The following is a 136,547-nucleotide window of genomic DNA, read 5'->3' on the forward strand; positions in this document are numbered from 1 at the left end:
TTAGCTATCCTTGAATTGGACCATGGATCTTACACAGAAAACACCGTACAACTGTACATGTATACGGGAATTATGGTTGATGCTTCAAATATTCATCGATAGCTTGGAAGAAAGATTGAAAACCAAGGTAGAAGATTGTGGATTTTCAATAATTTTTTACTTACATAAATACTTAAATAAAGTGGATAAATGTGTGTGTGTGTGTATATATATATATAATGTATCTTCAGGTATTTTGGGATCATGTAAATATTTGTATCGATAAAGTATTAAACAAAAATCAAACTCAAGAGATGTCTTGGCACAAAACTATGGATTCTTCTTTGCCAGACTGTAAAAATTCCGAACTGTTCTGCATCTGGATAATATACCACTTGTCTCTGTTGTATGGATACAGTAACGACGGTGTATACTTACAATTTATTTCATCAAGGGTAGTACGCGATAAATTTTAGCAAAGGTGGAATCACAAAAAACCTCGATAGATAAACGTTTATCGATTTACAGATTAGATCTAATTACGAGCAAGTTGAGAAAATTCTTAAAGTATACGTCTGCAAAGGCGGAAAAGATGGCGAGAGGGATGAACTTGATACTGAGCTGAAAATTATAATACCGTTATTACACGATCTCATTATTAACTGGTGGCAGCCGCGAATATCGGTTATATCTTTCCTCTGGGACTGCTTCCACAAGAGATTGGATCAGCCGTTCCTCCAGCAAACTTCTGGACCTTGGGCTCTGTCTGTTGAAAAGTATGGAAATAAAGTGCAAATTCAAATGCACAGTCTGTGCGATACTACATTGTATTACAAAGATATAACCGTGTTCTTACGGAAACTCCCTCTTTTTTCTTTTTCTTTTTTTTTCTTTTTCTCAGAAAAACTGCCGCGGATATTTTGAAACAGAGCAACGATAGAATTGATGGCAAATTCGAGCAGACTAAGGAATCTAGCTACAGTCTGTTCTTGTATCTGTTAGGTAAACTTTGCGCAATCTTCCTGTGCGTTGTCTGTGTGTTCCAAAAAGAAAAAAAAAACGATTAATTTTTCAGGCACCTTTTTGAAGAAGTACAGCAAGACAGATGTAAAATATTGGAATCAGGTCAAGGGTCGCGTGTATACGAAATTTTCAAAAAGCAAAGTCGAGGAATTCTCCGAGAGTGGCTTGTACAATTTCATATCCTTATTTATTACTTTAGCCGTCTCTGCAGATACTACCAATGTAGTAAGTAAAAATGTGCGAGAGTTGCCATCTGTCGCACGTGTCGACAATATCAACATTATCAACATTCATTTTAATGTTTTCGCAGTGCTTAACAATGCTGGAACTCTTACCATCTACACACGAGGCAAATAATGAAAACAATAGGAAATACAATCTAGTTTGGAAGGGGAAACTGACGTGTTTACTGTTGTTCAGTGAAAAAGGATTGTCGTTTGATCCTATAATTGGCTACTTTACAGAAACTGTAAGCTCTATCGTCTACATGTCCATAAATATACGTATAAAATTAAGAAATCTTGATTTGTTTGATAGATCAACTTGATAAGTTGCCGTAAGGATGAAATATCTCGCTCCATGATGACAAACTTCGTCGACGTATTAAATAAGATTTTAACAGACAACGAGAAAATGGATCTGGGAGAACATCATTTTGTTGGCGGCTGGATTGATCGTTATCTCTTAGAATGCCCGAAAAATAGAATCAGTACTTTACTCGTGATGCTCGTCAATGTTTTCGAGATGTGCGTCACTTTACAAGTCTGTGGCAATTCAGGTTGGTATATGTTTATGTACTTTAGTAACCTTGTCGATCAAAAGTGTGTCTTTCGTGTTTCCTTCAAATCTTTCATATTTATCGCAGATTTCACGTAGGTTAGTCGATTATAATCGAGACTTGTTGCTTGTAGATGGTGCCAGGAAAATGTTAGATGCATTGTGGTGTTTCGTTGCTTCTAGAGTTCGTCAGCTTGTCTTTGATCCCGTTCTTACCGGTGATAATTACAAGAACATATCCAAGCTAGCTGTTATATTCACGCTAGAGGCAGTCAGAGATTCAAGCACTGCTAAGAAATATAAACATTCAGCAGTGTCTTTGTTTCAGCATTTCGCAGCGTCGATATTTGTTAAAGATATAAGGTGCGAATTGTTTGTCTGAAGATTAGCATTTCTAAAGTCGAAAGTAACATAGCAATACCATTATCACATTTCAGGATCACTCAGTGTTATTTAACGTTGATTCTCGAGGACAGCCAGGCTGTGCAAAACTTGAAAAAGGAAATCCCAAATTTTGATACCATTCTCATTCAAGTTTGTATTCACACACGTACACACACACAGCGTGTTTGCGATACGCCATGTACATTTTGAGAAACGGTCAAATCATCCAGAATATTTTCTAGGCCTGGATAAAATGTTCTATTGTTGGTTACGGCACATACAAGGAAGAGCTAAAGATCCTGCAACATTACATCACCGGTCTCGATGAGATTAAAGAAATATTTATATCGGATAATGATCTGCAAGAATTTCGAAATAACAGCAATGAGCCCATTTTAACGTTCATCATATCATTCATGAAAAAGCAGAATCTCTTAAAGGTACCGAAGGTCCCAACGAATCGACTATCATTGCTGCTATCTTGATCTAAAATTAAATTAATACGAGTGAAAAATTTCACAGTCTGAACAAGAGAAAATCCAGCATACTGGAAAATGTAAGGCATACTTCAAGAATTTGGAGAAATGGGTCCTATTACCCATAACGGAAGAGACAAAAGACTCGGAAGTCGCATTTTGGATTTACAGATGTCTCGGAACGTTGATACTCTGCATCTCACCGACATTGTACACCAAAGTAAGTAAGATTTAACACATTTGTCGATTGTCAAATTGAATTCTTATCTTCTTAGAAACTTTGTTTTTGTAGAATCAACCGAACGATATGTTGAGAACGCTCGTGAACAAAGTTATACTTGTACCTGAGAATTCGACACAGCCATACATAAAACAATTGGGAAAAAAAATATTCTCCATGGTGATACTCGGTCTAGAGAAATTGAACATTAAAGGTGACATATTACTGCAAGCGATGATACGAGATATCTTCGATCAGTACCTGCCGATTTTGATAACCGAGATTAATAACGGTGGCAATTTTCGAGTTTCCGATATGTTACTGAAGTGTTTCAAGGAAGCAAAGTGCGAATTCATGCGCTCAATCTTTGAGACGCTGATGTCGAATTTTTATAATATATCGTCCGACAATGTCATGCATAAACACTCCAATTTGGTACGCATAATAGCATCGTAATTATCTATATACAATACATAATATAACAATGATATGCAAATATGTCCGTTGCATATGTTTATACAGATAACTTGGCTTATCAAGACACTGCTTAAAGAAGGGAAAAAGTATCCCAAGTATACTGTGGAACACATTGTTCAGATTTGTTCTCCACACATCTTTGGGTGCTACGTGAAAGTTCACGATCATCACCCACACAAATTGCACACCATTGACTTCATCAGCGATGTAGTCAAGAGCCCTTACTATGAAGAAGATAGAATAATCAGGTGAACATTTCAAGATATATTTTTTGAAAGTCGATATTTCTTCTAACTAAATATTTTCACTTCAATGTTCAAAATTTTCGTATTTTTCAGAGAAAAATTCCAGGCTGCCGTCTCTACTATGGTGCAGAAATACTTAACGCTAAATACGCAACCTACGTTCGAGTTTATACGATCGGTCTTGCCGATAAAAAAAGATATGATAATCAGTTTGTTCCCGCAAATTGAGACTGTTGTATCGCAGGCAGAACAATACCGCCGACACAACGCGGTGTCCTTGAGGTAAGAATTATGGTTACGAATTTTTGTAAATAAAAATTATTACATGGACTTAACGCGATACTTGAAAATAATCATTTGATTTCAGGTTCATGTGGAATCAGTTGAAGAAACACATGCTGAATATGAACAACAGATCGTGATAAGGTTCAAAATTTATTAATAAGCGCTAAATATCTTCTCAATAATGACGATTTGGATCTGCTATAAATACTCTCAGATTCATTGGTAATTCAAGATGCTGTTTGATTTTATGGATACGTAACCATGTTCGTAAGCAGAAACACTTAAATTCACCTAGTATCAAGTTAAAATGTACATAGCAATGAAATGAAGTGAAATTATATGTGTATATGTATACATATGTATATCTATATACATATACATATTTACATACATACATACACACATACACACACACACACATTTATATATATATATATATATATATAATATATATATGTATGTATATACATATACATAAATAAAACATTCTCCTCAATCGCAGAAAATAGACATATAAAATAAAAAAATTTAAATTATTGTCGCGTATACGTCATAGAATCGCTAGAACAATAATCAGCTGTGATACGTATGTAAATCCGCTTGCGTAACGAGCGATCATCCGGTATAATAAAGATAAAGTAGACGAACGCGACGAACTGTCAAGATCAACACACGCATGTGCACACGCACGCACGCACGCGCACACACACACATACACACACACGTACACACATTCCCCTACATTCTCTCGTTACTTTCGATATGGATGCCTCGAGCGATGATGTTTCAACGATGTACTAGTCGTACTGCCGGGAGGCGATCGTCATCCAATTAATTCGAGACGAGATATGGCATTGCGTACAGCGTTACGTAGACTCTGCTCGGCATTGCCGTTCAACAGTGATTCCAGTCTCTCGAAGTAACCGTCGATATTTTGTAATGTAGCACCATTGTGCGTCTCTGCACAAATCGAAAGTATTTCGTACGATTGTACAGAAATGAAGCGTCGATTTACGAGATTTAGAATTCCAGAAGAGACATCTCACCTGGAAGCGGTATGTTGGCGAAGCATGTAGCCAGCTGCGAACGAAGAGTATCCAAATGACGTTGTAAAGCTTGATTGGTCGTCCGCTGCTGATAAATCTCGGATTCCAATTCGTTTACAGCGGTGTGCAGAGTATCGACGTGTAGCTGAAGAACTGCATTGTGACTTTCGTAGTCGGACGTAACTTTCCGCAACTGTCTTAATTCGGCCTCACAAGCTGCACAAACGCGCGAGACATTGTATCAATATCTTTTTGCGCTGTTTACTACATCAATTGTAACATTTTACATATTTTAACTCAAAATCTCTCGCTGCAATTTCCTACCTTTATTATGATCCAGGAATTCTTCTGTAAAAATAGGGATGTCAAAGCCGGTGAAATCATTATCTTTGTCTTGTTGTACATCCTAAAAGAGAAAGTCCGTTAGCAACGCCGTATTTTGTGATGGCAGACAGTCTTGCGTGTAACAACAATCTAATCGTACATTCTGCTCGGTATTTACGCCTGTGCCATTCCTCTCTTTTTTATTCTCGTTTTGCTTTTCAGTTTGTTTCTCAGTGAACAAACGATACGCTTCTGTTTGTTTATAGTCACTAATTTCACGATTGTAGCGTTCCTTGTCTTGCTCAGCCGCGTCTAGATATTGCTGCAAAAGATTCATTGTCCCTTTAACATCTCCGTCCATTCATACAATATCTGAAATATCTTAAAAGGCAGCAAACCTGCTTCTGATCGGATGGTAATGTGCTCCATTCTGCAGCCAGAAGCTTTGTGATATCTGCGAAAGAGAGACTGGGATGCTCGTGTCGGGCCTTCTCCCTTCGGTCATTTAAAAACCTGTACATTGTAAGACTTGTCGAAGACTGAATCGTTTAATATATAATTTAATCACTTTAATACATATGCGGAGGTATTTTCATCTCATTACCGAAAATAACCGGTAAGTGGTTGTTTTGGGGCAGTGGCATCTCTTGGAGTCTTCTTCCGTTTCTTTGCTCTATTTGTCGTATTGCTATTATTATTGCCAGTGGTATTCTTCTTCGTGCCATTGTCACATACAGTCAGTGAATCTGGTACCTTATCCTCTAGGCTCACTGGAGATTTATCTAATGAAGAATGCAGTAAAGATGTTTTGTTAATTAACTAATTATGTATAAACAGGTACGACATGAAATGACTTGATATATTTACTAGTATGTTCCTCCGTTTCCCCATTGTAAGCAGGCTGCTCAACTGTGCCATTGCTCTCTGGCACATCATTTGCAGCTGTTGTCTCACTCATTTTTCAATGTATTTTTCAACGTATATATTTCAATGTTATCGACGTTGCGGTCTTGTGATAAAACTCACGTTATCGATCTCAGGCAACAGCCGTTATATATTAACAGTAGAAATCTAAGTTTTTACGTGGCCTGCAGTCAGATGGGAAAAATTGTTCGGATTTGAGAATTTGTATCGTTCACAATTCGCAAGATAAAATTCAATAATTATACAGTTTACAGACCTCATCTCTACTATTGATTGATAAAGTTATGCTCGATCGACGTGTTCTTACATGAAATGAATGAGAATCTGACAGAAAAAAAGGTCGCTTTGCTTCGCGGAGCGAGGCTATTAATTGTTAAAGTTGACGACTATTTGGGTTATTACGAGACCTATCGTAGTAGTAACGATACTTTAGCGATACGAACATGCTCCGTGACAAAATGCGCATGCAAAAAGTGCGCGAGTTTGAAACGTTTGATACGTGTATATCTACTAAATCTTCACCTTGTATATCTTGTAAATCTGTGAGACTGTATAATTAGATCTAGTACATCTAGAATCTAATACATATATCTCGTAACCTAATCTAATCTAATCTAATCTAATCTAACCTAACCTAACCTAACCTAACCTAACCTAACCTAACCTAATCTAATCTAATTTAAAATCTATAAAATGTTTATTTGTTAATTTTTCTTTGGTTTCCTTTCTCATAGTCTTTTTCATTTTTTAGTAAAGTTGAGTTAAGTTAGAGTAAATATTTTTCATCTTTTTAAGTACAGAGAATCCGAAGACAGATAATCAACTTTACTTATTATTTCCATCTATCTTCAAGTTCCCTGTACTTGAAAAAGAATTAAAAATATTTAACCTAACCTAACCGTGCTAAAAAATGAAAAAAGGAAAAATGAAATTAGAAAATAAGAAACTAAAAAGAGATGAAATTAAATTATTGGAAGACAGATGGATATAATAAATTTTATTTATAATATATAAATATAAATTTAATGATATAGATTTTATTTATTATTTATAATATATATACATTAATAATAATAATAATAATACAATATATACATTAATGCTAATATAAATTTTAATTATCATCTCCATCTATCTTCGCGTTCTCTCTACTTTTACTGAAACGACAAAAGATATGTAACTTAGACAAACCTACCTCGCGCATTTTTTGCATGTACACGTGGCCACGGAGAACGTTTCATGTCGCTATATATCGTTGATACGTACGAGAAATTTCATAACCAAAGTACCAAAGTCGTCTTCAACAATATGCCGCATTGCAGAACAGAACGACGGATCAAACTTTTTTCTGCCCGATTCGTTCGTTTTGTGCAAAAATGTGTCGATTGAGCATAAGTTTGTCAATATTGAGGCTCCTAGATTGTACAAGTACCTTTCTTAAGAGGTACAATATATATATATATATACATACCACAAAAATTACTAGGAAAAAGTATATTATGCAGCAAACTGTACTGTATCAGCATTCGGCCGATCAATACCGTGATGAAGTTAAATTAGGCTAATCTGTCTAACTAATTAACGTTCCAGTCTCACAAATGATGCGACATGGCGACGCGCGTATGTCCACGGTTTATGTTATGTATGTTATGTATACAGCAATATAGCGATATCGGAAAAACTATACGCACATGCGCGACGAAATCTGAACACTGATCGTGGATGGGATAAAAGGTCTGTTTTTTATCGCTGAACTAGTGTACACTCAGGGAACGTAAAAAGAAATAGATATACATCTAGGAGTTAGTGAAAGGGAAAGAAGAAGAGAATAAGTGCAAGTTAGTGCAGCCAGTTCAGCAATAGAAGAAAACAAACCTTTCTTCATTCATCTCGGAATGCGTTCCGAAGATTACTAAAACAACGCACACCAACTATTAGGCCTGCTCGTTTTGTATGCACTGCTGAACTAGTGCGTTAAGTTAAAGTGAGACAAACATAGGTTTTCTCACTTCAACCTGCACCAGCAACAGCAGTGCAGACAAAACGAACAGGCCTTTACATGTCCGCGCGACTGTACGGTCGCGCGGACATGTAAAGTTAGCGGCACACGGTGCTTGTTTTTGTGCTGCATTGCTCGCTGGGTGAAAATACTACGTTCTGATTGGTGCATTTCCATCCATCTTTGGAAATGTACCAATCAGAACGCAGTATTTTCATCCAGCAAGCAATCTAGCACGAAAATAAGCACTGTGTGCCGCTGGCTTAATAGTATGTTTTTTTGCAACTTTCGGAATGCATCCCGACTCGAGAAGAATGGATGCATTCGGTACTACAACCGCTCACTGAGATTTTACATTTGATTGCTATATTCCTTTAGATTTAAAAATATACACTAATCATATGCAAGAGCTCACTGAGCGCTAAGTGAGCTGTTGCATCTGATTGGTGTATATTTTGAAATTTAAAGGAATATACCAATCAAATGTAAAAGCTCATTGAGCGCTCAGCGAGCGATTGTAGTACTGAATGCACCCATTGAGAGTCACTGCTCCGCCTGGGAAGCACGCCTGCGCAGTGACTCACAACGAGAGAGGCGAGAAATGAAATATACGCGGTGGGACATATTATAATAATACAGACTCAGATGAAATGAATACTCCAGCATTAAGTGGAAATGAGGGAACACAGAACAGACAAGAATCATCCGATGTAATGTCTTATACTCCGGGGGACATCCGAAAAAGGTAGAGATAAATAAACATGTTTGTGTTTTTAAAACAATACGAACTTAATTAAGAGAATTAAGCTGCATTACGATAATTACGATTTTATTATATATTTATATGTGATTTATTGTTTCAGCAACAGCCATCTTCTATAGCAGAAGCAATGATATGAGATACAGAAGCAGCTGTTACATAACAGCTGCTTATTATTATAATATGTCCCACCGCGTATATCTCATTTCTCGCCTCTCTCGTTGTGAGTCACTGCGCAGGCGTGCTCCGCAGGCGGAGCAGTGACTCTCATTCTTCTCGAGTCGGGATGCGTTCCGGAAGTTGCAAGAAAACGGGCACACACTATTATGTCCGTGACCGTACGCTGCAGCGACGAATGGCGCCACCGACGAGATACTACGGCCGTGTTCCAAAATTTACTGCCAGCGCTGAAAAGTTTTACGTGTGACACAAACTATATTTATAACTATATTTTCAGTACTGGCAGTGAGTATCGGAACGCGTCTAGTACGGCTGCGTTCCGAAATTCACTGCCAGTACTGAAAGTACATAGTTTGTGTCACGTATACTATAGATTTTCAGTGCTGGCAGTGAATATTGGAACGCAGCCTACATAAAGCCAGCGGCACACGGTGCTTGTTTTCGTGCTGGATCGCTCGCTGGATGAAAATACTGCGTTCTGATTGGTGCATTTCCGAAGATGGATGGAAATGCACCAATCAGAGCATAATATTTTCATCCAGCGAGCAACCCAGCACGAAAACAAGCACCGTGTGCCGCTGGCCTTAAAAGTGATGTGACAGCGCGAAGGAGCGTGAGTGAGAGAGGGGAATGAATCTCGTGTCACGTTTCCCAGATTTTCTAACCTGGTATATTTGACGTGTCAAAATGTTTGTATGTGACAATAGCGAGATTTCTCGTGAAATTTCTTAACGTTTGATAATCGTAATGATAAGTAATAAAGATGAATAGTTTAGGTTTAAGTCTAATTTTCAGAATGGGTTGTATATGCGCCAAAGAGACTGTTACAGTAAACTCCCGGAAATATACGATTCGCGAACATCTTGGAGAAGGGTGAGTTTGTTGAAATAATAATAAATGAGTTATCGCTTGCTCTACTACAAAGGAATTTTGCATCAATGATTAAAAGGTTTAAGTGAAAATTTTCTATTTTATAAGTGGATTTAGTACAGTATTTTTGGCGGAAGATACCGCGACGCACAAAAAATATGCTATCAAAAAGATCATTTGCCATGGACCAGAGGATCAACAATTGGCAATGAAAGAAGTGGAATATTACAAGCAGATAAAGCATCCTAATGTTATAAAATGCATAGATTCAGCTCGTGAAGGTGCAGCCGACCCGATTGTCAATACAACGAGCGAAGTGTTAATCGTTTTACCATATTATCACGTAAGCTGACATAATCTTCTAATAAAGGTAATAAAAGTTCCGCATGAACCTACATATGTTAATGTAATTTTAGAGAGGAACGTTAGCGGATGAATTAGAACAACGAGCTAAAAATAATGATTATATGAGCCCTGTGGATATACTTAATATTTTTCTACAAATCTGTGAAGGTGTGAAAGCATTTCATGAAGCTAAGCCTGAACCTCTTGCGCATAGAGATCTGAAAACTGCAAATATAGTACTTAGTGACGACGGAACACCAGTGATTATGGACTTGGGTAGATTACAACTCTGTTATTTTCTTAATATTTAGTTAAAATGCAGGCTTTTTTGTCACCATCAAACATCAATGATGAATTATATAGGCTCGGTAACAACTGCCAGAGTTCAAGTGTGCGGCACACAAGCTGCACGGACTCTGCAAGACTTAGCAGCTGAAAGATGTTCCATGCCGTATAGGGCGCCAGAATTATTCAATGTTGAAAGTTATTGCATGGTCGATGAACGAACAGACATCTGGGTAAGCATCAATTGTAAAATAAAATAGGTCATTTATTCAGACGCAAATGACTCAAGTATTGGATTCAATTATAGTTATTTTCTTTTTCTCAGTCATTGGGCTGCACACTGTATGCGCTGTGTTACTTTAAATCCCCCTTTGATACAGTTTACGAGCGAGGTGACAGTGTGGCTCTAGCTGTGATAAGTGCGCATGTAACATTTCCAGAAGGTGCTCCGTACAATGAGGTTGTTATGTATTGTGCTTTTTATATTACATTCACACGATATCAATTCCCCCGCCGATCTAAGATGTTGCGTATTTTTACTTTACAGGATATGCAGAGTTTGATCCTCTCAATGCTGAAAGTTAACTCGATGGAACGTCCATATATATACAGTGTGATAGAAAATATACACGATGCAATAGCTAAATTAGAAAGCAGAGCATAATTATATATTAATATATTTCTTACGGCGATCATTTATACTCAGCGATATATAAGAAGAAGTAAATTCGGTGACATATGAGGCCGAATTATCGGACTCAATTTGACGAGTGCAATTATCGAATTATAGAAGCCTGTAAGCAATGCGAAGGAGGATATCTGATATCAAAGTAAAAGGTTGCATTTGTAAATGGAAAGTTATTTCCAAAATTACCGAATTGAAACAAAAATTACAGAACCACGATGTTGTTATTTGTAACGGGCACTACAGAAATGAAATATTGTTAAGACGAAACATATTCCTTGTGTGTGTGTGCGTGTGTGTGCGTGTGCGTGTGTGTGTGTGTGTGTGCGCATGTATAATCATAAAGTTGTGTAAAAAGAAAAAATAAAAAATACTTTAATACATATATATATACATACATACACACACACACACATATATATATATATATACATTGCGTATGTTAAAACTTTTTTTTTATTTCAAAACTGCTAGTAGTTTAATAAAAAGTCAAGATTTTAACACTATATACTCATTGATGGGTCAAACATATTTTAATTTCCCAGATATACATTTCATAGATAAATAAAATTTATTTCTAGATAATTAAAATAAAGTATGTGCGGAAATATTTATTATAACACATAACATTTATTCATTGACATATACAAGAACTATATATATATGAAATTCTAACGAGAGAAAAATCAAGCAAATACTATCGACATGCGGGAGACGTGCAATCGAGGCAACGAAAGTATCGAGAAGAGAATCGATCCTCTGGTAAACGAGAGAAGCGAACATCGATCCATCGATTGCACATCGTTCGTGCTCGTGCTCGTGCTCGTGCTCCTTTGCGCCAGTTGCGGTTTGCGGTGGGTGAGTCTCGCGCGTAATCGGACGCAGTCGGCCGACGGGTCGTGTTCAGTCAGTGTCGTTGCGATCAGATCTACTCGGATCTCTGGGCCGAACGTCGTAACTGTCATCGTTGTCTGCCATCATCATCCTCCTCAATAGTCGTCGCCGTCGTCGTCATCGTCATCATCCTCGTTCTCGTCCTCGTCCTTCTCATTGTCACTGTCGTCATACTTTGCCATCTCGCGAAGATGTTTCACGTGCGAGGTCTCGCGCGCTCGTCGATCGCCCTGAAGCAGGCACCGTGTAACGATGTTCTGCGAGGCATGTTGGCGCGTGTTGTACCGGCTGCCATGCAGGCAAACTCCCGTGGATACGCCGACCATCAGGTCCCGGAACGGCTCAAGGACGTGCCGACGGCGCCGAATCCCAAGTTCTTCGACATGGTGGAGTACTTCTTCCATCGCGCTTGCCAGATCGTCGAGGAGAAGCTGGTCGAGGATGTCGGCAAGCGGTCACGGCTGTCCGTGGAGGAGCGCAAGAAAAAGGTCAAGGGTATTTTGATGCTGATGGAACCGTGCGATCACATCCTCGAGACCACGTTCCCGCTGAGACGCGATTCTGGCGATTATGAGATGATCACCGGCTATCGTGCTCAGCATTCTACTCATCGAACACCGTGCAAAGGAGGTATGGTGTGCGTACGACCTTTTGTTTCGTTCTTCTGTCCGTCTCGTTGATTTCCGAATTTGTGGAACACACACTTTCTCTCTCTCTCTCTCTCTCTCTCTCTCTCTCTCTCTCTCTCTCTCTCTCTCTCTCTCTCTCTCTCACTCGCACACGCTAAAAAATGTGCCCCTCTCTTTCCCGATATCTCGACTTTTTAATTTGTATTAAAATAATCTTATTTAACATTTGTATTAAAATAATCTTATTTAACGTCTGTTAATTTCTTTATTTAGCACATTTAATTGTAGATATAAATTAAATATACATTATTTATTTTTCATATTTCTCTCGACGAAATGTCTTGAGCAAGATGTAGCAGTATGCCAACGAGAATTAGTGGAGGATTGTTGTTTAGTATTTTGCGAGAAATTTGCGGTATGCAACTGCGCGATGACCGCGTGAAACTCGTGCTCACCACGTCACACACGCACAGCTTTGCACACACACACACACACACACAGATTACCAGAAAGCAGAAAGCGGGGTAGTGTCCCTTTGCGGCATGTTAATTCTAATTGAAATGCGGTTCAAGCGGTCAGAGCTGACGAGTAGACGAGTAATTTGGTTCCTGTCATTGATGATCCGCCTACCAGCAATGGATCATTGCGTTATTTTGTCTTCCTTAGCGTGCCGCCCCGGCTGCAATTTGTGTATGTAGCGGCGGATCTGCTACTCAAAATTCATCCTCGCAGGTTCGATTACTTCGGAGGACTCTTCACTCTCCTCCCCGATCCCGAAATATTACCTTGTCCGTGCGAACATTTTATTTTGCATCCTCGAGTTGCGAGATACTCTGCTCTTCGCCGAGATAGACGTGTCGTGATCGTAATGTTCGAATGACCGACCGATAAGGGAAATTATCGTCTCAAAAGCGATAAGCGACATGCCGTTTCCTTGCACGCGACTCCCGCCGCTCGAGTATCCTTCGGATTGTCTCACGCGCGTCTCCCGTTACGAAACACGGGCGTGATAAAGTCACGCGACACATCCAAATAACACGACGATTGACATTCGTATTGTTTGAAATATCAAGTCTCTTTTTCTCCTAACGTTTTTTTCTTCTAATTTCCCAAACGTATAAAATGTATAAAAAAAATAAAAAAGGACCAAAGCTCAGTGTACGCTGGCGTACATTGGATGACCGCGTTGCGCGCGCGACCGATACAGGTCGCATAGACTCTCATCGTAAGGTTGAAAATTTCAGATCTTCGTTGTGCTAAACCACACCTAGACAGCATATTTTACTTTTAAAAGGCGTTTAACAGACGCCTATCTTTTTCTTTTTTTAACATCTTAAACATTTTTTGGAAACGTGTGCTGTCTGGGCGAATCGCGTCTCGGCTTCTCGTCTCTCGTCGACGTCCCGCGAAACGTTGCGGAGACGTGTGTTGTGTGAGAGAGAGAGAGAGAGAGAGTATCGTCCGTCCGTCATATCCATCGGTATTTATACGTCCAGTTCATCAGGTTAGGTTACTCGCGTGTTTTACGCGCCGATTCGCACGTTAAACATGTCCAACATGTATGCGAGTTTTGCGGCTTCGCTGATGATTACGACTTCAACCTTGTCCCGAAGAAGTCAGTTGTTTCGTCGTCGTCGTCGTCGTTTAGATTGAAAATTGCTCCGAACCGTGCTCTGAAATCACTTTAACAGAGGATGCCCGACACAATCTAGATCTCATCTCTTTCTCGAGTCCGGCGAAGAATTCGAATTCGGCGTATTACAACGTGGAAAGAAAAGCAGTCCATCGCGAGTATCGCGAGTATTACGTGCGTTTATTATTGAGTCAGTTAATCGCGCGATAAGTTTCTCGATTCGCGTTCGCCGCTTAATCGCCGTGTCAATTGGAATTGGAACGAAACAATGCGAAATATTGTCGCGACACTCTGTTTTATTGTTATATTGTTATGTTGTGAAAATTAAACCGTGCGCGAGAAGACGAACGGTGATGATACGTGTGATATTTACAACGATATATTCGAAAAGACTCCAGAGACCGTTTGAGTTTTTATTCGCACGCGCCAAGCTATGAACGGACGGCCGAAAATATAAATCGGGAATCTCGCTTAATTCGTAACAATGACACGATATTCGATTTCGAGTCAATGATCCTCACTGCGCCTGCGGTTGAGTTTCGGCGATTCGCTGTTCCGTGTTTTGTGCTGGTATTAGGTAATGAGCGCCAGACGCCGAGAGGCGTGATCGTATGTTTGTCGGACTACTTCTCCGCCATTATACAAGATGGCAAAAATAATGTCATGTGGTAGACGACGCTTCGAGCTTGTCGAGCTAGGAAAATCCGCTAATAAACGAACGGACCCGTTAATTCGAGTCGCGTGAAATTTTAGACACACGAATCGGAGGACAAACACTGTACGACTGCGAAAATATGGGAGGTGTGTGTGTGTGTGTGGGGGGGGGGGGGTGTGGATCGAAAAGCGCGTTTATGAGGCACGCCGATAGTATTATTTTTAGACTTCTTTTATAGCGCTTCTCGCTTACAGACTGATCTCGCGATAATGAATGAAGGACAAGAGCATGCTGCAAATTCTAATCCGATAACAAATTTACATACGCGTCACATATGGATGCACACATATATATACATATTTGTCTGAAACAAACACTTAGACAAAGTGTTTAATAAAATCGTAGTGCAACTGGTAAGGAGGTGAGTTTGTAGAAAAAAAAGGCGTTGAAACTGCGAACATTATAATTTGTTTATATTACATATGAATAATTAAATAAAAATAATGATGATGAAGTTAGTATTATATATGAGTACAGTTATATATTCGACACACACACACACACACACCCCCATACCCATTTTCCACACGATTCTTCGTTTTCGAGACAATCGTCTCTCTGCAGAGGATTGTTCGACAATTAATAACGACCTTTTGCATTTCTCGATTATTAATCAATTTATCCATGTTCACAGGTATCCGCTTCTCAATGGATGTCTCGCGAGACGAAGTTAAGGCTTTATCAGCTTTAATGACATTCAAATGTGCATGCGTCGACGTGCCCTTCGGAGGTGCGAAAGCGGGTATTAAGATCAATCCTAAGAATTACTCCGAACACGAGTTGGAGAAAATCACCAGGAGATTCACGTTGGAATTGGCGAAGAAGGGTTTCATCGGTAAGAAGCTTGTGCATCGCGCTAGAAGGGAGAAAGAGGAGAGCGGGGCAGGGGGAGACTTCGACGGAGATCATCTCTGGCGTTACATCATCGTAAATGGGTGTGATGCGGCGCGGAGGCGTGTGTGACGTTTGCGCGCGATAATTTTAGATGCCGCCCGAGGAGGCACCGCCTACCTTCGAGGCGCGACTCTTTCAAAATGATGATTAGCGTCGTACGATCGACGTGGTCATACGTGGTTACGTCACAACAGAGCGCAACGGAGCGAACACGTGGTGAGCGGGCAACAGCAGCTGCGTACCGCGATTGCTGCGGGCCGATTGATCGTCATAAAAAGATTGATCAGCCCGTGTGCGCGAGTATGACACATGGCGAATCTCTTAAAACGGGTGCTCTGTTTGCTCACACGTTCGCGAAAACGCGGGAACAAGAGAGCGCGAGATTCATTATTAACATCGAGTGTCGAGTGTCGAGTGTCGAGCGGGCAAATCGCGGTAGCGCGTTTACAGGACGCGCAGCGTGTAGCAGATAACGGCGATAAGCGCACACCGATACGCTGAGATTAGGAGACGCGTGAAGCGTGCAAACAGATTAGCCTCGTCCACTCGCGATGCAAGATTGCACAGGGGAATTAATATTCTACAAATTATTTACCTCGCGCGATATAGAATGAGAATTTTTGAATGAGACGCCTTCGAATGAGGGCGCGTGCCGCTCCCGCCCGACGGATTTAAGACGGCAGAAGACACGACGGAGTATTTCTCAGATATGTCTCATCTCTTCTCTTCAGGACCTGGCGTCGATGTTCCCGCGCCTGACATGGGCACCGGTGAACGAGAGATGTCCTGGATAGCCGACACCTATGCGAAGACTATCGGCCATCTCGACATTAACGCTCACGCTTGTGTCACCGGTAAACCTATAAATCAGGGTGGTATTCACGGTCGTATCTCTGCGACAGGGCGTGGAGTATTCCACGGCTTGGAGAACTTCATCAATGAGGCTAATTACATGAGCATGATTGGTACGGCGTCGGCAACACTTTAATTCGTAGTTTAACTCTTGATTGTAGCTAGTCAAAAAGTTCGCGTCGATTCTTGAATTCTGGACAATTGGACCGTTGACAGTATTGACAGAGATAAAGATACAACATCGGACCATCGCAATCGCGTCATCATTGTTCTACATTCCGGCAACATACATTCACTTTCGTCGCGGAAGGCTTAGTCTAGTGAGGCTTTATATAAGGAAGAAAGAAGATGTAAAATATTAAAAAAGAAAAAAGAAAAAAGAAAAAAAAACCACTATACTCTTTGAACTTGTGTTATATTGAATATTATGTATATTACTTGATAATATCTTATCATTGTGTGTGTGTGTGTGTAACAATTGGCAGGTACCACGCCAGGCTGGGGAGGCAAGACGTTCATTGTGCAAGGTTTCGGTAACGTAGGTCTGCATTCCATGCGTTACTTACACCGCGCCGGTGCCGCTTGCATCGGTGTAATCGAACACGATGGGTCCATTTACAACTCGGAAGGCATCGATCCGAAGGTGATTGCCCAGCGCATTTATCTCGGCATTCTCTCAACTCCCCATCCCCTAATTACGATCCCCTTATCTTCTATGATACCAGTAGAACACTGCGTAGCGTTCCATCGGTGTATTATATAGTGTATTGTCAATATTATGTTGTGTATTCAATGTCATTATTACATGGCAATTGTAATTACGATTGTTTATTTGCGTTTCAGGAATTGGAAGAGTATCGCATAGAAAACGGCACTATTGTCGGCTTTCCCGGGGCTAAGCCGTACGAGGGCGAGAATCTTATGTACGAACCATGTGATATATTTATACCTGCTGCCATAGAGAAAGTAATTACCAAAGAGAACGCCGGACGTATCCAAGTGAGAATCACTTTGGCATTAATATTAAGCTCTAATCTAAGCTAAGTCAATTAATCAACAACGAACGAGACACATCGAATCGTGCAGCGGTTGAATAACGGTGCGATCTGAACCTCTACCGTACTACTCTCCCCTACGCAGGCAAAGATCATCGCGGAGGCTGCTAACGGACCGACCACTCCCGCTGCGGATAAGATCTTAATCGACAGGAATATACTCGTGATTCCAGACCTGTACATTAACGCCGGCGGTGTTACGGTCTCGTTCTTCGAGTGGCTCAAAAACTTGAATCACGTGTCGTACGGCCGTCTGACTTTCAAGTACGAGAGAGAATCTAATTATCACCTCTTAGGTACGTCTCATGTCCGTCGAGGAAGCGCGCTAAACGCGCGTGTCATGCGTTATCTTTCTTTTTTCTTTTTTTTTTTTAACAATGTAATCGATGTATGCTCACAGAATCGGTGCAGGAATCTTTGGAGCGCAGGTTCGGTCGCGTCGGTGGCCGTATTCCTGTTACGCCGTCTGAAGCCTTCCAGAAACGTATTTCCGGTGCTTCCGAAAAGGACATCGTCCACTCCGGTTTGGATTATACGATGGAAAGATCCGCCAGGGTAATTATCGAGAGAGACTGATCAATGTAATATTGCGTCAGTCCAAAAGTTCGATTTAACTTAATTGTCGAGTCAAATTCGCGATCCTTGCGAGAACAAAAATGTTCATCGATCGAGTAATCGTCGTGATGGTTATTTATGACGATCCTTCGTTCGTTGGAAGGAAAGAAGATAACCGATTTCGTGCCGTCCAAAAAATAGAAAATATCACCGAATCACTTTTGATGACTGGACCAACTTATTTGAAGTTACATTATTTTAAGCCACATATAATGGAACACCACAACACCAAGCTGGACACAAATGACTTTTTCCGTTATTTCTTTTTCTCGCAGGCCATTATGAAGACTGCCATGAAATTCAACCTTGGTCTCGATCTGAGGACGGCCGCTTACGCAAACTCGATCGAGAAGATATTCACCACTTACTCGGAAGCTGGTCTCGCTTTCTAAGTATTAGTCATAATAAAATGAAACGCAGCGAATAATAAAGAAGGCCCCGAGAACAGAGTCAGTTTTACCGTATGACTGCAAGAAGTGACTCCGTATCGCTCAAGGGACAACTCAAGGAACAGCTGTTGATCGCGACGAGCCGCTGCGACGAACACTGTGACTTGTAGACTCGTTTACGAAACTACTGAATACATTTCGCCCGATAAAGTTAAGGGCCCATCAAACGGTCAAACCATTGTGAGCCACCGCTTACGCGGTGGGCTCGTCGGTGTGGTAATCGGTTGTGACAAAATACATGAATATGATAAATATATTGGCTCTTTGTTTTTGTTGCATTATTATGTGAGATAAAAATATAATAAATGCACCTGGGTCTTTCTCTGAATCCTCGGTCAGCTGACCGTCAGCTCACTTCATTCAGTCGAACGTCGGATATCTCGCATGTATTGTCATGTTGGCTGTGGTAACAAATTACCGCCCAGACTCGTGAATAATGAGTTTCTCTTTTACGCGCGCGCTCTCCCAATTTCATCTTCGGTCGAGAAAAGTACGTTTCGCAAACGAGTGTACATTTATCATTCGTCACGTTCTCTGCATCGTATATAGCAATTTGCCTAGTACATACACATATATAGAAGATTGGTGTAAAAAAAAAAATTGGATATATATCACGTTACGCGTTACGCGAAATCGTTGAAGAGACACTATGATGATGAGCGTTGGAGAGGAGGAAGACACATCGACCTCTGTGTCGGCAAGAACAGATTATTGAACAGTCGGATACAAGACCAGTGCATTTTTATATTTCACTTTTTATGCATATATCGTTATAATATACATACATATATAAGATCGCGACACGGTCGAGTCGGACAGCTATTTGTAATCCGCCATTTTTTCTCGAATGTACAACAGTGTAACGACAACGTACGATATTCTATCGTCGATCGCGCCAACACAAATTGAAAGTATTCGCGAATGTTATAATCTCGCTACGAGAGATCATTGTTATTAAAGTAAGATGAGAAGAGCAGCGATGTAACACAATAGCAATATGGTATAATTCGAACGTTATAAGACGCACGTGTAAGAGATCCTGTTGCGGAAAAAGTATAAAGGACACGCCAAGATGTACTCAATTTCGAAACAGCTTGCGATTCGTGTGTACGCCATCGAGACGCCATCTTGTCAACGATATTTGACAGACGTTTAACAGACTATTTAAAAACGGGTGTGCCATTGTTTCGATTGCATTTTAAATCATGAAAATAAATCAACCGATGGGGTTATGACTGCAGCACACGTCTTCGTCGATTTAATTCACAATTTGGTTATTGACCTTTCGTACTTTCCGCTTCGGTATATATATATATATATCTCTCTCTCTCTCTCTCTCTCTCTCTCTCTCTCCTTGACTCGCCTTTTATTACCAGATACATACGTATGAAGGTGAGTTCGTCAGTATAGCGCAAATGTGTTCGTTCTCACATATTTTATTCATCGACGATGAATTGTGCACAAAATCCGTATATATATATTTTAAGTTACATAGAATATGTGTGCTCTGTGCCTTTTCTCTCAACATTGGGTACATTATCGAAAAGTCAACGTGAGATATAGGTACGTCAAAGAAAAGAAAAAAAAAAGAAAAAGAATGCCGAGCCGAATTTATAAAGCAACGAGACGGCATTTGCCCTGTTGTCGAGTTTTAGCAATATTTCATATGTACGTACAAAAGCCCATTATCAAAATGATGATCAGTGCACAGTCATCTTACACACATTTTCTTTTAAACAATTAATTATATAGTAACCAAGCATTGGTTTTTCGATCGATACGCGACGCTCTTGACGCGTGGTCGTGTAAACGTCAACGATGTCAAAAGCAACGATGCCATTCAAGAGGATAAATCGTCAAATTGACGATCATGAATAAAACAGAAATTATTTGTGCAGATTTTGTATAGGGCCGATAAACGAGAAATGTGTCGAATTTCATTCAAAGCTGCTGCATGTCCCGATAAGCATGTCCGTGATATTTTTGTTTCTTTCGTGGATGCAGTTAACAATGAGGAATCCTCATTCTTCAAAAACGAACACGAACGCTTCACGTAATCGAAAATTAAATAATCTCGAAACAAGAGGACAAAAGGAGAACCGCCAAAGACTGAGGGAAAGAGGCGGAGAGAGGAAGAGGAAGAGAGAGAGAGAGAGAGAGATCGATCGATCGATCGATCGCGCGCAGGCGATCACGCGCAGGATATTTTTATCAACCGCGCGCGCGACTCGCGAGACCGCATATTTCGATGCGCGGATATATTGCCATTTCGCGATATCCACAAATAGCTCGTGTATGCACGGTAACGCTCGTGTATGGCCGAGCCGGACAGCCGCGTGCATACTACTACTACTACTACTACTACTACTACTACTACTACTACTACTACTATTACTACCGCTACTCGCCGGGGCGGCGCCCGTTCTATAAAGCGTCGCGACGCCGCGACGACGACTTCATTCGTCCTGTCGCTACTCCTGTTAACGGTGCATACCATCGACAAGGCGCAAGGTGAACAAGAGAGAAGAGAGCGAGGACATTTTTAATTCCCTCCCTCCTCCTCCTCCTCCTCCTCCTCCTCCTCCCCCCCTCCAGCGAGTCGAGGCGAAAGATCGAGTTCCGGAGGCTGTCTGCCTGATCGCCCATCGTCTCGTGGAACACGAACGAGATTCGACGCGAATCCGGCCATTGGCCGCTGCAAAATTCCAAGAGTGGATAAGGGTAGGCGAGGGTGGATGACCTCTCGGTGAATTCGTGTCTCTCTGTGTGTTTACCCACGCCGCCAGGGGAGTTGGAGCATGCTGAACGAGGACGCGAAAACCACCACCCTTCGACGTTCTTCCTCTCTCTCTTTCTCTCTCTCTCTCTCTCTCTCCCGCTCCCTTTACCTACCTACCTACCTACCTACCTCTCTCTCTTTTTCTCCTTTCTCCCTTCAGTGCATTCGTGAGTGCGATTAGATAGTGCGCCCGTGATCGTGGATCTAGAGGAGAGTGAAATCGCGTGTCGCTGATGCGCACCGACCTACCCACGTGTAATCTTGTTTGTATTAAGCGTAACGATGAGCGCATCGAACGCATTCAGAGCCGAACGCTCGACGTCGCAACGGAGATCATAGTGTTACGCGAGAAAGACTCTGAATTAATTTCCACATACATATATATATATATATATATATATCTAGTATATTTCTTTATTTCTTAATCTCGGCGAAATGTAAAACACTCCTGCTGCGTACTTTGTAATCTTGCTCTCTCGAGACATTTTACTCATGCACGCCGCGTCACACGTCTTACGGAGATTGTTGTTCGACTGTTCGTTTAGGTGGCGAGGTTCGAATCGCGTGTTAATCCGACCGACATACCTATGGCGACTATAAGCAACGGCAATGGATCAACGATACAGATCAACACACGGCCCGACGACATCCGCAAGCGGATCATTGGATGTGAGTCACTTCCAATTGACGTTTACAATACGCTCGAGACGGTGCGTGTGTGTGTGTGCGTGCGTGCGTGCGTGCGTGTGTGACGGAAGGGTCAATCGTGCAAATTAATGCCTCGCACTCGTGTACATCTCTGTCACGTTTCAAGTACGCGTAAGAGAAAAACGAGAGCAAACTGAGAAAACTGAGGAGAGACTCCGCTCAGCTTCGCTCGATGCTTCTCGTCGCTAATTTCCCAATAGTTTTTCCTTATTCTTCTTTTCCTTAGAACACCGCTCTCATCCGTCGGTGATATTTCACGCGCGCTCGAAAGAGAAGGAATTACACCTCGTTAATGTCCCAACGATTATTCCATAGCGTATACGTGGCGGAAATCGAAGCGTACTCGAAGGCTCAGGCACAGGCAGAGCTATAATGTAGCCGCGCTGAAACACACCAGCGACAGAGAAATGAATTATTTGACGAGTGTAAAGAAGGTCGAATATATACTCGTATACGCAGTCAAACTTCAACATTGTGGCCCCGGTAAAGTCGCCTCGCGCGCGCGCGCGCGCGATAGTTTGCCGGCAATTTCAGCAGGACAGGATATTCGTCGAGTTCGCGTTTAAAATGGGTCACCCAGTGTCTGTCACTGCCTCTACCTTTGACATTCGCGAGCGATATTGAACAAGAGTTTCCCGGAGAAACTCTCCCCCTTTTTTCCGCCGCAAGACCGCGAATTCCTTCGCGAATGAAATCAGTCGTAAATTCAGTCGTAAATTCAGATGGAAAGTACGCAATCCGCACTCCGAATACTGATATCCGACGAATAAATCGCTCGCTTTGTAGTACCCAGCGGGATATCTAGGCTGCCAACGAAAATAGTAGCTATACACTCCCGGTGCAATTCAGTGCAATTCACCGCTGTCGGAAATAGATCTCGCATGGCGCACCGCGTTTTCGCGTGGGAAGATGCAACGCGCGTCGATTTGTATTCGCTCGGCAGCTCGGCTGCATTTTCGCGCGTGACGTGAAAATTGACGAAGATGTGAATGGGGGTGGCTTTCTTGTTTCGCCGGTGAACCCGGCTGATCATCGACCGTACGTGGTAAAGAGCGTGGAGCGAGTCGTTTGTACAATGCGCGCGCGCGCGAATTACACTCCAAGTGGAAAGAGTCGTGCATGGACGGCCAATTTTGACGCGCCGCGCCGTCCTTTCTCGCGTGACCGCATCCCGTGTATACAGTATTTTTTTCAACGTCTACCGCGGGCAATGTCCCTCCATGAATTCTACAGCATGTAATGTTGAAATGATACATTTTTCAGAAGCATCCGACAACAAATCAAGACAAATTGTGATTATTTAACGCTCGATATTCCAGCAGAAATCCACTGCGTCGCCGATTAGCGACGCTCGCTTTGGTAGGCTCCAAGCTGCAGAAAAACGCGATACGCGAACGACTGCGGCTTTTATGAAAACAGCGGTCTTTGTCCGCTCGTATCGAGACCTATGGAGATCAAACTCGAGGAAATTGCTGATGATATCGTGCTGATAGCATTCTCGAGATCGTACATCACTTGGACGAGATCCTCTCTTCCGCCGAGCCTATCGTATCGTGTCGTGTAATATAACGTACATCAGATAACGTTGAGAAACGATCATTCGCTCGGGTCGCGAACAATACGCGAAGCTCAATAAAACAAAGGGAGACAACGTGTACCCGCGTTTGACGATCGGAGAAAATTGCGAACGACAAAATTGAGCGACGAGTGAAGATATTTTCGCTGTGGAAAGGTCGATTTCGAACGGTCGGTCGAAGATCGCAACAGAAGGAAAGTGGCTCGCTAGGTCTGGGACGCTCCGTATAGACGTACACGTGAACTTGGAATGCTTTAGCATTCACCTTGCGTCTAGAGTTTTCTATAGACTTGCTATAAGCGCATCATCGGGTTTTATTCGCGGTGTTATTCGCGGAAATAGATCGAACCAACGATCTATATCCAACGAAGGTACGAAAAATCCATCGTCTGTATGCAATACGATGTGTCCGATCGCGGTGACGCGATTCCGAATGACGAATGACGGAATCGCGCGAATTCGCCCTCTCTCCCGCCCCCTTTTCTTCTTTCCGTGAAATTGTCACAGAACAATACCCACGTATCGTGGAACGTCGTCGTGATCGTGGTCCTATCTGATAACTCGCCGTGTTGCACAACGCCGTTTCGCACGTGCAATTGATTACACGGCGATAAACATCGCGAGCGACATTAATAGACACGACGACGAGCCGGTGCCACGTAGACGCGGCGGTTGTAGCTTTGTGTAAAAGGTCCGACAAAATTACAACTGACAATGAGAATCGTTCTCATGCTAAAAGTAATGATGCGCGAGATGTCTGTGAGAACGAAATATTAGGTCAAACCAAAAAGTTCGATTCGATTTCCCTGCAGTCAAATCTGGCTTTGTTGCCCTCGAAACCGAATGGAAACCGAATTAATTAAATAATTGTTTTATTACCTCAATTCAATTATCATTGATCCGCAGATTTTTGAAAAAATCGAAAGTCTTCTCGCTGAAAGTCTTCTCTCGGCGCTAAAACTCGGATGAAAAGCAGAAGGTCGTTTTTCGACCGCGCCACCTTCGGTACATATCTGCCCCCAAAAAAAAGGGAAGGGTATCGAGAAAAATCTAAGGGTCGAGAAAAATCTAATCTGATCGCTTTGCCAACGAGGAGGACCGCGTCGGCTGTTAGACCTGAACTTCGCCCAGGTACGCCGTCATCCGCGAATAAAAAAAGGCAGGCAGGCAGGCAGGCAGGCAGGGTGCAAGCGCGAGTGGAAGGGAAAGCGCGGGGTGCAAGGGGAGAATGAACGAGCACAGGAGGGAGAACAGGGTGGATAAGCGTGGAGATGAAGCGCGGACTAGATGAAAGCGGACGGAGGGAGGGAGAGCAGCGAGCGAGCAGCGAGGGTGGCTACGCGCATCTCGCGCATGCTGTTTCGCCGAGGGTGACCAAGAGAAACAGGGATGAATCATGGGACTTGACTGGCGTGAGAGGGAGAGAGAGACGGTCGGCCGTATGTGGGCGTCTAGTCGTGGTGAACCGTGCGAGGTGAATAACGCGCTCTGCGATCCCGGCTCCGCGTTCTTCAGCTGTCGATTCCCGACTCGCATTTATCCCGACGCGATATCTTCCCTTCGGCGAGCGAGGAGATTGCGAGTCGCTTCGATCGTGCTGCCTTACCCGGCAGAGTGGGCAAAAATTAGGATCTAGGACCACCCGGGCGGCGGCGACCCTACGAGATGACGGACGGACGTAAGCGAATGACGAGTTGAGAGCGAGGACGAGAGAGGAGGGCGGGGGGAGGGCGGGGGCGGATCCTCCTCAACAAAGGGACGGACGAAGATGTTCATCGGAGGGTGATGTGCGATGATCGGAGGATGCTGATATCAGCGGCGATATTTTCTCGCGAACTCGCGATTTGCAAATCTGATCTGAATATCGGGAATCGGGAAAAATCGTGCCTCCTCTCTTCCGCCCGTCGCGGTTGTGTTCGCGTCTGTCCGCAGTGTGACAATCCGAGAGGAGATCGCATCGGCGACGTAATAAGTTTCCGATCGAACATCGAGAACGACTGAGCAATATCATTGAGCTAGTGTAGTTATAGTGCTCGCTTTTCCATCGGTTGCTCCTCTCCACGGTCGTACCGCCGATCTTAATCGCGCCCGATCTTAATCGCAGCGCGTACGCAACGTAGAAACGTGGCCGAAGGCTTTGTTCCTCGAGCGGAGTAGTTATCTCATTTCTCAAATGTAGGTTGTGTGTGCACGACGTATGACGTATGTGTATATTGATCGGCACGTAAAGGCAGCCGAAGGCATCGGTAGAATCAATGGCAATTGTAAGCGCTTACCAATATATAGCCAAGGTATAGCTAGCTGCGAGCTACGTGAACGTCTCCTGCGAAAATACGTCGCACACAGCGCGAGCGCTAAAACATGATCTTAGCAAATTCGCTGAAGATACCTTGTGCGAGAGATCTCGCACAATATCAGCAATTCAAAGAAGAATTCAAGGGCGTTCGTGCGTTCAAGCACCCCGGTTTCTCCGTTCGAAATAATCCGTGCGTACACATATCAGCAACAGTTGTCACGCGCGAGTCGGCGCGACTTGCGCGCTCTGCAAAAAAATCGCGTGAATATCATCAGATATTTTTATCATTACAATATTATATGAGAAAGGGAATGTTAATTAAACACGTCGAGAGAGAAAGAGAGAGAAAGAGTCGTGCGTCAACGACGACCGTTTGTCAACGCGCGCGCGCTTTGGCGATGAAGAAATAAGTTTATGTACGTCATGTGCACAATTATATTAATTGCGTTAGGCGTATCAGCGACGAACGGCCTGTTCATGTCGCAGCTACATAACAGCGGCTAATAAGACATATCTATTAATATATAATTTGTTTTGATTCTTCGCGATAATATCGTCGGGCGGTATGTCGCTGTTTAAACAGCGAGCCGAATACCGAGTACAATGCGCGCTCCTTGTCGCCATAGCGACGAGAACGATGACAGATACACACACGCAGGGGGATGAAGAATTATCATATAACACTGCGTCTGTTCGCACGAAATCATTTCGCATTCCGTTTATTTAATGCCGACGGGCATTAGCGTTGTTCGCGAAAGCTCACACAAGTTTCATTGTACGAATGAGTGGAGTCCGTACTTTTGCGAAAGAGGACGGCACGAGACGGATTCTCCAAGAACGATGCACGCGACTTACTTACGCGACAAAATGTACACGGACCAAAATTTTCTTTATTTTTTTTCTTTCTTTCTTTCTTTCTTTCTTTCTTTCTTTCTTTCTTTCTTTCTTTTGACTAATTGGCTTTGTGCGAATACTCGATTCGATTCGATTCCACGGACGAGCTTATTCTGTTCTCCTGTAAAATTAAAAATTCCTTGTGTTCGTTGGGTTCGTTCGTGCGAATCATGTGTTAATAGAATCAATCCTTTTTCCTCGCATACGCGACTATTAGCGCCGTTCGAAAGAGAATATCTTTCTCCCTTTTGTTCATCTATAATGGAACATCGCGAATCGAATCGATGTAATCTGCATCTGTGCTAAATTAGCCGATACCCGAGTGAGTTATTTCGACTGGTCACTCACACGTCGATAATGAGGCGGTCGTTTCGATACTCGTTTCGAAAAGGCGTGTTTGTGATCTCGCGAAGATAAGTCGAAGAACACCGTCGACCGTAATAGTATTGGTGGACCCAAGTGGTGGAGACCCAATTATCTGGCTGGAGAGTAAAGAAAAAGCTAGGTCAAAGTCACGGAGCCACTGACATTATCGCAGACAGCGTTTTACCACAAAAAGTCAACATTACGGCACGCCAGTGACAATTACAGCGCGCTCGATATCTGTCGATGTCGCCGTCTTTCATTATCTGATGCCAAGTTTCGGATGACACATGCTGTCCGATAATATTCGGCTCTTCTCCTACCTGAGACTACCTGTCAAGTGATATATGTAACTGGAAACTAGACCAACTGAGACGACGACGACGACGACGACGACGACGACGACGACGACGTCGTCTCAGTCTTTCTTTTCCTTCATTTCCGGCTCGGGGGAGAATGTCGGTCGGCTTCCTCGGTCTCTTCGGTTTAATTCAATTTAATTTCGATACTCAATTACACATTGAATTACAACGTCGGAGCGAAAGAAATCACGCGAATCTTTTTCTGCTACATACATGTCCAAATAAATTGATTTTGACGAATCGTCCCGTAACTGATTGCGCATGTGACGACTGGCAGAATGTCGATATCTATGGAATTTTATAATAATTTACAACGGGATTGAAAAATTAAATTCGGTGATTTGGTTTCAAGGGACGATGAAACGATAATAATTTGGGCGATGAATATATGTGAGATTGAACTCAAATATTTCTTTTGTTCGTGTTTTTATTAAAATTTTTCGACCTACACAGTCCATCCATTTTATCGGTAACCGACAATCTCCTCCTTTTGCTGCAGCAAAAAGAGCGATAATAATACAACAAATTGTTGTCATGCATTGCAGCAGATGACAGCACGCAAGGAGATGCGACGACATGCGGCAACATCCTGGTCATATTATCGTGGATCGTAGTGATCGTTACGATGCCGTTCTCCCTCTTCGTCTGCTTCAAGGTGAGATTCGAGAGACTCTTCGTGCGTTGAGCCGTGGAGAAAATGTATCATTCTCCAGCCTAGAATACATTATATAGTTTGCCAATAACGTGATTCGGGAGCGGCATTTGCTGACAAACAATGTTAGCCCGATGTAACTATAGTTACCAGTCGGACATTTATAAACTCTATTCACGCGGAATACGGTTTGTATATAGTTGTTTCTTCTCTCTCTCTTTTTCTCTCTCTCTCTCTCTCTCTCTCTCTCTCTCCCTCTCTCTCTCTCTCTCTCTCTCTCTCTCCCTCTCTCTCTCTCTTTCCCTTTCTTCCTCCCTCCCCCTCTATCCTCTCTGTTGATAACTTTATTGTTAGATCGCGGGTCATTGGGTGATATGCATCACACAGGGCGCATAACGACTATCGTGCGCGCTCGTTCTTTGAGCACGCCATAGCGGCTCAGCGCTTCTCTTGTCGTGGCGCGATCTTTCGTGTTATTTTGCATTAAATAATTAATTCCGCGATGGACGCTGGATACCGATCCGCGTCGTCGTACTGCCGCGTTTGTCGATCTTTTCCCACAAGAGTAAACTTTCGACTTTCTCATCAGTCGCGGATAAATTAGTCTCGGATAAGAGAGAACCACCACGAAAAGAAAAAGAAGATGTTTGCTGAAAATGTTGCTCGACTTGAATTTGCAGGTTGTGCAGGAGTACGAGAGGGCTGTCATCTTTCGATTGGGCCGTCTTCTGTCCGGCGGTGCCAAGGGTCCCGGTAAGATTCGCACGCGCTGGAGTGCACATCGCGCGGACGTAATTCGTTTAATTACGGCCACACGAGGCGCACTGTTGCGTGAGAGAATTCTTTACATCGCTCGACTGTAAAATTCAAGATCGATAATCCGCTGAATAATTCGGTTGATATTTAAAACGCCCTTTCGCAACCGCTTTCTCTCTCTCTCTCTCTCTCTCTTCTTTTTTCCTCTTCTTTACTTGCGGAATATATGACTTTGACATTTCGAAATCATCAAATCAATCTCGGTAGTGAGTGACTGCTTGTCGAAACGGTTCTATCGAAAATCCTAATCGCACGTGTGTGTGCTTTCAGGAATCTTCTTCATCCTGCCGTGCGTGGACAATTATGCGCGTGTCGACCTGCGAACGCGAACTTACGACGTGCCACCGCAAGAGGTAATGATTTCATCGCACTAACGTGCGAGAATCGCCAATTCTTTTGTACCTTCGCGCGAATCGTCAATCACTCAGGCAGACGTTGGAAGAAACGTTTCTCTAATTCACTCCAATTCACCACATTCATTGAGGTCCTGACGAAAGACAGCGTTACCGTGTCCGTTGATGCGGTGGTTTACTACCGCGTGAACAACGCGACCATCTCGATCGCGAACGTGGAGAACGCTCATCACAGCACAAGACTCTTGGCCCAGACCACCCTGAGGAACACCATGGGAACGCGACCTCTCCATGAGATACTGAGCGAGCGCGAAACGATCTCGGGAAATATGCAGGTGAGCGTCTCAACGCGACACAAACACGGGATTTAAAAGCCAAATAAGTATTAGAATTTGGGAGACGTTCGAATTTATTGGCGATTCGAGCGACCGCTGCTCTCGAAGCGGCGCATGGAATGGCACGTACGTATAGACGCGGATCGATTTAATCGCGAATGCATTAATCGTATCTCGAATGGATAAAATTAAATATGCAGTAATCACGCTTTAATGAACTCGCGACTGATATTTTCGGTACAGGTTTCCTTGGACGAAGCCACTGACACTTGGGGAATTAAGGTGGAACGAGTCGAGATGTAAGTAGATGGAGGTCAACTCTTAGGTCGGTCGAGAAGTTTAGCTCGATTTTCGCATTAAAATTTATAACGTTAACATCTTTCCGTCCCACCGCCGTCGCCGTCGCCGTCGCCGTCGCCGTCGCCGTCGCGTGAGACTGTATCTCAGCCGTGTTCTTCTGCCCTCGAATCTTTTTACCGACCCGACAGACGCGTAATTGCGTGAAAAACGACGCAGATCTATTTGCACGGTGTTTTACAGCAAGGACGTGCGACTGCCCGTTCAACTGCAAAGAGCCATGGCAGCGGAAGCCGAAGCTGCGCGTGAAGCACGCGCTAAAGTAAGAAATTCGATCGAGTGAAATCCGAGTTCTTCTTATTTGCGATATATACCCAGAAGTGTCATCATTTTTACTCGATAATCTCGCCAGGTAATCGCCGCGGAGGGTGAACAGAAGGCCAGCAGAGCTCTGAGGGAGGCGTCGGAGGTGATTGGCGACTCGCCGGCCGCCTTGCAACTTCGCTACTTGCAGGTAAGGATTAATTTACCATTATCAATGAGGGATCGTCAGTTTCAAATGGACATCGATTGACCAGAAAACAAAAGACAAATAAAGATAAAGAAAGAAAAGTCAAATATATATCGTGTAAGTGGGACTTTTCGTTGTCTGCTGGGGAGATCAAACGAAAAAAGACTGCAATATTTCTCCTCGAATTTGAGCTTCGCACAACGTATTATTCTGCATCCAATGGGAAGATATCTTTTTCCTGAGACTTGTACTAAAAATAAATTCTACTATTGGATTCGCACTTGGTTCGCAGAAACAGAGAGATTCTCGCAACAGATTTCTACTCAGTTGTTTCCAGTTGTATCTCAAGCGAGTTTCTGGCAGGCAGCCGAATATTCAGAGTATTTTCGCTCGCGATAATAGAGATATCATTTCTCGTCAACGAATCTGCTCTCCGCTCTCTGTTACACGGATTGAGACTCTCGTTTCTCTCGTCGATAACGCAATTTGGCTTTTTTCTTTCCGGATATTTTTCCTCATGTACCTCACATGTTTTTCCTCATGTACCTCACATGTTTTTCCTCATGTACCTCACATGTTTCGTTTTGTCACTTTCATAGACATTGAACACGATATCGGCGGAGAAAAATTCCACCATCGTATTCCCGCTGCCGATCGATATGCTGACTTACTTCATGAAGGCTTTGCCGAAAGAATAATCGCAGGAGGTGGAGGGACGTCGCGGGACTATTGAATAGAAAGACCAGATGACGGTTCCCCCGGGATCCTGTTCGCGGGGTCGCGGACGAGGAGTTTCTTTTCGGCGAATTATCCATACTTGTACTTGACACGCTTGTGTATACATCTCGATAATAGAGAGTTGCCAATATTCGACCAATCTCACGACGACAATTTTCGATTCTACAGGCTACACACGTATATTATCGTAATGATCGTAATGACGACTACACGAAGAGAAATTGAACGACACGTAAGTGCGTTTTCGTGTAGAATTGACTCGCGGGGTGTGGGGATGCACTGACATCAGCACAGACTGAAACGTATTTTTGGAAAATCTTACAAGGTTATTTTACGCGTTTTACGTGCTGTAAAGCTGTATAGCATATGTACATAGAACGTAACTGTGAACGACGTTATAATGTTCGAATGAATTGAATTATATACCTAGTTTTGCGCGCTGACGGATATACTTGTTATACCGTCTTCGACGCGCGGCGATACTTTCACTTGCGTCGTGTGTGTGTGTGTATATATATATATATATATGTGTATATATATATATATATATATATGCTTGATTAAAAAAAAAGAATCAAACGGCGACAAGGAACGTACGACGGAGTCGATCGATGAGGCAAGATTGAAGAGCCGAGTACCAAGCCGCGCTTACATTAGATCTCGCACTGCCACTAACGCCAGAGACAAAGGGCGATCGATCTCGCGATACGCGTTAACGCAATTCACGCTCGTCGGTCACATAAAGAATTCGTCGTTCAAACAATGACAACTTTTAATCAACGTTAAGGGAACAGCTGTTTCTTCAGGTGTCAATTTCACGACGATGCACGGACGCAACAAGACTGTTGTCGATAACGGATAACGACTAATGAAAAAAAAAAGAAAGAAAAAGAAAAAGAAAAGAACTTCCGGCATCTCGCCTAGTCGCTACGGTACTAAATTGTATTTTACGTCTAAGAAAATGAAAGCACTTGAGTCGCCTATCAGTCCAGCGTATTCCACAAACCTCTAAGGTCTAATTAATTTTACGTGTCACGCACCACACATGTGTGAAATGTTTGTACTATAGCGGCCTGCGACAATTGTTTGGTCCAACATCGGCAACTCTTGCTAGCGATATTCATCAATTGTTCACTCGATCAATGGTATTTGCGCTTTGACGTTTCTACAATCTATCTCGTAAGAAGGAAGATCGTGTCATGTACATTTATGTGTACATGGACGATCTTACGAGAAAAATCTACAGTATTAGTTCCTTCGTAAAGTACGAAATTGAAAGTGAATGAGCAACACCTATTTGCTAAAGATAAACGTACAATAAACGTTAAATCATCGAAAGGTACGTGTGCGTCACGTAAACACGTTGATACTTTCCATGTTCGAAATTTTTCATTATACGAGGGGGAACAAACAAGTTTTCATATTATATATATATGTATATTAACGTTAGCTGTTTAAAAGGCAGATACTAATTATACTGAATGTAAATGACATGAGAACTCTATCCGAGATGTTTTAAAAGACTTATAAAGGAAAATTCATTGTAACTGTGATGGCTATCGTTAGGCTATCGTTAGAGATCGGTCTTGCTAGTCAACGATACCGTTGAACAAAGCGAGCCGGTCGTTTGCTCTTCCGCGTACGCGGGCTCGCTTCTCAACACAGCGAGATATTACGTAAGATTCGCATTTTCAAATAGAGAACACTTCGATCCGTAATGCATGTTAAATAATTTTAGAAAAAGAGAGAAGGAAAGATTGCAATATCACGTGACCATACGGTATTAAGCGACTGTAATTCGCGATTTTAACGTTGTTTCCGTCTTCTGACGACTACACACATATACATAAAAATAGCGTCTCGTTACTGCATACCTATACGTATAGTATATACACACATGTGTATGTGTGTGTGTGTGTATATATATATATATGTATATGTATTATATATGTATATGTATATGATTATCACCATTCTACGACCATTTCCAAATGTCACTGGGAGTTTCGGCATCTCCCAAGAACGAGATGGAGACAGCTACCTCTGCTTTTGTTATATGTACAAATGCATGTACACACGTCTGTTTATACACGTCGTTAACTTAAGTTACGTTAATTCACGACCTTTCGACCTTCGACCTTCTACGTGGATCTGTGGACGTTTTGTGAAAGAACAAAAAGAAAAAAAAAAAGAAAGAGCACGCACACACACGGATATTGTTATATACGTGTGTTTTAATCTTAATATTCTACCGTTACTATTATTCTGTACAGTTAATTGACTAAACAATTACGATAGCACGATAATAATCTACGACGTAATTTATCGTCCCTTTATCGTTCTTGATACTTTATTGACTGTTATACTTTGTGTGTGTGTGTGTGTGTGTGTGTGTGTGTGTGTGTGTGTGTGTGTGTGTGTGTGTGTGTGTGTGTGTGTGTGTGTGTGTGTGTATAATCAGTTCCGTTATAATTACACAATATTTGTTGAGAATCCGAGAAAAAACATATTTTTTCTTCCGGTCTAGCTCGATTTTGTAGTAATCCCGCGACCACATGCGATTGCTCTTTGCTCTACACGCGAGTATATGCGTGATGCAATACATCTAATGGAACGTTTCTCTGTTTCTCCTTTCTTTTGTTTTCCATAAAGATACGCATGTTGGTACCTTGCGATTTGTACGCGACAGCACGTTTTCATAAAACTAAACAATCAGTCGTTTTTTAAAGCGAAATCTTCGTATGTCAACGTAGTAAAGAATAAAAATGTGTGTGTGTGAGTGTTAAAAAGTTTCGAAATAAAAGTTCTGCGATTCTGCAAACTTACGTTTTCGTTCCTTCATTGCGCCAAACGTATATGTGTGAGTACGCGCCCCGTACAAGCGATGTTCATCTTCATCTTAATTTCGTCGTGCAGGGTTGTTGCACATAGTTGAGACAAAAGCCTCTGTTCCCGACGTCGCCGGGCGCCTCGGTGTTGTCTGTGTGAAAGATTAATCGAAACGGCTTGACGGTACCTGAAAATCGAGCAATCGATCGATCGATCGATCGATCAAAAATGCGGCATTCGTAGGAAAAATCGAACGGACAGAGTACTCGACATTCACATGACAACGGAAAGAAACACTCACTGATGACAGAGGAGCTGTTTAAATTCTGGGTATCCGCATTGAAGGTACCTCCGCACAGCCGATCGGAGCATATCAACGGTACTGTGGGCATTCTGCCCGAATTAATGGCACACGGAATCGCCAGCCAATCGGTCAGGCAAGATATACCCGTCATCGACGCGATCTGCGTAGCCTGCGTGTTCCCAGTCAATGTAAAAGCGTTGCTACGCATAATCTGCCCCGCTATTGTTGCACCGGCGGGCATCGTCATTTGAGTTGCTACGAACGGATAAATCTCGTTGAAAATACAGAACGAATAAAATCTTTCGAATAATTGGGTTATGTTTCTTTTCAACTTACTGTCATCGGTACACGCCATGTACTGGATCCCGCAGAAGTTCCTCTCCATCCGAATGCATATGCTGTAGTCCTGATTCGACAATTGCAATCCGCTCGTGGGATCGTAGTTGAAAGATTTTATCTGGCCGGAAACTCCGGTGAAGTACTGCAGGCAACCCTCCTCAGCGCGGTAAATCGTGCTGCATCGTATCTGCGAGATGCGAACTTTCCACGATCGTGGAAACGAGCTGCCACTCGTGACGAATGTCAGAGTAACCGGATTTGTTTGCCCGACGCCCGTGTCTATGTACACTATAAAGAGGAGAGACAGAGAGAGAGAGAGAGAGAGAGAAAAAAAAAAGAGTATTTAACTTACACCGGTCGAGAATGAAATGAATCAATTCTGCTTCATATTGTCTCTCTGGGTTGTCAATATGGGAATTATTGCGAGGTACTTACTGTGATTGCCGTTATTATTACCGCATATCGTTGGCACCGGATTGCCGCCGGAAACGATGAACTGGTCGTAAGTGCAGACATTGTTCGTCGCCTCTGGCCCCATGATATTGAATTGCGAGAAATCCAATCTACGAAGGAAACGGAAAGAATAATCGGAGATGAACGAGGTGAGGAATGTGTCGCGAAATCTTCGCGATATGTTTTGATCTCAGACGACGAGACCACTCGGTGACTCACACTCACCGATACTGGCACACGTCCGGATGCGACTTTACCAACGTGATCTGACAGGAGTCCATACCGTCGTAAGTAGACGGATAGTTTGGATTGACGAAATACGTGTTGTTGTCACTGATCATCGCGCCGCAGGACATCGTGACTGCCCCGCGCGTACATTCACAGCAAGCATGGTATTTTTCGTTATTTTTCTTACAACTGATTTATAAGATCGACGGAATAGGTGTTAGGTCGACGAGATGTCAACTCGACGCAGGAGCGTAAAGGATGAAATTGCTAGTAGCGCACTGAAAACGTCCAATTTGATTTGTTTTACCTATACAGCAAACTCCGTATCCGTTCGCACAGACGCCGCTCGAAACGCCGCCACGTTGGGCGCATTCCGCCGCTGCGACGCACGTGCCGTTCTCTCCGTTTGACCCGCCGCATATGCCATTGTCAAACCTCACCAGCGTGAACAACGAGAAGACTGAAAGATATGGAAAGTATGGACAATATGTGTACAACATTTCGCATATTTATATATTTTCTACGCCTCTGCCATCCAGATATAATTTACATCACTTACGTCTTTTCTGCCTGGCGACTTGAGTCCGATTATCGGTTGGGAATTTCGGCGACTCCCACCTGTGCTTGGCCGTGTCTCGCGGCGAGATCGCGACGAAGTCGCTATCGTTCGTCTGCCACAGCCGTCTTCTGTCCGCGACTCGGTGTCTGCCGCGATTGTTCCAGGCGTCGACGTGAGTGCAAAGCGCGAGGCAGTATATCAAAAGTAACACAACCGGCGTGCAATTTCGGAACATCTCGAGTGGACGGTCTTTACCGAGAACTTTACTCTGGCCTCTTTTGATCTTCTTTCGCACAGTTGCAAATGTGAGTTGCACGATGAGACAGATGACGATGAGAATTCTCGGCAGACAGACCTCCGCGCATTTCATCGAACAAAAGAGACTTCTGCGTACCCGAGGCGTGTAAAGTCCAATATATTCAGAGACACTGTTTACACGGTCTGTATATCAAGCAGCAAATCGCTACAGTACTAAATACGTATCTGGCACGAAAACACCCACACACGAGGATTTCAGGGAAAGTCGAGAAATTTAATTGACGGCTCCAAAGAACAGCATTGTGTTTGTCTCTTGAATCGAGATGGGCGCCTCGCTTTCTCGACGCCGAAACGGCGCGCGATTGTAATCGTCGCTGTTGCAGGAGACACTAAAGCGTATACGCGCCCTAGGACCCATAATCTCCACGTATAATCGCGCGCGGTCGGTCTATTAAATATCCCTGAAAGGAAGGAAGGAAGGAAGGAAGGAAGGAAGAAAGAGATTGTGAGAAACGACGTAGGGATCGCGTAACGGTTCTATTGGCGTTATTCCTACCGGGACATCCTACGGGGACACACAGCCACCACCTCTCTCTAAATCGTTCCACGTGTGACAAGAACCATCACCAAGGTGCGTAAGTTCCGAGGTACGCATGACAGGCCGGGCAGTAATGGTCCATGTTGTTGCAGGACTCGATGCAGTAGGGTATCATGCAACATGGCCAACAGCTGCGACGAGAAATGCAAGTCGGTGGGGGGTCTTGAACGATGATCTTGAACGACAAAACTCTCGAAGCAACCGAACGAAGCGACGAAAAGATGCAAGACGCAAGAATGAGAATTGTGCGCGATAAAAGAGTGCGCGTAACGAGACTGCGATCGTAGTCGGCCTAATTGCGCGTACTACAATTGCATGCGATTTCACCTTCGTCACTTTCGCACAGACTTTCGGACGCGTAAACTTACCCAAACAGAAAGAGCATTAACGCGGTGAGATGAGTGTACGTGGACCGGCGTACTATCACGACGGTGATGATGAGCGCGGCGCATCGGGGGCATATCGCGGTTGTCGGCACCCTCGGCCAGGATCTCCTTGCGCTCGCTAAAAAGATTCACCGCCGATACACACACACACACACACACACACACACGAATCTCCTCGGGGAAAATCTCTGATTAATCCATTATTTTATTTAACGGTATCCCATTTACGACTGTGTGTATGATATTTTTTAACTGAATAAAATCATTTGACAAAAATCTCATTCTCACTTTTAGCACGCAATTCTTAGTTATTTGGATACCTTCGATATAAAAAATAGCCAATTCCAATAGTTTGATTTGAAACCTTTAGGAGAGGAGAGGTTAGGTTAGGTTCTTCGCGACCGAGAACGCTTGCAAAGTACTTATGGCTTTCAGTGGATTAAAGTTGTTCAGAGTGTTTCAAGCCCGATCATCGAAATATTTGGGAATCGCTTTACGGGACAAAGTGACGAACGGATCCCTCGTGGATGTCTCAAGGTTAAACCCTTGAGCTTGAGCGTAAGAGGGCGGCGGAATTCGCGGCGGCGCCGCGACGGGCGATCGATCGTCGATCGGAAAAATGGAGGGTCGTCTGTCGGAGCGCGATATCAGACCGATGGAGGAGTACGTGGGTGGTGCGTCTCTCGACGAAGGAATGTCCTGCGATACATAAGATCGCTTGAGATCGATTAACTCCTATCTAAATTAATTAATTTCTATTTTCGAGAAATTTTCAAGAAAGAAGAATAAGTAAAGTTTTGTTTTTGTTCTTACTTAATTAATTAAAATCTGACCCAACGGAGCTTGACCCCTTTGATGATATATCAAAGGGATTAATATTTCTCATAACACACTTTCTTGTTTCTTGCAACGACACGATGAGAATAACAATATTGTGGTAAAATCATACGAACGAAATCAAAGACATCGAGTCTCGATTAACGCCGATTAAACTCCACAATCGTTCGCCAGATTTTGCGATTATTGTAATTTACGAATTTCTCACGGATGATGTGCGCCGAAGGCAATTACTGAATTTCCATCGTCGTCGTCGTCGTCGTCGTCGTTGTCGTCGACGCCTCCGATGGTAAGATCGATCGATCTGTGGCAGCGATCGGCCAGTAGACGGATAATACAACGCGTACAAAGATGAGTACGCTTCCCGCACGGATCTATGCAATTCTGGGGAAGACAAAGCGAAGACGTTTAGCACGACTATGTTTCGCGCGAACGTCGTACGACGCTCTCTTCGTGCCTTTTCGCATTACCTGACACTTGTTCGACATTTTCGACATCAGTCATTCGCCGTGTGTTCTCGATGGAGCATGTTGACATTTCTCTAAGTGTCATATCTCACGAGCCTTCTTTCGCTGAAGCTACGCGAGATGTACATATAACACGAATATACATACGAGCAGAATGAAGGAGCGTTTGATTTTAATAAGAGCTAAGAGGTATGTATATATTATATTACCAAAGCTGAAGTTTTCTATCGTTTCGTATATCATGTCGTCCGCGAAAAGCCGCCGCGACTCTCTTACTCTCTCCGATTTTGCCGTGATTGAGACTCCATGAGAATAGGAAAGTCTCCCCGTGGAGGGGGGGGGAGGATAAACGTTTCCGAAAGAGATAATTGTACGAATTTCATTTCATTTTCCTCTCATCCGATCGCCCTTTCCTCGCCAGCCAGCCTCGCTTTTCTTGGAATTTCCTTGAGCGGTCGAGACACCGCGCGCACGGGCGCTGAATTTACATCGTCGAGTGTACGTGCCGTATATAACCAAATTCTCTCCCGGATCAACGCGCTCGACTTGTTTCTCTGTTCGTTCTTCTTTCGGATTATTTTGTTTACTAGTCGCGACATGTATACATACATGCATACATGTATACATGTGTATATACATACATACATACATACATACATACATACATACATACATACATACATACATACATACATACATACATACATACATACATACATACATACATACATACATACATACATACATACATACATACATACATACATACATACATACATACATACATACATACATACATATATACATACATACATACATATACATATACAAATATACTATGGGGATTCACCCGACTCGCGCTGGCGGTACTCGCGGTACTCGGGTGTCTTCTCGTACGTATGCAGGCACACGCACACACCGAAGTATCGGCCCATCGGTCCGCCGGCGTTTGAACGAATCGGACACTGCGCGGCTGCGGCGCTGCACGACGGAGCGTGCGCCGACGCCATTGCGTGGAGAGCGAGCAGCGAGCGGTGCGAGGAGGCGAGGCGAGGCGAGGCGAGAACAGCCGAAATGGAGGAGAGCCAAACATCGGAAAGTGTCGCGGTGCTACCGGACATGTCCGAACCGTTGACGAGCGAGACCGAGGAGGCGGCCGCGCTAACGAGCGAGCACGAGGCGCATCCCGTCGCGGTTACAGCGAGCGTCACTTCGGTACCGGGCGTTCCTGGCGTTCCCGGAGTCGGTGTGCCGGTTTCTTTGCCCGTGGGTTCCATTATCGGCGTAGCAAACTCTACCAATGGCACGACCTTCAACGTCATCACGCCAGAGCAGCTGCAAGTACGCCCGGAGCCGAGCGGAACGTCGCGCGCGCGTTTTGCTGTTTGTGCGTGCGTGCGTGCGTGCGTGCGTGCATAGATGTGCTCTGTGTGTCGAATCTCGCGAACGCGAGACGCTATGCAACAATGGAACGGCCCGTGGCGCCTTTTTTTCCCCCCCAAGCGGGTTATATCACCCACGATCACCCACGATCGTGGCGAGAATGGTGCCGTGGACGCGCGCGTGGGAGTGCGCCTGTCCAACGCGAGGGACATGTGCCGCCGTGTCGGTCGTCGTTGTTGATGATGACGATGACGATGACGATGACGCGAAGACGCTATGTGTGTTCTTTCTGCCACATTGTCTTCACATTCGGCACATTTGCACTCGGCTTCGCGTTATATATCTGGGAAAAACATGGCTCTTCGTTGTACCATGTGCATCAATGTGTACACACGAGTCGAACACATGACACGCGTGTCGTCGTACGCACACACGCACCTTAGCACGCATCGTACACGAGTCCATGCGTTAAATTGCATTTTCTACTTGCAGCTGCACTCAGGACCAGGGCAGCTCAGACAGATGCTATGCGTCGATAATGGCTTTATTTGCGAGCCACGTAATGACAAGGACACGGACCCCTTACGTTGGAACGGTGAGCTGAAAGCGACCCATATAGTAATACAAAACAGCACAGATGAAACGGAATCGGAACAAATTCACGTGTCCACACCTAGCTCTCAACCAATATACAGTTGGTCTGAGTCGGCTAATTTGGCGGTGTTACCTGTCCGATGTAAAAACACAAATGCGGAATTGCACAAGAGCAGATTTGGATCAGGCGGTAGAGGACGTTGTATCAAGGTAGGTACGGACTGGTACACACCCAGTGAATTCGAGGGCTTTTGTGGGAGGGCATCTAGCAAGGACTGGAAACGAAGCATTCGATTCGGTGGAAGAAGTCTACAAACTCTTATTGACGAGCAAATCTTAAAACCTCATGCCACTTCTTGTACCTGTGCTGCCTGTTGCGACGACGATAGCGCAGTAAGTAAATAATTTGTCACTCTTGTATCCATCTCATGTCCATCGTATTTCGGTTAAGTCACATTGTCACACATAATCATATGGGAAATAATTTATTAAAAACTATGCATTTCAGACATGTTACATAATGTTGTTATTCGCGTGTACTTAATCTTGGTTCCTTCTATATTAGCAGGTTGAGCAACATTACGCATCAACAACATTGATTTATTTCTCTTAGACAGGACCAGTACGTCTATTTACTCCATATAAACGCAGAAGAAGAACAAGAGACACGTCTGATGGAGAGGGTGTTCCCTTGCGTAAACATAAAAACGATAATTCGCGAGATGGTAGTAATAATGACGAGAGCGACAATGAGGTTGTCGTTCCTGACAAAGAAGTCTGGCCACAGTTTGTTTCGACGGATGGATTGGTTGTGCAACAACCGCAGGAGCAGGATTCTGTTGTGCAGAACGTGCATCAAACAGAGAATGGCCAAGGCGACGATATGTTCAAGAAATTTGATGAATTGTCGGCTAAGATGCTGAAGTTGGCTTACGATTTTAGACGTGCGTTAGACGAGGTAAAGGAACTGAATAGGCAACAGAGACGAGAACAGGCGCTGGTTGCTCAACTTGGAGGACGGGGAGACGTTATCGAGACCGTCGGACTGCAACCAGCGTCCGACGCGCATAATAAGAAGGTAAGGACTTCAAGATACACAAGTAAGGTAGAATTTATCTCTTCATCGTGTCTTCTCTTCGTGTCGCGGTTTATCAACCGTTACTTCATACGTTACGTGTGTTTTTCTCTTTCAGTGTGCCAACTGTAATCGAGAAGCGTTCGCTGAATGTTCCCTTTGTAGACGCACGCCATACTGTTCTACCTTCTGCCAACGTAAAGATTGGGCGAGTCATCAGGTGGAGTGTGTGAGAGGTGCGGCCGAGACTGTAATGCTCATAGTAGAAAGCAGCACTACAGATACGAGCACTCTTCCAACGGCCGCGACGGACCAATAACTAATGTTCCTCACGCCAGTTCACCAAAGGAATATAGGGAACGAGAAATCCGACGTGGAAACGTCGAGATTCAAGGAGACGAAGACTTGAGAGCACGTATTGTACGAGCCCCATGAGAGTAAAACGATGTATATATATATAAATGTAGACAAATGCGATAGAAAATTTTTTGTACGTGTATAAGTTAAATTATAAAAAGAAAACATAACTCTCCTGCAAGTCTGTGAAGAACTTCGAGGTTTTTGGAAACCATGTCCAGATTCATGTAGTTACGTAGTAACGAAACAGTATGTCTCATATCGAACGGTATGAAAGTGTGCAATGTATGTACATTGTTTTATATAATGTTCGATTTAAGATTAACCCTGGATCTTGTGAGTACGCCCGATAGCTACTAACGATTAGATTTAAGCAGCAGCTTAATATTCAACAAGAGGTTTGTTTTCTATTGCTGAACTGGCTGCACTAATTTGCACTTATTCTCTTCTTCTCTCCCTTTCACCAACTCCTAGATGTATATCTATTTCTTTTTATGATCCCTGAGTGTACACTTCGTACGGTTCGGCGATAAAAAACAGACCTAATATTTATACCGACATTATAGCCTACGTTCACATGACCAACGTAAAACCAGTTTGTTGATCATTCCCCCCTCCGATGTTAACGATATTACAAGCTAATATTACACCAATATTACTCCATTGTTGACCTTTTACACCAGAAATACCGAGACCAATAAAGAAATCATTCAATCGCAACTTACGGACTTCTCCCATTGATGACGTTTATGTTTATTATTTATAGTCATAACTACACTACTATACTGCACTATACTGTACGACATGTAATAATAGTAATCAAAACATGAGAAATTATCAAATCGGATTTAAGCTTGTCGTGCAAACGCGGACTTCAATATTGACAGGAACCGTAAATTGCGATCGAGTGACTCCTCACTTGGCTTCAGAATTTTCAAAAAACTGAAGATTTCAGTGGGAATAAAGTCTGTTTAAAGTCGATGAAGTGTCATTGATAAACAGTGAAAATCGGTATAATGATATATGTTGCTTATGCAATTATAATATAAGTTTTTGCGACATGTAACATCGGAAATTGTCAAATATCGGTCTTCAATTGGTCATATAAACGTAGACAAAAATGTGCATGATTGAAAATCAGTAAAAGTGTTAAATTTTAGGTCGTTCTTTAAATCTAATTGTTAATAATCACTGGTTACATCCAAATGATTCAGGTTTAATCATAATGTTATATGTAAGTACTTAATCCTGATACTTTCAATATCTAGTATTTGTGAAAACATACACGCACACACACACACACACATATACATTTATATATAATAAATACCGGTTATGAAAGAAACCAGGATCAAATACTTGCATATTAACATACATTATTTGAAATATATATAGTCTTAGAACAATTATTTCTCAGTGAATGTGCAAACAATATAAACGACCAAAGACGGCAATCTCTATAATTCTGCAATTTTGATGCAGAATTCACAAACTTGAAAGTTATTTTTCGAATACATCTCACATTGTTACGTATTATATTGTATCATCTTACCTTTTTTTGATACCGGTATTTACAGCTTACCACTTAAATTTATTTTATTTATAAATCTTTACGTAATATCACTTTTTACTAATATTTAGAATACAAACGGTACACACACACACACACGCACACACACACACACACACATTATATATATATATATAGATACTAAAAATACATAAATAGGTAATAAAGATATAAAATATTTCCAGTTATATATGCAAAGTGAATAGTATGATTGTGCAATGTATGAAGATCTGTGTGTCATATACGTGCAAAAGTTTATGAACAATTTAATTGCACGCGTTTGTACAGTAAGATTTATTTTTGTTAAATGTATCAATTATATGTATAGTTTACGTGATACGACACACTTTATATAAGCATTTCCACGAGATTGTATTGTTTGTATGATCTGAAAACTATCGAAAACTTCATGTGTATTAAAAGTTTATAACTTTTAACTCCCAAAATAGTTTTCTTATATACTAACTTTAACATAAAATTATAATCACATTTTACTCTTTACAAAAGCAAAGCAAGATATTTATTTTTTACATATTAAAAACATAAAACAACAGAAAACTGGAGCAACATCGCAAGATATATAGTGTGTGTGTGAACAATTTTGTTCTTAAAAACAGTATATGGAAATTTCATTGGAATTTTCATTTCACCTGGGCACATCTACACAATATAGTAATTATATTTTTCTTGTATTTCACAGTTTTATGTGTACGATACTACATTATCTGTATTCATTATATTATTCATTATATTAATGAAATATAACCATGAAAAATTACTTATACATATCTTTTTCTATACGGTTTAATAATATACAGTTTATATTTCATAAAATGTTTGCACATTCTTAAGCAATTAATAATTTCCATAATGCCATAATCTATATAACAACAAGCAGAACCAGTCTTATTTGAAATTGAAAGGTAGCCACTTTCAGGAGAAAAATTTAACAATTGTGACATACTTATGTTGGTTTGAAATCCTGGAAAATTAGTGAGTACACGACACGACGATAAATGCATCATTTTCAAAAAAGCATTGTGCTTCATATTTGATGCTGCGACCAATATTTCACAGGTAGAAGTAAATAAAATTTCAAGCTTGTAACACCAGTGACAAGATTCATCATAATTTTCACAGGAATAGGATTTCGATTTTGCAATACCGTTTTTGTCTCATAAACTCATTTATCACACCATGCGCGCTGCCTGTTGCTATAAATTGGTTGTTTGAGGATATATAGCGAATGAAGTGCCAGATATAAGCAACCATCGTCAATGACACGATAAACGCATATACGACTGTTCAGATCTCATATGTACATTTCACCGCCATCCGCACGATAAAATTAGAATTCGATGTTCAACGAATATTCGAAAATATTGTAAGAGACTTTTCAATTTGAAGCTTAGAATGGATAAACCTTACTACTTAATAATACTTACCACCATGTGTGATAAGAGTTCTATTATCCGGTGTAAATGTTAGTGCTCTACATTTTGAATTTATATTTAATCTGCTAATCAGCTCTTTCGTAGAACCATCTAATAAGAAGACCTCACCTCTCCTTCCATATAATGCTATAAAATTGTGGTCAGGAGGATACCTCAAAATTCTGTAAATATTGCAACTGTAATTAATTTATAAAATTGTACTATATCTAGTAATTACATTTGTATGAATTTGTAATCTTCATATTCGTAATTCCATGCGGTAGAGGTATTTTATGTAATTCTTCTTTTTTATCTTCTTTTTTATCTAATCGAAAGTATTAAAATATGCAGAATGCTGACAAATGCGATCAAAACATCCGTTCCCCATTCACAAAGGTTGCTTTGCTGATTGGATTTTTTTCATGTAATATACTGTGTATTTTCTTGTTTGTACAGCCATCACCAAAACCGAGCAATTTATGTCAGCAATAATTATTAATACAATTAGTAAATAAATAATAGTAAACAAATAATCTAATTCCACCTCAATTCTTGAGGTAAATTTATATTATCTGAATACCTGGAAAAAGGAAATGATGCCTGATACACCAGCGACCAGAGCAATTGTACATTTTGAATGAAATTCTACATTTGTGACAATAGGACCTTCTGTATGAGGACTCTTATTCGGTGTTTTGAGTGCTTTGATGTCGATTATATCTTTTGGCAAGCACACAGATTTCGATTTAACCGTAAAACAACATCCCTGTTTAAAAATAGGAAGAAATGGTTAAAGTTCAATGCATATAAGAGTTTTCAGAAATTTTAAAGATGCCAAAGTACCTTTAAGACATCCGAATCATCATCAGATTCATTAGCTGCTTCGAGTTTAGCCCATTTTGGAGTTGGCCCACAAATATTTTATAATGATTCTTCAAATATGTTGCATACGATTTCTCTGGTCTTTTACATGGTAATGTGCGATTCTGTACATCCAAAGCTGCCAAATTCACACTGTCAGCAAACATAACACACATCACTTGGCACATGTATAACATGAATAACATGAAGAGTTGCGTAATTAAATTGAGAAATCTTTGTAATGGAAATATTTAATATTCTTATACTCACGTATAATTATAATCATCATCATCTACCCAAGCGGCTTTCTTTCTTTTATTCTAGGCCGACATCTCCGGTATCGTTTATCACAGAAGAATCATCGTGTTTCAACTTGACTTTCTCATTGTATGTTTATCAGTTTTTCATAATCAGTATCAACAGGTTCATCGTCTTTCACTTCTATCACAGGTTCTTTCTTCAGCAAATTCTTTATAATATCACTGGGATCGCCGAAAAATTTCCTCTTTCAATCTGTGTATGAAATACACATTATATAACCTCAAAAAAATCTCCTCGAATGATCACAATTATTTTGTTCCTATATGCAAATATCTAGCTTCCTCTTCTGGATCACAAAATATTTTTCCCTTTTTCTGTCATAGGAGTTGAAAACTTTTTATTATATAAAACTTGTGTAGTCGTTATCGCGTCTCTTACGCTCGAAACTTTTTTTCCGTATAGTTTCTCCTCCCATTGTCTCATTCAGGAAAATATAACATGCAGCAAACTATAATCTCTAAATAAACTTTACGATTTAATCGAATATATATTCATAAAACTCTCTTCCTCGCAACACTCGCAACACGTATGTACCCGTTCTGTACGCTCCACGTACTTTGACGTACTTATCCGTGCTAACCAACCGACGCCCCTCTTGACACCTCTTGAAAAACGAACGACGAGAATTTCATTCAAACTCATGCACACGCACACGCGCGCGCGCATATAATTATATTATACATGCATGTATACATAAATTAGATCGTATAATAGATAATTTCTGACCCTTCAGGTGAAATAAAATAGTTGTATTCGTATGTTCTTGTAATTTTATGAAACAATATATGTCGCTTAAGTGTACAATTTTAGAAATATGGTCTAAATTAGGAGGAAAAAATACGCAACCATAAAAATAAGTATTATGATATTAGATATGCTACAATTATAACAATAAGATATTATGGCTTCCTCAAAGATAAGCTTAATATTATATACAGTATACACAAATTTTAACGCGTTAACGAGCTCAGTCGTTTTTTCTTGCTTCTTTTTTTTCTTTTGGTAATTAAGTACACACAGTATATGCATATATTTCCCCGATATATAATTTTTTTACAGTTTTATAACATCTCCATCTCAGAAGTAGTGTCAATAGCAAAAATCAAATCCGAGCATATCCGCTCGGTATAAGGGAATGAAAAGTTTGATTCGTCCGAGAGACTTGTATGCAATTTCCGACATGAATATATAGATTACTCCATTAAATCACAATATTGCGTTAGAAAATTGCGTGCGACAGTGCAGCTAATTATTATTAGAACGCCTATGCGTGATACTACAAAAAGTCTGATTATCTTCAATACAGAATATAGACTTATGCGATCAATCGATGCGATTTCTATCGTATATATAAAAGTCTTAGAATCTATCTTCGATGAAAAAAAGGAGAAAGATAAGAGCAAGAATCATCTCGCTTTCTTCTTCATTTCTCTTTCATATCTTTTATCTTTTTTCCTTCATTTTCGCAAGACACCCTGTATATTAATCTCATTTAACGCAATTGTGATATTCTGTATGCTTTCTTGTATGCTTTGCGTAGATCTCGTAAATGCTTTTCTTCCACTAATTCCAACTGTTGAAACGCACGCGCAATAATATCTGTAGTTATTATTCTTGTGCACATAGCTTAAAGCATAAATATACACACACACATACATACACACACACACACACACACACACACACACACACACACACATATATATATATAGGTGTAATATAAACTCTAAGCGAACATTCGTTCGTATAGCGTTATGACTTTTGATTCCACTCTTGTTGAAACAACAACTTTTAACGATGGCGATTGAAGCGCGTATGTTCGCGACCGAACAATTTTTAATACATTTCAGCCATAAGTAGCACAACCAAGGAAGTCCAGCCGGTGAAAGGATGGCTGCCCTTGCCCGCTCCTCGATCGTTGTCGTAATTCTCCCAGAGGTATCCGGTCTCTCTATACTGCTTCATGATATTCTGTATCAGATTCTGCCGCAATTCATTGTACACCTTCCTCGCATCCTCCCGATACGGTCCTTCCACGTTGGAATAATAATATGCGGCCCGCGCCGTCAGATAATTGAGATTTATCCAGACGGGACCGCGCCAGTAAGGCGGGTCGTACTCCGTGTTGTACTTCATGTAGAGCGGGGAAGTCTTCGCGAGCGAGCGTAGCCCGTACTTTGTCCATAGGAGATCAGGATCCTTCAGATTCCGCAATATCATGATCAGCTGCGGCGAGTCGGGCTCGACGATTTGCAGAATAAACGGGAATAGCGAGACGTATCCGAAGGTCGTGTCGACGAATCTCAGTACTGGATTCTCCAACACGACACGGACCATCTCCGAAGGCTGCGTGTGCGGTCGCTGCTTCTGAGCGGATGGCGACGCGGGTGGTTTTCGCAGCGCGACTTTGTCGGTGTGCAAGCCGTAGTCGCAGTAAGCTCGCATATCCGACGACCAGTGCAGCTTATTCAGCAGTTCATTGTCGGACAGGTACTGGTGCGTCTCTTGATATTTGTTAGAGGGGTAATTTAACGTCTCGGCGATTCTGGCCATGACGCGAGCGGCGAACGCGATCCAGCAACGCAGGTCAACGTGACGCTCGTCGTCGTTCGGGTGCGAAGCCCTCGGGTAATCGTCCAAGCCGGAGGTCAATGTCTTGGGATTCAGCTCGCGAGCAGCGGTCGCGTCTCTGCCTCGCCATCTGTACGTGCCAGGCAGATCGCCGACCTGCGTGGTGTTGAACCACGCGAACCATGCCTCCAGACGCGGATATAGCCTGTCGAGTATCTGCAGATGCTTCTCCGACAGCTCGTGCTCCCTATGCCGAAGCATAAAGTCCAACGTCAGGAAGAACACTGGCGGATTCGCGTTCGTGTTGATCTGCGTGACAAACTCCTCCGGCACTTTGGCGAGAGCCTCTTGACCGAGAATCATCTCGCGGGGGATCCAACCCTCGACGTTCATCAGATCGAGCCAATGACACACGATGTCCAGCTCTATCTCCGTGTCCCAAGCGGAGACGAGTAAGCCGTGAAAACCCTCGTCCCATAGGAAACCTCGCGGGAAGAAACTCCTGCTGGGTACGGCGGTGTATAAAGGTGCTTTCCAGTAAGGCACAGGTGTCTTATTGTGCACGCTTTGCACCTGTGCCGCCCCGTAGAAATAACCCACCGAGCCCAACAGATTCGAAAACGCCATTTTCGCGAATGCCACCTCGTCGTCCGTGTATCCCTTCGACTTCAATCTGAAAACGCTCTCGAACTTGTCGGAGAACAGCTGTCGTTGCTTCTCGAGGGCTGCGTCGTAGTGATCGCCCGTTAACTTGTGCACTCTGGTGCCGAAGCTGCCGGATTCGTAGCTCACTTCGATCTCGAAGGGAATCTTTCCCGTTATCTGGGTGGCGATAAAATTCGGACTCGTCTTCTTGCCGTCGTTTGACAGAGGTAACTGTTCGCCAGCCAAGACCACATGTTTCTTCGCGGAGCCTTTCTGGCTCACGAGGCGAAGATTGTAGATGATATTTTCTTTCAACACACTCAGACCGGAAACGGTCGTCACGAGAAAGGAGTGCTCCTCCACGGTACCGCGTATCAGATTTAAATTGATAACAAATGACCCCAATCCTTGTGTGTTACCCTCCATTCCCGTCAAGTGATGATCATCCCCGAGATTGGCCTTTATCCAACCCTTTGTGCCTTCCTCGATCGCGGTGTAAAATAGCAGTGACATTTCTTCTCCTTCGCGTTTTTCCGACGATACCGCGATTCTCGCGGTCCAATCACCACCATGGTGTCCACCAAGTCTCTTTACAAACGTTGTTTTGATGAGCGTAGAATGGTCTGCTATCTCTTGAACACCGAATGTTCTTCCGTCGTGTTCTAGCCATGCGTATCTGACCAAGGAATATATCTCAAGAACTTTTAACGCAAGAAAACAATTTGTGCAATAGAACATCGAGAACATTTTGATTTTGGTACCTCTCTAGTCCATCACCTTGCTCACACCAGTGCCTTAAACCACTACCATCTGGATGTAAGAAACGTGGGAAATACCACATTAAACCAGTTACCAAAGAATGTGGATCTCTCGTCTTTAAACCAAAATAAACACCAGGCCTGTATGTGCCCCAATATCTGTCTGGATGAGCCAAACCAGATGCGGTAACTAGCTATAGTTTTTTAATAAAGTAATTATTAATTTCCTTGTGATTTTAGAAATAAAAATATATTTAATTTTGCATTCCACAAAATTGTAATTATACATATATATGTGTGTGTATGTGTGTGTGTGTGTGTGTGCGTCGCGTGCTATCAATTGCTATCTATATATTGTAAGATTAGGAAATAAATATATATAAAAGAAAACATACCTTTTTTATATCAAATGGAGTATTTACTCTTGTTTCAATATATCCTTTGTATCCAAACCAAGAAGCGACAACAATACATAGAGCAGTAATTACAGCATTTGTGGATAACATACTTTTATTTGATCTAGGTGAGCCTGTATGTTTGGCTCTAGACTTTGTAATTTTTGTCTCGTGTGGTTTGTTCTTTGCCATATTAAATATACTGAAATAAAACAAATCGTGATGCTTATTATTATATGCTTATATTCAAATATATAATATATGTAGTGATAAAACAGAATTAAAAGAAGATATGCAAAAATAAATGCATTCATAATACACATGTAGAAAACGAGATTCAATTGAGATGTGTGATCAAAACCAGTAGTATCAAGTACACAAAGATAATAATGGGTGCTTTTGACATGAAAAAAAGAAAAATAAATCACTTGCATTTCTGTCAAACTTTCCTGATAAGAGACTGAAGGGCCTGAATCTTTCGGTTGTAATTTAAAAACTCATATTAGGGAGTAAAACAAATTTATATCATAGAATAAAGTACGAAGTATGACTCTGTAGTGTTCAAAATATACATAGGGTATTATCTTATTGTGCACTCTCACTCAACATACAAACATATGGTACATGTCGATTTAGGTTATATTCCTGTTATAGAGCATAATGCTTATCGCGCTGCTTATAAAAATCCTACGTAAATTACAGGATGTTTGTTATATTCGTTATGTATATGTACATCATAGCCACGAGTATTGTTATTTACAACTAACGCTTTCTTAGCTAAAGTAAAATATAATACCGGCGTTGCACACACCGGCGATATCACTCAAGTTTGTTTTCTATTGTTGAACTAGTGTGAACACTTTCGAAACTTGAAAAGACATAGTTATATACAGCTGGGACTCGTTGGAAAGAAAGAGAAGAAAAGAGAACCAGCGCAAGGTAGTGCAGCAAGTTCAACAATAGGAAACAAACTTTCTGTCACATCTATCGAACGTAAGCAACATTACTTGTTCAATTTCAGTGGAACGATGGGTCGGAATTCTTCACGCATGCGCGCGAAATGGTCCTTCAACCAAGTATACCCGGTAGGAAAGGAGAAACGTGTAACCGAGTTTGACGAATGTTTAGATGAAATTAGATCAGGGTTAAAGCGAATAGATGAATCAACGTTATAATACAACGCGACACTTACACCGATCAATACCGAGGTTTACTATTGGAAACAGAGTAATTAAGAAAATTGAAAATTTTTAAGTTGTTTTTAAATTGTTCGGGCAAACCCATTGTTGCGCCTGTTCTTGTTACTGCCTTGAGAGAGAGAGAGAGAGAGAGAGAGAGAGAGAGAGAGAGAGAGAGAGAGAGAGAGAGAGAGAGAGAGAGAGAGAGAGAGAGAGAGCATTCTGTCTCTGCATGCGTAAGAAAAGCTGCCATGCGCTGGCGCGTTAGCTGATTCTTCTAATACATCAATCACTCGACTCCTATTGTCAAATTTTTTTATTTGATTTATTCGGACTTATTGAATTTTAGACAACATACAATCGACGTCAGATCTTCTTCAGAACAAACCCGTGGTGAAACGCGAACGGCGTTTTACGCATATGGCAGCAACAATGGACGATAAGCAAGCGCATCAAGCGCACGAGCGACAGGATACTTTTCGATTCGAACCGAAGAAATGATCGTGTTGCTTAACAGTTTTTTTTTATATTTATTTATCCAATAGTTGCATATATTACAAATAAAGCATTAACTGTTTCACAATATAATCATATTCGGGGAAGAGCTTGTACACATTACGCTGTGTTTACATACTCTAATCGTTTGATTAATGTTCTGCGCGCATCACGTACCTCACTTTTGTTCTCTCTTAATTTGAATTATCAAATGAAAACCGACAGAGTGATTTATCTAGAAACACACGGAGATGTGATGCCTTTTCGTTATTGCCCGTCGTCTTTGAATTGTTCTGTTATACTTTTCTTCTTTTCGTTCGGTCGCTACTCCTAAGTTTCCGTCAAATAATGCCTCGAGAGAATCGTCAGCTCGCAAGTGATAAATTGTTCGCGATCGAAGAAACGCTGCGCTATTTGATAGCATGATACCGTGGTGGTGCTTAATTTACGTGCTTGAAATTTTGTTCTTACATATAACGCGGGTCGCGAATGCATTTTTCATTAAAAAACTCGTTAAAACAACTGCGTATATACAATGTGTGTCAGCGAGGTGTATCGTTTAGAGATGTATATAGGTATGCATGTGCATGTGCATGTGTGTGTGTGTGTGTGTTGACATATATTAAAATTAAAAATCGAACGTTCTTTTCTTTATTTCTTCAGGAGAGATTTACGTGTGAAGTGTGATTATTTCGTTTTCGCTCCCTATATATCGTATATTCCATAAAGCCTTAATTGCTGCGAATTAATACGTACCAACTGTTAAATTTAATAATATGGTGAATCGGTGATTTATGCTTGGTTTTTTTTCCCTTTTATATTACTCCTTATATAAATTACATATTATCCTTGTGACAACTCCGAATCAAACGCATTCGCTTTGTCTGTCTGTTAGAATATTATTTATCATTATAAAAGACAATCAATAACAGTCAAAGCGCGCTCGTGTTCGGACGTGAAACTCAAAAGGGAAGAGAGAGAGAGAGAGAGAGAGAGAGAGAGAGAGAGAGAGAGAGAGAGAGAGAGAGAGAGAGAGAGAGGAAAGAAGGGAGAAGGGAGAAACTGAAATTATAGGTCCATACCATAGTGTCGTTGTATGCGTGAAAGGCGCACGATGCTCATTAAGCTGGCCTTTGCTTTACAAAATCCAGCTAGGAATGGAGGTGAACGAGATAAAGACCTCTTTTTTTTTTTTATTTACATAGGAATGTTACGAGTATGAGAATCATAAGATTGTACGTTATTCTAGAATGTATTACTATTGTTACATATATGTATACGTATATATACATGTATACATATGTATACGTATATAGGGGTGATTTGTCTATTGCTCCTTAAGAAAATCTCCGACACTTTGTCATTATGAAACAAAATAATCCTTGGAAATATTTTACATTATTAATTATTGCTCCATTTAGCGGTCAAACTTGCAATGGTTATAGGTATTAACAAATCATTGTCAAATATAATGCAAACGCATTGACACAAATTATTGAATAAATTGAAATAATATGCAATTTTTCATGTGTCAAATATTCTCCTTTTCCCTCTCTTTGTAACGGTCTGAACACATCGAGATATCACAATGCCTGATATATAAGTCGCTCTGTATATATGTATATTATGCATATATGTATATATATATATATATATATATATAAAATTTCTTCTTTATTAAATAATATTATAACGTCAATAATACATTTCCTATCATAGCATCATATCATACGAGAATCTCCTTATAGCAATAGTTTGCAATCTCTCTTACTACATCTTAGATTTTCTTCTGTATGTAATATTCTTTTCTGAGATAAAGAAAGAAAGAAATGAATTAATGAAATATAATTCGACTTATAAATGGCCGGGATACGTAACACAACGTTTATATAATAATTTGTGCTTCATTGAAAGCAGGAAGAGTGCTATAAGATATACAGGATGTCCCAATCATATTATGTCATTTTTTATATACACTATGATTAATATGAAATCGACTTCTTCTTCGGTTTCAATTTAATCGAAAAATCTGTAAGTAGATCTTTTGCTAGAGAGATTCGACGAGAGATCCTGCAAATTGTAGCATCGATAAATCTTGGAAAAAAAAAAAAAAAAGAAAATGACATGTATGCACGTATACAAAAAGAAAAAAAATAATGTTTCGTTACCACAAATCACAGTGATCGTAATCAAAATTGATAGATATGAATGATCTATAATTACATATAATTAGTATGCTAGGAGTTTCACAATCTTGATCAGCACTGCCGTTCTAACAAGCTACCAGCTATAATGATAAGCATATAATTAAACGCTAATCCGCCTATATACCACTGCTTTTTTGCTCATAATAATAACAATAATAACAATAACAATAATAATAATAATACATTTGGTAGAACGTTGGTGACTTGGAAAATCATCCCGTTCTGTTGTCGCGTTTCTTCAGATTCACCGACTAATAATCTAATATCGACATTAAACGTAGGATATATAGCGCAAAATTCAAGCCCCTAGCAAGTGAGTAAACACAAGTGAATAATGTTCTTGTCTAAAAAAAAAAAAAATTGTATCAACAACAGGCATTGTAAATTATATATACATTCTCAATGGAATCTTTTCAACAGCACTAATATAATTTGCCTATTGATTTTTCTCTTTTTTATATCTATTAAATATTTATAAATATAACTTTGATATACCATTCTCTAGATCGCGTGAGATTTCAAATCAACTATCTTTAATACGCAATGAATGGGGTGCAAGTATGAATATCTGTATATATACCTATGCAGATATATAAACGTATAAACATACTTTTTTTTTCCGTATTTATGTATAAATTGCATGTGTGACTGTTCGTAATCGCGTAATCGGCATGTATGCTTGTGTATACAAATGTGTTCGGTACTGCGATGTGTTGCAGTACTTGCTCGAAAATTGTGCTAAACATTTTGAAAAAATAATATTAATATTTACATAAAGTATCTAGCTTAGAGAGAGATACATAGTGTTTCTTTTCCTTCTTTATTATACGATAATATAATATGAAATAACATTTGTATCTTTAAATAAAATGGCAATGTGATATTGTTCCAATTGTTACGAATAAAAACTAAAACACCTCGATGATATCTCTATAGACAAAGATATCAAAGATTATTAATCTGTTTGCAAATCCAATGTAATATTCTCGTATATCACGTTGTGTCATTAATGCGTTGTATCTAAATTTTGACATACTTTCCTAATAGTGTATTTGTGTCGATATTTTACTAAAGGGCTTCTTCTTTTTTACAGATAGTATATCTTCTTACTTATAATGCCTCATAAACTTGCTGCTTGAATGGAAGAAAAAAGAGGGGAAAAGTATGTCCCATGTGCAGTCTCTATTTAAAGCCAATAATTACGTATGACACAATAAATAATTATACAAATTGTCTGAAAGATACAACAGCTCTTGGTAGAGTAGCGCGGCAAATATCAGTGAAATTAGAGTGGTGGATGTTGCTGCATACAATTGCACGTATAATTGCAAAAGATTTCAGTTGTTCCTTTGAAAAAGAAATCTATAGTATACAAAGCAAGTACATATGTGTGTACAATTCATGACATTCTGGTTAATATATATATATATATATTATATATGTATATATATATATATATCCTTTGTTCATTCATATTAAACTATATAAGAAAGCAAGAAGATGAAAAGTGTGTAAAGATTTATAACATTCCCTATTTCTCTTACAAATAATAATATATACATTTCAACAAAGAACAAACTTAACAATCATATCTGCGGCCAGCGCTTGTCACTTAAACATTTAAAAACAGATTCATAAGAACTCTAATGTCTCCTTCGTGTCTCCTTCTCTTCGTTTCCAAATATTAACTTTGATAATTACTGTCTCTCTCTCCAATGTCTGTACTTATCCTTCCTTCCTTGGTTTATCCTTCCGTTTAAATTGACAATACTTCAACGCAAGTGGGCAGACGAATCAGCACATTTGTCACATCTGGCATATGTCTGCGAAATGCACATGAAATCGCGATCTTTCTCAAAACAACACAACACACTGTTTGAGGCTATTTCGCAACAAGTATCTTTGTATTATCTTATTTGAGAGAGAAATATTGTTGTTCGTTCTGAAGAAAAGTATGTCGTGCAACTTTGTCGTACAGTATTAAAAATTTCTGGGTTGGGCATTTCTCCGGACTCTGTGATTTGTATCTCAAACTCAAACACGCAACACGATCGATAATGATTGTAAACGAACTCTTGGTCAAGTTGCATTTCTCAGAAATATGCTGCGGATAACAATTTGCAAGTGATAAGTTACTTACAAATTGATATTAATGTGCTGATTGGACTGGCCAGTTGCGTTGATTACGGTTCATTTTCTCAAGCTGTCTTTGCTACTCGCGCGGCTGGTTGAGGCTGTGCTGGATTCTCCTGGTCCACCGGTACCACCCGCATCACCATTGATGCTGGAGCCTGCGAGAGAAGCGGTGGGCGTTACCGGTGCTGAACGCCTCCTCACTTTTGTTAAAGCTTTATCCAATCTTTGTATGAACGCATCCACGTCGGACCTCTTCATGCCTAATGCTGCCGCAGCAGTCAGATATGGAACTCTGTAATTGCTGTTGTGTGCTCCCCAACCTGTTGAAGATCGAAAGAGAGAGAGAGAGAGAGAGAAAGAGAGAGAGAGAGGGGGGGGGGAGAGAGAGAGAGAGAGACGAATATGTAGTTTGACATTGATTCTATAACCTTTGACAAAGTATCAAACTGGGGTAAAAAGTTGCATGAAAATGATACTGCACACGCACACGTGCATGTGCATATGCATGCGTGTGTTGTGTGTATGTGTGTGTGTGTATACTAGATATCAATGAGTTATCAGTGTTATCAGTGTATCATCAAATATATTAATTAAGGTATGTACCTTCAAACTTATGCGAAACGATGTGCTTAGAATCTGTAGTTGTTATTACTCTAGTACCGCTAACGTTACGCAGAAATAGCATGGATCCTAGCATAGTAACTTGCTTGTTGTCATGCTGATGACTCAGACACTGGAGAGTCATAGCCATAGATATCGGATTCCCCTTGGTATCCAACAGTCTCTCGCCGTGTCTCGTTGCCAGTTTCCCTAGTTCGTCTTTCAAATAAGAATACATTTCCTTACGTTGAGCAATCAATTGTTTGTACCCTGCCATTCCAAGACTCAACAACGTGATCATTACGTCCATGACGGAGCTTGCGCTCGCTCGTCCGGGATACATCTTCGATATGCGATCCAGGAGGCTCTTATCGAAGGAACCTATGATAGCACCACCCACTGGAACTAAAAAGTTCTTGTCCGTGCTTTGAACGAAAGCATCCACACGACCCTTCCTCGATGCTTCTTGTATGAGGTGCATACATCTTGTACTCTGCAAGCTTTTAGCAGTATAGTGCAATATATGTAGTGTAATAATTTTCAGGCAGAATATCTTCAATATCTGCGCAACCGCAACGACCAACGACCGCGCTCTTTCCCTCGCGTTCTCCCTTTCTCCCGTTGTTCATACACATCAAAAATCAAAGAGCGGTACTTTCGGTCGTTTCGGTAACGAGATATCGACTTGCGCGGATGTGCGAGTAAAACAATCAGTAAGTAGGTACTTGTACTTACCCGTACGCATTGTTCACCAAGTGCGGTATATTATACTGAGTACAAAGGGCCGCGATCGCGTCGACGGAGTCGCACGCTCTGGGCGCGAAGCAACTGGTCGTTGTAAGTACGCAAGCGACGCTCTCGCCCAAAGCTGCCATTTGAGCCTCGAGTCTCTGCATATCGGTCTTCAGTTCGTCCCCTATTATTTGCATTTCAATGACGACGGGTTCTAATCCCGCTGTGATTATAGACTTGAAGCTAGATTTTTGGTCGATTCTAGGCCATAGAACATATTTCGCTCGTGGTCTGTCCTGCTTAAGCGTTAACATACACAGAACTAGGCTCATTCCTGTAGCCATTGGCGATAAGAAGCAACCCGCTATGCTCTTCACCCCTGCAATCAAGGATATTTTTATGGACACACATGTGCTGTTGTGCGTCTCAAGTGTCGAATTAAAAGTAAAGCTAAACTTGATCGCTCTTTAAAAATCGAAAATGTGCGCCTCCTTACCCATGTATCGTATGACTTCGAGCACTAAGGAGTTGGTTAATTTGTACATTAAACTGCTGCCAGCAGCCTTTGGTTGTACCTCCTCGAGATCGCCGGATCTTCCTATGCCATGGCCCATACGAAAGTGTCGTCTGGCGACGATGTTTGACACGATTCGCGCTTCGCGTTCACCGACGCTACAGTTTGAGGGGAAATTATTGCTGTCCATTTGAGAGAGGTCCGACAGAAACGCTTCTATCGTTGCGTCGTCCCATCCTTCTTCCGGCCACTTTCGCTGTGGGATTATAAATTTAACGTGTATAAGAGCATCGTACGCTACGTGTGAATATTCGAATATTTTATGTGTATATACATGCGAGTGTTCTGTGCTCGCGCCACTTACGTGTTCAATAAAGTGTCGTATGAGATTTTCGCGAAACTTCTTGGCATTTAGACCTTGTTGCACATAGGTCGAGGGTATGAGCCTCTCCGCCAAACCGAACGCTTGATTATTCATCTTCTCAACTTGGAGAATTTTTGTCAATTGATCAGTCCAACTCTTGTCGAACTCTTAGTACACCATCGCTTTGGTAACTGACAGAGAACAATTACGGTATGATTGTTTTCCCAGAGACTCGGCGCTTCAAGGATGAATGAAAAGCCAAATTTATCGATATACACAACGCGACAATTTCAATCAATTCAAAGTTTAATGAATGCATCTGGTAGTAGTAGATATCTCTCTCTTCCAAGTATTAATTCTAGTACAAGTATAATGTAAGTATATGTAAATCTATCAAGTATCCAATGAATTATTCAATGAGTTGTGTATAATCACAAGTCATCTATCGGTCTGACCGGTTTGACTAAAACTAAAAGATCTGACTTTACAATGCAAAGCTCAGCAGCGTCACAAAAACCGCAATGAAACAATGCTATAACAACAAAGTGAAGATAACGCGGAACGTCATCATCAACAGCAATGCATACTTACAAGTGCGAATTTGTCTGTGCAGAATTGATATGTAAGGAAAAATGGTGGGTTCGGCGAAGCGCGAGTGTTGCATCAAAATACACGAAATAAAAACACAAAGTTTGCGTAAAGAAAATTTATTAATCAACAAACGGCGACGAGAGAAAAACTCAAAGCTACAAAACAGATTGTATCCTCGATATAACGTCGCGCGAGAACAAAAGTATACAGAACAGAATCAAACTGAACATCGTCAGATACAGTACGATGAACACGTAGTGCATGTAAATTTAATAATAAGGTAAAGAACGCAGAGCGAAAGAGAGGAGAACGACGACACTCACGCGATGCACAATAATAAAATATGAAGGAACGTAGAGTGTGTGTGTGTGTGTGTGTGGCACAAGTAGGTAGAGAGAGGTGGCCGCGTTCTCCGGGATGTCGTTTCCGAGAACACACACGAATAGTCCAAAGACGGGAGGGATTCCGTCGCTTCCGTGTGAAGCGAAACTCAACGGGAGGCCGGTGGTGTAGAGTCGCGTTATTACACGGTTCTTGTCATCGCAACGACGGTGGTGATCCGTGCAAACGAACGAGAGCGGATGAATGAGCGGGATGGATGAACAACGTACGATCGAACGATCCGAGAGAGAGAGAGAGAGAGAAAGAGAGAGAGCGACAGCTCGGTCGTCGCGACTCTTTAAAGGTTATGTCGACGCGCTATAGCTCTCGGATCATCGTAGTCTCATCGTCGTCGTTGTCGTCGTCGTCGTTGTCGTCGTCGTCGTCGCGTAAAATTCCATACCCATTTGAGACGCAGTGGCAAAGGCGACGCGCGACACGGACACGGACTCTCGTTAGAGTTAGGAGTGCTCGCGCGGAGGCTGTTGGACGAGAATACGTTGTTCGAAGAAATACGACTCGTATCACCGCGGGTACATGGTTCAGGGACCTGTCAGACCTCGAGCGGCCACACGTCAAAAGTGGGTTGGGCCACGACACGACACGGAGAGCGGTGCGATCGCTGCCGCTGCTGCCGCCTCCGCTGCGCCGTTGCGTTGTCGCGCGTTCTCTCCTCACTATGCTGCACGATATATCGTTTGTCGTGCTTATCGATGTATCATTCTAACGAACGAGAGATTGCGCGTTCATCCTCCGCTTATACAGCCTAAAGGACAACAAAAGGGAACAACTCTGTCCGTCGCGACGATTCTTGCAGGTTATGTCGTTCTCTCTCGCACGCGCGCGCGTGCGAGCGCGCGTGAGCGCGCGCTCCCTCGCGTCAGCTCGGTCGCGAGGTCATCCAAATCGGATTAATTTTACGCAATACCGATGACCGACGTAATTGCTCCCCGTCACGGGTACGGTCACGGCGAGGCGCACGGTCACGTCCGTTCGCAGGAGTCGGCGCGCGATCGTCTCCGTCCGTCGACGAGCGAGCAGCGAGCACGATGATGAGCGGCGCGTACGTGTGGAGATTCGCAAAAATCGCCAGGCACGGGCTTTTACCTCCTCCTACCCCCCTCGCTATTACCACTCCGCGGATCCCGGCGCTCTGCCGACAACGAACCGACGGCTCGCGCCACCACCGAACAGCGCTACGGACGAATTCAACGTCCACCGTTGTAACCGCCGTTGCCACTATCACCACCACCGCAGCCGTAACTGGCAACAACACCGACGACAACGACGACGACGACGTCGTTTTCACGGGTCACAGTGCTCCGTATGTTATCCGTGCATCGATTATTCGACAGGTGCATTGTTTATTGTTTGATTATGTGTCATGCCATCGCGCGCGCCATTCTCTCCTTTATGATTCGTCTTCCTCTGCATCTCTCTCGCGCACCAGGTCTCGCATGAATCTGGGGGAGAGAGAGAGAGAGAGAGTTATTGAGCAAAGTTATTAATAATTTGATTGATATTACAAACGACACGCGTATCGCTCCGATCTTTCTCCGCATCACGATCATAGCTAACGGTCGCACGCGATTTCGAGGCGTTTCGAGTACGAAAATAATAAATCAGACCAAAGCGCTGTCGCAAGCAAGCGCGGTCAGTAATTTAAAAGAGAAGCTCTTCCCACGCTGCGCGAGCGAACGAACGAACGAACGAACGAACGAACGAACGAACGAACGAACGAACGAACGAACGAACGAACGAAACGAACGAACGAAGAACGAAAAAAAAAGAACGAACGAAAACGAAACAACGAAAACGAACGAACGAACGAACGAAACGAACGAACGAACGAACGAACGAACGAACGAACGAACGAACGAACGAACGAACGAACGAACGAACGAACGAACGAACGAACGAACGAACGAACGAACGAACGAACGAACGAACGAACGAACGAACGAACGAAACGAACGAACGAACGAACGAACGAACGAACGAACGAACGAACGAACGAACGAACGAACGAACGAACGAAACGAACGAACGAACGAACGAACGAACGAACGAACGAACGAACGAACGAACGAACGAACGAACGAACGAACGAACGAACGAACGAACGAACGAAACGAACGAACGAACGAACGAACGAACGAAACGAACGAACGAACGAACGAACGAACGAACGAACGAAACGAACGAACGAACGAACGAACGAACGAACGAACCGAACGAACGAACGAACGAACGAACGAAACGAACGAACGAACGAACGAACGAACGAACGAACGAACGAAACGAACGAACGAAACGAACGAACGAACGAACGAACGAACGAAACGAACGAACGAACGAAACGAACGAACGAAGGAACGAACGAACCGAACGAACGAACGAACGAACGAACGAACGAACGAACGAACGAACGAACGAACGAACGAACCGAACGAACGCAACGAACGAACGAACGAACGAACACGAACGAACGAACGAAACGAACGAACGAAACGAACGAACGAAACGAAAACGAACGAACGAACGAACGAACGAACGAACGAACGAACGAACGAACGAACGAACGAACGAACGAACGAACGAACGAAACGAACGAACGAACGAACGAACGAACGAACGAACGAACGAACGAACGAACGAACGGAACGAACGAACGACAACGAACGAACGAACGAACGAACGAACGAACGAACGAACGAACGACGAACGAACGAACGACGAACGAACGAACGAACGAACACGAACGAACGAACGAACGAAACGAACGAACGAACGAACGAACGAACGAACGAACGAACGAACGAACGAAACGAACGGAACGAACGAACGAACGAACGAACGAACGAACGAACGAACGAAACGAACGAACGAACGAACGAACGAAAACGAACGAACGAAACGAACGAACGAACGAACGAACGAACGAACGAACGAACGAACGAACGAACGAACGAACGAACGAACGAACGAACGAACGAACGAACGAACGAACGAACGAACGAACGAACGAACGAACGAACGAACGAACGAACGAACGAACGAACGAACGAACGAACGAACGAACGAACGAACGAACGAACGAACGAACGAACGAACGAACGAACGAACGAACGAACGAACGAACGAACGAACGAACGAACGAACGAACGAACGAACGAACGAACGAACGAACGAACGAACGAACGAACGAACGAACGAACGAACGAACGAACGAACGAACGAACGAACGAACGAACGAACGAACGAACGAACGAACGAACGAACGAACGAACGAACGAACGAACGAACGAACGAACGAACGAACGAACGAACGAACGAACGAACGAACGAACGAACGAACGAACGAACGAACGAACGAACGAACGAACGAACGAACGAACGAACGAACGAACGAACGAACGAACGAACGAACGAACGAACGAACGAACGAACGAACGAACGAACGAACGAACGAACGAACGAACGAACGAACGAACGAACGAACGAACGAACGAACGAACGAACGAACGAACGAACGAACGAACGAACGAACGAACGAACGAACGAACGAACGAACGAACGAACGAACGAACGAACGAACGAACGAACGAACGAACGAACGAACGAACGAACGAACGAACGAACGAACGAACGAACGAACGAACGAACGAACGAACGAACGAACGAACGAACGAACGAACGAACGAACGAACGAACGAACGAACGAACGAACGAACGAACGAACGAACGAACGAACGAACGAACGAACGAACGAACGAACGAACGAACGAACGAACGAACGAACGAACGAACGAACGAACGAACGAACGAACGAACGAACGAACGAACGAACGAACGAACGAACGAACGAACGAACGAACGAACGAACGAACGAACGAACGAACGAACGAACGAACGAACGAACGAACGAACGAACGAACGAACGAACGAACGAACGAACGAACGAACGAACGAACGAACGAACGAACGAACGAACGAACGAACGAACGAACGAACGAACGAACGAACGAACGAACGAACGAACGAACGAACGAACGAACGAACGAACGAACGAACGAACGAACGAACGAACGAACGAACGAACGAACGAACGAACGAACGAACGAACGAACGAACGAACGAACGAACGAACGAACGAACGAACGAACGAACGAACGAACGAACGAACGAACGAACGAACGAACGAACGAACGAACGAACGAACGAACGAACGAACGAACGAACGAACGAACGAACGAACGAACGAACGAACGAACGAACGAACGAACGAACGAACGAACGAACGAACGAACGAACGAACGAACGAACGAACGAACGAACGAACGAACGAACGAACGAACGAACGAACGAACGAACGAACGAACGAACGAACGAACGAACGAACGAACGAACGAACGAACGAACGAACGAACGAACGAACGAACGAACGAACGAACGAACGAACGAACGAACGAACGAACGAACGAACGAACGAACGAACGAACGAACGAACGAACGAACGAACGAACGAACGAACGAACGAACGAACGAACGAACGAACGAACGAACGAACGAACGAACGAACGAACGAACGAACGAACGAACGAACGAACGAACGAACGAACGAACGAACGAACGAACGAACGAACGAACGAACGAACGAACGAACGAACGAACGAACGAACGAACGAACGAACGAACGAACGAACGAACGAACGAACGAACGAACGAACGAACGAACGAACGAACGAACGAACGAACGAACGAACGAACGAACGAACGAACGAACGAACGAACGAACGAACGAACGAACGAACGAACGAACGAACGAACGAACGAACGAACGAACGAACGAACGAACGAACGAACGAACGAACGAACGAACGAACGAACGAACGAACGAACGAACGAACGAACGAACGAACGAACGAACGAACGAACGAACGAACGAACGAACGAACGAACGAACGAACGAACGAACGAACGAACGAACGAACGAACGAACGAACGAACGAACGAACGAACGAACGAACGAACGAACGAACGAACGAACGAACGAACGAACGAACGAACGAACGAACGAACGAACGAACGAACGAACGAACGAACGAACGAACGAACGAACGAAACGAACGAACGAACGAACGAACGAACGAACGAACGAACGAACGAACGAACGAACGAACGAACGAACGAACGAACGAACGAACGAACGAACGAACGAACGAACGAACGAACGAACGAACGAACGAACGAACGAACGAACGAACGAACGAACGAACGAACGAACGAACGAACGAACGAACGAACGAACGAACGAACGAACGAACGAACGAACGAACGAACGAACGAACGAACGAACGAACGAACGAACGAACGAACACGAACGAACGAACGAACGAACGAACGAACGAACGAACAACGAACGAACGAACGAACGAAACGAACGACGAACGAAAACGAACGAACGAACGAACGAACGAAACAACGAAACGAACGAACGAACGAACGAACGAACGAACGAACGAACGAAACGAACGAACGAACGAACGAACGAACGAACGAACGAACGAACGAACGAACGAACGAACGAACGAACGAACGAACGAACGAACGAACGAACCGAACGAACGAACGAACGAACGAACGAACGAACGAACGAACGAAACAACGAACGAACGAACGAAAACGAACGAACGAACGAACGAACGAACGAACGAACAACGAACGAACGAACGAACGAACGAACGAACGAACGAACGGAACGAACAAGAACGAAACGAACGAACCGAAACGAACGAACGAAAACGAACGAACGAACGAACGAACGAAACGAACGAACGAACGAACGAACGACGAACGAACGAACGACGACCGAACGAACGAACGAACGAACGAACGAACGAACGAACGAACGACGAACGAACGAAACGAACGAACGAAGAACGAAGCGAACGAACGAACGAACGAACGAACGAACGAACGAAACGAAACCGAACGAACGGAACGAACGAACGAACGAAACGAACGAACGAACGAACGAACGAACGAAACGAACGAACCGAAGAACGAACGAACGAACGAACGAAACCGAAGAACGAACGAACGAACGAACGAACGAACGAACGAAGAACGAACGAACGACGAACGACGAACGAACCAAGAACGGAACGAACGAACGAACGAAACGAACGAACGAACGAACGAACGAACGAACGAACGAACGAAACGAACGAACGACGAACGAACGAAACGAACGAACGAACGAACGAACGAACGAACGAACGGAACGAACGAACGAACGAACGAACGAACGAACGAACGAACGCGAACGAACGAACGGAACGAACGAACCGAACGAACGAACGAACGAACGAACGAACGAAACGAACGAACGAACGAACCGAACGAAACGAACGAACGAACGAACGAACGAACGAACGAACGAACGAACGGAACCGAACGAACGAACGAACGAACGAACGAACGAACGAACGAACGAACGCGAACGAACGAAACGAACGAACGAACGAACGAACGAACGAACGAACGAACGAACGAACGAACGAACGAAACGAACGAACGAACGAACGAAAAAAAACGAACGAACCGAACGAACGAACGAACGAACGAACGAACGAAACGGAACGAACGAACGAACGAAAACGAACGAACGAACGAACGAACGAACGAACGAACCGAACGAACGAACGAACGAACGAACGAACGAACGAACGAACGAACGAACGAACGAACGAACGAAACGGAACGAACGGAACGGAACGAACGAACGAACGAACGAACGAACGGAACGAACGAACGAACCGAAGAACGAACGAACGAACGAACGAACGAAGACGAACGAACGAACGAACGAACGAACGAACGGAACGAACGAACGAAACGAACGAACGAACGAACGAACGAACGAACGAACGAACGAACGAACGAACGAACGAACGAACGAACGAACGAACGAACGAACGAACGAACGAACGAACGAACGAACGAACGAACGAACGAACGAACGAACGAACGACACGTTGAGCGTTCGCATTCTCGCGCGCGTTCGCTCACGCCGCCGTGTGGTGTCGCCACCGTGAGGGACACAGCGCAACATTCTCCGCGCTGTAACTGCCTCGCGTGCGAACTGCATTTTGTCACAGTCCCGTTGTTATCGAGACATCGTTGTCTCGTAGCGCGACGACTTCCGCCCGACCGTAGATCGGATCGCGTCGATCGCGACACTCTCGAGTGTCGAACGAACCTGCGAGAGATTTCGGACGCTCTTCGACTCGAGCGATCGATTGGCATACCTGCTGTCTGCTGCGCTGCGCCGAGGTCAGCGCACAGTTCCGCTGAATTGACCAGGGTGTATGCGGTAGTACGCAGTGAATCTGCATCGCGTGAGGGTGTGGATCGATCTGTCAACTGTCTCAGATGACTCCAGTCTCAGACAGACGTAGCGTCTCGAGTGCTTCTGCGAGCGAGTGCAATCCCTGCGTCCTACGTCTGAAAAACCGCCAACCGCGGCGAGCAGGTACGGAGAGAGAAAAAAAACTTTCAGCGTCGTTTGTTCTCTCGGCGAATCGCCGGATCCTCTTCACGACGACGACGACGACGACGACGACGACGACGACGACGACGACGAAAGACGTGTTACCTGTCGATCGAGAGCGCGAAACGAGCTCTATTTATCGCGTCTCACCGTATCTTCCGTTTACCTGCGCGTGTAAACAATGACACGCTCGATTGGCGGTTTGAATGAGAACACATCGGCCGGTGTTATCCGATCGGTGCGATCGGTCGATCTTCGGCGTTTTTCGGCATCGGCGAAGATGCTCGCTTAATGTCCGCGATCGTTAATGCGCACCGCATCCTCCTCTCGAGACCGCTTATCGACTTTCTGAACCTGCTGTCTCGAGAGAATAACCGGATCGCGCGCGCGCGAGAGCGAGATTAACAAAGGTGATCTCTTTAATCACCTTGGAACTTCATTCTAGATCTCGAGGTTTCGATTCGAGGATAGATTTTCTCCGGTCCCGCCGAATGTGATCTTTAAATATGTTGCCTTGCGAAGAATACTTTCGCTCGTTAATGGCCGATATTCCACTTCCGGAGCGAAAGTTACGTGCATATGATTACAGTAGTGAGCGACTACTCGAAACACTTGAACGAGAAGATGAAGGATGGAAGATGATTTTTTTCAATTTACCAACTGACGCGATCTTTGCTGGCGTCAAAACTGGCGGATTTTTCTCGTGAAAAATCCGTCGGACAGATTCAGATTCGTAATCGGGACATTTGAAGAAATTCACAATGCGTAGGCAACGATTCTCGATCGTCCGTTAAAGTCCGATCTTTCGACGGGATTTGTAGGTTGTTTTACATTTTTCGTTTTTTTTTTTTTTTCGCGCGTCGCGTCGCCGCGATTGCCCACGTTGCTCTTCGTCACGCAAAGTGAATCACCGCGCGACCGCGCGCGCGCAATCACCACCAACGGCATAATTTTCATTGCATTCACAGCTGATCATGGAGCTTGAGAATTGCAACGCGCATGGAGACCAGGAGAACACGGGACCCAACACGCCGCAGCACGACAATGACCCGAGTGGCAACAAAAAGTGGTACCGCCAGGCCAGTCAAAGGTTAGTGTGTTGATCTTTTGTCGTCGGTGCGCTTCTCATAGGCTTATCGGAGGCGTATGACAAGCAAAACAACACGTTCGAGCGATATCTCGAGATACGACGAGAGTTTTTACGTCATCACGTATGCCCACAGAAATACATCTATATTTTGGGATTGTAATATGTGAGGAGATTGCTATATAAATTCTCACCCGAAATATCGTGTCTTTCGAAAATAGCACAGGCGACACACACACACACACACACGTATGGTTATTTCGTAATGTATACGAAGCTGGAAAAACTCCAGCGGACTCGGAGTCAGACGTTTCAGAATACGTCTCAGAGTGAACCTCAAGACATACGTATATTCGTGTGCGCGCGCACGTCCATAACTTGTAAATATATACATTTTTTTTTATCGTTTCGCAGCTCGCGTCGACTGCTATTTACGTATATTGCACGTTACGTTCCGAATCTAAACAGTTCGAATGCTTTCCGTATCCAATCCAGTTGTCGGGATAGCTCGCGGCGTTCGTCCGGCGGCGTATATCCCACGTGATATATGATTTCTCTTTCTCTTTCTATTACATACTTCTTGGAAATTTGCGCTTTGCAAAATCGAAGCAGGAATTGCGTGTTGTTTGCGTGATGAGGGCATTTCGAAGTGGCAGTGATTAAACACGATGCACGATTAAAAGGCAGTCACCATGAGTTCGCCTCAAACAACGTGAGTGTCGAAAACACATCTTGAAGACGTCTGAAAGACGTCTAAAAAAAAAGTAGGACCTTTAGACGTCCCTTAGGACGTCTTTTGGATGTTTGGAGTGCTAAAAATTCCCGCGGTGCCAAAGCATCGGTAAAATTTGTCCACCGAGTGCCTATCGAGCGTCACGCATCGATAATCAACGATACAATCGTGCGAACGTCAGCGTTCACAGTTGCTAGTTGATCGTCTTGGCCAAGGACGACGGCGAACAATGCGGTTCGACGCCTCGTGGCGACCAATTCCCATCTCCCTCTCTCTCTCTCTCTCTCTCTCCCCCCCTCTCTCTCTCTCTCTCTCTCTCTCTCTCTCTCGACTCATGCATCGATCTCGCACGTTCCTCCGAAACAGAGGATCCGATCACGCGGCGAGCACCGCGATTATCCTCCCTTCTTCATCGCTATCGCCACGCATATCATCATGACCCCTGAGGTCGATCCGCTGCGTCTTTATCGTTTGTCCGTTTGCACTTTCGTCAAGGAGGGTTGCTCGTTGTTTATTCGAAAGCCATTCCGTCGTTGTCACTCGCCGTTGTCGTCCGGTTCGAGCAAGATACGCGTGCGATCGGCGATCATTCGCGTCTATACCCTGTCCATCTACCTATCTTCCCACGGACGACGGTACGACGAATTCATCCGGAAGTGAGCGATCTGCGTCGTCATTAATTTGCGCGATGAGTCACCGAAGCGTCGACTTGGTAATTACGCCGCCGAGCATCAGCACTGGTAATGGTTTCTCTTTTTTAACATCTGTTTTTCCTAACGATGCCCGGTAATTCGACGATTTCCTCCTCTTTTGTCGTTTCCTCGGAGAAGCGTAAATTGTCCTGTAAACTATCCATTTCGCGCGTCCACGGACACGCGGAGACAAACAGTGGTGTCGCGATTCGACGAATCTACCTTTGTCTTATCCCAATTATAGAATTTGGCTCCGGGTCGGTATAACGTACAGTTTTAAGCCTAATTTTAGCTCGTTTTATCCTCACATTCCGTCCAAGGCGTTCCGTTGTGCTCGTAAGAACCGCCGCGAAGGAAAACGAACCTTGCCAAATTATTCGCGGAATATATCTTCCCCTCTACCCCTCCCTGCCCCCTCTCTCTCTCTCTTTCTCTCTCTCTCTCTCTCTCTCTCTCTCGCGCTCGCTCGCTCGCACGCTCGCACGCACGCACTGAACCATTTTAACAAGTAACGAGGACGATATTCCGATATTTGACGGTGCAGGGCCGAGAGTGCGATTCCCGGATGACTCGAACCTATTTCCCGAGGAATCGATTCACCGAACCATCCTCGGGCTTAACGTAGGACTGACCAGAAACGATCGTAGCGAGCAAGACCTGGACAGCTACAACGAAGGCACTCACGGCGCCCGCACTGATAAGCGCGAATTGGGGCACAGGTAAATCCAGGATTTTGCATTTTAAGGGCTAGACGACGTTAGGGTCATCGCGTTGAAGGAACACACGCCTGATGAGAAAAGCTTCCGAAACGCGATTCGTCCGACTCCTCCCTCGTTGCCTTCCTTCGATCGCTCGATCGCGCGAAAGTTTCGCGATAACACGCGACGCGTATCTCCGCTCCGTCCGCGTCGCATCTGTACACGTCTCTCGTGGAATTTTCCCGAGAAGAATGATAAACGAACGGAAAAGCCGCGGCGCGGCGCTTCCCAAAGTTTCGCGCTTTTTCGCGATATTATTCGATGGCGGCAGCGGCGGGGGGGAATCTCCTCTCGTCCGTCGACAGGGAGAAAGATTCGAGTGCCGCGGCGCCTCATCGATTTTACGTCGGCGAGATATAGGTTTTTGACGTGCACTGGGAAACTCGAGGATGAACGCGCGTCCCGTGCAGGTAGGGGAGGGGGGAGGGAGATACAGTCTCTCGATAACGCGCGTTCACCGCAACGATCTGCAACTCTCGTTACAAATAGGCGAGAATGAATAGCCTGCAAGAGGGTTCGCGCGATCGATATTCAGCTGGAAACGAACTTGAAGATCTTGTCGATCTTACGAAGAATATCCGTGCGACTCGCGTCCGCTCATCATCGCTCAACTCTGAGAAATAATGCGCACGTGAACAAGAAGATGGTTTGAATCAACGTGGCACACACTGAGAACCAGTTAAAAGTGCGATTTAGTCGAAGGAAATACAACGACGTCTGCTTCTTAGAACCGGATTTGCTTCATCGAGTCGGAAATCCTGTTTTGTTTCTTCTTCTTTCAACTGAAATGCGTTTAGTCTGTTCATTCATATATCTGTTATGTTATTCGACCAAACTTTTTTCTTCGCGCGCGAGGAAACGCCCGAGCACGTCGAAGCGAATTGAATCTTTCTTTCCCTCATTTTTCTTTTCCTTTTTTCCACTTGGCGTGCTGTTGCTCTCACGCCCAACGGTACCGCAGGTTGCTCGTTAATGAGCACAATTTCGAACGGCACTTGCGTCTCGCAAATGTCGGCTGTTGCTCTCGCACGCGGACGAATCTGATCAAAGTCGCGTTCAGCGACGCGGGAACAAGCGTGACTAATCGCGATAGATTAGAGCGCTCAATAATATTATTAGATAATGAGGGGCTTTCGTCGTGCCGCAACGCTCGTTGTCTAGAATTTCATTGTGTCGCCGTCGATAGTTATTATTCTATTGCGCGTAATCGTTCCTGTCGCTATTCGCAGACAGTTGTTGCGACGACCGCAATTTTATCCATCGGACTCCGAGTTCAGCCGTCGGACACGACGGAGATCTCTCTTCTCTTTCCCTTCGCCTTTTATAACGTGTACATGCACACTTGGGAAATTAGAAAAAAATTCATTACTGCACGAAGAGGATACGCATTGAGAGAGAGAGAGAGAGAGAGAGAGAGAGAGAGAGAGAGAGAGAGAGAGAGAGAGAGAGAGAGAGAGAGAGAGAGAGAAGGAGCGAGAGAGAGAAAGGGGGGGGGGATTTAATTACCGCATGCATGACGGTATTCTCGCTGAGAGGGAAGAAAATTATCTACGATGGGGCGATAACGAACGCGCGCTTATTTTTCTCATTGTCGTATCGCGCGTTCATCATAAAAAATAAAGCTGAACCGGAGAATGGAATGGTCAAGATGCGTTTGAGTAAGCCGTGATAAAACGATAAAAAATTTCCAGCAACGACGGACAGCACAAACAAGTTTCCTCATAAAGTAGATAACGAATGACTGCGATGACAACGACGACGACGACGACGATCGGTGACGGTGTGACGTAGACGGTGTGAGTGAGAGCTACGCTTTGCGAGAGCCTAAAAAGGCGTCACCGTAAGAGAGTTACGTCGATGTTGGACATGAAAATTGCGAAGCGCTTCTCCGGGATGAGAAAATTGCGAGTCTTCAAGCGATACCTGGCGAATCTCACGAGCGGAAGCTTCTTATCTGGAATCACTCACTTAGCCGTGCTCCTTTGTACTTATCTTCCTTCCTTCCTACCATATCCTTGAATGATAAATCTACTAAGTAACGATGAGTCGCTTACGTAACCAGAGCGCTACTTATTTCGAGTCTGGCAGAAAGTTCTGGCAGCTCGACGAGCGATGTACACGAGTCTCCGCGCGCGCGCGCGTCACAATAGTACATAGTATCCATCTATTTATGTATTACACGTAATTCTCATTCATGTTCGCATATCAAAATATCACCCTGGAGCACCGAAATACGTGCGATGAAATGGCATATGTCACGGAGCTCAGGCAAGTTTCACACACTGCGACAATTTTCCAAAAGAGAGAAAAAACAAACAAACGTAAGATGGAAAATCGGCTTCGCGAACCGCGACATAAGACGCGTCTGTCTTTACACGTATCCGAAAATCGCAAACGCCCGGATGAAAAAGATAAGAATAAGAAAAGCAAGCGGCAAAAGTGTGACGCGCGATGTAGCTTGTGGTGCGAAGAGTTTTCCGGCTGAAAACCGCCGGTTAACGCGAACGGCGAACGCGCGTTAAATACACAGCGGCGTAGACGTAGTGAATAAATAATCGGTGAAAGTGCAAATGGCTGTGTGCGACTCATGCTGTGGCACGCATCCTCTCTCTCTCTCTCTCTCTCTCTCCCCCCCCTCTCTCTCCCTCTCGTGCAGCGCTTGACCGACTTAAGCGCAACTAAGAGTCGGTCGAGCGAGATAACGCGTTCGAGAAGTTGTGCTGGAACAATTAAGTCGCCTCTCAAGATTACACGCAGAATCTTATGCACCTCGATGCGAATTTCTCACAGATACTTACAAAAAGTATCTTTTCCGACGCAGGAGCGACTAATTCCGGTCATTAATTTACTTCTTGTCAAAGTCCCTTGTTAATTGCGTCAAAACGAGAGAAAGGGAGGGAGGAGGAGCTACTGTATACGCTATGACACTCCCTGTGACCTGTGATTCGTGACTTGGATTGTAACGACGAATTTTTCGGTTTCAGATATTTCTCGTTGGCATATTCTCTTCATGTGATTTTGTGTAAAAAAAAAAAAACTCGATACATATATATATACAGTCAGTTATCGCGAAGGTTGCAAAGATTTTCTTCGATAAGTTTTGCAACTCTCTCTCTTTATTTAAATCTTATACTCAATTTGAGAAATTTTGTTCTCTTTCTTTCGTTATCCTCCAAATATCCATTTTCCGGTTGAATATGAAATGCGTTGCAAAACTCATTCGGAGAAAAATGTTGCAATCTTTTTTATCAGTCGAGCGTACATTCGTTGATAAACGAATTCATTTCGAATTCTGCCAAAATAATATGTATGTGTATGCGTGCGTATTCGATGTAAACATCCGGGTTTAGCGTCAAACGCACGCTAGGAATACGGGTCAAAGACTCACGGTGCGAGATATATATATATATATATTTAGGAATGCTACGCATTGGCAACAAAGTCATACAAATACAATCTTCTATTGCGTCATACAGGGTTTGTTGCGTCACATAGACGCGGAGATTCGCGTTTCCACACGCGACGCGCGCTCTGTATTCCCGTAATATATATATACACACACACACACACAAGCCCCAAAGTTCACTCGCGTTATATAGTATAGGTTTACGCGGAATCGAAAGGACGATTTGAGGAGGTCTAATATTAGACTGGACACGGCCAAGTTCTCACGCGCACCGCCGGGCATACCAGGCACACCAGCGGGTTATCAGTCGCGAATGTTGCCGTGAATTCGCACATTTCCTTTTGATTCGTGCCGATTCACGTGAATGCCGAATCATGAATTCGCCCGACGCCCCCCGACGAACGTTTTGTTTCGTTGCGACGACTGAAATTGTCCACTCTGGAGATGCCGATACGCGAAACTTCACCCCGTGGAGATACCCGAGACCTTGTTATCGTCGAAATGAAATCGCGACTCATTTTTATCGGCGAAGCTCACCTTCAACGAGAGGAGAGATAAAAGATGCATCGAAAGTTGATCATTACGGAGAAATCAAGCGAATTCAAGCTGAACGCGAAAGATACAGTTTCTCCGATTTCCGCGACGTGTGACAATGCGAGTTCGTCAACGCGAACGCTTTAGCGGCAAATTAGAAATATGTAAATAACTTGTGACGCAAATGTAAATCGATCGACTGGCTCTGGTCACGCGATAAGTTTGAGATGCGGCGAGAAATTTAAGAGCACACAGCGCTCTTGTTAAGCCGCCGCTAAGTCGGCGGCGGGCGTCGTTGCGTTTGGCGCATGCAGTTAACGGTGCAAGTCGAATTATTATCGATTAAAATTCGCTCTCACACACGCGATGCTATTCCGCCGACGCCGACGCCGACGTCGACGCGATGCTCCTCGCCAATGCGGCCAATTATGTTACCGTTAATTACTTTGGACCGGACGGACGCGTTACTCGCGTCTCACGGATCGAACGGATCGCGAGCATACGCGAGCATTTCTCAGCCGAAAATATTCTCGAGAACAGAGTTTTGAATTTCGGAGTCTCGTATCTCCGGCGTATCTTTGAACTTTGCGTCTCTCACCTGCCCCCGCTCCTGCCCCCCTGCCCCCCTTGTCTCGATAACATCGATGGAGAAAGAGAAGAATACAAAACAGCCACGGTCGCTTTTGCGCCTTGCTTTTTATCTGGAGTTTGTGTGTGCGCGGACGATAACGCGCGCGCGAGGCCCAGCCAAAGTTTTCCATCGAAATTTCGTAGCATCGGGCACGCGGCTAAACCGGCGCGAAAGTGGAGGACATGTATTCTCTGTGCAGGTTCTCTCACGGAACAGCACACTGTGATGACGATCCTTTTTCTCCTCCGGGGGATATCGGATTCTCACGAGAAGGATTCCCGCGTCCCTCCTTGGGCCCTCCTTGGGCCCTCCTTGTTGTTGGGTCCGATCGGCGGCCCAAGGTGTCAGCTCTAACCTGTCCTTCGTGGCAGCGTCAATAACTCAATAACCGGCGCGCGTATGTAACACTCGATCGCGAGAACCGGGTTCCCAAGTTCAGCGAAAACAGCACAAGTTGAGCAGAAAGTGCACGCGTGCGTACATACGCACGCGAGATACGCACGCAATCGCGTGCGAGCGCGTACATCTCGTTCGTTTTCGTACGTTCGGCGCTCGGCGATACGACGATTATCAGCGCGCACGATAGCGTACAATGCGATACAATGCAATATCGTGCACACATCCACGCACACCTCGGGGCACACCGAGGTATACGTATAGGGGGGAGTGAGTGCGCCGCGTCGCAGTCGCGCACGCGGTCGTGCCAAACGAGGAGGTTTGTGTCCGGAAGACGGCGAATTAACTCCAATCGTATTAATCGGCTCGGCTCGGCTCGGCGCGGCCCGGCCCGGCCCGGCAGAGGCCAGTTGACGTTCCGTCATTGAGCGGATAGCATCGTTGTTTTTCCGACGCCTTTCACGCGCTCACGTCTCGCGTCACGTTTCGCTCGTTCTCGCTCCCTCTCTCTCTCTCTCTCCCTCCCTCTCTCTCTCTCTCTCTCTCTCTCTCTCCCTCTCCCTCTCCCCCCCTCTCTCTCTCTCTCTCCCTCTCTCTCTCTTTCTCGAGGAACGCGCGCGCATTCGTGGGAATTAAAGCAGCCGCTGATAACGCGAGTTTCTGTCTCTAAAATCTGCTGCTGATCGCTCGACTGAGACTAAAGATCAAGACCGGTGTGATCGAATCGACTCTTCGCGTGACGATCGCCGGCGGATCGAACGGCGAACGTACGGTTACCGGAAGCTTCAGTGAGAGGAGCGAACGCTCCTCCGGGTCTCGATGCGCAAAGATACTCACAAGCTTGCTCACACGTGTCATCTGTCGATAATCTCGTTATCTGGAACAGAATCATCATATCGCGTACACTGCCGGGGCGGATTTAGATCGTATCGATTCGTTCGGACGGAACGATTGATGGTTTCCTCTGAGAGAAGAATTTTTAACTGGCGGGGGATATACCAACGCGAGTCGTGAATATTTCGAAGATTACTCGCGCGTGCGGGCAATTGTTGCCAGTCAGTAATTGATTTCATTAGAGGATAATCATCGGCCGATTGTTTCAGACTGGTAAACGCGTGGACTGGCGTTTATTGGATGAGTGAGAGCTCTGTATCGATATATCGATGGCTTAGTGACGCGAGATTTATCTCTCTCGGGATAATTTCTTCGATAAATATTGTGGTCACGCTCTGCACACATTTACCGCATATCGCATGAATGAATGTGTGTGTGTGTGTGTACGTACATATAAAATCACGACGGTAATGACGATTTTCTTCCGGCCGTCGTAGAATTTGATCCTCGCGCCGCGCGGGCTCTTCCGCAATCGATTTCTCTCGGTGATTCCGCGTCACGCCGGCCAATAGAAAAAACGCGGATCGATGATTCGTTGACGTTTCACCGTGAAAATGTGGCTGAGGGACGCGTACGACGATGACGTCTTGTCAATCGCGAATTTCGCGAATTCACGACGATGCGTCCAAAATGAGTAAGTCACATCCCTGTCACTGATTATCCTCCGTCTTGGACATGGATAATCAACAATTTGAATGTGTCGCGTAAATTTTCGAGTTTCCTTCCCTAGGTGTTCCACCAATGTTCCGCGACAATTACACTGCAATTACACTGTTGATAACGTTATTTAACAATTAACATCACAGAATCTCCGTCGTCGTCGTCGTCGTCGTCGTCGTCGGCGTCGTCGGCGGCGGCGGCGAATAACGGCGATGTGCTTCCACACGCGCGTAAATTTCATCAACGACTCGGTGCGATATCGGCACGGGAGAGTAGTCTTTAGACACATACTCAAGCGCGAATACGCGCGAGAGATGCATTTCTCGCCTTAAATACTCGTGTCGTTAATAAGTAACGCACGACAAAATGCGCGCTCCCCAGCGGAAGCAGAGCCTCGCTAGCGAATATTGTGAATGATGCAGTGATGAATCGCTTGCCGATACGCCGATAGAGAGAGAGAGAGAGAGAGAGAGAGAGAGAGAGAAAGAATATTTTTATAATAGTCTTAATCAATGCATTAGCCCTTGGCACTGGTGACCGATTCTCTTCTCGCTTTGCAGAATCTTCGTCAATCGGAGTCTCCATTTGGAGAACATCAAGTTCTATGGCTTCGATATGGATTACACGTTGGCGGGTAATTATTATTTCTCGATACATGCGCGCGTATCTGGTCTACCGAAAGAGAGAGAGAGAGAGAGAGAGAGAGAGAGAGAGAGAGAGAGAGAGAGAGAGAGAGAGAGAGAGAGAGAGAGAGAGAGAGAGAGAGAGAGAGAGAGAGAGAGAGAGAGAGAGAGAGAGAGAGAGAGAGAGAGAGAGAGAGAGAGAGAGAGAGAGAGAGAGAGATAACACAAACACAGATAAGAGTCGCTTATGATGACATGATTTACATATCGGACATTGCAGAGTATAAATCGCCGCAGTATGAACAATTGGGTTTTACGCTGCTCAAGGATCGGCTGGTGTCTTTGGGATATCCGCAGGAAATCAAGGCCTTTGAATATGATCCTAGTTTTCCCGTTCGTGGATTGTGGTTCGACACTCTGTACGGGAATCTCTTGAAAGTAGACGCGTACGGGAACATCCTGGTTTGCGTTCATGGCTTTGAATTCTTGAAACAGTAAGCAGCAACGATACATTGGCGTTATAAACGTCGTTTCTGTTACGAGTTCCGTCGCTCGGATCCGCATCGATTGCGCAGCAGCAGAAATCGTGTTCCGTTTCGTTTCAGCTCTCAGGTCTACGAGCTCTATCCGAACAAGTTTCTACAATTAGACGAATCTAGAGTCTACGTGCTCAACACATTGTTCAACCTGCCGGAAACGTATCTGCTGGCGTGTCTGATAGATTTTTTCACAAACTCGCCGCAGTTCACTAGAGAGAAGACCGGAGTGAAAGAAGGTGAGCTCACCATGAGCTTCAGGAGTATATTTCAAGACGTTAGGAGCGCGGTAGACTGGATACACCTTCACGGTGACCTGAAAACGAAAACTATCGAGAACTTGGACGAATACGTGAAGAAGGACGAGAGGTTGCCTATGTTCCTTACGAGAATCCGGGAGAGCGGAGCGAAGGTGTTTCTATTAACTAACAGTGATTACGTTTTCACGGACAAAATTATGACTTACTTGTTCGATTTTCCACATGGCGCACGGGTACGTTCTTTTCTCTCTTCTCTACTTTTCTTGTCTGCTTTTGTACTTTTGTTGAAGTTTATTACCTCGAGCGAATTAGCGAACATTTATCGTTTATCGCGAGAGTTAACTTTATTTAAGGATAGAGCGCGCTGATGACGTTGATTGAATTGAAGAATCATCGATGTATATCAAATCTTCAGGCGAATGTCAGGTTGGTGCAAAAAGATTCGTCGTGTCTCTGTGAGAGGCTGATTAGAGCGAGAGACTGCACGCACACTGCACAGTTTCGAGCATAATTTCTTACTAAGGAAGAGAAAAGACACAGAAAAACGACAAACTTTTCGCCCGAAAGCCGAAAGCCGAAATCTAACGTTACATGTCGGTCGCATCGACGGGACGACTCGACGCTATCGAGAATCTCTCACGTTTCATTTCTCTCGTCGTTTTTTCAGCCTGACGAGCCGCATAGGAACTGGAAAACGTACTTCGATACGATTGTAGTAGACGCCAGAAAGCCATTATTCTTTGGAGAAGGGACGATCTTGCGACAGGTGGACACGAGAACGGGTGCTCTGAAACTTGGCACGCACAAGGGGCCGCTGCATACAGGTAAATGATGTGTGTGTGTGTGTGTGTGTGTCGAAAAACACAGAGACGGTTTACTCGAATTTATCGCGAACAAGATTGCTATATCGATCGGTACGTGGCAATCAATTACCCTTTCAATTTATCCTTTTATTAATATATTTTCAAATGATAGGGGAGGTGTACTCGGGAGGCTCATGTGATGTGTTCACCGAATTAATCGGCGCCAAGGGGAAAGATGTGTTATACGTCGGCGATCATATATTTGGCGATATCTTAAAGAGCAAGAAGATAAGAGGCTGGAGGACCTTCTTAATAGTTCCCGAATTGGTTCAGGAGTTACACGTTTGGACAGATAAATGTCAATTGTTCGCTGAATTGCAGAGTCTAGATGTTATGCTCGGAGAAATGTACAAGTGAGTGGGGGTGGCTCGATATAAACGAAATAAGCGTCTTCATACGTTTCACCGCCGACCGCAAGTACTCTTGCGCGTTACAATCTAGTCTATTTAACGTTTCGTATTCAATTGCCTCATTCAGAAATTTAGATAGCAGCACAAAGGAGAAACCAGACATTTCCAAGTTACGCACGTCCATAAGGGATGTCACACATAAAATGGACTTGGCGTATGGAATGATGGGTTCTCTGTTCCGCAGCGGAAGTAGGCAAACGTTCTTCAGCAGTCAGGTCGTAAGGTATGCCGATTTGTATGCGGCAACCTTCTTGAATTTGATTTACTATCCCTTTTCATACATGTTCCGAGCACCTGCTATGCTGGTGAGTTCATCACGAGGGACAGGGTATTCTTTTCACACAGGATTTATTTGTCTAATTTCTATCTTATTATTATTATTATTAAGTTGAATAATCCTTGCGACATATCCCCAGATGCCCCACGAAAGTACAGTAGCTCATGAGCAGAGGTTTGTCATGGAAACACCGATGATCAGTCGTTCTCGGACATTCAAATTGACAGATGAGGAAGAAGAACACAATCGACCTACCTCTGTGAGTATTTGTAGCGATTAGTTAATATTCGTTCGTTTATCAAGATAGGAATTTATTCTTGTGCGTAATATATTCTTGAGACTATTCTTGAAATACCATTCGGAAACGCAAACGCGCACGTTCCTTCTTCTTTCAGAAGACTTTATTCGTGGACCATTATAACAGTCAAATTCCACACGCCAGACCGGAAACGCCACGTAACGTCACACATACGCACGACGAGGATTGCAGCGACGAAGACAGTGACTCGCAGAAGCAAGCTAATCACGTGAGAGCAGCGAGTACAAGAAATGCAAGTTGTAACTGAAGTAACCTGCTCCTGCTCCCGGTCACTGATGCGCGGTCACGTCTAGCGTAATTTTAATCGACTGACAAACGAGAATCGAACGAAACATATGTTTAGCTACTACATAAGATGGTTTGTGTTTTAAAGTAATTAGCGTACGACGAGTCACGCCGAAGCAAATTAATTTTCATAATTTTGTACGACAGAAATCATAACTTTCCTTTTTCTTCCTTTAATAGAAAAGATCGCTATATCTCGCTGATAATATTATATCGGCATAATGTTATACCTTCTGTATAACATCTGTATAACAAAGTCCTTACAGAAAGTTGTATCTTCTCCTTCATGAAATTAATTAGTCTAAAATTCTACCAATCCAATAGAATATTTTTATGTCGCTAGTAATATTTAATTCCAAATTTTACATTTTAATTTCTATGTTTGGTGCAGACTATTATATGTATTGTCTAGGCACAAGGTTTGGCAATATATTCGTATCAATTTATATGGATAATTTCTCAGTATACTACACGCGCGCGCGCGCGCGCGCGCGCGCACACACACACACACACACACACACACACACACACACACACACACACACACACACACACACACACACACACTCTCTCTCTCTCTCTCTCTCTCTCTCTCTCTCTCTCTCTCTCTCTCTCTCTCTCTCTCTCTCTCTGTCTCGCGAAATATTGTTACATAAGTAGTTAGAGTGCACAAATGCTCATATAAAATTTTAATATTCAGGTTTTTCGAATTATACTACACATACTAGAGCCTTACTAGTACTCTGTACATATTTTATATTAACTCCACTGGTTATTAAGATTTAAATATTGCATTAAAAGAGTGTCGATATACTAAGAAACATCGATGATATTAAACTTAGTATATATTATAATATTGAATACTAGCCAAATCTTTTTACATGCAATGTAAGCTTGTTGAAGGTATAGTTATTAAATAGGAAAAGTGAACACTGAACTAGATACAAGAAATAATAACTCGATAAGTTCATTGTTGTACAATGTAAGTTAATATATGTAGAACAATACCCTTATATAATTGCATACTTTAAAGTAAATAGTTTGTCACGTAGTTAGCAGATGAAATATAGTTAACTCTTATTTAAGAAGTAACTACTAACAAATGATTGCACTTATATTAAAGAACGTTAGGATAAGTCTTGCACTGCAGGTATAAGACAATATTAATTTTGTATACAATGTAAACCATTACATGAAATACAAAGCAATAGAATAGAAAATAAAAAAAAAATAAAAAAGTCAAATATATTAAGTGGCATGATATATTAGCATGATATATTAATAAACTTTACGGGATAACGAAAAGTATATTTCGTTTTTTAACACATCAGAATTAGAAGAAAAAAAATATTCTAAATTTCTAGAAATATGTGTTTATGTATGTGTGTATGTTGTGCGCGCGCGCGTGTGTGTGTATGTATCAAACTGACACGTGTGTGTAATTCGATAAAAAGATCATAGAATTTACCCATATTCCATTGTAAAAAAAAAAATTCCAATGCTATATGTTAGAAGCCTGATATAAAATTATAACCTACATATACAACTATATATGTTATATGTATGAGTTAAAGAATTTCTTATATTTATAGTTTATATTACAAGTTTATGTAAAAACAATTTTATTTTAAATAAATTATGAAACATCCTTTTTTCTCTCATATTTATTTTGAACATAAATTTATAAATTCTGCAATCTATATAAAATTATATTATGTAAGGAAAAGATATATATATATATATATTGATTCAACATTGTTTCTCCAATAGTCTAGATAAGGGTTTATCGCTGTCAAAGTTCACATCGTGTAACCTATGATAGAAAAGGTTTTTACTTTCACACCCATCGTGACAAAAACTTTAAAGTTCTTTGAAGGGAGAAACAAAATATTTCAAATGTAAAAAGCTTACTATTTGAAATTTGTGTTAAGATTAAGGATAAATATGTAGAACATTCTAAAAACTTCATAAATACCATTGAAAGTCTCAATTGCATTCACATAAACAAGTCTGCCAAGTACTCCTCAAATTCCTTCTCTCTTGTTTTCTCCACATCTTCTGTTGGCTTTTCTTTCCAGATATTTGACTTATCCACATTAGTATTTTCAGCGCTAGTTTCTGTTTCATGCAAACTAGAATCTAGTTCTGTTTGCATATCTGATTCTAAATTACTAGATGTAGTAGGTACGTTATTGTCAGCATATATACCCAAACGCTTCAAACATTTTTTTCTTTTGACTTCACGTTTTTGTGAACTGTAATTAAGTTTGGCAGAACATTCTACACATAGCCCTGAATGTAAAGGAAACATTATTACTTTGTAGTACTTTCTTATAATCTGAAACTAATCTTAACTCAATTGTGACATACTTAATTTTACCAAAGCGTTCTTCTTCTCTCCATGTTCTACATAGCCAAAGTTAAGTTCCCAAGAACGAAGACTTTCCTTTTCTTTGCAAGTTTTGCTCCCACATTCAAATTGTCCTTTCCCAACTATTACTTCCTTTTCAGTTCTCCATCTTAAAGCAACCTATATATCATATACATTATATCAAGTAGAACAATTAAATGTACCATTTTTTTATTTTCATATAAAACACGACATTGTATAAACATAGAAATATAACAATAGAAGATATTATATACCTTATTACACTTATAATACGTAAGATCACATATACAATATTCCTTGAATAATTTATCATAGTATTTTTTTGCCAATCTAGCACCCCATGTATCTGCTACATCTTTGTCTTGATCCCACAGAAATTTGTGATTTTCTCTAATGACATCATAATCAGTTTTGTCCCGGGACCTCGAAACAGGTCGAAATGTCAGGAGCTGCTTGTTTCAAAGTTTATACAGTTGTAATTTTCACGCGATACTTATCAAAATCGTCACAAGAAATCATCACAGATATCTATCAAGTTATTAATTTTATATGTGATGTCTGTATAATAATATTTTCTCACCGATATGATTGGCAGAATACATTGCGAAAGTTTAACCAAATATTGTTAGAGAAACGTGCGTATATTTAATAATCGCAAGGGAAAAAGAAAAATTAGAAAAACATATAGAAGGTAGAAAATAAAAGCAGATTTAATATGTGATATACAAGGAAATATCCGATAATAACCGGAAATAACCTTCCGATAAATGTAAATTCGTTAAAAAAAAAAATGAAAAATTTAACATACGTGTCTCGCTTCAATGAAGATATAGATTTTCCGTGTAATGTCAAGTAATCGTTTATAAGCTTCTTGTGTCTATCGTAAGCTGACAAGTGTTCATACGCTGAAAACATTGCTGCTGAATTAGGCTGGATCGTACAATAAAAGATATTTTGACAATAACACAAACTGGCAAAATTGTCGACTGTTCACTGAAACAGAAAGAAGAGGTTACAGTTTACTTTTCGTTATCTCATACCAGAAGCGCCTCTAAAGTCATAAAATGTAAACTACTTAGCCAATATCCATGATTTTCTCGATGGGTAACACTCTATGTTTACAATTTTGATTCTATTCCATATAATACACCAGGCCAACGTAATCTTAGAGAGAGAGAGAGGGAGAGAGAGGGAGAGAGAGGGAGAGAGAGAGAGAGAGAGAGAGAGAGTGAGAAAGAGAAAGAAAAAAAGAGAGAGAGAAATTTGATGCTCGTTGATCTCAAGTGCCGAGATATAATATAATATTGTACAACTAAGAAAGACATACTTATAATTGAAATGTTTATTTTCAAGATTCCATTCATTATTATTGTTATTTTAAGTGCCTCCATTACGAGTGATAATGAGTCTGATTTTTGTGAAGTACCTGATGAATATACTGACAACTTAAAGAAATGTTCTACCCAAAATTATTTTACACAAAAACGGTTCGGAATTGTTGTTAGAAAGAGAATTGTTAGAGAGAGACTCATTTTATTTTGTTGAATATGGCTACTCAAAAATTACAGCTTGTTTGTATATACAATACAGTATGCATAATTTTTCTTTCTTTTACAGTTATATTCTTTATGATGTAAATCCACCAGAGGGTTTCAATTTAAGAAGAGATGTTTACATTCGTATTGCAGTTTTTCTGAAGAAGTTGATTGAAAGAAATAAAGAAGTTCAGTGGCAATTGGTTTTAGCACCATGGGGTAAGATTTGCATCGAAAAGTTATGAATATATTTTCTAAGGTTTATATGATCTTTTTCCCCCTCTAGACACATTTAACTTTTATAATATTTAACCCAGGTAATTTGTATCATTGGCGAAGTAAACATATAGGGCAGCAAGAACTTATACCATGGAATACTTTTTTTGATATTACAAGTTTGCAAAAATATGTGCCAGTTATTGAAATGTATCAATTTATGAAAGGTATAATTTATTTTTTATTAACTGTAAAATTGTTTTGCATAATATCTAATCTGTGAGAATTATTCTGTGTTATAGTTAAGTCTATATTTTATATCAATATATATATATATATATATATATTCTTTCTGTAGTGTGGTATAGCGAGAATGTAAAATATAAACTGTTTATTTGACTTTATAATAGTTTGATTCTAGAATATTCATCCGGGAGCAAGCTACAACTTGATTGTGTATACAATTTGCAAAATGATGATGAAATGTTCAAGACAGGTAAATTTGAAGATAAAAACGAAGAGATAGATTGTACTCATGATGCTTTACCATATCACAAGGTAGATCGTCAAACATACAACGGCCCATTTTGGGGCTACCATAATATCACTGCTAAGGAAGTGAAATGTCTGAAGTTTCATGGTGTAGCATCTGCTCTTTATCAAAATCTTTGGCCATTGCAATATAGGTATAAGATAACTTTATTATTTCTATCTTACTTTTATATAATGACATTAATGGCTGGAGACTGTTTGTAGATCTATAATGTTTGATCATATGGAGATTGCCTTGCATGATGAATATGGATCAAGAGAATACTGGAAAGCTAGGCGCAGTATGCGTTATAATTCTGAACTCTACAACATTGCGAATGAGTATAGGAGAACTTTTCTAAATTCCACGAATGAAAATGATAATATAAAACGACCTATAGATTGGACCAAGGAGAAGGTACATTAAGGCAATGAGCTGAAGATGAATGTAAACAAGAATTGAAATTAAAATGATTATTATTTTATACTTAAATTTTTATCTGCGACAAAAGAAATTGGATTAATTTAACACACACAGTTTTGTTCACCACACAAGTTACTGAAGCAACTCCTTTGGGCGTATCTATAACTTTGCTTTACACTTGATCCATTTATTGCACTTGCTCCAATCTACCATGTATAAATTATTTAATTGTCAATAATGAAGTTATATTGAATCTATGTAACTTTAGAGTCAACAAAGGGTAAAGGGTGGTCCATACTTGGCAGTTCATCTTAGAAGACGTGATTTTATTGTTGGTCACAAGGACTCTATACCAACCATAGAAAATGCTGCGTCTCAATTAACAGAAAAAATGGATAAACTCGGATTACATGTGTTATTTGTTGCGACAGATGCTGCACCAGAAGGTAAAAGATACAACTTATAAATGTGACTTACACAAATATTTCAAGTCACAAAAATCATTCCTACACTACAGACTTTTTAGTTGGTTTTTCCTTGACAAAAATATTGACAATGAAGGATAAGAGACTTGTAAGGAACTACAGTAAATAATAAGATTATATTAAAAAATAATTTGTACATTTAAATATTTGTTACCTATTTTATGTGGTTAACAACATACAATTTCAGAATTTGAAGAACTCAAGCGGTATCTAAAACGACACAAAGTTGTGAGATATGTGCCATCTTTGTTTGAATTAAATAAATTTAAGGATGGGGGAGTGGCTATCATTGATCAAATAATTTGTTCACATGCCAGGTAAGAAGACAAAATCCTTTTAAACACTTGTGCAGCATGTAATATATGCATAAATATGTAATAATCCTATATAAAATTATTTTGTTAGGTATTTTATAGGAACGCACGAGTCTACTTTTACATTTAGGATACAAGAAGATAGAGAGATTATGGGTTTCTCACCAAAAACTACGTTCAATCGCTTGTGTAAGGATAAAAACAGGAAATGTAAAACAGGAAATGGACAATGGCAAATTGTCTGGTGATAAAATGTGAATATATTCAATAACCTTTTTTTATATATAGAATAACATTTTTGATATGTTCCACACTTTTTATTGTAAGCAATGGATATATATAAATTCTCTCATAGCAATCTCATCTTTTATACATACGTATATGTGTCTATATACTTTTCTCTCATATAAATTACTTCTACTTATATTATTACCTATTTAGTTATTGGTTTATATTTTTAAAATTTATATGCTGTTAATTGGTCACAGGCCTGGCAATTAATTCTTGCTCTCTGCGTAATTCTTGTTCGCGTTGTTGCTCTTTGTTTAATGCTTCCTTTTGCTTTATTTGTTGCAAACGTAACGCACGTTTCTGTAACTCAACTCACTTTCTTGTTAATCTAAATGAAAACATTAGCATCGACATTTATATCCAAAGAGTGAATGATTGGATGATTTACCTTTAACTTGGAAGTTCTTTCATGAATACTGATCATCTCTTTTCTTATTGATGCTAATTTCCCTTGATACACTTTAATCGTAGCAAACTACAACATATATTCTTTTGTATGTCTTTTTCCATCAATAAGTGGAAACTTAAATATTCTCAATGTTATGCAACCATAAATTCCTTACCATATCATTTAGATCTACATCTTCAAATGTTTCATTTATCTTTTTGTTCTCAGATTGCATCTGAGCAAGTACAGTTTCTTGTTTGCTCCTGTAAAAGAAAATATAACAAACAGTCAAAGAATAAAATTTTTATTATCTGTGTTAATACTATGTACACTTACGTTAGTTCCAAGAGTTCTTTCTTAACTTGTTCCAGTGGAGGCTGATAAATGTTCAAGAGACCCTCTGCCAATTTTTCTATAGCCTCTGTGAAATCTATCACATCCTTGCTAACGAAGAATGAATAATACTGTTAAATCGTAAAATGGAAATCATTAAAATTAATGATAACATTGCGTTTTGATTTTTATATTTTACGCTGTCTAATGAAATTTATTATACCATAGTTAGCTTTACGCACGAGATCTCAACCCTTATTGTCTTTCGTACAGATTGCAGATGCAAATTGTGAAATATGTGGGAGGAAGTTGCTCAGGCATTAATATTAAAGCTAATGCGAATAATTGGAGAATTAAATAAGCTATCTTCAGAGAGTATCGATTACTCGAGAGATCATTTGAACATTTGTAACGCATAAACAGTTAGTTTGATGTAAACAAATCTGTGAGGTTACCATTCCTCCTGCTCAGTTCCTAAGTAAACTTCAGCAGTCTCAGTTTCACTCATATCTGTCATCATCTTTGTCGTCGTTTCTCTTTCTTTATCTTATTCACGTTTATACGCGTGATTTAATTATGCACATTAGCATGTAAAAAAAAGTGCACGGAAGAATTAAAAAAAAAACAATCGTGCAATATTTAGCGTAATTGAAAATGCGGTAGAAGCTCTATAATTTGATATGTTTTGTAAATGCACCGATAGAGGACAGTAAATATAGGGTCTCGGTGCGACTACGGTGCGGGTCGCATCTGTTTTCAGACGGTCGTGTTATATCACTTTTCTCCTGCAGGTGCTACCGGCTTTCTCATTTGAGTTTTTCCGATTAGTCTTTTGTTTTTGGTTTATTACGAACTTTAATTTGAGTTTTTCTTTTTTGGGCTTTTCGTATCGAAAGCTTTTTGCCCGTCCATCAGGCTTTTGATTATTCTGGTGGCACGTGGTGTACACGTGATCACTCGTATACAAGTGATTTATCTGTCGGGACGGAGATCGATCCTACGGATGTTACTCCGGATATTAATGCAGAGGAAAATTTATCTGACGCAAATATGTCACGCAATAGGAATAGTCCGAGAATTAAGTCTAGTGTTGTGCCTGAGAAACAAAGGGCTCTCTGTTCAGACGATCTGAAGGAAGAGCTCTTGTTCGGATTTCAATTTTCAGATTAAATGCAATAAAGATAATATTTCCTCTGCTACCAGCATTGCTTCCACTATTTCCATATCACCCTCTGCGGAATACCTCTTTCAGTCATATCTGAAAAATCATGGATGTCATGAACGTACAATCTTATATACAGACGGTAGCAAACTTGGCTCTGGTGAAACAAGTTGTGCCGTGTTCTCTTTTAACCCTTTGATCGAACAGAGATTCAGTCTTTCTAGCTTGATTTCTATCTTTGCTGAACTCACAGCCGTGTTAAGCTAAGACTCCATGCATGCGGTGAGCTGCGGCAAATGCTGCGATGACCAATCAGGAGGGAGGCGCAAGTCCGGTTGCGGCAAGCTCCGGCATGCGTCTGTCTTCTGATTGGTCACCGCAGCCGTTTGCCGGAGCTCACCGCATGCATGGAGTCTTAGCTTTACACACCCTCAGAATAAAATTTCTCCCAAATGCTTGAGTGTTGCATCGTCTCCGGTTAACAGTAGCTTTTGCTGGACCTATACTACATTTCTGCCAAAGCTCGTCATCAATCGGTGACCCCAAGTTTGGCAGCAGCCCTTGTCAGATTATAGCCCAGAAAGAATTAAGCTCCTTGCACAATGCCCGGCAACAGGCAATAAAAATAAAAATAGGCCAATCACAATAGATTATTCTTGTAATATTTGATTGTAATTGGTCTATTTTTATTCTTATTGCTTGTTGCTTGGCATTGTGCAAGGGACCTTAGCCTCGCTCTCGCTCGCTCTCGCGTCGCTGAGCGAGAACGAGAGCGAGAAAGAGGGAAAGAGGTATTCTCGCTCGCGTCGCCGAGCGAACACGAGAGCGAGAAGGAGGGATTGATATCTCTCTGTCGCTCGGCGCGCCGACGATTGCCGAGCGCGTGGTCCACACGGATAGGGCCAGAGCATAGACTTCTGCATAATGCATAATACACAGCGCATAAGAGAATCAACAAATCAGAGTTCTTAATTTCTGTCCTGAGGAGGGACAAATCATGACATCCATGATTTTTCAAATATGACTGAGAGAGATATTCCGCAGAAGGTGATATGGAAATAGTGGAAGCAATGCTGGTAGCAGAGGAAATATTATCTTTATTGCATTTAATCTGAAAATTGAAATCCGAACAAGAGCTCTTCCTTCAGATCATCTGAACAGAGAGCCCTTTGTTTCTCTGATTGGTTGATTCTCTTATGCGTTGTATATTATGCGTTATGCAGAAGCCTGTGCTCTGGCCCTATGACTGGAGCCGGCTATGCGTGCGTGCGTGATGGGGGAAATCAGAAAAGAGGCATGGACATTAGCATCGTAGTTCATGTGCACGGTTGTGCAGAGGGCGCCTCACACTCGGGCTCGGCTAAAAGCGGCCCGTGACCTCTCTCCTTCTTCTCTCTGCCGTAAACACACACGATTACGCATGTTTTGCTTGTTATGTGTGTTACATTAAACAAATGTTCCGTTTCAGTTGCAATTTTGCAATTTTCAGAAGAGAATACAGTGTCTTTCCGAAGCATTATATTCAACCAACATTTAGGAAAGATGAGCAGGAAGAGTTACTTCAAAGCGAAGATGGGAAGAAAATCGGTCATGAACTCGTCAAACCAGCGTTGGCAACTGACACATGCTCCGACTTTTACGATCCCAAAGTGATGTGAGAAATCATCCCAATTTATTTCTCATCAAATTTCTGCACTTTACGATAAATAAATTGTTCGTTATCATTGATCACTTTTACTTGCAGGAAATTTACAAATGTCATTATGAGAAATGGAAATAAACTATTGGCAAAGAAACTGGTAACTTATGCTTTTGAAAATGTAAAGAGGATACAGTTGCAACGTTATCACAAGGCAACCGACGAGGAGGAGAAAGAAAAGATCGAATTGGATCCTGTTAGGGTTTTTCACCATGCTCTCGCTAATTGCACACCAGTTTTATATTTGAAAGCAACTAAGAAAGGTGGAATTACATATCAGGTAGTATACATAACAGACATATTAACTAGATACAAATAAAACGACTAAAATTTTATAATTATACAATTATTTTTTCAGGTGCCTGTACCGATTGAATCTTCAAAAGCACAACATACAGCAATGAAATGGTTGATAGAAGCTACAAACGATAAAGGACATGAAGAAAGGTTCTATGACACATTAGCCAGAGTACTAGTAGCAACTGCTCAAAATCAGGTTTATAAATTGAACCATTTTAAGTTAAATTTATTTCCACTATTATTATTTATAATATATGCATTACATACTACGTGTATTGCTGTAGGGTGGTGCGGTCAGACGAAAGCACGAATTATACAAAAAATGTCAAGAACATCGGGCTTATGCACACTTTAGGTGGATGTAGATATGATAAGTATGTTTTATTTAAAAATAAAATGATAAAAAGAATACAATGTTTATGTACAGCATATACATATAGAAACTATTAAGCTGTTCCTAATACACATTTGAAATTATTGACGTCTGTTATCTGTCCTAGTTTTAAATTTATTTTTAGCTTTTTCTTCTGTGAAGTAAACAGGATTGTCTTATAAAGAGGATCGGTAATACGAAGCCTATTATCTGATAAAGGAATTACATCATGGATGTTGGTCTTCAAGTCGATTCTCCGCCCCCAATAATTTATATAAGATAATATCACACTTTCTTCGTCCAAATTTATATATATTAGTCCGACGAGATTGTTACACAGGATTGTGGTAGAGTGTAGCCATGCGGATAGTATAAGTACTGTAATAAAAAAAGGGGGAAAAACATTTATTGAGCGATAAGGACATTCGGCAATAAATAATTTTTAATATGTGTTATCTTACCGGTAGATATTGACGCACCAGCTATATTATTTGAAACAGCATTGATCAAATAAAGTCCAATCATTACAGGCACAACCGCGCCGGTAATATAAGTGAAACTACGTTTCCCAGCATTTACAGCACTGACATGAGCGACATAGGGAAAGAAATAGATTATTTTATAACCAGGAAATTTTTTCGAAGCGAGTTCCATAGTTGGTTTCTCAACGTCTCTTTTTTTCGTAGCATGACTTAATGTGCTACACTGAAGTCTAACGTTACTTAAAACACGGTACAAAGAGCGTTCGCAGAGTTTCAACGCAAGCCGAGAATACATTGCAGGTTAGGTTGTAGCAAATTAAAGAATTGGTTGCTTTCAGAAAACAAAGCGCTCACTGAGCGCTCGGTAACTATTAGCCCTTACTGTTAGATCCTTACATTCAGACCAATAACGTTGACGAATTACTCAACCGTTGTGTTGTCTGAACGCAGCCGCTGATGCTGCAATTATAAGAGGTTATATTTACAGCAGAGCACACACAGGCATACGCACATACCACATGAGAGGAAGATATCGAAATTTGTTGTAGAAAGAATCCCATTTCCTTTTTTTCCCTTTTACTTTTATTATATAACGACTACATTGTAAGAGGAAAAGGGAAAAATATATGAAAATATTACATGATGATGAACATACAGGAGAGATGCGTTTAAAGAGCAAAGCTTATACAGAATTTATCATCCATAATTTTTCTTTACATTTTATTATTTATTCTTCCTTTATTTTCGTCTCTTTCGTATATTAATTCACAAATGAATATGTCACGGAAAATTATTGCGAGAAATGCAATCTTAACAACGGCACTTGTAACAAAAAATTATAACATTTATTTCCCGTAAAATTAGGTCGCACTTGCATATTTTACACATTTCTCATTCCTTTCTTCTACATAGATATTTTAATCAGTACTCTCAATATTAACACCGATTTTAATTTGTCTGCTAGAAAGACGATGATCTCGCGTCTCTAAATTTGAATTCTCGTGTCCACAACATGGTGGAAGAACGGTGGAGAGGTCGCCATTATCGCGTACGCGTTAGGCAATTGGCATATTGGCATCACTGACGCAGCCGCCGCCGCATTGGCACCACTGTCACCCCGTCACTCGTCCGTTAGCCATGTTCTACGGTCGGATCTGGATACGGGGGTTTGTCATACGAAAATGTTTCTCGCGGGCGTGAGAGCCGACCCGTCGTGTTATCGCGCGGCTCAACGACGGTAAAGAGGCCCCACGACACAGACGAGTGGCATGTGTTCGCCCTGTCGACGGGAGGACATTGCGCGCGTGTGGTGGTCGTGCAAGGCGAAGGTGGGATCTCGGTGAAGCCTTTTATCGCAGCGCGCGTCGGAGTCTGTGTGCGACGACACTTGCGCTTGACCCAATGGAGCCGCGTTCTCTCGCCGTGCCGTTGGCTTTGTTGACAGTGCTCGCATGGGGTGAGTTCACAGACAATTCGCAACAGCGTTATCGCATATCGCGCCAATTATCGCGCATTTCTACCTGCCTGCCTCTCGTTCCGCGATACACACACACACACACACACGCACGCATGCATATATCACTGATGCACACAATCTGCGCTCGCTCATCCGAAAATGAGTCCGGCTGTTTGTTCACTCGTTCGGATATCGCAAAATTCCCGTTGCTCGTACGCCCGAATGCACGCATACCCTTCGTCGAAATTTCCACGCGAATGCACGCCGAAAAGCCGCGTCGCCGCCGGGCATCGCGCGCGATCGACCTGTCAATGAGCGCGCGTCGTGTCGCCGCGTCGCGTCGCGTCGCGTCGCGTCGCATCGCGACGGTCCATGAGATGCAGGCAGCAGGCATTCTCGAAGCGCGGTAGTACAGTATCAGTCTATCAGTCTATAGAGAGTAATACCTTTGGTGATAGTAATAAATAGAATAAAATCGATAGTTATATTTAAAATCCATCCTAGATTAGATAGAGCTCCGTTATCTTTCATTCTGATCGTGCTCTGTCCACGTTGAAAATCAAATAGCCGCGAAAGACAAAGTAGAGAGGAGTCAAAGTAAAGCGACACAACACAAGCGCGAGCAATGAAAAATCTCCGATTTTTCTCCGTTCATCCCACCGAGAGCGGTAGATGAATGTGCGCGCGCGCGCGCGTTCGCGTTTTTCGGTCGCTCCTTCCTCATCAGATTTCCTCTGTAATCACGCGACGACACGTGACAACGGAAAGACGCTGTCGCGCGGGAATAATCGTCGCAACGGCGTCGGTCGCAACGAGTGCGATATTTTTCGAGTGCGAGCCGCGTCGAATGAGCGAATTACATCGCCTGTATTATTCGCCAGCTGTGTGCACGAATTTGCATAATCCTCCTCGCGATCCGCTTTGTGTTTCGACGATGTACCTTATTGAAGGTCGGGTTGAGAAACCCTGCGCATCGGGTGACTATTATTGATGCAGGGAGAAAGAGATGGAGCGAGAGAACGAGAGAAAGAGAGCATCAGAGGAGGTGAAGGAGGAGGAGGAGGAAGAGGAAGAGGGGAAAGAGGGAGGGGCGAGAGAGAGAGAGGGATTATACGCCGGCGAGGCGTGCAGGGGGTGACTTTTTTTCGAGGTATATTTCCTGTCGATACGGATCAAGGGGCTGCGAGTAAAATCGGCTTTTCCGCACTTTGGCCCGTTGATTACTAATCGTAGGCGATGATTCGCGCTGCGGATCTCCGCAACCGGACTCTCCGCGAGCCCCTGCGAGCGAGATTAATCGCGTGCGATCCGTGCGATACGCTCAATGCTTGGGTCGCGATTATCAAACTCGAAGTCGTCGATCTTTCGGTACGCGGTCATCATTTCGGTCAAATATATGTTTAATGTTTACTATTCTCCAGTTATGTATATCATCGCGATCGATTTCGCTGGCGAATCCTGAACCCCAAACTCCACACGTTCCCCCCGTGTCGGGGACGTGTCGACGCGTCGAGACTTGGAGACGAAGCGGCGACAGAGCCTTCCCGGAGCAGCCTGTTCGTCGTTCGACGATTAATCGCGTGACTTTATCCCGGGGCGTCGAGGTGCGTGAAGGATTCGACAAGCCTCGCGGACCGCAGGCGTGACCGGCGCGCGTCGTGTCAATGCGCTCGGCGCCTGCCGAGAAGCTGCGCTATAGGGCGCACAGCATCCCCGAACACGCGGGGACCTGGCGGCGCAGTCAGTGCCCTTCGGTAACGCGGCGGCAATAAATTGACGTCGCCCAGTCGACGACGACGACGATGGGGCGCGACGGCGGCGCGGCGGCGCGGCGGAGGGAGTCGCGCTCATTGTTGCGGCCGGTCGAGCCGTCGCGCGTCTTGTATTAAAGATTCATTGAAGAGGTTTTACGGCGCAGGAGAGTTGCTGCAGCAGCAGCAGCAGCACGCGTCCGAGGTCCGAGGTCCGGGGAACAAGACAGCGAAAGAAACATTTCGACTCCGGAGAGCGCGCGCGGAGTTTATCGCGCTCGCGAATCGCGCGCAGTAAACATTCGAACTCTTGCCGATGTCTATCTCGCGACAGACCGCCTCTCGCCTGCGCACATCGGCGCAGAACGCTGTTCTCGTCGTCGTTGCACATCGAGCTGCGAGTCTCCAGCGCCGCGCCAGCGATCGTGCGATCGGCGCTCTCTCGCTCTCTCGCTTTCCGCGAAGCGTGGTCGCGCGCCGACATGCATTGTCCGGAAAAATCAGCATCTTGGAATCTGGAAAGTGGAGCAGGTTCTCCGGAAAATCGTCAATCCCGGTGTACCGAGAGGCGAATCCCGAAATATGATTATCCCGAAGCCTTACGTTGTGTTTCGAGGAGAAACACTATTCTCTTGAAAACAGCGTGTATCCATATCTACTACTACTACTCACGCGATTGGACACTAATAATACCTGCGACACAACGCAGATCGCAATACCAATACTTGGATAAAATTGTACTTTGATATGGTTTATCAGGAGATTCTGCCACGTTGCAGATTTCGGTCGATTTTCTTCCCGGAACAAATGCACGTGTACCTTTGTTATCACAGGTTTGTTGTACAGAGCGCGAGAACATCGGTTGTCTTTACGACGTGCGAAATATCCGATCAAACGGCGGAGAGTCGATGGAAGCCAATAAGAGCCGACACGTAAGATGCAAATTGCGCAATTTACATCCTACTCCTTTCCACTTTCGGCTCCTATTGCTTTCTTTTCGTCTGGTCGATTGATCGTGTACATCGTGTACAGCCTTGGCAATTCATTCATTCTCTCCGTGCGAAATTTCTGCCGCGCCTTTGATCGCACGGGCACGATCGTTGATTTCTCGCGGCCGTTCGTGCGAATTTTTATGCGTCCGTTGGATATTATTTCATATCTCTCCACCGCGAGAGAGAGAGAGAGAGAGAGAGAGAGAGAGAGAGAGAGAGAGAGAGAGAGAGAGAGAGAGAGAGATATTAATCGCACCTTGCCACTTTCAATCGCGCCGACCTCCTCGCTCGTTCACCGCGATCGTTGTTACAACGTGCGAAATTTCTGTCTTTTATCGCACGGCCGCGTTCACGAGCGTTCATCTCTTACGCGTCTCCGAGCGTAATTCCTCGCGTGCGCGCGACGGATGAATATTATTTTACTAGGTGCGCAACTAAGTTTCCGGGTTTCACACATGGATGGCGCTAACGACACATGTAGTCGACATACATGTCTGAAGTTGTGTTTTTTTTTATAGCTTGGACATCTGTTAACAATAATCAGTCGTAATACCAAAACATATCGCAACGCAAAAATATTTTTTCTAACAACCAAGATATCGAGTTTCGCGCCAAATAAACAGCATTTGCGGGAAGCTTTGCTTTTCTGCTTTAACTTGAAAAAAAGTGCAGCTGAAGCACGTCGTTTGCTTGAGGAGGCCTACGGCGAACATGCACCGTCGAAAACTACCTGTGAAGATTGGTTTGAAAGTGGCTTCAGAAGTGGCGATTTCGACACTGAGGACAAGGAGCGCTCCGGAAGACCAAAAACAAGCCGGAGGACGCCGATCTGCGAGCGTTATTGGATGAAGATGATTCGCAAACACAAGATCAACTTGCCGAGTGGCATTAAACATGACTCGTCAAGATATTTCCAAACATATTTACATGCCATGGGAAAAATTCAAAAGGAAGGAAAATGGGTGCCGCATGAGTTGACTGAGAGAGACAGATGGAAAATCGAAGAGCCACTTCCGAAATTTTGCTTTCGCGGCATGAAAGAAAGAGTTTCCTGCATCGAATTGTTACTGACGATGAGAAGTGGATATAAATATTCGAGAATCCCAAACGCAAAAAATCGTGGCTTTCACCTGGCGAAGCATCAACGTCGACGGCACGGCCAGATCGCTTCGGAAAGAAGACAATGCTCTGCGTTTGGTGGGACCAGAAAGGAATCGTGTACTATGAGCTGCTGAAAGGAAGCCGGGCGAAACTGTCAATGGGCATCGCTACCGACAACAACTGATCAATTTGAACCATGCATTGCTCGAAAAACGGCTAGAATGGAACGTGTGATACTGCAGCGCGACAACGCTCCGTGCCATCGCACTTTCATCGTCCAGGACACCATCGAAACGCTGAAATGGGATCTGCTACCGCACCCGCCGTATTCGCCAGACCTGGCCCCTTCCGATTATCACTTGTTTCGGTCGATGGCGCATGGCTTGGCTGGCCAACACTTGGCCAATTTCGAACAAGTGCAAAATTGGTTGGACGAATGGTTTCGGTCCAAAGACGCGTCGTTTTATCGTCGCGGTATTCATGTATTGCCAGAGAGATGGCAAAAACGTGTAGCTAGCGAGGGACGATACTTTGAATAAACCATTTTTTGTATTTCTCTTGAAATTTTCCATTTTTCATCGATCAAAAAAACCCAGAAACTTAGGTGCGCACCTAATATTATTGTATCTCTTCACCGCGAGAGATACACGTAAGATCGCGCGCTGCTTGGATTCGTTCTGCGATTCCGCGGCGATTAGAATCGAATCAGGTCGGCCAATTAGAGACGCGCTAACGAGAAATCGCTTTTAAGCTTCTCGGCTCTTATTACGACGAGACGACCGCGAGAAAAAGAGCCCCCGCAGCAGCAACGCGCTCCAAGTTCTTCCAGCGCGGAAACTCGTTTCGCTCGAGCGAAACACTCTTTTGAGGATTTCCTCGCTCTCGTTCGGCGACTGCGACTGTGGCGGGCGGCTCGCTTTGTTCGTTTTTCCACGCTCGGAATCGTTTCGCCGTGCGTTCGATCGTGTAGTTGGGTATCGGTGAAAGCCACGGTGGGTTTCGCGAATTATTCCGCACGGGAGTGCACGCGCGCGCGCCGCGTTAAATGTTGAATTATGCGTATACTCGTAATGTGTCGCTCGTTTCTCGTCGCATCTGGGCGTCTCGATATTTTGTTGCATTAGAGATCCTTGCTACTGGTTTCTCGCGGTGAAATCTCCCGGACGATGCGTGCGATATTTTTAGGATAGTTTCCGATTATGAGAATCCCCCCTCCCTCCCTCCCTCTCCCTCTCTCCCTCCTTTTACCTCTCTCCTTCTCTCTTTAACTTTCTGTCCAGTTCTGACCCGTGTCTTCGCTCGGTATGAAACATTCACGAGAGAAACACGCCTTCTATAAATATTTTTTCTATAAATATTTTAAATATCTTTTAAAATTTTTTGATATTTTGCTATTTTATATCTCTTATATTTTTATATTTCGCTTCTTTTATATTTTGACATTGAGTTTTTACTCCGTCGCTGCCTTCAGTTTGATTTTTCAAAACTTTTCGTCGCTTTGCAAGAAAATAAGGAGAAGAAAACAAGAGCCTTTGCTGTTGTCTTTTTCTACGATTTTGAAGAGCATCGAAACATTATTCTCCGACAGAATCGCGGTGTTAAATGCCATTCTGTTTTACTGCTGCCCGTATTGAATAGGGTGCGCGTGAAGACCCGTTTCCGGTCGATCGGGGCGGTTAAATTTCCAACAATGAGGGGGTTCTCTCTTCCTTCCCCCTCTCCCCCCTTTCTCTCTCTCTCTCTCTCTCTCTCTCTCTCTCTCTCTCTTGGTAGACTGCGTTGTTCAAATAAACCTGTTATCCCCGCCGCGAGAACTTGTCCTGCCGACAAGGTGTAGCATACCGCGGAATAATTATGAGCTGTACAAATAGAACATCATAAACTAAGCGTACGCGCACAATGGTGCCGATGCCCGATCCCTGTCTGTTCGTCTTCTCTTTCTGCGGTGTCGGCACAAAGATCCCGCATTTATCGCTCTCTCCACGATCCTACCTGCGTGACAATGCCGGGCCCGAAAACACCGTCTCACCGTGTGTTATCCCTCTCGCCGGAACGAATAAATTTCATCGAGCCGAGGACACTCGCGCTGCTTCAAGAAAGCGACATCGCGAGCGTCACGATCGAGATTGCAATTGCACGTGACGCGCGATAGACGTGAGCTTTGCCGCGCAAATGACGGAGAAGCATCTTTCATCTGTGACGCTGAGTCTCCGCTTTGCGATTTTTTCACTGACCCATGCGCGAGAAAACTGATCGTTCGAATGAACGTTCGATGATGAGCGTGATGAAACGCGCGCAGGGGGGAACTGAACGTAATTCATATACGGAGCAGAAATTTCGTCTCCTTCGAGCGTCTCCTTCGATCATCGCCGCGTCAACTCGACCGATTTTTCCCTCCGTACACAGTTTCCAACAGTTATCTCGAATGCGTTTCCGTCGAATATTCCGAACAGTGTGAATTAATCGCAGCTGAACGCGACAATGAGGCGGGGCGTATCTTCGTCCAGCGTGTGAATCGTGTGTCCAGCTGATATCCGACATCCTCCGGAAAAATCATCTCCGTGTACGCCGCGTAGCTAGCTCGGCCGCGACGCGCGATTAATTATTTCGGCGTTGCGCGTATTGTGCGCTCTCGAATTGACGTCGTCGTTGTCCATATACGGGACGCGTGCGTGTTTCTCGTGTGTGCCCCGCGTGTGTAAATTGGTGTTTACGCGCGCGAGCGCGCGATGTCGTAACGACACCTCGGCACGACACCGGTCGGCGCGGCGCGGCGCGCCGCGCCGCGACGCCCACGCGTGCACAACTTCACGTCGGCGGCGCGGAATCGCGCTCGCTTTGACCCTTAGCACATTGCATACGCAGCGGGTCACGAGATATCTCGTGTTTCGCAAACGCGGCCGTTAAGGACGAGTCGTGGAGTCGTGATATCTCGCTTCCGCATTTTTCCGCGCCGTTTTCTCGCTGCCATGTAATTACGTTGGCCATTCATTATTGCTCCGCTGTTGTGTTACTATCGCCATTATATTAGACATTATGTAATTTTAATTTGCCGAATGTGGGCAAGGTTAAGGTTCGGCAAGTACCAAGCAACTCCCGAAGAGTCTCTGATCTCTCTCCTCTTCCTTCTCCTCCTCCTCCTCCTCCTCCTCCTCCTCCTCCTCCTCCTCCTCCTCCTCTTCCTCTCTCTCTCTCTCTCTCTCTCTCTCTCTCTCTCTCTCTCTCTCTCTCTCTCTCTCTCTCTCTCTCTCTCTCTCTTTCTCCCTCGAGGTACACGGAATATCACTCGAGATTCGTGCCAGCTGTAAAGTTTATCGGGGATTTACTCCGAGGAGGACACGGAGTTAAGGATAAAACTTCCAGGGTACGTCTCGGATATTATCACGAGTCTTTCCGTGAAAGCCTCTCGGGGTGAGGGGTGTGAGGGGGAGGAAAGGAGGGTGAACGCTCGCGGGGAGAGAATGACAAGCGGGAATGAGATTCAGAGATGCGTTTCGCGGAGTTTATTTATCGATCGTGACTGTCACGTCGTTGGGGGACGATCGGAGGATGTGTTGTCCGTCTTCTCTTTTCTCTCCTCCCGAGGGGATGGGCAACGCTGTGTCGTTCGGTGACGATTAATTGATCCTCGCCCGAGGGGACACATCGTCCGACTTCGTCCCCTCGTTTGATCAGTATTTATGAGGCACCCGATAGACGCCCGCGTGCGTCTACCTTGCCTTCCTTCACGGTCTGTTCGTCACATGTCGAGTACTTTTACCGCACTTTTTCAACATTCGCCCTCTCGGCTAGCGCTAGGCGCGCGGTGCCTCGCGCCTCCAAAGTTCGGCGAGCGCACCCGGTATTATTATTAATCCTCGTCTCTCTCTCTCTCTCTCTCTCTCTCTCTCTCTCTCTCTCTCTCTCTCTCTCTCGTGAAAAAAATCTCGGCGGATTCATCGTTCCGTGAAAATTCGCGCAAGATTCGTGATGCATGCAGAGGCGCACGTTTAAATATCGTGCGGCGCGGCCGCACGTGAGGGGAACGCATTCCTGCATGCGAGCCTCCCCGATATTTTCGTCTTTGTTATCGCGAATCGCTCCTGTTCGATCTGTGTGGCTCCTTTGATAAGAGAATGAGAGAGAGAGAGAGAGAGAGAGAGAGAGAGAGAGAGAGAGAGAGAGAGAGAGAGGCAGAAGACGTCATATCGTGTGTACTTTAGCCGATGAGAACACGCGTGTCTCTGTGTGCGCACACGTGCAACGCGCGGTCTGTTGTGTCTTTACTGCTGCACTTTTCTCTCTTTTGCGTTTCTTTCTCTCTTTACACGAGCTTCATGCTCGCGTTCTTTACGTAACCACACGAGCAGCAGATAGCAGCGCGCAATCTGCTGCGCGCGCGTGCTCGCTCGGAAAAAAGCACGCTGTCTGCGGAAAGCGCAGCGGCGCGGGCGGTGGAGAAAGAAGTGTCTCTTCTGATATCCGTCGCCATGGCGACGGCGACGATCACGAGTGTCAACTACACGTGACGAAGGTGATTTTTCCGCCGCGAGCGAGCGAAAACAAACATTGGCAGCTGATAACGAATCTCGGTCCGCACGCGCGCGCGCGCGCGCACGCGCGAAACCGTCCGCGAGACAAGTGGCGGACAAGCGCGATAGCGCTTGTCGATTCCACCTATGTCGTATCAATCTCGCTCGCGCTATTAGAATTAATGGGGAATATCTAATCGGGCTTATCGCACGGCACACTTGAGCGTTAATCGCGAGAACTCGCGAGGGAAACCGCGATCACGACGCGAAGAGAGAACGCCAATATCCCTTTCACGGCGGACGATGAATGCTTTCAGCAGGCAATAACGGCTTGTTTTCTCTTTTCGCATCTCGTTATCTCTGCTTACCTCGTAAGCATAACTTTTTCGAGCTTATAAAGAGAACACATTTAAATTGAAGGACAGAAATTCCATGACTTATATATACACGGTGCTTTATTGCGCGCCGAACACACCCACTGCAACGGCAAGGTGCGCGGTAGTTACACGCCACGATTTACGGATTTACCTTCCTCTCCTCCGCTCTCCTCGTACTTGTACACACGCTGTATAATAGGTCTCTCTCTCTCTCTCTCTCTCTCGGTCTATTTCGGTATGCTGTGCGGTAGGTTGTCGCTTGTACTCGTAAATCAAACGACTGCGGCGCGCAATAGTTTATTTTCCTTCCGAGAGCGCATAAGCGCGTCACGACGCCGAATCATCGCGCCTTTCTCCCTTCTTTTCTGCCTTTTTTTCTCTCTCTCTCTCTCTCTCTCTCTCTCTCCATTGTCCCTTCTTTCTTCCTTTTTTCTTCACCTCTTTCCTGTGCCTTTCCTCTTCTTTATTTTTTTTTTGTCGATAAACCGTCGGAATTTTGCCTGACAAAAGCGTCGCAGGAATGACGAACGGAAGATCCTTGAACTTGAAAAGTGCACAGAGGTCGTGAGAGGGAAGGCGGCGAGGTGAAGGAAAGGAAAAAAAAAGTACAAAGCGGAGTACGGAGTGGAATATACGCCATGTCCGAGGCTGAGATCGTCCTCGGAAACAATGTACATGTTTACGACTTAATATCGTAGCAACGGCAAGAGAAAGCGAGCGCGATATCTTAACCGTAACCTTCGGCCGACGGAATCACTCGAGACCGTCGTACCTTAAAACAGAGGGATACTTAAGTTTTTTCATACCGTGAGCCTCTTCTCGGGATAATGTTTCTGGATGGACGTGTAAATTGCGATTGCGAGAGAGAAAGCAATTACAAACCCGAGAGAGGCGCGAGTGTGCGAGAAATTCAGAGAACGGAGGCTCGCTAATTTTAATTTTTTTTCTCTTTTTGGTATCCCCAGTCAGAAGAAACCCCGCTTTGCGACTGTCCCGAAACCGGAGTAAACCGACAAAGTTCAGTGAGAGAAAGATAAAAGAAAGAAATCGAGACGGAATAGCGTGTGCCGTTGTTTATGATTGTGTATGTGACGATAAATTTGTCATTGTAAATTATATATACACATACCGGTGCGCGCACAGCTCGACTCGTCACAATTATCTCCGTTGACCCTGTACGTCCGCTAATGATGAACGACGCGATTTGACGAGAATCGACGCAGTGCACGATTTCTAATTTCACCGCGTAATGCGTTTCGTCGGCCGCGTCGCGCGACGAATCTTTCATACCCGTCTCTTTTCCTTCTCTCGCGCGCATTCATAATCGTTCTCCCGTGATTACTCACGAGTCGTTTTACGCGGCTGGTATCGCGCTCCTGATCGCATCTCTTTGCGCGATTCCGCTGAAGCCTTCGAGACTTATGATTAACGCTGTCGCAACGACAATGCACGACGTGTAATAATTCACGGCAAAAGCTCGCACGCGAACGCGAAAACTGTCAAGATACAGAGATTCAAACGCCTATCGCTAAGCATCGCTAAGCTCTCCTCTCTCTCTCTCTCTCTCTCTCTCTCTCTCTCGCTCTCGCTCTCGCTCTCGCTCGCTTGCTCAAAGGTGACAGACCACCGTGAGCGTGAAACTGTAACCCAATAACCGACGTCAGTGACTCTCAATCGCGGCATCGTGAGCGGGTTAATAATAAAATATCACGGGAAATTCAATTTTGCCTCGATACACTTTGCCCGCGGTCGGAATAAAAAGAGAGAGAGGGAGAGAGAGAGAGAGAGAGAGAGAGAGAGGGAGAGAGAGTCGCGCAATGAAAGCTCGCGGATATCATTTCCATACACATTGACGCGCTGGAAGCGCATCAGGGACTGGTCGCGACGCGAGCTCTCATCGGAATCACGTAGCTACTTACCGGTTTTTCGATCCCCGGTCTTGTTCTCTTCTGGCGAGCGTACTCGATGTTTAATCGACGTTACATCGATGATCGGCGCTACACCGATCGTCGGTGTATCGGCGGTTATTATCGATTACTCGACCTCTCGGCAATTACGTTACCGTTATAATCGGTAATTCGACGCGTTATTTCCCTCTTAAATACGTACACGTACGTAGTCCGCCTGCCTGCTTCCTTTTTTTATTTCTTAAAATAATCTCCGTGCTCGTTCGTCTCTCCGCCCGATTCTACGATATTTGTCTCCAATATTTGCAGATGAGAATAACACCGACCGCGAGGAGGAGCGTCCCGTTCGATTAATCGGTCATATCGTATCATTTGCTCGATAACGAACGGCGATTCTATTTAATCGCGCGGGGCGCACGTTATTCCGAAGACCGAAGAGCCCGAAGCTGAACTTCCGGATAACGTAGCGGCGGACAAATGGAATTTCTCACGATATTCCATGAGCTGGAGGAAAGAATTCTATCGGCCTCCCCCCCCCCCTCTCTCTCTCTTTCTCTCTATCTCTCTCTCTCTAACGCTCGACCTCGACCTTGAGTCTACTGAATTACGAGTGAGGACGTCGGATGCATATGCATTCCGTTCCTCCTCAATGACGTCGGCACCTCTTTGCGACGTTGTCTCTCCGCGTTCATTTCCACAAATATTCCCGGAACGTGGATCATAGCGCGTGGACACGACATGGCGTTTTACGCCTCACAATTCCCGCGCCGAGCGGGTATCGCGCGTTGCTCTCGCGAGATAATGTACGCGCGAGACGTAAAATTCTTAACACGCGAGGCTCTGTTGGGAAATATGAAGAAGGGAAAAGAAAGAAAAGAAGGAGAAAGAGAGCTCGCGCGCGATTAGACTTCTCTATAGGGGAAAAAAGCCGGGACCTGAATACTCGCGGGCGTTTTTGCGAAGACCGACGAGCAAAGGTCGCGCGCGTGCCTTTCAACGCTCGCAGATTAATGTAGAATGTCGGAATAATGTCTCGGCCGCGTGCATTGCGCGCGCGCGCGCGCGTTTTGCAAGGAAAAGAAAAGACAAACTGACAGCTGCCGATAGAATTCCAGTTTATCACGCGATCATTCGCTGCGATCCTCGGGAATCGCGATGATACATAAAAACCTCGGCTTGCGCGCGGGAACCTTCCACAGATCGTAATGGAAAGTTCTCTTCTTCTCGGGCTCGATCGCCGTGGTATTTATCGCGAGTCGACAAATATCGAGAGGAGGCGCGCCGCAGCCCCTCCTCGACAAGGAGGAATAGTCTCTCTCTCTCTCTCTCTCTCTTCCTCTCTTCCTTTCTTCCTCTTGCCTTACTTTACCGTAAAAATGTCTCGTAAACACAAGTCTTTTTTTTGTTTCTCTCTCTCTCTCTCTCTCTCTCTTTCTCTCTCTCGATTCGCACACGACATTCAATTCTCTCGTATCGCGACGCGATCGCATAAGGGCACGATACGAAAAAGATCAGAAACAAAGAGAGAATTCAGGCATTCGGGCGTCTCGCCAGGCAGAGGCAGCAGGGTTGGCGGGCAACCAGGCAGGGGCAGGGGTACTTCTATGTACAGAGGGTAGACGACCCTTTGTTCGACGGCGCTCCCTTTTTCTCCGGCAAGAGAGGAAGAAAAAGTGAGCGAGCGAGCGAGCGAGAGAGAGAGAGAGAGAGAGAGAGAGAGAGAGAGAGAGAGCGAAAGCTAGAGTCTTCCCTCCGAGTCTCGGCGAGGCCTCGGCCTCGGCCTCGATTCCTCTTTCTTCCCTGCACTTTCAACATCTACACCCCTCAATTAACGCGTGTTGTGCACGAATGGATCACGAAAGACGGGAGAGGGGATGATCGGGCAAGGGCCGAAATTTGATAGCGCCGCTGCTAACTCGGAGGGTGTCGTATGTAACATCGTGCGATCGTTAAACGTGTCCCCCTCCGGCCATCGGACGCGAAACTCACCCCCATCAGGGGCGATTCTTATCCGGGAGACTTGCGTTCTCGTTGTTCCGCTTGACAAATTGAATTCGGATGTAGATAACGGGGTAGGGAACGGGTACTCCCTCACGTTGTTCACGCTCACGAGTTGCGGGCGAGCGAGGACAGAGTATCGTTTCTTTCGTCGTCGTCGACGAAATCCGTCTGATCGGAGCTGTGTTTGTTACAGTGCACGCGGGAGGCTTGGACTTCACCATCGAGCCGCGGGACGTGGTGGTCGAGCAGGGAGGTTCCGCGAGGTTGGACTGCGCGGCGAAGAGCGTGTTCGGGACACCGAGCATTCAGTGGCGGACGGACGACGGTCAGCCGATCACGTTTATCGGAGACAGTTATCGGTAAGAAGCGTAATTATGCCGTGTCGCCGAGGCAGAGAAAAAAAGAGACAGAGATATCCCTCAAAATTTTCTTTCTCTGCTTTCTCGCGCGCGCACACACACAATGTCCTCCCGTCCCAGCTGTGCACATCTGAAAGGAGCGTTCCCGATTTTGATTTATAGATCACAGCTAACGAATGGGTCCTTGTACATAAGTAGCGTATACGCCAGTAGTGCAGAATTAACTGGAAGTTATCAGTGTTTAGCCTCCATAGATAATGTCGGAGCGATTGTCTCTCGGACAGCCACGATCAAGCTAGCAAGTTAGTATCTAGATCCAGATCTTTAGCACGTAATCGCTTGAAGTATGTTTAGGAGATATACGGTATCTCGAAGGAGAAAAAAAGAAGAGGTAAAAGAGAGAAATGATACTTGAGACGTTGCGTGCGCATTTTCGCAAAGTTCTTCTCGAGACTGAACCTGCGGAATAAGCTGGTGCGCGCGTGTGCGCGCGGCGATGTTAAAATGAAATTGCTCCGAAGGTCTGCCCGGCTTCGAGAGGGAACCTCAGGATACGATGGTTTATGCAGGACAGATCGCGTATCTGAGTTGCGCCCTACCCGCTTCCTCGAGTTTGTTGAAAGTACAATGGCTGAAGAACGAGCATCCGTTGGTACTCGACACAAGTCGGATGGCGATCTTGCCGTCAGGTACACACGACCGCCGGTGTCGGCCGTATGCCAATATATAACAATGTTGCTTCGATCAGTTAGATCGTCGATTTAATCTGCCTCGCTGACGCGTCTTTCCTCTCGCGCAGGCGCTCTGGAAATCGACGATGTTCAGTATCTCGATTTTGGCTCGTACAGATGCAACGCTAGCGGCTACGGCCAATATAGACTGAGCAACAAAGCACAATTAGGATTATTGTCCAGCGACATCGGTGAGTTTGCCTTTTTTGCCAAGTAATAATCGCGCGCCGGAAATAGGCGCAAAGAGGTAGCGAAAATGTAAAAATCGTCACTGTGCTGCGCGGGTGTGTGTCTCAGATGAAGAATCTAGCGCTCCAGTATTCATCGCACAACCCTTGCAACAGACGGCCATCGAAGGGTCCGATGTGACTCTCGAGTGTGCCGCCAATGGTTATCCAAAGCCGACGATCCTTTGGCTCAAGGACGGCGTGGCTCTCGACTTGGTGTCGCTTGATTCTAGGTATGAAACAATTTCCGGAACGCCGACACTGCGTTCGCGTGACTTGACGTAAATATTAACGACGAGTATGTTTCATACTCAAGATACCGGAAAGTCGCAGCTTCTAGTCTCACGATCATGGACGTCCGAGAATCCGACCACGGCTCGTACCAATGTCGTGCGGAGAACGAAATCGAATCATTGGACGCGGTCGCCGAGTTGGTTGTGCAAGGTGAGCGCCCTTGCGACGCTTGGAAAATGATTCATACGGCGCGATACAAACGGCTGCTGGCTGCTTTGATCTGTTTTCTCATTCTGCCATTCCCGGTCCTTGTAGTTCCGCCGAGTTTCACGAAGAAGCCGGAGGACAAGGTGGCGAGTGAGAATCAAGATTTGGAATTCGAATGCGAGATCTACGGGAAACCGGAACCGAAGATTACTTGGCTGAAGAACGGCGAGCGCATCACGCTGAGCGCGTATTGGCAGATCGTCAATGGGTGTGTACGCAGACTGTCTACGCAGAGATCTCGCAGCTTGCGAAAGTAATCTCTGGGGTATTGATTGGGAAAGAGCAAACAGTTATAAATAAACTCTTGTGATTTCTCCGTACGCAGAAACAATCTGAGAATCAACGGCCTGTTGCCGATAGACGCGGGTATCTTCCAGTGCATAGGAGTGAATCCTGCTGGTAGCGTTCAAGCTTCAGCGCGTCTCATGATTAACCAGCCCAGTGAGTTTTAGCCCAGTGATGAGAGAGAGATATATATATATACATATATATATATATATCTATATATATATAACGCCGCGGTGCATTCTCGTATTCCTCGTTGATATCTCGGTCGATCGGTCGATCGCGAAGTATCATCGTTCGAATCACGTGATATTTCGTTTCTTTTTACATTTACCTCGCATATGTTATTTCTTTTTTACATTGTGTTATTTATATACTCATATATATATATTTCGTTTTTCTGTATTTAAGTTTTTTAATTTTGTTTTCATTTATTTTCTTCCCTCTTGTGTGCTCCTCGCTGATTAACTGTTCCGCATGCTAACCGCTATCGCGTATGCAGAAAGAACAAGCATCCACAGAACGACAACTCCCAAGACAGTTCCTAAGAAAAAACTGCTGTTACACCGGCAGTTGTACAATAAGACCTGGCAACATCCGAGCACGCTCTTAGGACACACGTCGTCACTCACGCCGAATCCTCCTCTCCCCATTAGTCCCTCCGATGACTCCTCGGACCTCCCGAGCTCGGTTAAATATCCCAACTCCCTTTACGACCCAAACTCCCATTTTGTAGATGACACAGATACTCTGGAGGCGTTCGAGGGAGGTGTACCGTCCCCGCCGAGGAACCTGAGTCTCGTTATCGTTACCGCGAGATTCGTCACACTACGCTGGCAGGAGCCAGAGAATATGAATAGCGACTCCCTCAATTATTATATCCATTACAAACAGGAAGGAGGTGTGAGGTAATTATCGTTGCCTCTGAAGCGTATGGAAATACGTATAATGAGTAGAAATATATACGCGAGTGAACACGCGTGAGAGGAATTACCCGCAACGAACAAAAGTATAATATCGTAAAATAGGAATACATTTACATGACAAATTTGTGTCTGTGTATCTTTCTTACTCATTTGTATATATTTTTATGCGTTCTGTATTGTATTTCAATGCGTCTCGAAATGAATCGTTTCACTTATGTACGGTACAGTTCTCGCTCAATGATTGCTTGCTTGTTTGCAGGGAGAGAGTCGTGAATACACAACAGAAATTGGAGGCTATGATACGTGGTTTACAACCTAGTGTGACGTATCAGTTCCATGTAGTTGCGCAAAGTGCTCGAGGAACCAGTGCGCCTAGTGAAGTATTACAAGTTACAACGCTGATAGAGGTAAGCGCGTAATATTACTATCTGTTAGAGATGTGCGAATCAAGAATTTTTATGTCGAATCGAATCGAATCGAATCTTATTTTTTTAATTCGAATTCGAATCGAATCTATGAAATTTCATTCGAATTCGAATCGAATCGAATCATTAAAAAATTTAACATGACTATTACATTTAACATGACGTGCACATAATGATGGAAGGTTTTAATATGAAAGGGGATATTGATATTGTAATATCATTTTAAAGTAAAATATATATTTAAATATTTAAAGTAATTTATAATTAAGTTATTAATTATAAGTTAAGTTAATTACAAGTTAAGGGTTCAAACATACAGGCCCAGATGTCTCGTTTTGCACTTGATGCATGCAAATATAATGCACGCTAATATATTTGATTCGTAATTGAATCTTCGATTCGAAATTTTCGAATTATTCGGATTCGAATCATAGGGATTCAGATTCGAATCGAATCGAATTACATTAGATTCGATTCGATTCGATTCGAATAGTTCGCACATCTCTACTATCTATATACGTGGTGGAGAATTAATTTCATTTGTTTAACAAACAACGCACTTGGCGATCTACCGTAGGCCAATGTTCCTGGACCTCCGATGAATTTGGAAGGTCACGCGGCGAGTAGCTTGAGTATTACCTTGTCATGGGAGGAACCACAAATTATTAATGGTCGAATATCTAAATATATTATTACGTTTATGGAGGTACGTGATTCTCTCTCTCTCTCTCTCTCTCTCTCTCTCTCTCTCTCTCTCTCTCTCTCTCTCTCTCTCTCTCTCTCTCTCTCTCTCTCTCTCTCTCTCTCTCTCTCTCTCTCTCTCTCACATTTGTTGCAAATGTTGAATTGTTATGACAACGTCGAGAGAACGATTCAGTGTTCAATTTTGCTCGGATTGTACAGGGCGACGGTGAGGAAGTAATGCGTGAAACTACTAGTACAACGTACGAATTGGTAGATCTCGTGCCTTATACGGAATACAGTATTAGAGTTCAAGCGGTTAACGAAAATGGTCCAGGCGCGTTTAGCAAAGATATCGTCATTCGGACTCACAGCGCACCACCCGCGCAACCACCGCACAATGTTACGTTAGAAGCAGCTAGTTCAACGGTACGTACGTGCCAGTCCAGATGCCAGTCGAGAGAAGAATCTAATTCTGAACACGGCATCACATCTCCGGTATCTCGTCGAAGAGAATCTCGTCCTGATCTGTAGCGCGTACGCACTCTGTATCTTTCAGAGTATTATCGTAAGATGGGAGCCTCCGCTTGAGGGACAGAACGGGATTATCACGGGTTATCGAATCCGTTATCGCAGATATCCGCATGATCGACGAAATCCGATTACGATGACGACTGAGGGAAATCAACGTTTGTACGTACTCAATGGGCTCGAGAAGCACGTGGTGTACCAAGTTCGCATATGTGCCTTCAATGTCAATGGGACTGGGCCTTGGACTGAATGGATGAAGATAGAAACATATGAGAACGACCTGAACGAGACGAAAGTACCCAACGCACCCAGTAACCTGAAGGGTGAGAGGGATTTCACATTGTCAGTGTAGGATAATTAATAACATCTCTAAAGTACACCTCTCATAAAACGGTCTCTGTTATTACCTTACAGCGAATGCTGTGGGAGATTCTATATTGGTGACGTGGCATCCGCCGAAAGATCAAAGTATAAAAGTAAGGAAGTATAAATTAGGCTGGGGCAAAGGGTATCCCGATGTTGAGATACAAGTTCTTGATGGGAAGCAACGATCTTTCGCGATCAAACCTATAGGTAAGAGGAGCATGTTCTGCTTTTGATATTCGCAGTTCGGAAATTCGGAATCGAGAAACGTTCAGATTTTCTTCTCGTCGTCGTTCTTCAGAACCGACAACGGAGTATGTAATATCACTAAGGGCAACGAATAATGTCGGCGACGGTGAGCAAGCGTACGCGAATGTAAGAACCCCCGAACGTTTCGTATCTGAATCCGCAGTGCCTTTAATACCACCCGTTGGCCTTAAAGCTATTGTGCTCTCGGCTACTACCGTTGTACTATATTGGACTGACACGACTTTATCGAAGAGCCAGGTGCGTTTATTTGCGTATATTTTGCTCTATTACGAGACCTCGCAAGAGACGAGGACGCGCGCGCAAAGCGACGGAATGTCAAGCGGAAAAAATCTATAACGAGCGACATTTATTTTCAGTATGTCACCGATAATCGTTATTACGTGGTGCGTTATATGTCTTACCATCACAGCACTAGTCCTAGATACAAATATTACAACGCCACCGACTTGAACTGTATGATTCACGATTTGAAACCCAACACGCAGTACGAATTTACGGTCAAACTGGTGAAGGTATGAGATATATGCACGTCGTTGTTTAACACGTCGAAGAAGGTGCACAGTGTGTACAGCTGCAGAACGAATCTGATTTCCGCAGGGTAAGCGAAGCTCTCCGTGGAGTATGGTCGTTCTAAATCAGACTCAAGAAGCGTCGCCCACTACCGCACCTCGAGATCTGATTATTCAAACTGTCGAAGAGCGTCCGACCTCCGTGCTGCTGCGATGGCAACCTCCCAAGCAACCCAACGGACTAATTACAGGTTAGCGCGAACTAAATTCGACTCAAAGAAGCCTCCTGAAGGAGACTTTATCTTTCAAGAGACGAGAGGACGTATTTTTGACGAGTTCTATCTGATCTATCGAATTTTCAGGATACCTCATTATTTATTCCACCGACACAAAGTGGGAGCGTGACTGGCTGGTCGAGGGTGTTATCGGTGACAAGGTAGACGCCATCATAAAGGGTCTGCGTCCCAACACGCTGTACTATTTCAAGATCCAAGCTCGCAACTCTAAGGGATACGGACCGTTCTCCATTACGGTGTCGTTCAAAACACCGCAAAGTAAATAATTGAATTTTTATTTTGCCCTTGGTCGTCGTTGGTTATGATATACGTTTTTTGTTATACGTATTATTATTTATATATTATACTATATACCATATACAGTGCAATGCCTGTATTAATCCAATTGTACATACGCGAAACGTTGTTACGAATCTATACATGTCTGTACATACACATATATACATATGTGATTTTTAATTTTGCTTTATGCATCTTGCACTTTGTTGTTCGTTCATGAATCGTTGTGTTAATTATTATCTTTATTTTTATCCCTATGGTAGGCAATGGCATGGATATCTATGATGAATTGCATGGTCGAGGTAAGACATCCCAGGCTCTGTCTTTTCATTGCGACTACGCATGTCTTTCCGAGCATGTTCTGTCGCATCGTATCCACTGTAACATTATCCTTCTTAAGTATGTAACAGATTACACAATTCTTGTACATACTTTTGCAAACGTTTATACGCTTTCTTTATAAGAAGCAACGAGTGTGGCACTCAAACATCTTAAAAATATAACTTTGGTTAAGGTTTGGCTAAGAAGGGTGGCTAAGTGGAAGTTAAAACTATTGAATTTAATTTTCATTTTTATTCTTTTTCCAGATGGACGAGGTCTCTCAAATATACTGATTTACATCATAGTGGGCTGTTCTGTCGTTTTTACTACCGGCATAGCGGTGGTGGTCGTTGTGATGTGCTGCAAACGTAATCCGGCGTCGCCGGATCGAAAGAAGGGGTACGAGTCAGTCAGATTTGGTAGTTGAGCATCACTCAGTCAGTTGAGCGTACTTGCATCGATATATATCAAGTTTTATTTTTCTTTTTACATATTCAGATACATGAAGGACTCGAATCAAAAGACGAACATCAAGCCGCCGGACTTGTGGATTCATCATGACCAAATGGAGCTCAAGGCGCTTGAAAAGTCGTCGTTAAACGGTGAAGCGTCCACGAGCGGCGTCACCAGTAACACATTACCCAGATCGGGCAATTCGGAATATAATCAGGACAACGTACACGGCAATTCCAGTTCGTTGGACAAGCGTACTTATGTGCCAAGCTACATGGGTAAGTGGCGCGATATCACGACGAGTGCTAAACACCGCTCAGATGCGCTCAGATATCACAGAGATTGGACACTACAGTTCCCTTTGACACTCGAGCATAAACCTAATAATAGCAATCTATTTTGTTGTTAATTTGCTTAAGCGAGAACAAGCGACGATTCTTTTGTCGTGCACATTTTGGTAATTTCCTCCGATTATCAGTTGACTTTCAGTTGAGACACTTCGGTGCACTTGAAAGAAGGGATGAAAGATTATGAGGGAGAACGTCAACGCTTTAATTTGCAGTTTAATTGCAGTTTACCCGCTTTTGTTATTTGTGGTTGCTTTTTACCCATGTCTCATTAGGTAACACTGACGAGAAGTGCTCGACTCTGAGCAGGCAACACAGTCGTGGGAGTCACAAACCCAAACTAATTTCACTTCCCGTTGACAGTGCACCTTTGCATCAACGTAAGTAGCAGTGGGGCTTGCCACCGCTAACTCACACTAACTTATACGTCACACGCTCTTACACGTAGAACACTTGCGAACCGTCTTCGTTACTTTGCGCGACGATATTTAAAGCAAGCAGACGACGCGCTGTCTGATATCAGCGATTGTTGTCTCAATGTAGGTATCAGAGCTTTTAAACTTATTGCAGCTATAGCTACCGCCACCCCGATCGTCAATACCAGCATGTCGCAGCCGACCATCCACAGTTCGTGCAGCGACACGTCGTCTGTCAGGCAGAATTATCCGCGAACAGTCGCGCAATACAGCTTGAGTCGAGCGCACGTCACGCTGGAACCCACGCCGGAATCGAGTCCAGATTCCTGCAACATACCAAACTCGTACGAACCACTGCAGAGTCAGGTGAGTGAGATTTCTCCGTGCGCGTTTTTCCCTATGCGATACAACCGCTCACCCATCGGCGAGTGGAAGATGGAGCGGGAGGAGCTTCTTCAACCTCCGACTCATTATTAGTAGAGGACAAATAGCTGGAGTGTGACATATTGTTGACATTTGGCTTCGCAGTTATCATACGGCACCAGCGGCCAATCATACAGCGGAAACGCTCAATATGCCCCTGGTCATTATGGCAATAGCAGTCAACCGATGAGCAGCAACACCGTCGGTGTGGAGAGCAACAGCAGCAAGCGATTGCAAGGGCATCCTCTCAAGAGTTTCAGCGTGCCGGCACCGCCGCCGCAGAGCGCCCCTTCCACACCGGCGCAACAGAAGCACGGTGGTTGGTATCGTTGTCGATTATTTCGACGCTCTGTACCTGATGAAGAGTACCCCTCTCTCAATTACCACTGCTTCTCGCAATTGCAGTGTCGCAAGTGACGGTGAGACCAACAATGTCCGGGAGCCCGTACAAGAAACCGCCGCAGAGCTCGTCGTCGCAATTAGCAGCAAAGAATCGCCTAGCTTCCGTGTCAAACACGGCGCACACTTCGGAGGAAGTCGAACGGTTGAAGGTAAAGAAGAGCCAATTTCCGGATGTATTTGCTTGTATATATGCGACATCGATTTCATCGTGTGTGATGCTTCTTCATAGTTGTCTACACCGCCACTCAGAAGAGTTTGGATAATATATTACCTATCTTACAATTTTTCGATACGTTCATTGTGCGAAGTGACACATTGCACATGTGAAAATAATTATATCTGTAAGACAATACAACAATTGTGCTAACAATTATCATCGATAAGACATTGGTCTGGTCGCAAAATTACACAAAGGGTGCTTTAGACTTTTGAGCGGTAGCGTACACGATATTGATCAGATTGTGACGGTCACGATTTGCAAGATTACTAATGAAATCTTGTCGCAATTGCAGCCTTCGTACAGCACTGAAGAATTGAATCAGGAAATGGCCAACTTGGAGGGTCTCATGAAAGATCTGAATGCCATAACAGCATCGGAATTCGAATGCTAAAGTAGGTTCCTAAACCGCGTGCCATCCTAACTGATGGATAGACTGCAACGCCACATTCTCAATGTTAGTACCTGAGAGGTAAATCAATTACGACGCTCTTCGGCTTATAATGAATTGAGTTTCTCTCCTTCCTATTCGATACGGTCATTGTCATTATTATGTCAGCGTTACGTCAGAGGAAGCTCGAGATCAGATGTCGCGCGAGTTAATCAACGCCGATGAACGGCGCGATTAACGGTTGATCCGAGTCGATTCAAAATCTGATGAAAAAGAAAAGGAAAAGTAAAATGCGCAAACATTGCGATTTGAATCACATGTGGCAATTGGCGGCTTATCGGGTCACTCCAGGCCCGATTGACGTTTCCTCTCTTTCTCTCTCTCTCTCTCTCTCTCTCTCTCTCTCTCTGTCTCTCTCTCTCTCTCTCTCTCTCTCTCCCCCCCTCTCTCTCTCTCTCTCTCTCTCTCTCTCTCTCTCTCTCTCTCTCTCTCTCTCTCTCTTTCTCTCTCTCTCTCTGGTACTAGCGTTGCTTATTTCGAGACTCGCGAGACTCAAAGATATATACACTTGCCGATATATTCCGACAGCGTCGCGTGTTCTCGCGGCGTATTTTTGATAACGCGAGCGCGTTAGTTATTACCGCGTATATTTGCGATCGCACGCGCGTGCGACAGAGCTCGATATGTGCACAACGTCGTAGAAACGTTTACGGTGTATAGTCGCGTGTGTGTATACGTGTGAGTGTCTGGGCGCGATAAAACACTGATCGGGACGCGAATCGGGACCGACTGATTGACTGATCGCGGTGTGTTTCTACGTGATGTGTGAGAGTCAATGCGCACTTGGTTTCAGTATGGCTTCACGGACACTCTGTTCCTCGATGTCGTTTGAATCGCAGTCGATGATCCATTTTAACTACTGGAACTGAATCGACTGTCTGAGCCGTAATGAAACCAAACCGTACGATAATCGTATAGTCGAGTCAATCTCGAGTAAGAAAACGTAACGTTTTTCTTCGACGTCTGCATGAAAGTCCCGCCTGACTCGTTCGATGGTGCCCTTCAATAATCGTGCTTGCGTGCATTCGTCGAGAGAGGCGATCTTGCCTAAACGAAGAGGAGGAGGAGGAGGAGGAGGGAAAAGGAAGAGGAGAAAGCAGCAAATTCGTATTGTGTGCGCATACTGTATGTAGTCCCAGCGAAAAGTTCATGCGTCACTATCTCGTAATTCATCTTTGTATAATCATATTCTTCATTGTTGCTAATGATTGCCATATTTACGCTTAAAGGATGAAGCGCGCGTGAGCCGTTCGGTCGAGTGAATTTTTACGGTCCATGATGAAAGATGAGGAATGAACATATATATATATATATTTGTCCTATTTTTGTATCTATTGGAGATCGGGGTTCGGGCGAGCGAAATTTTGTTCCACGTTCTCTCATGGATTTGGACTTGTCAAGCTTCCACATATTTTGGAACCTTACATTTTAGTTAGAGCTTTGCATTTTCCGATTCTGAAGCTCGTCTCTGTTTCTAGTTTTCATGATATTTTATTATGCCTGGACAAAGATAAATTCAGTGTTCATCGAGATATGATGTCTTACACGTAACAACGTAATTGATAGCTCGTTCGACTCAAACGCGATATTCCGTTTTGAGGACCGTAAAGTTTTCGTGGCTTACTTTAGACGGCCTTGATGAGATGCTTAACATTAAGTAGTTCTTCTGTACTCAAACCACCTTTCTGGCAGCTCGCATTTGAAGATGGTTTTGTACGCGTGTCCTTTGTTGAAGCAACCACCTGGTATTACGATCTCATTGGAAAAAGAAAATATTATTTTAGAATTTACGCAAATAATATCAAGTATATAGGTATTACGATAGGCTGTTTAGTAGTAACAGAGTCCACGATTGACTTTCTTTATAGATCGGTCGCTCGACTCGATGATAATGCCAGACTGTCATTTCGCAGAAATGTAGCAACGCGATACGTTTACCGGCCGATCTGTCGCTGGATTTTTCTTCATATAATTGATCTATTTTATTTTATCGTAACAGTGAAGATTGCGTTATCGGCAAGTATGGTCAATTTAAATAAAATAAATTTTACTCTCCACACGCGAGTTGCGCTCCCGCGAGTTGAAGTATTATTAATAAAAGTTACAAGTATACAAATATTTTTAGTGGGATATACATACTTTGTATGAATTTTGTATTTTACTTACTCGGGTACATGATTATAAGGGGAGAGAAAGAGAGCGTGTGTGTGTGTGTGTGCGAGAGAGAGAAAGAGAGAGAGAGAGAGAGAGAGAGAGGGAGAGGGAGAGAGAGAGAGAGAGAGAGAAGAATTCTTAAGAAAATTTTATAAACTTAACGCAATGCTCAATTTACCGCTATCGAGAATCGTCGAGATATACGTATATCCAATATTTCTATTCAAACATTTTATATAACACCATTTACTGCCACGATAATGCATATCCGTCAAAGTACATACATATACACGTTTCCTTCCAATGCTAGAGACTCTCTTATTCGACGACGACGTATTAACGAGAAATCCGAGAGAAAGTGTATCTCTCGCGCATACTTCAATTCAGATCGATATAACATGTAATGATCGTGTTATTACGCAACGCCGTGAGGTAAAAGTATGCTTGTAGAATTTCGAATTGTACTCAACCACTTTTTGGGATACTTTTGTATTTTCGTAGCTATTGAAGTATTGTACAAAGCTCTTGTATATTAAGGACATTGCGCGCGGTATGTGCAAGTTGACCGGAACTTGAGCGATACAAATCGAGTCTTTGGCGCCGCTGCTGCTGAATGACGGCGGAACAGTTTGGAAGGCCGTGAGAATATTGAGTGATTCGTAAAGCAAGTTTACAATCGATTGTAACGACAGCGATTCGCAATTCTCACGTTTGTCTCACTCGAGTCTTGCCGAGCAACTCGTGTACTGTTCGCGTACCATGTATTTCAACACCACTGCGAAGTAACGAGTGATATTCCTTTTTTTTTTTTTTTTTTTTTTTAAGCATAAACGCTGCCAAATTGTGTAACGAATATTCGTAGATCGGAAGTTTTCAGGGAGAGCCGGGAAAATCTTTTGTACCATAATTCGGAGTATTGCGTATTACTTGCCAGTGATAGTACATAGATAATATATACCGCCCAATAACAAATTTATATACAGAAGAAGATGAATTGGTCCTTTCGTTGTCGGCTTAGCTTAGCCATTGATGAGAACATTGAGGTGAATTTGCGTTCGATCGGTAGTACGAACGAGTGACGCGACATTATCGTTTTGTAAGTTTACTTTATAAAGAGAACGCGTTTATTTATGCATATATATATATATGTATGTATGTATGTATGTATGTATGTATGTATGTATGTGTATATATATATGCGTGCGTGTGTGTGTGTGCGTGCGTGTGCGTGCGTGTGCGTGCGTGTATGTGCGTGCGCGTGCGTGTGTGTGCGTGCGTGTGTGTGTGCGTGTGTGTGTGTGTGTATGTGTGGAGCGCGCAATATATGTAATTTCTTTTGTTTTCTGACACGCCGATGCTTTGCGCCACATTATCGTTTTTACGTTGACAATTTTTTATTTTGCGCAGATTTTTACAATAGGGAGAGCAAGAGGAATACATGTGAGCTATACCGATAAAGAGAACAGCTTGTACATTAAGAGTATATATATATATATATGAAAGTTGTATCTATTACGCTGTTGAAGAAAGCGACAGGTACTTTTTTTAATTAAAAGACAGGCCTATGGAAGGCCTGTGAAAATATTTTACCACAAAAGTATAACTAGCGTATATGTAGTTATATATAGCATATGTTTATCTATGTATAATTGATATTATTTATTGATTTCTACGGTGGGTCTATTGGGTACGGATATATGTAAATGTGAAAATGTTGAGAGGCTGGTTTGCATTCGACCGTCATCGTTGACGCAAGTTCTTTCTCTCATTATTCATCAACGAATCGATCATCCACATTAGTGTTTTAATTAATAGATAAATAAATTATTTAGTATTAGCATTTTTTAATTTGACGGTAATCGCGTTGAAACAAAATGACCGGCTTATCGATGTATATAAATAAAAAGGAAAAAAAAAAAGAAAACGGAAGCAGACATCGCAACTTTAAAATAAGATGATCGAGTATTTATATACATATATATATATATATATATATAGCCATATTATGAATATAATTCTTATATTTGTACGATATACGACATAAGGAAGCCCACTCCGAGACGAAACATTCATAACAAGTGTGTGATAATATTTGTAAAACTTGATATTCAATAAACAATTTTATGTTCTTTATAAAATACGCGTCGATGGATATTATTTTGATGCGCTACTTCAAAATAAAAATCAATCAGTCCTTCGTAAAACGTACATATGTCGTAATGAAATAATAGTCAAGTATTATCGTCTGATTTGTCGTTGATTCGTGCTACTCGAAAACAGTCTGTCGAATGATTATTGAACCATATCACGAGCTCGGATTTTCGCTTACAATTGGTTAGTATTAGCTGGCAACTCGTAGCGGGAAACTAAAGAACCTCCGCAGAAAGTGCCCGTTTTTCAGTCCCCGATTTTTAAGTTAAATTTTATGCGAAATGATAGCTCGTGATAAGACATTAATCGCACAAAAAAGTTTTACATTGAGCATACGATTGGTTTCAGAGATATAGAGAAGGTCAAAGTGGTCGCTACCTACTGAGAAAGTTTGACGTTGAATAACGTTTTAACGCACGAATTTTTACGAAATTCAGTATCTATGGGTTCTTTGAGTTGCTTATTACGAATTCGATGTCAGATTTAAAAAATTCAAGATGGCGGATGTAATAATAGCAGACACAAATAGTGAAACAATTATTTACTTTTATTAGAACTGTTATGTTGTGGTTTTTTCGGCTAGCTGATTGCGAATTTTCTATCAGATTTACATTTACCTTCAGTGTAGGCAAGGAAAAGTTATCCAGCCAAAGAAGGCAAGATAAAAATGCTTATATTATTGGACATAATGATATGTAATTATAAAGAGTCACGGAAACTGCAGTGAGAAAGCTTCAAAATATAACAAATAAAACTATCACGTTGTCCTTTATGCGCATCATGTAACGTATCAGTTTGAATTTGATACCTTTTTTTATGAAAAAACAATAAAAAAAAATACTTTTTCCACTCAAAAATTGTCATTGAAAAATTACTTTCGAAAACCTAATAGAAAATTCGCAATCAGCAAGCCAAAAAAACCACAACATAACAGTCCTAATAAAAGTAAATAATTGTTTCACTCTCATATGTGTCCGCCATGTTGCACCTGCCATCTTGAATTTTTAAAATCCGACATCAGATTCATAATCAGCTCAACTCAAAGAATCCATAGATAGCGAATTTTGCAAAAATTCGTGCGGTAAAGCGTTATTAGTGTCATACTTTCTTATTAGTAGGTAGCAGTGACCCTCTACACCTTTGAAAGCAATCGTATGCTCAACGTAAAACTTTTCTGCAATTAATGTCTCACCATGAACTGTCATTTGGCATAAAATTCGATTCGAAAATCGAGCAGACCGAAAAACGGGCAAAAAATCGACCCTTTTTTCATCACTCTACCGAAAATCTCAAATCATATTTAGTCGAGACTCGAACCTTTTGGCGGATGAGTTCCCGGCACTGCTAGATGACGCCAGGCAACGCTAGCTCCATGTCCCCGTGACACCGAGTTTTCCTCGAATGACGTCAACAGATGGCAGCAGGTACGCCGTTAGCGAGTCGGCCATTGTTTCAGTCCACCTCCCGATGGACGGTGCGCTCGGTTGCGCACAAGAGCTGTCAGTCCCTGACAGATAGCGCCAGCATTCGGTCCTCAACGGCTCCGAAGGAAAAAAGACAAAAAGAAAAACAAAGGACAACAATCGCGCGCGGCCGAGTGCGGTGGAAAGTGGTGAAATGGTGAAGTTGGTGTGGTGTCGGTGCACGAGGAGTGAGGTGAGTACACATTGTTAACCGTGGATCTGACCGCCGAATCACTCCAAGTGCTCGAGGAAGGTTTCGAAGATCGGGACGATCGTTGGCCGTGTCGTGATCGCTTTTTTCCGACGACAACGATGCCCGAACTGGGACCTGGCTCGTGCTTGCACAGGTTTTCGCACAGAACAGTAGGTGTCTCTCTCTCTCTCTCTCTCTTCTCTCTCTCTCTCTCTCTTCTCTCTCTCTCTCTTTCTCTCTCTCTTCTCTCTCTCTCTCTCTCTCTCTCTCTCTCTCTCTCTCTCTCTCTCTCTCGCTCGCGATTTCTATCTGCCGATAGAAATCGCAGTCGGTTCAACAAAATATACGATTGTCCCTTCCGAACCGTTTACGAGATCGGTATGTGCGTGCGTACGTACGTACGTTCGCCGCGTGCATGTACGTGCGTATCTCGTCGCGTCAATATCGACAGGTGTATCATAACCTCTCTCTCTCTCTCTCTCTCTCTCTCTCCCCCCCCTGTGACTTTGTTGGAACCTGCATAATTCTACGAATTGTTTCGCGTATACAGATACACACGCATACACGTACGTAGACGCATCGTGCCGAGGCTACAGCAGGTGTACGTATGCACACACACACACATACACGCGCACGCACGCGCACACACACACACACGTACGCACACACAAAACACAACACTCGAGCGAACGCGAGCGTAGCGACGTTGATTTGGACGAGACGGATGAAATATTGTTCGTAACTCGAGCAAATATTTTTCGGCTTCGATCAGCTCGCACCGGTTTCATTCTTGTTCTCGAAATTACGGAGGTATCGCACGAGATTCTCGTTCATCTCGGCCGTTTGTATTCTCCGTTCCGCGTGCAAGCGCGCGCGCGTACGCATTACAATGAAAATCAGATTCACGTTGAGCAAAAACGAGGAGCTCGTAAAATGGCACGAAATAAGCGCAGCCACAGGGAGATCGCATCTTTCCAATGATATTCATTTGATACGATCGTGATTTTGTACAATTGTTATTTTATTCATAATCGTTCGTCTCGAATCTCCGACGTGACATTCCGTATTTGCGACGTCGAAACTGAATTAATTTTTCGCAATCTTTTAGGCTGCCGTAGGATAAGCAGTAGAAGAGAAAATGAATCAGATCATTTAAATGTCGAACGCGTGTCGAGATCTGAGGTGGATAATTTATACACAAAGTGATGTTGAAGAAGCAGGTAGACTGCGAGAAAAAAGAAAAGAAAAACCGAAGAAATCGCTCTCGCGTATGCGAGAGCCGCCGCAGTTCTCCGATCGGGTGCTGCAGTCGTCATTTGATTCGCATTTTATTCGATTGTTCCCCTCAGATCATTTCAAAGGCGACATTTTGTATAACGCGAGCCGCGCACGAGCACCATTTTCGCCGGAACTGAATTAATCCTATCGGTCTTCCTCGTTGCGTATCAAACGATACATTATTCAGCTTGTTATATACGACACTCCAAATTGCATGCGTCACGAACGCAGTATTAACGCGCTGACTGCCACTGTCGCTGATTTCCGCGAATTGTTCGAAAGCTCGGCGAAATCTTAAATTGCCAAAGTTACGGTGGAACACACATGTACTTGACGTTGCACGTATTCGTCGGTTGCTTGCAATTTGCGCGTAAATCAATGAGACGCGGGATATCATGGTCTTTCGATTACCGTTGTGGCGCGATCGACGCGTAAACAAGAGGAGAGAGAGAGACAGAGAGAGAGAGAGAGAGAGAGAGAGAGAGAGAGAGAGAGAGAGAGAGAGAGAGAGAGAGAGAGAGAGACAGAGAGAGAGAGAGAGAGAGAGAGAGAGACAGAGACAGAGAGAGAGAGAGAGAGAGAGAGAGAGAGAGAGAGAGAGAGAGAGAGAGACGCAAAAATACATGATCGTGCGATAGGAAGCTGCGCGTTTACGATACGGACTGCGCATTGTCCAAGATTCCACGAGTTGTCCTTCGAGGACAGATTATTCCGTCTCCTCATCCTCTCCTTCTCACCCGTGTCTCACCCCCGTCTCGCACCCTCGCCGTTGTTCGCCCGGTCGGCCACGCGCGTCACCAAATTTGCACTTTGGTTTTATACTCCCCCTCCTCTCCCCCGCCACCCTAGCACGATCCAGCCTCTATTGATTGCTCTACCGCACTACTGCCCTACTTTTATGGCTTTACCCCACCGCGTCCCGCGCGTCCGTTCCCTCTCTGGCTGGCTGGCTGGCCGCCCGCCCGCTCGCCGTCCACCCTCTCGCCGACGTCACGTATCACGGCTGGTGGTCGCGGAGGCTAGGGGCTGCGCGGGAGAGAACGTGACGCTCTGTCCCTACCGGGAAAGTGCTGCTCCTGCAGGTGCGCGGAAGGTGCAGGAAGTGCAGCGTTGCTAGGCTTCCGGGGGAGTCGCCCGAATCCGGGGGGTTGTCGGAGGTGCGGCGGCGGCGGCGGCGGCGGCGGCGGCACCCTCGGCGCAGCTCGGATCTCGGGGATATTTTTGGCGCTCGCGCGTTCTGCGCGCACCGAGCGCGCGCGTTCCCGAGCCCTGTCTCTCACCCTCGAATCGAACGAAGAGAGTAGGAGCGTTGAACGCGATTTTCGCATTAGGAAAATTGGAGGAGGAGAAGGAGGAACACACGGATGCGCACGGCCGTCGCCGACTGGTAATCCGATCGGTCGAGATATCGCGAACAGCCGAGAGTTCTTGATATCGATAAACATCACGGCCGACACATGAAAGCCTGTTAGAACTGCAGCTGATCGCGACTGCATTTCTCGCAAATTTTTTTCACTTTGCTACCAGGTAGCAAACGTGGTCGACGCTCGACTTTTTAAAACTCGGATTTTTATCGAGGTTCATATCTCTCTCTCTCTCTCTCTCTCTCTTTCTCCCTGTCATTTTCTCTTACCATTATCATTACTGATAACGATCATTAAAGCATCGAGATTTTACCAAGGTTATTTAAATTAATATTGTTGGAATTGTCACGGATAATTAAGACTTTATATCTCTAACTTTTTCTCCACTCCTCCGGCTCTTCCTGATCGCGAAATGATGATCCGACAGTTTCCTCCCCGTACATGTATGTGCGAGACTCGCAGGAGGAGCTCGCACGCATCGTCACTCGGAATGCACAATCTCGGCTATAAATCGCGAGGAACCCTCCCCCGGACGCGTAAATCGTTCTGTAACATTATGCACCGGCCTCGGTCTCTCCAAACTGTATGTGTGTGTGTGTGTGTGTGCATGACGTCGCGTGCGCGAGGATCAAGGCTGCATACACACCTGCGGTGCAGGTTTATTTTTGAGAGCCCTCTGACTAAAGAGAGAGAGAGAGAGAGAGAGAGAGAGAGAGAGAGAGAGAGAGAGAGAGAGAGAGAGAGAGAGAGAGAGAGAGAGAGAGAGAGAGGAAGCGAGGGAGGGAGGGAAGAGTACAGGCAGCCACACAGTAACTGGCTTCGCAGGAACCGGACTTTTTTCCCGGCATGTCGCGTGCCAACCCCCGCGGTATATTTATATATACGATTTTCCGCCCCGCTTCCGGGCAACGCGGTAGCTTCGCGTTAAAACGGAAATGCGTCACGTTAATGCACGCGCGTACGTTGCGAGCGAGCGACACACACGCTGCGATCGCTTTTAGTTCGGCCGCGAGACCGCTAATGAGACTAAAATTTTGCGATTTTCGTCGCGGATTCTCAAGAAAAAGAAAGACGAGAGAGAGAGAGGGGGGGGAGGGGGGACTCGTTTGCGCGCAGTTCTCTCCCTGCTGCTTTCTTCCCCGAATCTCTCACGACACACCCGTTACAACGCACCGCCGTCGTCGGACAAATTATCGTCACTTGGCGTGACCGGTGGAAGTGAGATTTCTTTTTTTAGCGTATCAGCAATCGATAGTTTTAGCTCTCACGAAACCGGGCGGCCCGCTCCTCGCTCGAGCCGTCTGATTGCTCGCGGCTATCTACTCAATGTCGGTCGGCATTTCGACCGGCATTTCTTCAGAGTGCCTCGAATCGTCGGCAGGTGTACGCGAATTTGTCCTCCGCGTTCAGCGCGCGCGCGCGCGCGACGAACGAACCTGCGAATGCGAACTCGCGTTCTATTGCATTATTTCGGACATGTTTGTTGGAAAAATCACCGCGTTCAGCGGAACGAAGCAGATACGAGTCGAGAAGAAAGGCATCTCATCGGTCTCATTGAAATTACCGTGACTTTCGACGCTAATTTCTTTTGCCGTTTGCTCCAGGAAAGAAAGCAACAGCGTTTACCAATACGCTATAGCGATTCCTACGCTAGAGGGTTTCTTGTCATTTCGGAGATACCAGATCTTTTCTCAGTACGTAGGTGAGCGATCGGTGAGCCTCGAGTGAAAATCTCAGCTAGCTGAGATTTACAGAAATTCCATTCTCGATCGGACCCACCGGCCGCCAATTGCTTATTAATGGGGGAAATTACATGCGGAGCAGGCCGTTTTCAAGGCTGTTTTTGCGATTTTTTTTTAAGGTCAATAAACTTGAAATTTTCACAACGTATTCATTAATGTTCAAAGTATAAGATAAATTTTATTGAATCACAAGGACCGATCCAATTTGTGATTATAGATAAAAATGCAGTCATCCGTTTGCGAGCTCTGTGCAGTGTTTGCTGTCGACATAATTCCGAGCCTCTCGTTATCTCTGAAAGCAAAGAATGAGAAAGATTTAAAAAATATACGATTGCCATTACAGCTCGTATCAAAATGAAGGCAGTGAAGCCACGTTTGGAAAGGTAATGATTTTGAGTATCGAAAATGAAACTTTTCTCAACTTGTTGTGATCATGTTTAAAAAGAAATGAATAAAATAATATATAACTGTGTCCGAAGTAGGGGCGAAAACTACTACATGTCTATTGTGTATTGCGTGAAAATTTCCAGTTATTCGGTTCAGTAGTTTTGCGTGATTGCATCGATAGTTAAAAAGAAATGGTGTTTCCAGATAGACGCGTTTAAAATTTTGTGTGTACTTTATCCACATAGATAGTAACAAATTCATTTTATTTTTACACTTTGGACATCGATGAATATACTGTGCGAAAATTTCAAGACCGTTGATCCTACCGTTCTGTTGTTGAACAAATTCGTAAAAATAGCCTTGAAAGCGGCCTGCTCCGCGCGTAATTCCCCACCACCCCCCCCCCCCTTAATCGCTCTGTCCTACCGAGCGCGGTCAATCTCTTTGACCGAGTAGTGTGACTCAGCGCAAAGTCGGCCGCACGCACGCGGCGCGGCGGACCCTTCTCTCAAGTAGTAACGACCGAACCTGGCCGGACCTCTCGTGTGTCTCTTCGCGTCGTCGACGTCGACGACGTCGAAGGGCCTCCCTCCTTCGAGCGAGCTTCCTCGGTAATTGCCACGACGATGATTCCTCATCTGACTAGTTGTTCACTTTTCGCCTTCGCTTTCGCCTTCGCTTTCGCCGTCCGCGAACGATTTCGGTCTGAACGCGACTAATCGCAGCGACCAGCCCCAAGACGGTCATCCGCCTTCGTATCCACCATTCGTACATCGGATCACATCGATAATCGCGTGGCGCGTGGCCGATGTCTTTATTCGCCAAGGTCGTATCGTGATGGCGGAGCGAGCTTGGTAGAGCCTAGTGAAAACGAAGAACGCGAGATATGACTCACACGCGCGATTCGCCGAATCGTGCGGCGGTCGCGGATCGATTCGCGCGCGGCTGCGTCAGAGACGAATTACGGATTTCGAGGGCCGCGGGAGGGGCAGCGGGCAACGGCAACGCGAAGCGCCCGCCGATTTTCGGGGGCTGCACGCGATTCTGCTTACCTCGCTTCGCTATTTCGCTGCCCTTTGCCTCTTGTCCTTCTGCTTCTCCTCCTCCTTCTCCGCCTCCACCTCCACCTCCGCCTCCGCCTCCGCCTCCTCGCGCGCCACACGTGTGCACGTGGGAATGCCGCGGCGGCCGTGCGACGTGCGACGTGCCGACGCGTGTGTCTCGTGAGCAGCAGCAGCAGCAGCAACAGCGTGAACTGGTTACCCGAGTTAACCTTCCTTCGCGGGAATTCCGCCCTTGCGGATTCGATCGAAGGTACTCGGCGGCGGCGAGGGTGAAGGTCAAGTTCGCCGGTCGACGATATCCGATGATTTCCCCGCCATTAAGATATCACGCGGGATTTCGCTGAGCTTGGCGAAGGGCGAAGCGAGTAGGGAGGGGGGGAAGGGGGCGATCTAGATGATCGCGTTTCTCGGAGGGCATTCGGTCGCGTGGCGGATGTAATTTATCAGTCGACCAAGCGGGATAGATTACGCGGAATCGTGATCCCCGACGAGAGGGGGGGGAAACGTTTCGTTTCGTTTCGAGACGTTCCCTCGAGCGATCGGGAAAGGGTGAAGGGAGGAAAAGGAACCAAAGTCCGTGTCTCTTCGCGTGTTTCTCGATTGCAGGCGGGAGTTGTCGCTCGCGCGCAAACTGCCGTTCCTCGAGATCGAAAAATTGTCTCGGTGCAGCCGCGAGTGAGTCTCGTTTTCCGTCTCGTGAAATGCTTAATTAACCATGTTGCAGTGACGCTGCGGGATGTCTAATTAAGCCGAAGAGATAAATTCCCGGGAAGCTTTCTCCCCTACTCGCGAATCTGTCGAGGAGGCTTTCAGGGGGAGAAACTTTCGCGAAATATTTCTCTCTCTCTCTCTCTCTCTCTCATGGTTGCGACTTGGACTTTATGATAATCGCGTCTCGATTACGCGCGACTTGTTGTACGTTAGCTGGGCGAGTATGGTTTCGATCAAATCGACCAACTTGCAATTTTGCCAGCGATACGGCTGCGTTATTATTCAGGCTGGCCGACACACACACACACACACACACACACATACGCACGTGTGTGCTGTATCTCGTGCGGCTTTTTGTACTTGCCGGCTATCGGGACTCTCTCTCTCTCTCTCTCTCTCCCTCTCTCTCTCTCTCTCTCTCTCTCTCTCTCTCTCTCTCTCTCTCTCTGTGAGTCACTCACAAACGACGGTCAAATTACAACCATCAGTTATAAACCCCTGCGCACAGTGGCAAAAGTAACAACGCGCTGACATTTCGCGAACGATCTGACCTTTGATATACTACTTTCGACACGTCATTGTTAAATATAAGTATATTCGCCGTGCTAAAATATATCCCCGTGTAACCGCCGCCGGCAGTTACGTTGCCTAGCGTTTTATAATTAGCGGCCTCGCGCTCTCTTCGTTATCTTTTCCTGATCCGCTATTTTCACCCAACTCGCGGATTCTTACTCTCTCGTCTCCCCCTCCCCTCTCTCTCTCTCTCTCTCTCTCCTCTCTCTGATTGATTAAAGAGTACACGTAATTCATTTGTGCTACGACCACTCGACCCGTCACTGGAGAAAAGAAAAGCGCGATCCCGTTTCGCATTTCTCGCACTGGAATCGCAGTCATCCGATCGGCGAGCTCGTTAAATCACGTCGCCTCTTCGTTACACCGACGATGACGGCGACGACGACGACGGCGACGGCGACGGCGGCGATGCGGCGGAAATAAAAATCAGGCCGATAGTTTGTCGGATTTCATCCGTGAAATGTCAGCAGCTCGGGGAATTGAGAGCGGCGAAAAGAGCAGCGATGCGATATTTTAGCAGCGCGGCAATCGTTCTCGCCATTTTTCGGCCGATCCGTCTGTTCTTGATTGTCCTTTTTTCGCTGCTCCCCTTGTTCTTCATTCCCTCCCTGCCCACTGAGGGGAGAAGGAACATCACACAGTACGGCGAGTACGGTCACGAGTATTGTCGCGTGTGCGCGAGAGAATCGATGCGCGCGCGATATCGCTCGTGCAGCCGCGGCTATATCGCGCGCACGTGGGCTCGCATTTGCATGTGTCATCGCGTGCATGCTCGCGGAAAGGCAGACTTTCGATCAGCTATAAGTTGTGGGAAATACGTGATCTTATCGCGTCGATAGACCTTTGCGTTAGCCCCGTCTATTCAATCGTGGCGTGACCGAATACGCGACGCGCGAGATTATTCCGACGCACTTGTGACTTTACTAATATTCCTTGCAACCACGCATACATATTGATACGGAGAACAAGCACGGTGAATCTCGCTGAAATTACGTACAAACGGCGTTTCCGCCGTGAATTTAAATTGTTTGTGATTTCATTTTTTCTTCTTTTTTTTTTTTTCTTTTTTTGTTGCTTCAACTAACGCGTGTGAGACGTGCGCGATACCCCGCTAACGCTGTAGTAGCGTGTGCTGCAGAGGTAACTTTGTCGATTGCAATTACTTCACCGCCGCGCCGTTACAGTCGCAAGTGTCAGACTTTGGTTTCTCAGCGTGAAGTGATGGCGAGATAAGCGAATCCCCCATTCGGAACCGAATCACGTGTAACTTTAATCGAGTTCGTCGGGTTAGTGATAAAATCAAGGCGATTTTTCCTCCGCGATTTTCTCACCAGAGTTCCTCCCCTCAGCCTCGCTCTGACCGCGCTTCTTCAATCCCGATTCATTCCTTCTCATGCCCGTTAATTTCTTTTCCATTACTAATCCCATCTCTCCTTTCTCCTTTCTCCACCTCGGTCGAGAGTCGTATCTTGCTGAGGTGTTGAGATAAATTGCGTCTCAATCCGGGGCGGATTTCAGCGTCTCGCGGTCAACGTTAATGCGCGATGTAAGCTTAATTCACGACACATAAACGAGCGGATAGAGCGAAGTCTCGCTGACTCTGAGGAATACTCGGTTTGTTTTATTCAAACAAGCGCATCGAATACATTCGCTCGTTTTCTCTCTCTCTCTCTCTCTCTCTCTCTCTCTCTCTCTCTTTCTCGTTTCTTATAGCAGGTATCGTAAACTTGTAATAAGAAAGCAGGTTGTTCACCCTCGAACAAACTTACGAAAGCTTTCCCGCGGCGGTAGCGTTGGAACAACGTCGTTCGTCGGTATTTTCCTCCTTCCTTTCCTCCCTCCTTTCTTTCCTCCGTCTCCCTCAGCCGTCGCGTCGTGGGTTAGACGTGCAACGACCGCGCCGCGCGCTGGTCTCCGCGCGCGGCGCGTTCTCGCTTCTGAATATTTCACAGGATAATCGACATATCTCTCCGTGATAATAGCGGCTGGAAAGACAAGGCTTGACGGTGAAACGTGCATGCAGGTACATAACGTGTACGTACGCTCGCACCGGTCAGAGTTCCTCATAGGCGATTTCGCGTTACCGCGCATATCCAAGGAGCATTTCCCGCAATTTTCTTCCTCGAGAAACCTCGCATCGGTTGAGAATTTTTCTATCGTTCGCTTTTTCCGCAATCTGTCGTGCGTTTGATATCGAGGAGAGCGTACACGTCGCGCGTATTCCGCAGTTCGAGGCAAGTTCTCCGGTGATCTCCGCTGAATTCTATAGCGCTCGTAAAACGATCTTCGCGTCTGAGTCGCGCGCGACGCACGTGTCCGATTCTTGTCTCCTTGTATACGTCACGTGTTGTTTTCCGGTCAATATGAAAAACAGCGTCTGAATAATGAAAAAGACGTAAGGAACAAAGAAGATAGGAGGATAGATGGAGAGAGAGAGAGAGAGAGAGAGAGAGAGAGAGAGAGAGAGAGAGAGAGAGAGAGAGAGAGAGAGAGAGAGAGAGAGAGAGAGAGAAAGGGAGGCTCGCGAGTAACTTGAATTCCACTTGAGCACAAGCGCACTTAATGTTACAAACTTTCGTCGATGAATATCGCGCGGGCGACGAGTTTGCTTATTAAAGATTACGTCGCTCGTTCGCTAACGCGACACTCAACAATATACGCGAGTCGATGCACACGAGGATTCTTCGAAAGCAAGCGAGGCGTAATCTCTCGTGAAATTCCAACTTGAGGAATTGGCAGTATTACAAATTTTAGCGACATTAACACGCAGACTTTGAAATTTATTAATTTGTCCGTTGTAGTTTGTACCTACGCTATTTCTACAATAGCTTGATAGCTTAATCTCAGATTAATCTTAAGCCGTCTAGGCATTCGTATAAACTGTTTTACGGTTGAAGCGAACAAAATTTCTCTCGCAAGCGAAAAGCGAGAAAAAATTTTCATGTACAACAAACAGCGTGTGTGTGTCTGTGTGTGTGTATTTTCATATTTAATTTATTATTATATTAAATATTATTTTTATCATAATTTCTCGTGTTCCGATAATTTGGCTCAGCTTAATATTCCCATCACAGCGTGCCGGTCGACGTCGGTTAATTGTTTCTTCTTTCTCTCCGTGTGAAAATACACTGGACATTGTTTTAGTAACTCGAGTATTAGTCTCGGTAATACGTCGCCGTTGAAGAATCACGAACTCCGTTTACTCCGATTACGACGACGACGACGACGACGACGGACCGTGTTCCGCGTGCTCGCGGCGAGATTATGCCGGTTAGGGGCGAGGTTTGTTTTTTCACGCACGCGTTGCCAAGCGGTTGCGAAAATCACTTTGACGTTTTCACGCACCGCACCGCACCGGTATTTTCGGTCAAGCAAGCTTACAGAGAGATATAACTTCTCGGCCATTGGAGATTCTCTCCTTACCTCTCCTCCACCCGCGCAGCCAGCCAGCCAGCCAGCACACCCTCTTTCATTGATGCTGGCGTCAGAGACCGTCTTGACGTAGACCTGAACGCGCGCCAACAGCGGATCGTCTTCCTCATCGTCCGTGGTCACGTATACACCAGTGTTTTTCAACCTACCTCGAGCAACGATTTCGTAGAGGAACCGTTCGGAGGGAGGCGCGTTCGTTAGTCGCGGCATGTACGTAGACGCATATCCGAGATTCGCTCCCCGATGAAATCGCGCTCGATCCTTTCCCCGGATTCCTTCCCCTGACCTCGAGACAGAGGGGGGGGGGAGAGATGCCTTCGTATATAACGGAAGATAATTATACACCGAGAGAAAGAAGTGATTAATCTCGTTAAAATGATAGTCTCGTTCCTTCAACGAGACAGTAACAGCAGCAGCGATAAACACGTAAGGTTATTAGCGTTAAAACTGCATAATAACATTCATTGCGAAAATAACTTTGCCGATCGCAAATTGATTTCGCTGTGCGCAGTTATAGGGGCGAAACTAGCAAATACTTTTCTGCCGGTGCAGTCGCGCCGCGCGATCTTTAATTAACGCGCGATTACGAAGGATTATAGGAAGGAGAGAGGAAGGGGGAGGACTGCGATCGCATAAGAGAGGCGATCGCCACGGCGGCGAAATGTTTTATTTAATTGATTTTCTCACATCATCTCCCTTCCTCTCTATTTCGGAATTTAACGAATCTCAAGCTCGTTAAACGCGTCGGCCGCGCTCTCTCTCTCTCTCTCTCTCTCTCTCCCTCTCGAGGAGATTGCGCCGGCACATCTCGCGTGTCAGACGTCGGCTTTAATTCGCGTCGCTCGTCGAATGGCGCTTAATCCCCGCCAATAAATTCGAGCGTCGAGTGACACGATAATAATTCTATAAAAAGGAGCTCGTTCGGACTCGCTATTTTGTCGAATCGCGCACTTGAGCCGAGCTTGCTCACTCGCGCGCGCGCGATGCGACAGCTGATCGGCTCTCTATCGTCGCCCGAAGCCGACCTGTTCTGTTTCTCGATATCCTGTCATCTCGATCTCCGGATTTACGTAACCTAACCTCTTCTTTTCCCTCTTTTGCACAGGTTGCAAACGGGTCGAAACTATTTAGCTCTGGCGTAACGCCCATTCGCGCAACGATTCCGATCCTACGTGAAAATCGCGCGACACGTGTTGACACTCACTCTCATCCTCTCCCTTCCTCCCTCCCTCCCTCCCTCCCTTCTCTCCCTACTGCGCGCGGAAGAGTTTGTTTAATGGATTTCGAATGCAAACTGCCAACGTCCAGATCGACGGAGTGACAGTGAATGCAACTTGTCAGCGGAGAATGATGATACGTACGCGATCGGTATTGATCCGCGCACCGTTGATGGCGAAACTGCACACCTTTCCGCACCTGTTTCCAATTTCGGCGTATTCTTCCGGAGTGCCAGCCCGCAAAGTTACATTTCACGCTCACCGACGACGACGACGACGACACAACGAGGATGCACGTATACGTGCATACACGTATCTCACTGTCGCTCCGTCGTATTCACAACTCGTTTCTCCCGGCGGGAAAGAGCGCGCCCGGGTCGATTTCGATTTCTCTCGCGAGATCGAACTTCCGCCCCGACGATAAAAATATAACGCGGCGCGACCTGTCGGCGATCGCGTCGCGTATCTTGATTGCCGATGCAAACGCGTCTTCGAGAGACGAGGAACTTGAGATTCCGATTGCAGTCCGCGGAACAATGCCATGAGACACGGCAAAGGGGAGAAGAAAAGAAAAGGGTAACGCATTAATAATATTGTACCCCTGCGAAGAGTCGAGAAGAAAAGCTGCGAAAGGGGGGTAAAGACGTCAGAAGGTGTGTGCCTATCAGTGGAGGTATATTCGCGTACTCTCTCCCTCCCTCCCTCCTCCCCTCTCTCTCTCGCTCTCTCTCTCTCTCTCTCTCTCTCTGTCTCTCTCTCTCTGTCTGTCTCTGTCTCTGTCTCACTCTGTCTCTCCGTCTCTCGCGCCGCTTATTTTTACAATAATCGATGGTTTTCGCGAGGCTCTATTCGCATCGGCCAAAGTATATATCGCGATCGAAATATCGTGAATGAGAAGTTTGACGATAACGAGAACGCGACGACTGGATTTCGACAAATTTGATAGCCCGTACTCGTAACGGATACATCCGATGAGTGGAATTTCACTTGGACGTCGTTCTCGAAGCTGATAATTTATTATTGTAAGCGACATTGCGAGGGTGTAAAAAGGAAGGACCGAGTGGCGAGGACGAGCAACGAGGGACAGAGGGGAGAAAAAAGACGTCAGGGGGAAGAGAGAGAAAGAAAGACGCGCTCTCGTAGGCGCTAAAAGCGCGCCGAGACGTATATCCGTCGATGGATATGTGGGCGGCTATCGGGCGGCGTCGTCGCGAAAATATTTTCATTATAAATAGCGGCCGACCAACCGACCGATCGGGTGGCGCGCGGAAGGCGCAAACCGCTCTCTCTCGTGATTTTACAGCCCTGAATGCTAAAGAACGCGTTAGACCTTCGTCTAAGCGCCCGCGCGCGCTTTCCCAAACTTAAAATAGGCGAGAGAGAGAGAGAGAGAGAGAGAGAGAGAGAGAGAGAGAGAGAGAGAGAAAGAGTATTCCCAGAGGGTTTTTCCACCTCGGTGCTTTTCTTCTGTGCAGCTTAGAGACGTTAACGGTGTGAAAAATAAATAATACTGTAAAAAATAACAATCTTTTGTCTTGAAAGCGAAAGGTTATAACCTGATTTCATGAAAGCAAGGAGGGTAATCCAACTTTTTGGAAACAGAAATGAAATCGACGGTAACACGGATAATTACGCGGTTATGTAAATGGATTTTTCGCGGGGCGAACGGTACGATCTACTCCTCCAAGTTTCCTTCCGGGGGATGTCGCGTTCGCGGGATTTTAATAGAGCTATACGCGACACTCATGCTCCATGCTCGTCGTTGCACGTGTTTTGCTGCCTTGTTTGTCACGGAAAATTGTCGAGCAAGGGTTGGTATTATCGCGCATTCTGTCCCGTCCGGATCTTGTCTCGCATCTGTTATCATCGGAAGCGCAAAAGTCGCGAATTAGTCGAAGAGAAGTCGTTTTATTCGCTCTCGCGGTGGATCTCGTGACGTGAGCGAAAGATCGATGCTCGTCGCTCATGTCAGAAGTCGGGGAAATTTCTTGTGGAATTGCGCTCTATGAAACCTTTCTTTGAAACCTTTCGACGCGACGCTCCCTGTCAGTACTCGCGATTTTTCAACCGAGAGATCTGTCTTTCCTTCCTTCGTCCGCTTGTGAGACTCGTAAGAGGATCAGTGAGAGGACGAGAAGTCCACGAAAGAACATCTGTGTCAGACGTTTCGACAATTTTCTTTTGTCGCAAATTGAATTTTGCAGTGGAAATTCTTACGTCACACATGACTGATCAGACTCTACATCTATTCAAGTCGATTCGGTCACGCTCTGTGCAACCAAATCCGTGTGACTCTGAAAGACTTGGTCTCTCTCTCTCTCTCTCTCTCTCTCTCTTTTTCTTTCTTTTGCTCGACCTTTCCTTAGGTGTGTGGAAATCATTTCGCTAATGCGTCCAGAGAGGTTCTCTCGATTATTCACGATGAGAATGAAGGATGACAGAGAGAGAGAGAGAGAGAGAGAGAGGCCGCGCTGCTCTCTTTATGTAAGACTGCACGTGAACTTGTGTGAAATCCGTTGCCATGCTGTGAAAGAGAAACCGTTGCGCGGAAGAGAAACCTCGGGATCGCGCGGCGAATGAGCACCGTCTGTCTTCGTCGTTTATTCTCTGACCTATTTGCCGATATATGGGTCATCAGGTTCAGCGACCTTCGGCACCTAGGTCGCTCGCTATAACGGGCGACCCGAATAGAATTGATTAGGTACCGTCGCCTCTCTCTCGAGATTGCTTCGTTTGATTTTGCTTTGTTTCTTTATTATTATTTCTTTTTCCTTTCTCCATTTTCTCCGCGAGAACATTTGAAGGCGTGCGTTTCACGTACATGACATGAGTCATTCGCCCTCTCTCTCTCTCTGCTCGGGGCTTTTCGAAATGTCCCGGGGCTGACGGCGACGCGATTCGCGGGCGCATGTATTACGTGTGTTTTCGATCTTTCGCGTAGGTAAGATGTATATCAGATAGGGGAACATGCCACGAGAGAGTGTGCTTGGCAGTGTGTCACTCTAATTGGACAACTGTGAATCAAAGCGTATATAGCATACGCAAGCCGTCACGATCGTTGAATTCTGCTACGTTTCAGAGAGCGATGATATCCCGAGGAGACGTTAACGCGCGCGCGCGCGCGCGCGCGCGAGCGCGCGAGCGCTGCAAATTGGAACGAAAACAGACCGTACGTCTCGTTTCGTCTCATCTCGTCTCTGGCCTCATCCCGTCCCGTCCGATGCCACCATTCGTGACGACATCCCGGCGCGCGTATCGTCGGGTAGACAATGCCGAGACGGTTGTCGTTTCAAATGACCGTTGCAAAACAAACAGTCGCGATTCTCCGCGAGTGTGCAACGCGAGC

General features: G+C 44.0%; 19 protein-coding genes and 1 long non-coding RNA gene across 69 annotated transcripts in view; 11 read left to right on the forward strand and 9 right to left on the reverse strand.

The window, feature by feature from the left end:
• The window catches only part of LOC105184072 (protein MMS22-like), a 5,694-nt gene extending 1,427 nt beyond the window's left edge, over positions 1–4,267 (forward strand). For all 3 annotated transcript variants that reach the window (XM_011142622.3, XM_011142621.3, XM_025297262.1), the window contains 15 exons: positions 5–127; positions 231–434; positions 508–755; positions 881–981; positions 1,055–1,227; positions 1,313–1,471; positions 1,540–1,780; positions 1,914–2,142; positions 2,217–2,313; positions 2,406–2,603; positions 2,686–2,859; positions 2,932–3,294; positions 3,382–3,584; positions 3,675–3,863; positions 3,949–4,267. In XM_011142622.3, the coding sequence (XP_011140924.1) occupies positions 5–127; positions 231–434; positions 508–755; positions 881–981; positions 1,055–1,227; positions 1,313–1,471; positions 1,540–1,780; positions 1,914–2,142; positions 2,217–2,313; positions 2,406–2,603; positions 2,686–2,859; positions 2,932–3,294; positions 3,382–3,584; positions 3,675–3,863; positions 3,949–4,003 (2,757 nt within the window). In that variant the 3' untranslated portion in view covers positions 4,004–4,267. The remainder of the gene's footprint in view (positions 1–4; positions 128–230; positions 435–507; positions 756–880; positions 982–1,054; positions 1,228–1,312; positions 1,472–1,539; positions 1,781–1,913; positions 2,143–2,216; positions 2,314–2,405; positions 2,604–2,685; positions 2,860–2,931; positions 3,295–3,381; positions 3,585–3,674; positions 3,864–3,948) is intronic.
• Positions 4,268–4,334: 67 nt separating this feature from the next.
• Hmg-2 (High mobility group protein 2) lies at positions 4,335–7,949 on the reverse strand. 4 transcript variants are annotated; one of them, XM_025297269.1, is made up of 9 exons: positions 7,632–7,949; positions 7,356–7,508; positions 6,104–6,324; positions 5,841–6,018; positions 5,635–5,749; positions 5,397–5,558; positions 5,237–5,318; positions 4,913–5,128; positions 4,335–4,826 (listed from the first exon to the last, which is right to left on the reverse strand). In XM_025297269.1, the coding sequence occupies exons 3-9, from the start codon at positions 6,192–6,194 to the stop codon at positions 4,690–4,692; spliced, it is 981 nt and encodes a 326-aa protein (XP_025153054.1). In that variant the 5' UTR covers positions 6,195–6,324; positions 7,356–7,508; positions 7,632–7,949; the 3' UTR covers positions 4,335–4,689. The 4 variants fall into 4 exon arrangements, with proteins under 4 accessions (XP_025153054.1, XP_025153055.1, XP_011140921.1 ...); XM_025297270.1 differs by lacking the exon at positions 7,356–7,508 and having other exon boundaries at positions 7,632–7,948; XM_011142619.3 differs by lacking the exon at positions 7,632–7,949 and having other exon boundaries at positions 7,356–7,607.
• A 1,739-nt stretch (positions 7,950–9,688) lies between these two features.
• LOC105184068 (serine/threonine-protein kinase 16) lies at positions 9,689–11,524 on the forward strand. Of its 4 annotated transcripts, none has more exons than XM_025297329.1 (7): positions 9,689–9,792; positions 9,895–9,972; positions 10,078–10,312; positions 10,386–10,590; positions 10,678–10,832; positions 10,925–11,059; positions 11,147–11,524. In XM_025297329.1, exons 2-7 carry the CDS (start codon positions 9,896–9,898, stop codon positions 11,261–11,263), a joined length of 924 nt encoding a protein of 307 aa, XP_025153114.1. In that variant the 5' UTR covers positions 9,689–9,792; position 9,895; the 3' UTR covers positions 11,264–11,524. The 4 variants fall into 4 exon arrangements, with proteins under 4 accessions (XP_025153114.1, XP_011140913.1, XP_011140914.1 ...); XM_011142612.3 differs by having other exon boundaries at positions 9,698–9,788; XM_011142613.3 differs by having other exon boundaries at positions 9,702–9,767.
• Positions 11,525–12,369: 845 nt separating this feature from the next.
• Gdh (glutamate dehydrogenase, mitochondrial) lies at positions 12,370–20,265 on the forward strand. The gene is made up of 8 exons (XM_011151628.3): positions 12,370–12,808; positions 15,790–15,990; positions 16,781–17,014; positions 17,387–17,544; positions 17,745–17,900; positions 18,042–18,252; positions 18,357–18,511; positions 18,847–20,265. The coding sequence occupies exons 1-8, from the start codon at positions 12,370–12,372 to the stop codon at positions 18,961–18,963; spliced, it is 1,671 nt and encodes a 556-aa protein (XP_011149930.1). The 3' UTR covers positions 18,964–20,265.
• A 1,168-nt stretch (positions 20,266–21,433) lies between these two features.
• LOC105189508 (band 7 protein AGAP004871) lies at positions 21,434–34,521 on the forward strand. 8 transcript variants are annotated; one of them, XM_011151635.3, is made up of 10 exons: positions 21,434–21,531; positions 22,345–22,468; positions 28,544–28,653; positions 29,331–29,403; positions 29,737–29,819; positions 29,951–30,154; positions 30,398–30,453; positions 30,695–30,773; positions 30,864–30,965; positions 31,562–34,521. In XM_011151635.3, exons 2-10 carry the CDS (start codon positions 22,387–22,389, stop codon positions 31,658–31,660), a joined length of 888 nt encoding a protein of 295 aa, XP_011149937.1. In that variant the 5' UTR covers positions 21,434–21,531; positions 22,345–22,386; the 3' UTR covers positions 31,661–34,521. The 8 variants fall into 8 exon arrangements, with proteins under 8 accessions (XP_011149937.1, XP_011149942.1, XP_011149940.1 ...); XM_011151640.3 differs by having other exon boundaries at positions 28,547–28,653; XM_011151638.3 differs by lacking the exon at positions 21,434–21,531 and adding an exon at positions 21,620–21,741.
• Positions 22,754–36,817, reverse strand: LOC105189507 (uncharacterized). 4 transcript variants are annotated; one of them, XR_003112683.1, is made up of 7 exons: positions 36,413–36,817; positions 36,161–36,313; positions 35,851–35,986; positions 35,608–35,735; positions 34,831–35,460; positions 34,527–34,716; positions 22,754–22,890 (listed from the first exon to the last, which is right to left on the reverse strand). XR_003112683.1 is itself a non-coding variant. In XM_011151634.3 (7 exons), the coding sequence occupies exons 1-7, from the start codon at positions 36,780–36,782 to the stop codon at positions 34,595–34,597; spliced, it is 1,458 nt and encodes a 485-aa protein (XP_011149936.2). In that variant the 5' UTR covers positions 36,783–36,817; the 3' UTR covers positions 34,540–34,594. The 4 variants fall into 4 exon arrangements, 2 of the variants coding, with proteins under 2 accessions (XP_019699927.2, XP_011149936.2); XR_003112684.1 differs by lacking the exon at positions 22,754–22,890 and adding an exon at positions 28,586–28,712; XM_011151634.3 differs by lacking the exon at positions 22,754–22,890 and having other exon boundaries at positions 34,540–34,716; positions 34,831–35,088; positions 35,170–35,460.
• On the forward strand, positions 36,582–37,644 carry LOC109504447 (uncharacterized). The gene is made up of 3 exons (XR_002163031.2): positions 36,582–36,717; positions 37,054–37,301; positions 37,361–37,644. It is a non-coding gene; the product is annotated as an uncharacterized LOC109504447 (long non-coding RNA).
• On the reverse strand, positions 37,228–39,066 carry LOC112588217 (lipopolysaccharide-induced tumor necrosis factor-alpha factor homolog). The gene is made up of 5 exons (XM_025297332.1): positions 38,962–39,066; positions 38,700–38,875; positions 38,152–38,353; positions 37,637–37,772; positions 37,228–37,399 (listed from the first exon to the last, which is right to left on the reverse strand). Exons 1-5 carry the CDS (start codon positions 39,041–39,043, stop codon positions 37,294–37,296), a joined length of 702 nt encoding a protein of 233 aa, XP_025153117.1. The 5' UTR covers positions 39,044–39,066; the 3' UTR covers positions 37,228–37,293.
• Positions 39,016–42,756, forward strand: Deaf1 (deformed epidermal autoregulatory factor 1). 2 transcript variants are annotated; one of them, XM_011151629.3, is made up of 5 exons: positions 39,016–39,147; positions 39,822–40,299; positions 40,834–41,328; positions 41,549–42,013; positions 42,129–42,756. In XM_011151629.3, exons 1-5 carry the CDS (start codon positions 39,113–39,115, stop codon positions 42,327–42,329), a joined length of 1,674 nt encoding a protein of 557 aa, XP_011149931.1. In that variant the 5' UTR covers positions 39,016–39,112; the 3' UTR covers positions 42,330–42,756. The 2 variants fall into 2 exon arrangements, with proteins under 2 accessions (XP_011149931.1, XP_011149932.1); XM_011151630.3 differs by having other exon boundaries at positions 39,076–39,147; positions 39,864–40,299.
• A 1,670-nt stretch (positions 42,757–44,426) lies between these two features.
• Positions 44,427–45,336, reverse strand: LOC112588212 (U3 small nucleolar RNA-associated protein 18 homolog). The gene is given in 5 exon segments (XM_083287582.1): positions 44,427–44,828; positions 44,831–45,025; positions 45,028–45,120; positions 45,123–45,177; positions 45,179–45,336. Coding segments are annotated over 5 exon segments (462 nt in total). The 5' UTR covers positions 45,262–45,336; the 3' UTR covers positions 44,427–44,792.
• A 760-nt stretch (positions 45,337–46,096) lies between these two features.
• Positions 46,097–52,096, reverse strand: GCS1 (mannosyl-oligosaccharide glucosidase). Of its 9 annotated transcripts, none has more exons than XM_025297299.1 (7): positions 51,718–51,922; positions 51,533–51,608; positions 50,922–51,123; positions 50,530–50,720; positions 46,502–50,444; positions 46,214–46,384; positions 46,097–46,136 (listed from the first exon to the last, which is right to left on the reverse strand). In XM_025297299.1, the coding sequence occupies exons 3-5, from the start codon at positions 51,111–51,113 to the stop codon at positions 48,389–48,391; spliced, it is 2,439 nt and encodes an 812-aa protein (XP_025153084.1). In that variant the 5' UTR covers positions 51,114–51,123; positions 51,533–51,608; positions 51,718–51,922; the 3' UTR covers positions 46,097–46,136; positions 46,214–46,384; positions 46,502–48,388. The 9 variants fall into 9 exon arrangements, with proteins under 9 accessions (XP_025153084.1, XP_011149947.1, XP_025153082.1 ...); XM_011151645.3 differs by having other exon boundaries at positions 51,354–51,608; XM_025297297.1 differs by lacking the exons at positions 51,533–51,608; positions 51,718–51,922 and adding an exon at positions 51,929–52,096 and having other exon boundaries at positions 46,214–46,370.
• A 4,206-nt stretch (positions 52,097–56,302) lies between these two features.
• On the reverse strand, positions 56,303–60,878 carry SecS (Sec synthetase). 3 transcript variants are annotated; one of them, XM_011151662.3, is made up of 6 exons: positions 60,523–60,878; positions 59,148–59,338; positions 58,766–59,039; positions 58,273–58,648; positions 57,541–58,037; positions 56,992–57,257 (listed from the first exon to the last, which is right to left on the reverse strand). In XM_011151662.3, exons 2-6 carry the CDS (start codon positions 59,259–59,261, stop codon positions 56,992–56,994), a joined length of 1,527 nt encoding a protein of 508 aa, XP_011149964.1. In that variant the 5' UTR covers positions 59,262–59,338; positions 60,523–60,878. The 3 variants fall into 3 exon arrangements, with proteins under 3 accessions (XP_019699934.1, XP_011149964.1, XP_011149963.1); XM_011151661.3 differs by having other exon boundaries at positions 59,739–60,878; XM_019844375.2 differs by lacking the exon at positions 60,523–60,878 and having other exon boundaries at positions 56,303–57,257; positions 59,148–59,261.
• Positions 60,879–61,033: 155 nt separating this feature from the next.
• Positions 61,034–81,529, forward strand: Nt5b (5' nucleotidase B). Of its 11 annotated transcripts, none has more exons than XM_011151654.3 (11): positions 61,333–61,474; positions 68,643–68,764; positions 70,731–70,905; positions 78,026–78,099; positions 78,369–78,582; positions 78,694–79,117; positions 79,552–79,708; positions 79,860–80,100; positions 80,225–80,462; positions 80,574–80,693; positions 80,830–81,529. In XM_011151654.3, the coding sequence occupies exons 2-11, from the start codon at positions 68,674–68,676 to the stop codon at positions 80,998–81,000; spliced, it is 1,905 nt and encodes a 634-aa protein (XP_011149956.1). In that variant the 5' UTR covers positions 61,333–61,474; positions 68,643–68,673; the 3' UTR covers positions 81,001–81,529. The 11 variants fall into 11 exon arrangements, 9 of the variants coding, with proteins under 9 accessions (XP_011149952.1, XP_011149953.1, XP_011149956.1 ...); XM_011151652.3 differs by lacking the exon at positions 61,333–61,474 and adding an exon at positions 67,466–67,656; XM_025297260.1 differs by lacking the exons at positions 61,333–61,474; positions 68,643–68,764 and adding exons at positions 68,561–68,566; positions 70,156–70,234.
• Positions 81,530–82,747: 1,218 nt separating this feature from the next.
• LOC105189513 (protein FRA10AC1 homolog) lies at positions 82,748–84,552 on the reverse strand. Its single transcript, XM_011151663.3, has 6 exons — positions 84,506–84,552; positions 84,239–84,423; positions 83,685–83,853; positions 83,409–83,568; positions 83,014–83,330; positions 82,748–82,851 (listed from the first exon to the last, which is right to left on the reverse strand). The coding sequence occupies exons 2-5, from the start codon at positions 84,343–84,345 to the stop codon at positions 83,035–83,037; spliced, it is 732 nt and encodes a 243-aa protein (XP_011149965.1). The 5' UTR covers positions 84,346–84,423; positions 84,506–84,552; the 3' UTR covers positions 82,748–82,851; positions 83,014–83,034.
• Positions 84,553–84,638: 86 nt separating this feature from the next.
• Positions 84,639–88,043, forward strand: O-fut2 (O-fucosyltransferase 2). Of its 2 annotated transcripts, XM_011151669.3 has the most exons (10): positions 84,639–84,917; positions 85,048–85,184; positions 85,283–85,408; positions 85,603–85,677; positions 85,744–85,867; positions 85,938–86,130; positions 86,405–86,582; positions 86,809–86,938; positions 87,027–87,189; positions 87,986–88,043. In XM_011151669.3, the coding sequence occupies exons 1-9, from the start codon at positions 84,769–84,771 to the stop codon at positions 87,181–87,183; spliced, it is 1,269 nt and encodes a 422-aa protein (XP_011149971.1). In that variant the 5' UTR covers positions 84,639–84,768; the 3' UTR covers positions 87,184–87,189; positions 87,986–88,043. The 2 variants fall into 2 exon arrangements, with proteins under 2 accessions (XP_011149971.1, XP_011149970.1); XM_011151668.3 differs by having other exon boundaries at positions 85,603–85,867.
• Positions 87,196–88,754, reverse strand: Pldn (biogenesis of lysosomal organelles complex 1 subunit pallidin). 3 transcript variants are annotated; one of them, XM_011151664.3, is made up of 5 exons: positions 88,403–88,754; positions 87,951–88,058; positions 87,790–87,877; positions 87,615–87,701; positions 87,196–87,526 (listed from the first exon to the last, which is right to left on the reverse strand). In XM_011151664.3, the coding sequence occupies exons 1-5, from the start codon at positions 88,465–88,467 to the stop codon at positions 87,410–87,412; spliced, it is 465 nt and encodes a 154-aa protein (XP_011149966.1). In that variant the 5' UTR covers positions 88,468–88,754; the 3' UTR covers positions 87,196–87,409. The 3 variants fall into 3 exon arrangements, with proteins under 3 accessions (XP_011149966.1, XP_011149967.1, XP_011149968.1); XM_011151665.3 differs by having other exon boundaries at positions 87,951–88,078; positions 88,403–88,537; XM_011151666.3 differs by lacking the exon at positions 88,403–88,754 and adding an exon at positions 88,171–88,386 and having other exon boundaries at positions 87,951–88,078.
• A 1,732-nt stretch (positions 88,755–90,486) lies between these two features.
• mRpS7 (mitochondrial ribosomal protein S7) lies at positions 90,487–91,936 on the forward strand. Its single transcript, XM_011151671.3, has 5 exons — positions 90,487–90,763; positions 90,854–91,088; positions 91,167–91,304; positions 91,393–91,482; positions 91,627–91,936. The coding sequence occupies exons 1-4, from the start codon at positions 90,564–90,566 to the stop codon at positions 91,471–91,473; spliced, it is 654 nt and encodes a 217-aa protein (XP_011149973.1). The 5' UTR covers positions 90,487–90,563; the 3' UTR covers positions 91,474–91,482; positions 91,627–91,936.
• Positions 91,489–92,352, reverse strand: LOC105189598 (transmembrane protein 186). The gene is made up of 2 exons (XM_011151822.3): positions 91,943–92,352; positions 91,489–91,859 (listed from the first exon to the last, which is right to left on the reverse strand). Exons 1-2 carry the CDS (start codon positions 92,256–92,258, stop codon positions 91,555–91,557), a joined length of 621 nt encoding a protein of 206 aa, XP_011150124.1. The 5' UTR covers positions 92,259–92,352; the 3' UTR covers positions 91,489–91,554.
• A 395-nt stretch (positions 92,353–92,747) lies between these two features.
• On the forward strand, positions 92,748–115,834 carry fra (neogenin protein frazzled). Of its 6 annotated transcripts, none has more exons than XM_011151673.3 (27): positions 92,749–93,419; positions 106,253–106,418; positions 106,581–106,720; positions 106,940–107,107; positions 107,218–107,340; positions 107,447–107,609; positions 107,693–107,820; positions 107,926–108,085; positions 108,203–108,318; positions 108,665–109,070; positions 109,348–109,495; positions 110,091–110,219; positions 110,417–110,623; positions 110,754–111,048; positions 111,140–111,298; positions 111,390–111,595; positions 111,715–111,870; positions 111,956–112,118; positions 112,230–112,421; positions 112,706–112,744; positions 113,030–113,162; positions 113,262–113,494; positions 113,839–113,943; positions 114,140–114,345; positions 114,508–114,721; positions 114,808–114,953; positions 115,317–115,834. In XM_011151673.3, the coding sequence occupies exons 1-27, from the start codon at positions 93,365–93,367 to the stop codon at positions 115,413–115,415; spliced, it is 4,455 nt and encodes a 1,484-aa protein (XP_011149975.2). In that variant the 5' UTR covers positions 92,749–93,364; the 3' UTR covers positions 115,416–115,834. The 6 variants fall into 6 exon arrangements, with proteins under 6 accessions (XP_025153044.1, XP_011149975.2, XP_019699920.2 ...); XM_011151672.3 differs by having other exon boundaries at positions 92,750–93,419; positions 114,134–114,345; XM_019844362.2 differs by having other exon boundaries at positions 92,751–93,419; positions 108,899–109,070; positions 114,134–114,345.
• A 5,305-nt stretch (positions 115,835–121,139) lies between these two features.
• Positions 121,140–136,547, forward strand: part of LOC105189518 (R3H domain-containing protein 1) — a 33,573-nt gene continuing 18,165 nt past the window's right edge. For 2 of the 3 annotated variants that reach the window (XM_025297353.1, XM_025297359.1), the window contains exon 1: positions 121,140–121,433. The gene's annotated coding sequence lies outside the window, so the exon portion shown is untranslated. The other variant, XM_025297356.1, reaches the window with a different exon arrangement.

This window comes from Harpegnathos saltator, unplaced genomic scaffold (assembly GCF_003227715.2).
Source record: "Harpegnathos saltator strain DR-91 unplaced genomic scaffold, Hsal_v8.6 scaffold174, whole genome shotgun sequence".
Lineage (NCBI taxonomy): Eukaryota > Metazoa > Arthropoda > Insecta > Hymenoptera > Formicidae > Harpegnathos > Harpegnathos saltator.

Excerpts from the sequence above, each read along its gene's own strand:
- LOC112588217 (XM_025297332.1), bottom strand. The coding sequence starts at position 39,043 with ATGACACTTAGAGAAATGTCAACATGCTCCATCGAGAACACACGGCGA. Across the intron at positions 38,876-38,961 it reads AAATGTCGAACAAGTGTCAG|AATTGCATAGATCCGTGCGG; the intron begins GTAATGCGAAAA and ends TGTCTTCCCCAG. Across the intron at positions 38,354-38,699 it reads GCCTTCGGCGCACATCATCC|GACATTCCTTCGTCGAGAGA; the intron begins GTGAGAAATTCG and ends TATGTATCGCAG.
- LOC105189508 (XM_011151635.3), top strand. The coding sequence starts at position 22,387 with ATGGCGACTATAAGCAACGGCAATGGATCAACGATACAGATCAACACA. Across the intron at positions 30,155-30,397 it reads CGATCTCGGGAAATATGCAG|GTTTCCTTGGACGAAGCCAC; the intron begins GTGAGCGTCTCA and ends TTTTCGGTACAG. Across the intron at positions 30,966-31,561 it reads TGCAACTTCGCTACTTGCAG|ACATTGAACACGATATCGGC; the intron begins GTAAGGATTAAT and ends TCACTTTCATAG.
- LOC105189513 (XM_011151663.3), bottom strand. The coding sequence starts at position 84,345 with ATGTTTTCAGCGTATGAACACTTGTCAGCTTACGATAGACACAAGAAG. Across the intron at positions 83,854-84,238 it reads TCTTCATTGAAGCGAGACAC|GTCCCGGGACAAAACTGATT; the intron begins GTATGTTAAATT and ends ACCTGTTTCGAG. Across the intron at positions 83,331-83,408 it reads GAACGCTTTGGTAAAATTAA|GGCTATGTGTAGAATGTTCT; the intron begins GTATGTCACAAT and ends CTTTACATTCAG.
- Deaf1 (XM_011151629.3), top strand. The coding sequence starts at position 39,113 with ATGAAGGAGCGTTTGATTTTAATAAGAGCTAAGAG. Across the intron at positions 39,148-39,821 it reads ATTTTAATAAGAGCTAAGAG|GCGGTACTCGCGGTACTCGG; the intron begins GTATGTATATAT and ends CGACTCGCGCTG. Across the intron at positions 41,329-41,548 it reads GTTGCGACGACGATAGCGCA|ACAGGACCAGTACGTCTATT; the intron begins GTAAGTAAATAA and ends TATTTCTCTTAG.
- GCS1 (XM_025297297.1), bottom strand. The coding sequence starts at position 51,972 with ATGCGTGAAGAATTCCGACCCATCGTTCCACTGAAATTGAACAA. Across the intron at positions 51,124-51,928 it reads GTTCCACTGAAATTGAACAA|TATATTTAATATGGCAAAGA; the intron begins GTAATGTTGCTT and ends GTTTTATTTCAG. Across the intron at positions 50,445-50,529 it reads CAAGGTGATGGACTAGAGAG|ATACGCATGGCTAGAACACG; the intron begins GTACCAAAATCA and ends TTCCTTGGTCAG.
- Hmg-2 (XM_025297269.1), bottom strand. The coding sequence starts at position 6,194 with ATGAGTGAGACAACAGCTGCAAATGATGTGCCAGAGAGCAATGGCACA. Across the intron at positions 5,319-5,396 it reads GCGTAAATACCGAGCAGAAT|GATGTACAACAAGACAAAGA; the intron begins GTACGATTAGAT and ends TTTCTCTTTTAG. Across the intron at positions 5,129-5,236 it reads ATTCCTGGATCATAATAAAG|CTTGTGAGGCCGAATTAAGA; the intron begins GTAGGAAATTGC and ends GCGTTTGTGCAG.
- LOC105189598 (XM_011151822.3), bottom strand. The coding sequence starts at position 92,258 with ATGTATTCTCGGCTTGCGTTGAAACTCTGCGAACGCTCTTTGTACCGT. Across the intron at positions 91,860-91,942 it reads TGGTGCGTCAATATCTACCG|TACTTATACTATCCGCATGG; the intron begins GTAAGATAACAC and ends TTTTTATTACAG.
- LOC105184068 (XM_011142611.3), top strand. The coding sequence starts at position 9,863 with ATGAATAGTTTAGGTTTAAGTCTAATTTTCAGAATGGGTTGTATATGC. Across the intron at positions 9,973-10,077 it reads CGCGAACATCTTGGAGAAGG|TGGATTTAGTACAGTATTTT; the intron begins GTGAGTTTGTTG and ends CTATTTTATAAG. Across the intron at positions 10,591-10,677 it reads ACCAGTGATTATGGACTTGG|GCTCGGTAACAACTGCCAGA; the intron begins GTAGATTACAAC and ends TGAATTATATAG.
- LOC105189507 (XM_019844368.2), bottom strand. The coding sequence starts at position 36,782 with ATGAAATGCGCGGAGGTCTGTCTGCCGAGAATTCTCATCGTCATCTGT. Across the intron at positions 35,736-35,850 it reads CCGGACGTGTGCCAGTATCG|ATTGGATTTCTCGCAATTCA; the intron begins GTGAGTGTGAGT and ends TTTCCTTCGTAG. Across the intron at positions 34,717-34,830 it reads AAACAGCTCCTCTGTCATCA|GTACCGTCAAGCCGTTTCGA; the intron begins GTGAGTGTTTCT and ends CTCGATTTTCAG.
- SecS (XM_019844375.2), bottom strand. The coding sequence starts at position 59,261 with ATGAATAATCAAGCGTTCGGTTTGGCGGAGAGGCTCATACCCTCGACC. Across the intron at positions 58,649-58,765 it reads CGAAGTCATACGATACATGG|GGGTGAAGAGCATAGCGGGT; the intron begins GTAAGGAGGCGC and ends CCTTGATTGCAG. Across the intron at positions 57,258-57,540 it reads CGTTTCGCATAAGTTTGAAG|GTTGGGGAGCACACAACAGC; the intron begins GTACATACCTTA and ends GATCTTCAACAG.
- fra (XM_011151672.3), top strand. The coding sequence starts at position 93,365 with ATGGAGCCGCGTTCTCTCGCCGTGCCGTTGGCTTTGTTGACAGTGCTC. Across the intron at positions 111,299-111,389 it reads TTTCGCGATCAAACCTATAG|AACCGACAACGGAGTATGTA; the intron begins GTAAGAGGAGCA and ends GTCGTTCTTCAG. Across the intron at positions 111,871-111,955 it reads TTACGGTCAAACTGGTGAAG|GGTAAGCGAAGCTCTCCGTG; the intron begins GTATGAGATATA and ends TGATTTCCGCAG.
- O-fut2 (XM_011151668.3), top strand. The coding sequence starts at position 84,769 with ATGTTTATTTTCAAGATTCCATTCATTATTATTGTTATTTTAAGTGCC. Across the intron at positions 85,409-85,602 it reads AATGTATCAATTTATGAAAG|AATATTCATCCGGGAGCAAG; the intron begins GTATAATTTATT and ends GTTTGATTCTAG. Across the intron at positions 86,583-86,808 it reads GACAGATGCTGCACCAGAAG|AATTTGAAGAACTCAAGCGG; the intron begins GTAAAAGATACA and ends ATACAATTTCAG.
- mRpS7 (XM_011151671.3), top strand. The coding sequence starts at position 90,564 with ATGTTCCGTTTCAGTTGCAATTTTGCAATTTTCAGAAGAGAATACAGT. Across the intron at positions 90,764-90,853 it reads TTTTACGATCCCAAAGTGAT|GAAATTTACAAATGTCATTA; the intron begins GTGAGAAATCAT and ends TTTTACTTGCAG. Across the intron at positions 91,305-91,392 it reads TAGCAACTGCTCAAAATCAG|GGTGGTGCGGTCAGACGAAA; the intron begins GTTTATAAATTG and ends GTATTGCTGTAG.
- Pldn (XM_011151664.3), bottom strand. The coding sequence starts at position 88,467 with ATGATGACAGATATGAGTGAAACTGAGACTGCTGAAGTTTACTTAGGA. Across the intron at positions 88,059-88,402 it reads GGAACTGAGCAGGAGGAATG|CAAGGATGTGATAGATTTCA; the intron begins GTAACCTCACAG and ends ATTCTTCGTTAG. Across the intron at positions 87,527-87,614 it reads AAAGAACTTCCAAGTTAAAG|AAACGTGCGTTACGTTTGCA; the intron begins GTAAATCATCCA and ends GTTGAGTTACAG.
- Gdh (XM_011151628.3), top strand. The coding sequence starts at position 12,370 with ATGTTTCACGTGCGAGGTCTCGCGCGCTCGTCGATCGCCCTGAAGCAG. Across the intron at positions 17,545-17,744 it reads CGGAAGGCATCGATCCGAAG|GAATTGGAAGAGTATCGCAT; the intron begins GTGATTGCCCAG and ends TTTGCGTTTCAG. Across the intron at positions 18,253-18,356 it reads ATCTAATTATCACCTCTTAG|AATCGGTGCAGGAATCTTTG; the intron begins GTACGTCTCATG and ends GTATGCTCACAG.
- Nt5b (XM_011151650.2), top strand. The coding sequence starts at position 61,169 with ATGATGAGCGGCGCGTACGTGTGGAGATTCGCAAAAATCGCCAGGCAC. Across the intron at positions 79,118-79,551 it reads ATTTTCCACATGGCGCACGG|CCTGACGAGCCGCATAGGAA; the intron begins GTACGTTCTTTT and ends TCGTTTTTTCAG. Across the intron at positions 80,694-80,829 it reads AACACAATCGACCTACCTCT|AAGACTTTATTCGTGGACCA; the intron begins GTGAGTATTTGT and ends TTCTTCTTTCAG.